This window comes from Phaseolus vulgaris, chromosome 5 (genome assembly GCF_000499845.2).
Source record: "Phaseolus vulgaris cultivar G19833 chromosome 5, P. vulgaris v2.0, whole genome shotgun sequence".
Classification (NCBI taxonomy): domain Eukaryota; kingdom Viridiplantae; phylum Streptophyta; class Magnoliopsida; order Fabales; family Fabaceae; genus Phaseolus; species Phaseolus vulgaris.
The window spans coordinates 7,313,147-7,457,325 of NC_023755.2; the positions used below are offsets into that span (position 1 = coordinate 7,313,147).

The window sequence follows — 144,179 nt, forward strand, 5'->3', positions numbered from 1 at the left end:
GACTGGCTTTGAAGCTGTTGATAAGACAACTGTTGGATAGGATCGGTGAACTTGAACTCTACAAGGATGAAATTGTCAAATTGTATAGTATTACTGGATAGAACAAACCAACATTGAATATGAATTGAAAATGATATATAGCAGAAAATAATAAAACTATATCTTCATTCATTTTTCTTTCTCTGAGAAAAATGAGATCAAGTGATGATTTTATTTTATTCTGTCATGTCAAATAATGAAATGAAAATTTTATTTCATTCCAGTGCATTCAATTCCACTAACTCTCTGTATATACAGGATATACTTGTACTCGTATTAGCCACCTATGGATTTATCCATTTCAAACCATCAACTATCACATCAGAAGAAGAGATCAGGATTCAATGGAATATACCCCTTGGCACATAGCAGCCCAACCAGATTATACAAAATGATATATGCCACTCGTTCACGTCTTTTTTGTATTTTACTCAGAAATAGTTATTGAACATATAATCTCTTCCTCATTATTATTATATGACAAAACTGCTGACAGTTCCACTTATTCATGAAATATCTCATTCTAGCTTTCTGATATTTAGGTCAAGTATTTCTCTAAACTATGTTGCACTTAATTGTAGAGCTTACACAATACACAATCTAGCTCATCATCAATTTTAAAGTTAAAAAATAACACCAGAACTTAGTAATTAAGGAACCATTTAAAGTGTTGAACTTTTTGCTCCCAGCAGATGAGTATCAAAAGAGAGTGAAAGAGAGAACAGATAAGATGTAATTCATTGGCTAAAAGAATAAAAAGCATGCTTGATGTAGAAACATTTAGGGAAGTCAGAAAAATCAATAATATCCAATTAAAGCCAAATGTTTGCTCGCGAATGCTATTGCCTCAGAATATGTGTTAACTTTATTTTAGAATACCTTATAACTTACAAATAGCTAATTTGGAGTCCTGACTACAACGGCTTAACATGAAAAACCAATAGCAACTTTTAGCTAACTGGTGTAACTCAAATTATCACTAACTACAGAACCCAATTCCAAGTCCAAACTAACTTAGCACCATAAGGTCACATGTTTTATTGTTGTTTCTGACTATACCATTTGATGAGATGAGATCCCTAAAGTCCGTCTAACAACTACACAACAGAATTTCTAAAAATTTGAATGAGAAACTAAAATTTTAGACAAATCTGGTAGCACAGTACTGAAGTTGGAAGCAGATAACCAAGGATGTGCAATTTAAAAGGAACAAGTTACTGCAAGAAGAAAAAAAGTTTGAATGTGTTCATGAACCTACTCTATGCAGAAATGGCCTTTAGTATACAAGAGTATAAAGACACGTGAATAAAAAAGAACATCAAAGAGTTTAAACCATAGAGGAATTAGGGCCATAACTATCAGTTTCCAAAAATACCATACACATTATCCACTATATAGTATTATAATTTTGAGCAGATATTGTTAAAAAATACTTCTAATGTAGCTATATATTTTAGAATAATAAGAACTTTTGCAAGTAATCAGTCAAACACTCCCTAGTGCGGACCCCACAAAAGAAAGACAACAGAAAAACGAGGACAGATGTTCTGGTAGCTTAAATCATTACAAATATGTACTCAACATGTCTACCAGCTTACCTCTTTAAGATCATTTATGGGCTAACTACCGACCATTAAGATGGTAAATCTCAATACCAAGACATGCAGCATTTGAGTGTTTCATTCCACATCAAAAAACGAGCAATGAAGGCAAACATACATGACTAACACATCCTAATTAACGATAAAGTGAGTTTTAAACCCAAGTTATTTTATACTAAGGCTTTTTTTTACTCCCATTATGGGTGCCCTCAAGTACAGCTAAATAGATAGTTTCAGACTAGACATTTCCATTAGTCTTAGCATTCAAGAAATGAAAAACAGACACTTAACACGCAGAATTCCAATAAAAATAATGGGTATCTACTACCAAAAAACCAAGAAGCAAAATTTAAGGTAAAAATCTTGATAACAAAAGGAAAACAGCAAAATTAAGCAGTCAACTCACTGAAAGCACCAATTGCTCTCAGCATTCTCCTGCCATTTCCTTGATACTTTCATTAATAGTGAAAAGAAAAATTTGCAATATCAAAATAACTTAATTTTCTAAATCGATCTCCAACAAGCAATATCTAAATGACTCAAGTATATTAAACTTGCCCGGATGCAAGATTTTGAATTCAACAATCATTATAAACCTCAACTATAGAAAATTTTAATTAGCAAATAACAAATAGAACCAACAGAAAACACAACCGCCCTAATACATGGTCAAAAATAAAAATGCAGCGGAGGACTCAACAAGCAAAACCACACAGGCTTGCACGGAGCCACAACAAGCAACAGTTTCTTACATCAATCGCTCATAGACAACATCATCCAACTGATTAAATCTTCTTAATTTTCTTAGCCTTCACACTTTTCACAGCCTTAACACTTTTCACAGCCTTCACCTTCACTTCCCCTGTTTTAATCTTCTTCAAGTCCCCTTTCTTCGTCTTCTTCACACCTGATTCTTCATCCCTAACAACCAATTCACTTCCATTCTTCACCTTTTTCTTCTTCTCCTTGGCACTAGACTCCTTATCCTCAGCAAACAATTCACTTCCACTCTTCCCCTTTTTCCTCTTCTCCTTTACACCAGACGATTTCTTCAACTTCTTCTCACCACTCAACACACTCGAATCCCCTCTCTTCCTCTTCTCATTCACCTTATCATCACTCGCCAATTCATTTTCAATCTCATCCCCACCACCACTCTCATCCATATACCTAACTTCATGAATCCTCCCCTTCTTCTTCGCCGATTCACGAACCTCCCCGTCCTTTTTCTTCCTCTTGTTCTTCTCCTTTATCTCAGCTTGCTCGTTAGCACCCTCAATCCTCAACTTCACATCCGGAACCACCTGATACACCGGCAACGCGACACTCTCCATCATCTTCAAATGCAGCGACCGCACATTCCCCCACTTCTTCGGCACAACCTCCACAATCCCCTCAACCGCAGCCACCACATTCTCCACAATCGAGTCCTTCTCCATCCCCACCTTCGCAACCCTAACCACGCTACACGTGCCGGTCCGCATGAACAGCATCGCGGACGAGCACGCCTTCTCCACCTGCTCCTTCCAGTTACTCTTCTTCAGATCCACCGGCACCGGCAACTTCCTCTTCTTGAAAAACTGCTTCCCGAGTAGCCGAGGAAGCAACGGCACAATACTCTTCTCCGAAAAAAACAAATCGTAGGAATCACAGAGCTTCCGCTTCGCCTCAAAAGCGCGATAATCGGAGGCCAGCTTTGACAGTTTGAGGACTTTCGCGATGGGGATGGACTCGGATTGGATCCTGGCCTGGGCCTGCGCCTTGGTCACGCGGGCCTTGTTGGGCCGGTCGTCGAGGATGAGACACTGTTCGGAGAACTCCGAAAGGAGGGAGTGAGGGAGAGGAATCTTGTATGGGTTAACGCGCGATTTCGAGGGAACCTTCTTCAGCGTTACGATGAGGTACACGAATTCATCATCTTGGTCGAAGAGTTTGGGCTTCTGAGTCTCCGATTGGGAACGACGCCATTTGAGAAGCCCATCTACGGCTTTCGAGACTGTGGTGGGGTCTAGGTTCTCGGAAGCCATGCGCGAAGGTAGGGTTTAGGGTTTAACAAGATAGAGTTCAGAGATGAAGAAGAAAGAAGAAGAAAACGAAGAAGGAGAATTAGGGTTTTGGTGGTCAGAGTTGGGATATAAGGGGTTTGACTTTTGATTTGGGCCGTTGAATAGTTCTGGACCTTGGCCCAAATCTAATTACAATTAAACAGAAAAACTATTGTTGTTGTTTTCTTCTTTTAAAAACAAATAAAACTATAGTGAAAATAATTAGGAAAAAGGAATTAAAATAATTTAAGAATAAAAAAAATATGATAACTCTACGGGACATGTATTTTTAATCATCATTATTATATTCTTTTTTGGAATATTAATATCACAAATAGTCAAACTTAATGAATTAAACTACACAAAGATTTATATAATAAAAATAAATTGTGAGTTTCTAAATAATTTATACTTCTTTTGAAAAGTAAATAAGATATTGTTTAAAGTACAGTTTTGGAAGTAATAGAGTGAATTAAAAAGTCAGGACAATACTAAAAAATCAAAGATTATAATACATTAAAAATTAATCGATGCATAAACAATTTCATGAAATTATCCTATTTATATAAAATGATAAATGCATTACTTAATTGAGTTATATATATAATCAATTTATTTTAATTAAAAATACTTTTATCTTACCCTGCTAATTAATATTCTCTCTTTTTATGAGTCATGTTAACATTAAGGAAATGTTATAAATATAAAATTAACCCTGAATTTTACAAAAAAACTAAAACTGAAAACAACTATATTTAGAGTTAAGTAGATATTAGAATAAGGAAAAATTGAATGCAATCTTCATATTCCACTTTCATGTGCAGCAATTATTTAGGTGTATATGTGACAAGGGAATCAATTAAATAATATAAAAGAAATTTTTTGAGAGAGAGAAATCTATAAGATGGTAATTTTATGGGGAAAATTGACTTTCCTAAAAAAATTTAAAATACTTGCATGAGATATTTTATCTATTGTGATATTATTATGAAGATGAAAGATATAATTGTTATTGTTTAGATATGTTATCATATTATTTTAAAAATGAAAAATATAATTGTTATTGTTTAAATCTATTATCATATTATTCTGAAGATGAAATATATAATTGTTATTGTTTAAATTTGTTATTATGTTATTCTAAAGATAAAGAAATATTTTATCTTGCGGTAATATGCAAGTTAGTGATATATTAATTAATAGTTGTTGAGAATAAAATAGGAGCAACCGAGAATAATGGTGCATATGTTAAACATAATGTTTTCCTACGGTTAGCACCTAAAGATAAAGTGGTGCCGGTTAGAAGGTGGTTTTTCTGTTATGATTATATGTTGTTTTGTTGAGATTACATTCTTGTTAGATAAAGTTATTGACGGAATATCTATAAAATGGGCTTGAGACCTCTGTTGTTTCTGAATACTACGACCGAAACTGATTTGATATCTCTAGTGCTCTCATTGACTTAATCATTGGAGTGTAATCAATCGGTAGAGTCCCTCTGTCCAATGGAGCCAAATTCCAAACTTGCCAGAAAAGACAGATCAGAAGCGGAGTTCTCCATCTAGTCCACTCCGAGGTCAACCGACGAGAATATATATATATATATATATATATATATATATATATATATTAATTTACATAACTTAATATAATATAATTTTATGTAACATTTCATAATTTTGTATGATTACCTAATGTTTAAATTATAATTGGAGTCCGTTGGACGTGTTTTTGCTATAAAAGAAAAAAAAATTATAAAAAATTTATAGTTTTATTAAATTTTATAATTTATAAATTTTATATATATATATATATATATATAAATAAATGAAAAAATTATCAGTGACAAATAAAAAAAAACAAATTCATACTAAAAAACAAAACAAAAATTCACACTCTTGCAGAAGAATTAAACAAAAAGAAATGTAGTGATAGTTGTCGTTTATTAATCAAATTAAAAAAATTCAACATAGATAGGTTAACAAAATGAATCCAATTACGAATTCAATGAAACAGAGTTCAAAACCTATTTGCAACCAATAACAATAAAGTGAATTGGTGTTTGTGTTTGTTTAGCAAGAAAATATAATAAACATGGTAAAATGAACAAAAAAAAAATAGGGTAAATTGAATCAAAGATGCGTTGATCCAATTCAACCGAATCTTATCCGCAAAACATGTGTGTTTATTGACATAGTCAATCACTACAAGAAAATCATTAAATAGAAACTAATTTTAGAGATCAAAATAATTAGTTACTATATTAACTAAATTAGATATCATTTTATAAACTAAAAAATTATTGATATCCAAAGTAATTTTTATTAATACAAATTTATAAAGTAGTTTCTAAATTTGTATAACATTAGTTACCAAAATTTTAGCTACTAAATTAAAATGATGTAGTCAAGGTTGTTAAAACCTTATTCTTATTTTATTTTTTCTATTACACTCTTTGTTTATAATTCATGCTAAAAGGTTTTACTGTTTTTTAATATGGTTGTAGGAAAATAGTTCTTTGTGTTATGAATAATTTGAATATTTTAAGGAAATTTATTATCCCCTTAATTTAAATCTATCGATAATGGATTGACATATAGTGAAATACATGTTGTTGTACATGGTGATAGTCTTAATATGTTTATAACTCTTGTTAAGTCAAAGATATTGTTTCTAAAATTGTTGTTGCCTTGTTAGAAGATGGTAAAATGTCGATAAATAAAATAAAATTAGGAATATTAAAAAAATAAAAAATAAAATTAAGGACATGTTATTGTTGATTCAATATCTTTTTAATTTAATGTTTTTGTTATCTGATAAAAAAAATTGAGGCTCAACTACACCAAGAAAGGGAGGTGAACTGTTTTAAAAAATTTCTTAAATTTTTTTTAAACAAGTCTAATTAAAAAAGTGAATGCAATTAATTGAGGAATAAAGATTGATAAAAATTTACATAATATAAAAAAATAGTAAGAACTATATATAAAAATTTATATGTGACGAGAGAGATTACACGAAGATTTATATTGATTCATATTACAATAGATTCTACATCAAGTTTCAATTATTCAACATCAGAACATTCAATATTTTCTACATTTATATGTCAATTATAAACACTCAACACATGCGAGACATATACAAATAGAAAAAGAACATATATCAACTCCTAAACACACTCAAGGGGGATGTGTTCTACTCTTGGATCAACCGAGAGAAATCCAACAAACAACTATTAAAAAACCTTCAAGAGTACAACATATCAACTCAAGAGAAAACAATTTGGGATTAACCCAAAAACACAATAATGAAAATAAGTTATCAAATAAACAACAAAAGTAGCCACAGGTGAAATTCTAACATTAATACACAACCTTTTAAACTTTTTGAGAAAACCAAGAGAGTTGAAAGATTTCTTGACAAATTCTTGGATGTACTCTTGGAACAACGTGAAAATAACTCAATTCTATCACTTTAAATAATTTAGATTGCACTTTGTAATGTTTGATAAAAGTTATCGTGGAATGAATAAGAAGTTCAATTTATAGATTTTTCGAAAAGTTGTTTAAAAACTTATTTAAGTACAAGTAATTGATTATCTTAAGTTGTTAATATATTATCCTCATAAAATGTGAATTTTAGTGAAAAACACTCTTTGTTTTAATCAATTATGTTACCAATTAATCAGATATTTTGGTCTTCATCATTTCTAAAAAAAAACTTAAGAACATGTTAATCATTTATTAACCTTGTTAATGGTATCCTTAGAGACGAGCTAAAAAAATCATTTGTTTGTTCTCTATTTTAATCATTTATCAAAATTGATAATCGATTATCCTGTTATGGAAACATACGAACAATAGATTAATTGATTACATAAGAACTTAATCGATTAAACTAAAATTAAAACATTCATCAAAACATTTTATATTTTCAAAACAAGTTTTATGATTAAGGTGGTGTACTAAACTGGAGCATTACTATTTTACAGTAAGTGTAAGTAATAAATTTGTCCCTAAGGACAGATATCAAACATACAAGGAACAATTAGATTCATTAAATATAAGACAATATGTAAAAGTTTGTTGAAAAATGTTGTTTGTACGGTGAATTTGGAAGAAATTAAATAAAACAAAGTAAAATATTTGTATGAGTCAATTGGGATTGGGGTTCATCCTTATCACTCGTCTGTATTTTTACAAAAGATTATAACATTCAATCTTGATTGATATTGATGCATATAAAAGTCATTCATATTGATTCCTCACATACAAGATTATTAAAAGAGTCTCCTAAATATTGATTCCTCACATACAAGATTATTAAAAGAGACTCCTAAATATGGATTCCTCGCATATTTATAAAAACTCCTTATTATTACTAAAAAATGTTATAAAAGCAATTAACATTCAAATATGTTAAGCATTATCATTTAGGTCAGATTTTTATAAGTATTTTCCAGTCAAATCTAAGGATCGATCATGAATAATTCAAGCTTTGAGAATAAAAAGATAATATCAATCATCAATCAAGAACTGAAATATTATAAATAAATATCACCTTAATACATAATCTCCCAAAGAGAAAAATTAGTCACTCATGTTGGCCATTATAAGCATGAAAAACAAGAAAATAAGATCCAATATGATATTCTCTTAGTGATATTTAGGGATATACCTCACGACTTCTATTTAACCTATGCATAATATATCATTTTGCTTCATCTTTCCTTAAATTCCTGAAAATAACACATTTTTATAAATAAATAGTTCTTATTCATCTCAGAATCCAAAAATATGTAAAAAGGTTCAAATTTCTAAATTAGAGGTGGAATTATAAATATTTTATCAATTAAAGTCCATAAGTATCTATCTTTTTATATGAAATATTACTAAATTATAATACTTATCAAGCCCTTATGATTTACCTTGTGTGCAAGACTCACACACATGAAATGAAAGATATAATAATCGATACATCTTCAACACCAACTTCTTTAAAATCCTTCAAGAAGCATGCCTTAACTTTATTCTTCAAATCTAACATTTTAGATTTTTAAATTATTGTTGGTAGAGTTGGAGTACCTATAAATATTCTCATTCCAAATTCTGAATATGTTTTTGGTGATTTGATTGATTTTTCTTATGTTTATATTGTAAAGTAGATCAACATTTCTTATTTTAGAAAAAGAGCTATTTTAACTCTACCTTAAAGATTGTTTCACATGTAAATAAATATACCATCACATGGGATCATAAATCATATATTTTAGTTCAGATTCTCTATGTACGCGACAAATGATAAATCAAATTACTTTCTTATTTTTTAAATTGAAATTCCTCTCCCTATCATTTCATGGTCAACAAAGATTTGTAATGTTATAAATGTATTCAAATTCTCTATGTATAAAAGAGTGATGTTCAAAGGTTGAATTAGAAAAATTATCTGTTTTAATGCTCCATTTCAACTAATTGATCAATCAAATAATGAGGACAAAGCTACAAGTAGAGAGATTAAAAATTCAGGTTACTGAATGTTAGGTTTTAACTAGAAGTAAAAATGGTCATATGATTCTTATTCCTATAATGGTTTGGTTCCAAGTAATCAAACATTACATATTAAATTTAAGAGGAGATTTACTTTCATCATATCTCTTGGTATGATAATAAATAAATCTTTAGTTTAGAGTTTATTTATGTAAAAATTCATTTACCAAAACCTATGTTTATATATGAACAACTATATGTTGCCATTTCTATCGTTAAGGTAAATAAAGTTAGAAGTTGGTTATGGTGTAATTTTGTATAAGAGTTGAATTATTTCTTAAGTGGTTCTATTTTTATTTTTTTTATTATTGATAAAAAAAACAAGAACATCAAATATTTCTTTTTAATCATGATAATTTAAGTACAAAATTGTATAATCAATGTTTCTAACCTTAAATTATTTTTCAGTTTATCATATTTTTAAATTTTTAATTTATTGTTTTCTTAAATATTTCTATCCTCATATTATTAATTATGTTAATTTGATTAATTATTTTATATTTCTATGTTGCATTATCTTATGGGGAGAGTTTGTAAATGGATGTTTTCAATATTCTTGGTATTTATCACAACTTTTCAACTCTATGAATACCATAACAAGATGGTATAGCAGAGGAGAAGAATAAGTCATTGCAAAAAAAAATAACTACCACTATATTGAATTTTAATTGGACTCCAAATAACTTTTGTTTGAAGCAATAAATGCAACATATTATCCTTTTATATGTCATTGTTTCATTTTAAACACTAAGGCTAACCCGAATGTTTAATTCCAAAAGTGACGAAGGAATCATTTTCTTTGAAACATCAAAAGTCTATAGAATTTGTAACTTTAGAAAGATGGAAGTGGAAGAGAGAATTCAAATTAGATTAACTTGTAGATTGATCAAAGTAAGAACATAAAAGAGGTGTCTTCCTTACCATCAAATGAAGTAATAGAACGTCTAACCCTACATCATACAATCAAATTAAAAGTCAAGAGAAAATCAATAATAATGCTTAAATGATGTGAGATTATTTAAATGAAACAATTCTAGGAGATACCACTAAGTGAGTAAGAACAAGATTTACCTTTCAAAGAACTCGAGTTTTATATCTCATTTAAAACCTAAGACCATATGTAAAGTATTTGGTAACTTAGATTGAGTGTGAGCAATGCAAGAAGAGTTCAAGCAATTTCAAAAGAATGACATATGGAAGCGTGATGAGCTGCCAAAAAATTAAGTTGCTTATTGGATCAAAATAGATCTTTCATAACAAGCTCGAAAAACAATGTAACATCATGATGTAACCTTTAGTCATGTTAGTTCTCAAAATAAAAGTAAGTTCCAATGTGGTGTAGGGTTAACTTAGGTCAGTATGAGGAATAACATGTCATACGAGAATCATTGTATGTATTCTTTTTTAACAAATTAACAAGGGATAAAGTTGGAATTGAAATTGAAATAAAAAGCAAAACAAAGTGAAGACCATACCGTCTATAGACAATCATCTAATAGACCGTCTAACAACACTCAACCATGTAAAAGGTTGAAATATAAATGACAAAAGATTAAAAATATGAAAGTAAATTGTAATATAAACTAAAAAGAAAAAGAAATTGGACAAACAATTTGTATGTTCTTAGAAAACTACTTTCAATCGAAAATATATTTCTGAAAAGAATTTGAAGAAGAAAACACTAAAAGAAAACATCCTCATACATGATTTTTAATTCTCAGTTACCCAATTCCAGAATAAAATTCAACTAGAATGATAAAGTGTAGAACGTAAAGAGTAGAAAGAAGAACAATCATCAGAAACACATGAAAAAAAAATGAAGAACTTGTAGGAACTAATTGAAGGAAATAAGAGAAATAAAATGTTGTAGAAACTGATTGAAGGTAATAAAATAGGAATACTAACAAGCCTGTAAACTGACCATTAATGCAATAATAACGGTAAAATAGTTTAAGGGTAATAAAATCAGAATTAATAATAATAAATATGAATTAATAACCAACAAAACTAATAGAACTTGAAACGAAAAACTATTAATAGAAAATTTAAAACTGAAAACTAAACTACAACTAAAATTGTGCCTAAGTGTTTAATCTACTCGTCATATATCAAGTATGTTCAAATAATCTATATTTATAGAGTTTCAAAATATTACAAATGGATGGATCATGAAACAAAACTAGTCTAAAACTAACTAAACTAATTATCCTTCAACTTCTCTCAAGTTGCGTTGATCATTGACTATACAAAAACATATACATTAGTCATGAGACTTGAGACAATATTCATCTTACTCTCATTTGTTGCCCAATAGTAATACGATGCTATACCAAATGGATGTTAAGAGTGCAATCCTTAATAGTCACAAAGGAGGAAGTTTATGCGAAACAATACCCTAGGTTAAAAGTACATATTCTCCTCATCACATCTTTATACTTAACAAGGCCTTAATATGCTTTAAAACAAGCTCATTGAGCTTGATATGAAAAAATAAATTTGTTTTTATTTGAAAACAATTTTTCAAGAGAAAGATATATACTACTTTGTTTCGCAAAGATTTCAAGTTTAACTTTCTCATTATTCAAATTTATGTAGATGACATAATATTTGATGCTACTTACATACTTACATGTGAAAAATTTAATAAATATAGTGAAGATCTTGATTTGTCCATCACTCTTTGAAAAGATACTCACTTTCTACCTTGTAATCTTCATCGTATTTACAATTTTCTAAGTTGTCATTGAATATCTCCTTTTACAATTTTAATATTACTATACTCAACTTCCCCTTTGCAATTGAAGTGGTAAGTTGGTTCATGTAGACTCCTATGAATTTTTCATTCGTATTCTCGAATACATAAAAAAGACTCTAGAACAAAGGTTGTTATACAAAGATAAGGGAAATACTCATATACTTTGATTTTGTGATATTGATTGGGTAAAATCTCGAACAAACAAATGTTCCATTATTATATATTATGTTTTCATTGGAGACAATATTATTTTTGGAAGAAAGAGAAAAAAAATATGGTTACTCGATCTAGTTGTTGAAATCAAATATAAAGAAAAGGTATCACACTCGTAAACTTCTTTCGACAAAATAATTTCTTCGAAAAATAAAATTTTATGAAATTCAACATATGAACATGTATGTCATAATTAGACAGTTATTCATATTGTTTTCAATATGATATTTCATGAAAAACCTACCATAAAAAAATTAATTGTTATTTTGTTTGAGAAAAATGATTGACTAAGAAAAATTATATGAGATTAGTCAGCTTCAAATATCTACTTGAAATTGTTTTCAACTAAATCTTTGAAAAGACTTTAAATTTAGTTTATCTGTTTACAAAACTTGATTGATATAACTTGACAAAGAGTATTAGAATTGTTAGAATGGATTAACTTTTTAAAATAAGGTAATTTGTCCATATTAATAAAAAAGTTGTTTTCGCACTATTCACCCTCTAAACTAGATTTTCTTGGACAAAATGGTGTTTTAAGAATAATAATTGATTATGCGTGAATGATCATATATAAATGGATTTTAGTCTATATATTTTTAACTATTTTATTATTATTTTTAAACCATACATCTCTATTTCTATCCTATTTTTCACTAAATTCTTGTATCTATTATAAAATAGAAAAGGAATATACAGTAAATACGCATAATCTCATCACTGTTACGTGTTCCGGGTACCCTTGAAATAACTTATTTAAAATTGTGATATTTGAGTATACAATTTATGTTTAGAGAATATATCCCTTATTTTATTTGCAACAGACATTCTTGCACAATCAATCAGTACACAAGTTTATACCAAACCGTATTTAAAAAATTTAAATAACAAAATTATTTTAAGATCAGTAATGTAAAGTCCATATTTTAAACATATAGATACATTGAATTCATAAGAAAACAATTTACTATTTAGGGAACCACAAAAAGTGTCGAACAACTTAACAGCAAATGATCACCATAAGTGATTGAAACAGAAAAAAAAGCAGATGTTATTTCCCTATTTTACAGAGAATGTATCAGCTTCCATTATACATTTTCAGTTCATACTACTGAAAGTTACTTCTAGCAGTGTACATTGAAAACCCTCACTACGAAATTAGGTCAAAATCCCCAAGCCCACAGAGGAAAGACGCCAAAAAGAATGAAAACAGACAAATATTTTGGAATCTCAATAATTGATACAAATCAAATGGGCTTAAAATTTCTCCAAGATTGCATCATTTAAGTGAATTTACCCAGATAGCTACTCAGAACATTACATATGATTAATGGCAACCAAGTAACTTCTCATGAGGTTAGACTCTCAATAACAACCATTCTCTGACAAGGCAGAGGGAAGCAGTCAGCAGCACTGGGTCCTTGTCCCAAATGACCTTGACCTTCTTCACCTGCGAGGATCTACAGAATCAACAAAAGCTAAAGAAAGTCGGGCATGGAAAATGATTGCAGCATCATTGCCTTCTCTCATGTGAATTTTGAGTTTCTTTATTCGAGAAGATCTTGAGAATCAAACAAGAAAGTCTAGCATTAGAGAGGGGAGAAACAATATCTGTACTTGACATGGTTAAACAGATTTAATAATATCAACATGTGGCAAAAAAATCCAACCAAGCCATATTGAGTCATTCCTGCTTGAAGACGGATGCTTCATATAGTCTGGACAGAGAACACTGGGATGTTTCCTGCCACAGAAAGACAGTAATAAAGTAATAAAATGAAAGGATATCAAAAGAGTTGTAATCGAGTAACGCTAATAAATGGCAGGGATAGGTAAATGAAATGCGCACACACTACCTACCTTTCAGCATCAGGAAGATCTTATATCTTTGTCAATCTTTTTTGCAATTATAGCCACATTTCTTGGCGATATGTTTGGATCAAATATCGGCAACAAGCAGGCTTCTAGAGCACTGCCTTGCTCTTGAAGAAACAATAACCTATCAAGTAGAATAAGAGTTTCCAAAAGAGGTCCTAAAGCGGCTCTCAGAGACCAATAAGGTCCTACAAGGTCCTGTACATAATCGGTAAGTAAGTACTACATGTTTTTTACTTTAATTATAGCATAAATATAACTAACCAACAAAACATGTGAAATTTTGTTTTTATTAATAGCAGACATCTCTGTAAATGCTCTTCAAACATTATTTTAATTTTACAGAAAACTTTATTTTTTAAGCAAAATTATATGGCCATGATGGTACCAAGAAAACACAATCAATGAACACATATTATAACTTAAAACATGTTCTACAGTCTGTCTATTTAGAGATTGTGTTTAAATTTCTCGTTATTGATTCTTTTAGAATATTAGAGTATCTTGGAAGATAATCTTGTGAATTTTTTTCATATTTCATGATTTGTTTTCTTATTTGATTGGGATTAGGAGTCTGGAATTAGTATGAACAGAAGTTAAGATTTTGCATCTTGTATCACATCAGTATGCAGAAGATAATATTGTTAGTCTTTATTGTCTCTCTTTTCCTCCTCTTCAACCAAAGTTCACATACTTTAAACATGAAAATTTTTCGCGCCTGTGCTGATCCCTATTCCATCCACCTTTTCTGTCATTTTCCTCACCTATGTTTGCCACCACCTTCCCATGGCTGTTTAGTTCCTTGGAAAGTGGGTTCTGTTTAGTGGTAAAATCTGACTCCCCTCCGTGAGGTTTGATGTATGTAAGCAGTTTCTCGGGGGTTCTTTGTGGTAGCTGTCTGTAGTTTGTCGTTTTTATCACTGACTATTTTTCAATGCTATCATGACTTTGAGGAGGTCAGAAGAATCAGAAAGTTACATCTTTTTCAGCTGATGACGAGTGTAATACAGTAATACTAGTGATGACTTTTTGCCCATCACAACTGGGTTGACTTGTATTAGCTGCAACTTCCCTAGCCTGCCTTAATCCCAAATGCAATGTGCCCATATCTTGCTTCTCCAATAGATGCTGTGGCATCACTGTAGTGTAATTTTAATTCATTTTCTGTTCATGTGTATAGTTGTAACAAATTTAAAGCTCAGAAAGCTTTATCGCGAGCAAGAGAGTAAGAATATCAGTAAAGTATCTTCATTGTATCTAGAATATTTTGATGTATCTTTGATGATCTTAAGAATGGTTTCATATTTCATTATGTTCCATGATTTGATTTCATGCAATTGAAAATAGTACTTTATATTTTGTATCTCATCATATCACATCAATGTACACAATTGAACGACATTCATAGTCCCTTTTATATCTCTTCTCTTCCCCCTCCATGTAAATCTCTAAAATTTTAACAAATGAGGATCTGTCAGGTTGTGTAGCCTTTAAAAGGTTTTTCCCCTCTTTGAACTAAATATTCAACAATGTGCAGCAATTAGATTTTTTCCTAACAAGTCCAACCTTATTAACTAATCCTACTACTTAGGTGATGGCACCATAATCCACTTTTGGACTGATATATGGTTGGAAAGACTTTTGGTGGAATTGTTGCATATTTCACAGCATTTTTATTTCATTGTTAATGGGCAGTGGTGTAATCTACTAGTTATAGCGGCTAGACATGCAGTTGCGGCTCAAACTATTCGTGATGAAATCATTCCTCAAGATTATTTCCTTTATATGTATATAATTATAGAAATAAGGAGCTAATCATATACAATCAGGAATATTGGAATAAGGGGCTGATCTATATTGGAATAAGGAGCTAATCATATATAGTCAAGGATATCTAGATTATATACGTATTATTAGGAACATCTTTATTTACTCTAGTATGTATCGTATCTTTGTTATTAAAAGCTATCAAATCTCTTCAATTTATTATATTGACTCATTTTTCTCAATATAAATAAAGCACCTGTTGTAACATCAAAAATTTTGTTTAGGATATTAGATAGGAGATTAAATTAGCCTCTTTTAAACATAGTTTCAGAGTACCTTCACTTGGAAAAATCCACTCAGCGGATTCAGTTCCGCTTAGCAAAATTATGCAAAAGAGAGTTTTGGAAGTTTTTCTGCTAATTTCGCCTAGTCATATTTCAATTCTCTCTGCGCAGGCCAGTTTGGCTAAGCCAATGTTCAGCACCGCACCAAAATTGCCTCTAGAGCAAATCCGCTCAGCACATGAAGGTTGAGCCCAACGAATTTTCCCTGGTGAATACCCTTTTTCCAACCTTGCTCTAAGGAGTAAATCCACTCAGCGCACAGGGGCTATGCTTGGTGAATTTTCCCTATTAAATGCCTTTTTTTTCCATTTTCGCTCTTGAAGAGTGAATCAGTTCAGTGCACGAGGGCTGCGCCAGCAGATTTAAGTTAGTGGCAATGTAATTTTTTAACAATCTACTCAGCAGTTTAGATTCACTCAGCAGATTGACCCCTGCTACTTGAGTATAAATACCCTAAGTTGTCATCTTTGGATTTTTTGACACAGTAGATTTGAGAAATGAGAGAGAGAAGGTCTCTTTATCACCTAAGGCACAAGGAATCAAGAGATTCATCTTTCATCCCTCTTTCCTTGCTTCTCCATTTCTTCTCTTTTTCTTCAAGTTCTAGCAATTAGTTTTCTCCAGATGAGTGGTTCTCCTATTTCCATCCTTTTCTTTATTTTATGGTGAGAAATGTGACAGAGAAATATAGGGTTATGGGTTATGGAACCCTAACCCCATATCTCTTTAGATAATCACTTTCTAAAGAGATATGTTGTCTTTTGAACCTTTCCTATGAAATATTTCTAGAATCATCATTGTTCTTTCATATAAAGATCTGAGTATAGTATTATGTCTTATGAAATGCTTTATGAGAATTGTTGAAAGTTATCTTTGCCTTGAACTTGAAACATAGCTTCTAATGTAATAAAGTTTAAGTATAGTTCATAATTCACAAGTTCTTAGAAAAGAAATTGTAAAGTACGCTTGTAAAAAACATATCTCTCAAAAAGCATTTAGATGTCCATCTCTAAATAACTCTAAGAGGATATGAGAACCCCCTAGGTTCAAATTCTCCACTCCGGGGGGTATAAATATCAGGAATTCATGGCAGAGGAGAGAGATGCCTCTCGGTATGTTTGCTCAACATTATGCCAACAGGACGGAAAACAAAAAGTCAAAGAGATTTTTTGAGTCAAGCAAACCTTACTATTTCTTGAGTCAGATTTAATTATCTTTGAGATATAACTTCTTTTATTTCTTTTGAAAAACCAACTTATGAAATGTTTAATGATAGCTTATTTGAGTTATGTTATTTTACCACTTGCCGACTTAATCTGACAGTTTTTTATTTTCAGAATGAACGGGTTCAGAAGTAAACTATAAGTATGAATTATGAAGTAGCTTTTAAGTTTCATGCAACTTACAAGTTGCTTAGTTAGCTTTTTGTAAAGATCTTTGTATTGTTTTCCCTTTAGTAAATTTATACATATAGTTATATAGATTAGCATTTAGTTTTGTTTTGTACCATTAGTTCAGGAACATCAATGTATAAGGAATATTATGTTATTTAATATTCCTTTTGTAAATTTTACTATTCACATTTGTTATTATTTATGTTATGCTCAAATCCTCTCTCTAGTGTTACACCCATATTGTTTCAAATACACATTTTCAGCTCAGTTATTCATTCTTATAATTTAATATGGTATCTAGAGCCTTTATCAAAAATTGTGTTGGCACAATAGACTCACAATATCCAAAGGATTTTTTTCTTTCTTTTTTGAGAACTATTCTCCCAAGTTCGCTTTCACTGTTTCGACACCCTCTCTAAGCAGTCTTCTTTTATCTTTTTCCTCTACCTTTTCATAAAAAAAAGTCTTCCAACACTGCATCAACCTTCAGAATAGATTCTCCTATCTTTTCTAGCCATATTGTTAGTATTGAGAGGATGAATGGGTCTAACTATTCCACTTCCACTATTGAGACACTTGTCGCTCCTATATTCCTGACTGATCCATCTCCAACAACATTTGAAGAGTGTATCAAATGGTGTGCGACACGTTAATCCATTAGTAACACTACGTAAGTGGCACACACTAAAGAATAGTGATATAGTAGAAGTCATGTCCAATCCTTCCTTGACACTATCTTTCCTACTGGTCCGCTCTTTCCTGAAAATGACTGGCCTATTGTTATCGGAAAGACACATGTTCTACCCCTAACCCATATCCCCACAATACTAACCTCGATTATCATTGGTTCTCCACCATACACTACACTTCTTTGTCCTTGTTATCTTCTTTTCCCATTCCTAAGTAATCAGGTGAAGTTTTATCTCACCCATAGTAGCAACAAATGATGATTGATGAGGTGTGTGAAAGAAATGGTTAGTTCTAGAAAAGAGGGGCTTGAATAGATTTTCAAAAATGCTTCGGAAAACTTTCATAAGCTTGGTCAAATGATGTAAAGGTTTTGAAACCTTTTTACAAACTTTTGTAAAGGCCTTTAAAAAAGGACGACTAAGAGTAGACGACACAAGTAAAAGAAAAAGCATTTAACACTTGGTTTATTTATATTAGTTTACCACAATATGAGCTACATCCAATTCTCCTTTGCAACCTGCAAAGGGTTCCTCTAATCACAATGAATTACAAGTATTGTTCTTTGCCACTTTTGGCTTACCTGGGTACACAAAGTCACTCCTAGTGTTATCAAAGTTAATCTCCCCCTAAGATTAATGCCTCTCCAGGCTAAGTACATAAAGTTTCTCTAGGTTACACGTCTATAAAGTTGTTTTACAAGGAAATATCTCGCTTGAGAGGATATTACAAAAGTACACTCCTTGATTCTAGAATCTTAACTTCTAGATCATGAAGGATTTACAAGTAAAACTCACTCCAGATGTTTATTAGACACAACAATATCTAAAGCAATTAGAAGCTTGAAGAAATATTTTGCATGCAACTTTCATGTGAGATGTAAATGTATACTCGTTCATTAACTTTATCTCCTTGGAGAAATTTTCTTGTATAGACGTCCTAAATTGGACTGTTGAAACTTGCATGTTGTGATTTGTCCTTGTGTCAACGTCCTTTCAAAGTCATGTTTGACTTTATTCTGACAACTTTAGTTATTGCACTCAAAGTGTTGTAGAAAGGACAACATTTTTCTCTGTTATTTCTTTGTACCTCTGACAACATCAGTTTGAGCATACAAAAATTGATGGTTTATGTGTCAAAATCATTTTTGTGCACGTCTTGCTCAAAAACTTAGCCCAGTGTTGATATCTGTCTAGCACTTTTGACCAATATTCAAAGTCATTGTCAGATACTTGCTTAGCACTTAAGTAAACTATTAGACGCACCAAAACATATTATTTGTTATTTTCAAAACATGGGTGTCTTGGCCATGCCATTTAGATTGAGACTTGTGTATTATCATATAAACTCATTTATTCCTTAATAGTACCCTTCAAAGTAATGGTACTTAGGAGTTGGTTCTTCTTCCAACTAGCAAATCAATTGTTAGGAGACAATGGTTGTACACTTTTAAAACAGGATCTAATAATAAAATTGATCACTATAAATCTCATCTAATTGCCGAAGGATACACACAAATCTATGATCAAGATTATACATGTTGCTGAAATAACATTTATTCCACTTCTCTTTTCCACTGCAATTATTCACCACTAGACATTGTTTCAACTTAACATCAAGAATGCATTTCTACATGATGACCTTGATGAGGATGTCTACACGGAGCAACCACCAGGATTTATTGCTTAGAAGGAGTCATCTGATATGGTATGTTGTCTATGCAGGTTCCTATATGGCCTCAAGCAATTAACCCTTGCATGGTTTAAGCGTTTTCATTTTTCCATCCAACAATTTGGAATTATAAAAATGATGTTGATCATTTTCTGCTCTATCATCATTCCCCCCAAGGATGTATCTGTTTCATTGTATATGTGAACAACATTGTTATCACATACTCTCATTAAGGAGGGTATATCCAATTAAAAATATTTTACTTGAAAGTTTCAAACAAATGATCTTGAATACTTGAGTTATTTCCTTGGTACAAAAGTTGTAGAGCCCAAGGAGGATTTCTCAGAGAAAATGTTAGAAAGTAGACTTTAAATCTAACTCAACCTCACAAAACCAACTTCCAAGATAAGGTTTACACTCATTAATATACTATAATTTGATCATATCTCTAGTCGATCTCTAACATGATCCATGAGGATAAGGAAATGGACACAATCACTCAAAATATGTCTCTCTTCTAACAATTCTCTACATTGTAAATGTCTTCCTGCACCAAGCCTTATTCCTCCATTGGGGCTTTACCAGATTCCTCCTTAAACATCCAAACCATCACAATCTGCCACCATAATATACCATTCACCACATGAAATATGAATTAAGTTTAAAAAAGACATAATATTTGAAACCTAACTTAAGTAATATTGAAGTAAAAACAATGAACAATATGTAATATAAGTTATTAAATTGTGCAATGATGCACTCAACATTTTTGCCTTTCATCAAAAGTTAGGCATTCTCTACCCTTCATTTCAATCACAGAGACAACCAAATTAAAATCCTAATGATTATAACAACATTTTAAAGTAGCAAAAAATAAATCATATACAAGCAACAACAAGAAAACAGCTAAAAGGAAAATACAGTGCTAGACAGAGTAAAGAAAAGATTTGCTATCATTAAAATGACAATAGTTTGAATAACAGAATAAATGAAATTGACATACAGCAAATGGTTCTGCTTCCTTCCATATGCCTTGAAGGTTTATATCTTGTGAATGTTTAATTCCAAGATGAGACAATCCAGACCGACAGAAATTCTCAAAATGTAAAAATGTGTCATCAGATTTAGTCCCTTCATATCCAGCCCTTTCACTATAAGGAATTTCACTAGGTAATGTCTGTATCTCTGATATCGAGCCCAAAGTCCAGTCTGTAACACATTGAAAACACACAGTACTAGATCACATTATTTTACTTGAATAAGTGTAAGAACACCTTAGACTGGTTTTGCAGTTTCAGACAAGGTTTACCAAGTTTTATTTATTGAAGAATTAAAAGTTATTTAAGATGAGAGAAACAACTACAAAGAACAAACTAATGATATCCGCCATTAAGAGAACCATAAAAATATGAGAACTAAACAGCCAAGACAAACTAATGAACTAAGTAAAGATGTAGCTGGGATGCTTCAAAAGGGGTTTCCAATCATAACAGCCTTAAATCGTTAAAAAGGATACAATTCAAAATTTCAAATACCAGTTTCTGATACTGAAGGAACTTCAGGAGGGCACTTTTGTCTTGAGTGACAAGTACTTCCTTTAAGATGCAGCTGGGATTCTGCAGATCTCCTCTGATGTCGCCGACGAAGAGCCTTCCCTTTACGCCCAATTGAAGGAGTACTTGTGACAATTTCCGGATAATATTTAGAAAGAACCTTCAGGAACAATATATATTCATAATTAACGAGATGTTGTGAATTAGGGGTAGATCAACTATTAATAAAGAATCATTGAAAAAACAGGTGTTATATCCACTGACTGCACTAGAATGCATTAGTAGAATGAAGATTACTCTTAGAAAGTGGACTTAGTCTAACTCAACCTCACAAAACAGACTTTTAAGGTGATATTTTCACAAACTTATATATTATAATTTGGTCATATCTCTAGTTGTAGTGGGATTTCCGACACACTCTCTCACACAAAAAACTAGACATCTTGAGCGTTGAAATAGAGGAGGAGCCTGATAAACAACCCTAGTTAGGATAGACTCTATTACCATCTTAAAATGTGGACTTTAAGTCTAACTCAACTACCCAAAAGTAGTTTGAAAGTGAGATTTGCACTCATTTATATACTATAATTTAGCCATATCTCTTGTCAATGTGGGTTTTCCAACAAGTATAATATATATAAAACTATTTTTATGCATGTTTTTGTATGTGCATAAACAAGCTACTCATGAGACCTTAATGTTAAGCTTTAAAGCTTGGCTTCAACTCATTTAAATAATCTAAGCCTAATTGAAAGTTAGGGTTAGTTTATTTAACTAACAAATGACCTTGAACGAGACATTAACAAATCAAACCCAAGTAGTTCACGAATAGGTTGCTCATTTGCAGCTCTATGCAAGACCTAATGAAAACTAGAATGAATACAGAATTCATGCCTCTGCATGATTCCATCAATGTACATTAACGAAGGTACAGTAGCTATCTACATTTTTTGCTCAATTTTTATATTAAAAAGTAACATTAAGATGATTGAAAGGGGAAGTTACAATTTAAAAATACCATATAACAAAACAAAGTTATAATTTGGTACCATTTGAAAAGCAGCCCGAAAGGCATGCAACTCAAAGTTGTGAATGCCAGCATGCATGTCCAAGCTCCTCCACCTCTCTGCACTCTACAGGATAAACATAGACAGTGCGATAAATTTCTCCCACATTACTTTATCAAGAAAACTTTAATGTCACAAATACAATTATCAACATAGTAAATTCATAAAACACAGATTGCCGGTAAAAGTTGTCACCAATTTACATGCAAGTTGCCTTTTTGTTTCTAAATGAGCTACAATGGAAGGTTAAATATATAATTTAAAGATAATGACATATTTTCTATTGCAGTGTTTTACAGATGGCCCAAGAATTCCTAACGGCATTATGTTCCAAATGAAGTATCTAATTTAGTTGCTTACATGTAAGTTCTTTCTTGTAAGCCATACCTAGGTTGTTTAGTTGAATAAATGTATTTTAGAAGCCCTGTGAGTGTACAACTCAATCATATCAAATAAAACTGTTACTGTTGGTATAGTAGTTGGTTAATATTTTGCTCTAACTGTTTTAGTTAGTTAGTTAGTTGTCTGTTACAACAGTTCTGGTTAGTTGTTACAACAGACAAAGTACACAAGGAGGGGTTTAATTGTTTTATCATTGAGTCTCTGAGAATAGACAGAATACATAAGGGAGAGTTGAATTGTGTGCTGAAATTTTTCAAAGATTTTCACATCAGGTCTGATGAAATATGGTTAGACATAGTTTTAACTAGACAGCAGTACTGTCACAGGGTTTTTGTACATCTTGTTTAAAAATACTCTCCTTTGATTAGATGCAGTTTAATAATATGCAATTAGAAATAGATTAAGGTAGAGACATTTATTCTTGGTATTTAAACGTTAGTTCTTCTGTTAATGAAGACTACATCTAGTTCTTGATCAACTTGATCAAGTTCCACTATGCAAACTACCGCTGCAAAAAATACAACTGATTATTCTTTGGACCTCAGCCACTCCTGGCTAAACATCCAAGTATTTTTGGACCTCAACTACTTCAGGCTAAACACAAGTATTGTTTGGAACTCAGTCACTCCTGAGTACACAATTTTGTTTATACAGAGGGTGTGATCTAAATGATCACATGTTTGCTAATTTAAAGAGGGTAATGTCCTAAGACAAATACAAAATCAAGAATACTCTTTTAGGTTGCTAATGAACACAACGACGCCTTCCTCACAAACTAAGGCTTGAGGATTGCTTAAAGATTACAAAAGCGTTAAGAGCGTTATTGTAGTTGTTGTCAATCATCAACCTTTCTTTTTCGAGGGAACTTCTACACATAAGAGGTTGAGAAGAAAGAGTTGTTGTGAGTGTTGGGAGAAGTTCTTCTTCTTCATGTTGCGTTTGCCCCTGTACAGACATAGAGATGCATTAAATGATGTTTATTATGCAGCATTAATTGCATATCTCTTCTTCAAGCAACATTATAATATAAGACATTGAATCTATTAAGAAGTGGATTATAAGTCTAATTCAACCTTATAAAATCGGCTTATAAGGTGGGGTTTGCACACACTTATATACTATGAAATGTTCTTATCTTTAGTCGATATGGAATCTCCAACACACACACCCCTCACACCGAGACCCACAACTCGTGCGTGAGACTATACATTTATGGATTGTCCAATAGCGGATGACCTGATAAGGCCAACAAACTATTGTTAGGATAGGCTCTAAATGACTCTGATACCATATTAAGAAGTGCACTTTAAGCCTAACTCAACCTTACAAAACCGGCTTGTGAGGGCGAGTACGACCATTATGCTGAGTGACTAAAGCAGAAGAGTCATCAACACAAGGCATTATATCAGTGGCGTGTTTACATGACACATGTAGAAGGGTAGAACAAGTGAAAGTAAAATTGGGCACGATAAGAGATCACAAAATTTGATCACAGACATGAGAATAATCATCAGGAAGGCCATGTAAGCCCAATAACATGAAGAACTTGGATCTTTGCTCTAGTTCTTGAGAAGGAGTGGAGGCAATAACTCATTAAAATCATGAAGAGCATGAAGTTTACCCAAATATTCTGCCATTATACCATCAAAATGTTTGGGAGCAACAACTGTGAGGAGATTTTGACACACACCATAAAGACGTTGAGTATCATTGGTGTATAATAATTTTGCATGTTCCAAAACTTCTAAACATGTCTCATAGGTTTGAAAATTTTGTTTTAAAGATGAGTGAATGGTAGATTTGATAACGATGCATAATTGAGCATCAATTTTCAACCAAGGGAAACCTCATTTTCAGTAACATTGGGACAAGTAAGATGATCAACATAACCTTGCGATATGACCCAACTTTACAAGAAGCTGGCCACAAACCCAAAAGACTATTCAAGGCTAGGTCAAACATCTCAGGCAAAGACAAAGGGCCCCACCATCCATCAGAAGATCCTCAGAAGAGGAACAACCGAGCATGGGCCAGAGTATCAATTATTTTTCCTTCTAGTCTTTTTAAGACAAGTTTAATTTGTAATCAATTGGGCTCACACTGACCCAATTAAAAGAAGAATAAGCTAGCTTAGGCTTCTACTAACCCTAGTTTCTAAAAGATCACCCATGTGCTCACCTTTGACCTAGATTCTAGAATAATCCCCCATGTGCCACACATTTGACCTAGTTTATAGAAGCTTGTAGTCATTTACACCCCTACCCTTCCTCTCTTCCTCTCCAAGGCACGTATCTATAATAAGATGTCTCCCCTCTTGTAAACCAGAGTGTAATATGTAATTAAAAAAAAAGGTATGCTCAAACTTAAATGAAAAGTTTACTGCATAGCTATAAACCAGAGTGTGATAAATAAGATGTCTCCCCTCTTGTAAACCAGAGTGTGATATGTAATTAAAAAAAAAGGTATACCCAAACTTAAATGAAAAGTTTACTGCATAGCTATAAGGCCTGTTATATTGTGTTAATAACAGAACTGAATGTTGGGCAGTAAAAAAACAAGAGAATAAACTCAGTGTAGTAGAGATCAATTGTTCGTTAGATGAACTGATGATTATATTTGGCAAGATAGGATTAGGTCAAATATATTACCTATTGTAGAATAGATGGTAAAGTCTTGCCTTAGGTGTTTTCAGCCATGTGCGGAGATGACTGATGGAGGGGGACTACAGTAAGTGGCACAATAGGTAAAGGTAGAGGGAAACCAAGAATAACTATAGAAGAAACAATTAAAAAGGATTTAGACCAGAAATCAATAACTTGTTTATAGACATGATTTATGACAATATTCAGTGTCATTTGATCTATGTAGCTGACCTCACCTAATAAGGAAGCTTGGTTGTATTGTATTTTTTATAAGAAAAACATACATCCATAATAAAAAAAACAGTATGTTCAATTTTGACCATTTACCAGCACCCCCCACCCCCCAAAGAGGGATTACTAAGATCATGTACCTGGCAAGCCAGATCACGTGCCCTTTTTCCAAGTGATAAGCTAGTGGATCTTACAGCATGACTCATTGGAAATCCACACTGAGATTCACCATCCTCAATCCTTTCTTCAGATAATAAATTGTAACAGCAACCGAGACTAACAACAGCTTTAACATCTTTACACTCTAAGAAAGTCCTAATAAAAAAATGAATCCAAGAATTACATGTCTACAGAATACGGATTATATACATTATATATACAATAAAGTAAGATACGAAAACACTGGCAATGTCATAAAACAATTGGTTAATCGTTAATTTTTTACATGGAGTAATACCAATAATAAAGTTAACAAAGTAATTAAATGTGAAAAAAAAAAATCAGATGTCAGTCAACTATGACAGCATATGCCTATTTTGAGACAACCCTCCATTCCAATTAAAGAAACTAGAAACAATGGAGTTAAAAGTAGGTTGAAAGAAAACATTTTGAAACTCACTTTAGCATAGTCACCGAAAGGTCCCCACAGGCATGAAGCCCAGCAAGAACAATTGAAGACTTTTTGTTTGCATTGCTAAGCCAATGTGGTTTCCCTAGATCTTGTTGATTTTCTGCCTTTAACCTGGATTGCTCAACATCATCTCCAGTCAAAGATATTTCAACCAAGGTTTTTAATGAGTCAGTGGACAATATGCGACATGTGATTGTCTTCGGCACATTTAAACTCCGCATGCCTGATCTAGAGCAAAACAAATAAACACAAACAAATTCTCATAATGATAATAATTAACTGCTGGCGTTGAAATAAAAATCACAATGAGGTAAACTTTAAACAACTACAAAAGGCATATCTGAACTGCTATTGTCATCCCCAGCATATACTAACATCCCGACATTGATTTCTTTTACTTCAAATAATAAATTCATAATATTAACATTAAAACTTACACTAGAAAACTCTGACCTGCAAAATGTTCACTTCTTGTCTTACCATATAGTCAGACATTTCAAGCATCTTTAAGGATAGTAAATACTTTCTAATGTAAGGTCACATTTCAGTCAATAAGATGAAGATTGAAGAACATACCCAGATTTTATCATCTGTGATGTATAGTATTTTTTTATTTTTTCAGCCCGTGCATCAGTAACCCTCCCATGATGAGAACATGCATCAATTGCAATGACGGGATGTTGATACTGAAAGGCAAGTACTTGTGCAACATAACCCTAAGAACGTAAAGTAATATGCATAACATTAATAAAAGTAAAAAAAATATATATAGAGCTTAAATAAGTAAACAAAAAGAAACAAACTCAGGCAACAAAATTGTCCCTAGTGCAAGAAAAATTTACAACACTTCTCAATCAATATACAGAATTTCATCTCTGGTAAGGACGGATCTGACGGAGACAGTAGAGCAGATAAAAACTATCACTAAATGAAGTCACAAATTGAGCTTGTTGCAAAAAAATAGATTTCCATTTTCAACACTAAAGGATCTGATGCAGACCACCAAGCACAAAGTACATATGCCCATCGAATCACTTAATGAAGAGATAATTTATGGTCACTATTCAACCAATATTCCAACTTCAATTTCTGACATTGAGGCAACTAGCACTGCCTCCGTGGAATTTAAAAGAAAACAATTACTCCTAACCATGCAATGTCCTTTGATTTGTCAAACATACCTAAGGTCCATATCTTGTCTAACAGAACTGTAAGCAAAATAAAATGAATCTACACCTGACCGGCACCAACATCAGCAACGGCATCAGCTCTCACACTGTTTGCAACTGTACTTATAACAGCGGAAAGAATTTCTACCTGCACACATGAAAATCTTTTTATCTGATCATTGAAATGCAACAAATTTATTGATCAAAAAGAAAATGACATGCACAACTCAAAATTCGTTTGCCTAAAATCTCATCACAGAAAAACACCTTGATCTTGCAAATTCTTTAAGACAATTATAAAAATTTGATAACCAGGGACTCACTTCATGTTTTTTCTTAACATTCATGCCCTGGGCAAGAACACTGTTAAGTGAAGCTATCTGCAGGCCAGGTAATGCCTGCAAATATAAAACAATATTAGTGAAGTCATTTGCAAATAAATAAACAAAGATTATCAAATACAAAACCCTCTCAAGCAGAAATCCTAGAAAAATATAGCTCGAGAACAAAAAGTATACAAGATCTTTAAAATGATTTTCCTACTTATAAGTTCAGAAAAAGTAGTCTTGATTATTTTAAACCTCCATAAATTGTCATGGAGCAAAAATAAAGGCCAAAAGTTGGTCATATAAAATAAAATGTGCAAAGATATCATAATATAATTAACATGAAGGATTGCACTTTAAAAATTGATATAACCTATCAATTGAAAGATCAATAATACTTAGTCTTAGAATTCAGGTTTGGACCTAACTCAACACCCACAAAACTGACTTATAAGGTGAAGGTTGTCTAAGCTTTATAAGTTCAATTTAAAAACTTTCCCTAATTGATGTAGGACTAAATCACCACCCTTGAGGTTGCAATTAACGCAACCCCCAAAGAGACCGCAACCAAGGTGGAATAGGGTGACTGAAATCAAGATGGTTTTCCAACAATTAGTTGTTTGTCACCAAGTTTTCATTAGCTCAAATGGAAAGTGCATGAGAAAATTCAGTGTAAACTAGTCCAATTGACACTCTCGTAATACAAGTAGCACAAGATACATGATAACATGCATAGCCACATAGAGAACCCCAACAGTAAATCTGTAATCAATGGATTCTGTTGCCCGTGATAATATATTAGTAAGAAACAAAACAACCAAACAGAATGAGTAAGCCCTCTTCATTAAATATTTAAATTAGAATCAACAAGATCTAGCCCAGATTTCCCCAAGGTAAAGGTGAGTAACAAGGAAAAGATTACATACCATGCTCATATCTGCTTGTTCTTGACAAAATACCATAGACCTTAATTTTAGGATGAACTCCTTCAGTGAAGTTGGCCACTCATCCTGCCACCCAAATTTTTATTATATGATAATATAGAGAAAATATATCATTATTAACAAAAGAGACCATGTACCCGTCCAAAGTCAGAAAGATGCACAAAATACCCCCAATCCTGCAGCATATCAGTCTAAGAAAACCCCCAAAAATAATGATTCACTAAATAAATACCGTGAAAACCAACTAAATTATTCTGTCCCAAATAAGTAAATAACTTCAGCATAAAATTTGTAGCGACTTGAGATAAATAAAAAGGAAAAGAAAATGAATCGAAGAGCTGAATTCCCCTCTCTTAAGTTTTCATATTTATAATGACATTGGTAGTTCAGATACAATAAATGAGAGGGAAGTGAAAAGAATAAGAAAGGTCATTCATATCTAGAGTCCTAGGTAGTAGGTACAGCACACATAAACTTTCAATAAAGCCTAACTAAGACCTATTATAACACTTCCCCTCAAACTGGAGCATACAAATTGTATGTGAAAAAATTTGGAACAAACAAATTCAATTTTAGGTTTCCTTATTCTGTCACTAATTTCTGATTTGGATCCATAATATTCATTGTCTCTTTTAGCATATTTCTTTAAGAAATTACAACTTCCTTTGATTTTGCTACTTCAATGCCAAAAAAATATCTGAGACATCCAAGATCCTATAAATGATTGCATGGGTGTTCCTTTAGCTCAAAGATTCTAGCAGCATCATTCCCTATGATGATTATATCATCAACATACACTATTAAGTACACACATTTTTCCAGGGGAGGTATGACAATAGAAAACAAAATTATCTATTTCATTGTGTTTCAGCCCAAAGGCTTGAACAATGTGGCTGAACTTTCCAAACAAAATTATCTATCTCACTCTAGTTAACTTCTCCAAAAGATTATTTTTAATTTATATATGTTAATTTTAGTTTATACAAAAGTTCCTTTCCTTAAGTGATTTTGAAGAAGTTAAACCAAGCATAGCACAAATGTCATGGAGGAATTTAATTTTAGAAATAAAAGACAACCACATCGGAGCAATAATCAAATTAAGCAAGCAGCCCAATTTTCAAATACTAAATTTAAACCTGAGCTCTTAAAACGGGATCAGAGAGAAATAATCTATATCAACAAGGCAAGCAAGCATAAACTAATTCAAACAAGGATGTATTTCAGCAAATATTACTAAACAGCAAACCTAAATTGAAGAGAAATAAAAACAAATTAATTAATAATAAAAAATAATATTGGATAAAGCAACCTGAACTGCACCCGAAGGTATCAGCAGAAGATTTTGAACAGATTCACGGCGCAGGCATTCCATCCATTCGGCGTCAACATTCTCCCATAGCCTATCCTGAAATTCAATCATCACCATTTCCTTATACTCAATTAAATTAGAAATTAAAAAAAAAATAGTGAAAAATGGAATTCACAGGAACCTTGAAGAAATTGACAACGTGAGCATTGATTAAGGAAGAATAAGGCGCAAGGAAGTGGACAATTTCGTTGATCCATGCCAGGGTCTCGTCGGCACTCTTACATGAATACCTGCACTCACCCATCGGACCCAACACTAACGGAAACAGTGTGTGAGACTCTCGTCACTGTCACCGTTTCTCCGTTCCGCTGTTTAGGGCATAGTTTGATGAACTTATTTGAAAAGAGTAACTTTATTCTTCTAAGTGTAACTCACTCATAATTTTTTTAAAAATGTCTTTGAAAATATGTTTTTCTAGATTTATTCCATTTTTTCTAAAAACAACTACATCACATTATTATTTTTTATTATTTTACTATTTAAATTTAATCATTTGTCGTTTTAATTTATAAACTTAATTATTTATAAGTAATTTTAAAAAATAATCTTCTAAATAAGTTTCACTCGAATTATAATAAGTTTACATTGTGTTTAGATAAGAAAACTTTAAAAAGTAATTTATTTTTATGGAAAGTTTGAAATGTTTTATATAAAAATAAGTAGTATTAATATTGTATTTGTTCTTGTCGGTTAACTTGTTCGTCGGTTGACTCTAATGACAAGTTCTAGTTTCGTCTGTTTTTTCACGAATTTGCCTTATCTCTTGCCGCGCTGGAACGTAGCTCCGCTGAAATAGAGGGGAGTCATACCTGTTGATTGCACTCCGACGATCAAGTCGATACAGGACTTATAAGAATTAAGAAGTAATCACTTTCAGTCTTAGAAACCGTGTACTTTTACCTAGGGTCTAAAGTTCCTTCTATAACTTACCTCTTGTAACAACTTTCCATCACGAGAATCTAATCTCAACTGAAAGCATACTCAACAGGAAAATATTTTGTTTAAGGACATACCCTCACGGTGCTGCAACATAACTAAATCTTTCCTTCAAGGAGTCCATAAAATCATAATAGAATAATCACCAGGGTACCAACTCATGTACCAACATCAGAGGTCCAGTCTGTTTACGTAGGCACCCTCTCCGTGGTGCTACGCTACTTTTCGTTATACATGCAACTTAACCTCTATGTGCCCTAAAATACATGACTTAGGTTTAAAAGAAACACACTTACTTGACCTAGACCCCATATGCACTAAGCGCACCCCTAGGTCCACAATTATCATTCGCTGGTCGCTTATGTTTTACGTGCGATGGATTACCTTAATTATACAAAAATGAATTTATTCACACAATTGGGACCCAATTACATGGCCCGTTATTCTGGCCCAAGAGCCGAGATGACATGTCTGCGCCATGTGCCGAGGTCCACCATCGAGTGTTGAGCGCTCTGGTCCTGTACATAAGTCCCCCAGGCTCGAGCTGAGCTTGCTTTAGCGAAGAGACTACTTGCATGCATTGTTGGCTTACGTGTCAATCTCATAATGGGTAGGCGTGGCATAGCGCACGAAGTGTTTCTGAGGTGACATTTCACCATACTTAATCGGGAGCGTACACGTGACCTCGCCATCAACGGTGGAAAGACATTGTCGCTCCCCATTCCCATAATCGTTTAAGTTAACGTTTGGAAACCCTTTGCTATTCACTGTTCCATTTCTTCAATCCTTGTGAACCCCTCGCATTCTTCTTATTCTTCCCATACCTCCTTCGCAAACGTGGGAAACCTCCTTACCTTCAATCGCTCCTTAAAATAAGGTACTTCCTTCCACTCAACTCATGACTCTGTGTTGGCATCATCATCTTGAAGCATTTATCACGATCATATTTCCTGAGTTGGTTCTATTATGGATTCATTCTTTCTTGGTTATGTTGATCGATATTCTTGCTAGTTTCATCGTTTTGCTTGAATCTGAAATGCATATGGTTTTCCTTGCCTGAATGTGTGTTTGTATTTGCTTGTTGTTTGCATTTCTAGATACTTTGTATGATGGATTACCACGCTATGTACCCCTGGGCACCAGAGAACCTCTTAGAAGAAGTCTCGATATATAACTCTCACAAACAAATAGTGACTTATATGAAAAGCGAACGCCCAAAAAAAGTCTATTTTTGGTAGGGAGCACGATAGAGCCCTTAGGTTAGTTCCATGTAGAAAGGATGAGCCAGTTTGTTGTGATGAGTCATCGGACCCTGAGGGTCCATTTTGTTATTTTTTTGCCACTGTATTTTAAAAAAAGTTCTCCTTCGCTTACCCTTATTTAACTTCGAAAAAGAGCTTATCACCGAAATCATTGTCGCTTCAGCCCAGCTACATCCAAATAGTTGGACATTCGTTCGGGGTTTCTCCATTCTTTAGGAACAATTTGGCCTTTTGCCATGTGTGGAAGTTTTCTTGTATTTCTTTGAGGCCAAGCGTTTAGGCCGCCAACTGTGGATTTCATTCAACGGAGTGGTTGGGAGAGCATTGTTATCGCTCTTCCAGCAATCTTATAAAGGTTTTAAGGGTAAATTTCTGAAGATACGCTGACACAAGAGAGACCCAACTCTTCTAGATGGGTTTCCCTTATACTGGACCAAGAAACCAACCTTCCAAGGTGCTCGGTGCCTGGACAACATGTCGCAGCAAGACCAAGAAGTGTGTCATTTCTTCTTTAACCTAAAGGTGGTTTTTTATACGGTCACCCTCATAAGCCAAGAGTTCTCCCAGGGGGACTAAAAGCGTACATTGTATCTTTCTCGTTTTCTTGCTCTTAATGATGCTTACTTGATTGTTGTTGCTGAATTTTGTCCATCTCTTTGTTACAGACAGCGTGTTAGCCCGGATCAACAAGAAGGATCTGGCAGAAAGGGCCAAGAAGATGATACCAGCCGCTCAGGTGCCCTCAGCTCAGGATCTCAAGCTCAAGGTTGTTGTCAACGCAGCCCCAACCCCTACTGATTATAAGGCGACCTACTCCGGGCCAGTTCTCAAAAGGAGGTGAAAGATAACTGAACTTTCCAAGCAATTTGTCTCAAACGGGCATGCTCCCTCTCAGCAGGCTCCTCCACCAAGCCCACCCCAGCCTCGTGACATGGTAGTGGTGCAAGAAGGTGAAGGCACAAGTGTCCAAGAAGAGAGGTTGTGGGACCCTAGCTTAGACTTTTTTCCTTCCTCGAGAAGGTCTTTCTGCCCAACAAAGGCAAGGAAAAGTTGATCGACATCGAGGAGGATCGCTTGGTGGGGGAGGCCGTGAGGCAGCTGGGGCAAGCACTTGCTACGAGTTGCTTAGCCATTTCCAAACTGAGAGGGTGGAAGGGGTCGGATGAGAAGAAGTTCCTCGAGGTCACTAAGCTCCTTCAATAAGTTGGAGACCTCCATCAAAGGATGACGAAGCTTTAGGAGGAACTCCAACAATCACAACAAGAAACTAAGGTTCTCCTAACTGCAAAGGCCAATGAGGCCTTATACTTATCTGATAAGAATGTGGCGTTACTGGCTGAGGTAGATAAGCTTAAGGAGGAACTAGCTCAGAAGGATGAAGAGTTGGTTAAGGAAAGAAAATCCCTCACCAACGATGTTGCCAACTCATACTTGGCGGACTTTGAAGACGTCGTCGCCCAGGCCTCAAGAATCTATCCTAGGATGGACTTTTCCCAACTTGGCTCAGGCAAGACAGTAGTGGATGGGCAACTCATGGAAGAGTAGTGTCCCTTATGTAACCTGTCGCCCCTTGTGGCACTCTGAACAATCTTAAACTTTTTTAAGGACATATGTATTATGCTAGCATTTTGATTTGCTTATTTAACTCTTTTAGCTTTGGCAAACTTCGACTAGTATGTTAACAATGCATATCTCATTACTTGTCTTGATGAAACTCGACTAATATAGACTTACCACCTAACAATAATATAACCAACAACCAAAATATCAATAAACGCGATGCACCAAATTTGTATGGGAAATCACAATGCTCTGGTAGAGCTAACCTGTGGATGACTCATACCCCCTAGCCGCAAAGAACATTTTAGCTCGCTTTGAGTGTTAACTGATCACTTAAGGAAGGATCAGGTCTCTCGATCATGTTGAACAGGACTTGCATGCTTAGAGGACCACCCGCTTTCTGAGTGCAATGTTCCCCAACATTAAGGATGACTTGAGTATCTGACTTGGGTTTTAATCTCCGCATCAAGTCTACTCTTTATTTTTTTCCTTTTCTTAGAGTATCTGACTTGGGCATTGGCTTATGTACTGGACCAAAGCGCTTAGAGCTCAGCACTCGGTGGTCGGACCTCAGCACTTGCCATAGACAGGCCAGCTCGGCTCTTGGTCCAAGTTGGCGGGCCATGTGATTAGGCCCCAGATGTATATTAGCTCCTTTCTTGTATAACCCTTTGTGCATAAGGCCTAGGCGGCTAGCGAAGGGTAGTTTTGGACCTAAGGGTGTGCTTAGTGCGTAGGGGGTCTAGCTTAAGTAAATGTTTTCTTTTAAAACTTAAGCCCATGTGTGCTAGGGCACGTAGAGGTTAGGTTGCTTGTATTCAAAATATAGTGTAGCGCCACGCTGAGGGTGGCTACGTAAACAAATTGGACCCCTGATGCTGGTACATGAGTTGGTACCGTGGTGGTTATTTTGTTATTATTTTATGCACTCTGTGAAGGAAAGATTATGTTATATTGCAATGTGAGGGTGTGCCCTTGAGCAGAATATTTTCATGTTGAGTATGCTTTGAGTTGAGATTATTTTCTCGTGATAGAAAATTGTTACAAGAGGTAAACTATAAAAGGTACTTGAGATCCTAGGTTAAGGGACGTTGTTTCTAAGACTGAAACTTACTACTTCTTGTTTAAAAGATTTTTTGGCCTTGGTGAGGTCCTCCCCTCGGCGGGTTACCTCATTCTCCAACTCTTCAATTTTGGACAATAGTTTGTCCTTCTGTGTGTATATTCACATATATTCTATTCTAACATCTTAATATATATCGACATATATATTTAACTAACAACTTTATATTTATATATAACCAAACTTATTATTTTTTGTGATATATTGATTCATATCTAATTATTTATTTAAAGATATTTTTTATTCATATTTAGTTTTGTTTATTGTTTTAAACAACACCCTTCTCTAATTTGAAGAAATGCATAAAAAGTAATAATAAAAATAAAGCAAAAGTATATATTTTTTGTTTAATGAACTTGGATAAAAGAAAACTACTTATATACTTATATGCTCTATTATTATTTTTAATTTTTTGTATTTATTTGAATGATGTGTGTATATCATTGGTGAAAACAAATAAGACGTATCTTAATGGTTATTATGTTAGGTGATCCTTGAAAATGACAGAGAGTGTGTCAATTAAGAAAGAGTCATAGGTTTCATTGCAATAAGTTGAGACCATGTTAATGTTTGAGTGTTTGTATTTTGGAAGTTACAGTTTGGTACACTACAGGATGAAAAACAAGGATCATTGTGGGGTTTAAAGAAGTATTTACCAAGTAAGTGAATATATGAATAGTTCATAATAGCGTCCTGGATTAGGATATTCATCAACAAACTTGGGATTATCTAATATTTGTTTACCATCGTCAATGTTAGCTAGTGGATATATATATCTCTTTTGTGGGCTGATAAAAGGTCAATATTCTCGAGAAAAATATTATGATTGTACCAATGTTTTTAATGAGAAATACCCAACTACCTAATCAGCTCTTAAGTAACTTTATGTTCATAGTGGATCATCATAAGTGGAATATGGATCCATATGTTTCATAAAGTGAGATTGAGTCTTACAGTTGTAGGTCAAATCCTAGACCCCATTGTTTATTTCATATGTTAAGTTTATTAATATTGATATTTAAGGCTTACAAAAACATCATTCTTTTTCATGTTTTCTTTCATATAACTACGATACGAGTATAACCAAAACCTCCTTAGTACAATTCTTTGAGAAAAATTTGAGAAATTTTATCTAGGATGTTAACTTATGGAGAACTTAGTTTTAATATCCTAAGAGATATTAAATACATAAGAGTCCTTTATTTTGATGTAAAACTTTTATTATTGTATAAAACTTATATATTTTTTGTAATATACTATGAATAATTATAAAGATGTAAAATATTAAAATTCATACACACGCTTATTTATATATATATATATATATATATTATGTTATGATCAATGTTCTTTACAATAAAATATTATTACACACAAAAATTTACTCATAATTTGTAATTAAGTAATAATTACTTATATAATATTAGGGTGTTACACATACCTTGTTTTTCGTTAAGGTACATGAATCAACTTTTTATACAACACGTTAGGAATCTTACCAGCACCAATATTTTAATAAAAAGTACATTGTTTTGTATGTCCACACTCTAGTGCGTTCGTTACGACAAGTCTCATCTATATCGTTTATTTAACAACTCACATTTATCATATGTATTTGTTACTCAATTAATCTTCAACTATAAATTCTACCATGTACCAAATCAAAACCATTGAGTAAAAAAACCCTATCCACATTAAACATGTAAAGTCTTTTTTTCTCACAACAAACTCATATTCATATTTAAATGGATCAATTTTGAATCACATACACAAAAAACTATTTCAAACGTTAGCTTGTAAGTCTCAATTTCATTTTGATACTATGATTGAAATGTACGTTAAGTTTACAAGGACTAAAAAAGAAATTATAAGGCTTCTAACTCACCCACTGCAAAGTCTTCCACAAATCTCAACCTCATCACTTCCACCGAAGAAACACTTTAAATCAAAGGACTTATTCAATGACCTACCATAATGGAAAGCCAAAATGGTTACAATCTCATCTATAAATATTGCAACCTTAGAAGAATGACAGTCTAACACAACTAGTCTTTTGATAAGCTATTTCTTAACACAATAAAAGTACTACAATGATGATTGTAAACAAGTCACGAAAATCAACTACCTACAATCAGTTCAAGTTTTTAATCAAAAACTCGTCCACGAGTACAAATCAAAATTGTCGCTGACTTCATATAAATGATCAACCATTGAAAAAAAGAATTCAATTTCTTGACTGAAGTGTGCAACATAAAGAATCATGGGCTAATATTGAATTGTTGATCTAAATAAAAAAATTACGTAAAACAACACTTAATGAAATAATTTGTTACTTCCAAGATAATACCTACATTAACCAAGATCCACACTTTACTCAATATATATACATTTGATTTCAATTATATTTATATACTATCAATTTCATATACATTCACTCTCTATGTACCTTTAACTCTTAAATAAATTAAATTTCAATTAATCTTCATTAATTTTTTTTTTACTAAATATCAAGGATATATGTATTTTTTAAATAAGTTTTTTTAAAATATTATTACATAAATTTACTATTATATTTCTACAAAATATATAAAATAAGTTGATTAAATATTTATTACATGGGAATTAAAAATAATTCGTTATTTTTTACAATTTTAAATTTTAGTTTTATCTTTATGTTTACTATTGATAATTTTTAACTTTTAACACCAACTGCATAACATAAAATACATTCTTTAATATTTATTTAATTTAGTTTTATCTTTCTAATGTATTATTAAAAAAATTAACAACTCCTTTTAAAAAAATCAACATAGAAAAAACGAATTATCATCAAATAAATAATTACAAAAATAATTAAATTAATAAAAAATTGTATGTTACATTTACTTACACAACCCAAATTAATATCTATTTAATTCAAACAACTCTCTTCTAACATTTGCTTACTTTTTCAGAAGTCCAAAATTAAAATTATATTTTTTATTTTTTGTTTTGATTTTAAAAAATTATCTTTTTAAAAAAATTGCAAAAGAAATAATCAGGTCACCATTCGATCGTAGAGAACCAAATTCCAACACGTTTTCTGACGTTGGAAACCACTCTGAACAGTTCAGAATTCAATTATGGATGGCTCGAATGTATAAATAAACAAGCCTAGATGGGTAAAAAAAGTAGCTTAACATTTTGTGGTTCATAAAAATGAAAAAAAAAAAGTAAAAAAAAATTGTAAAATTAAAAATTTAACTAAAATACTGATACTACAATAAAATCATAAAATATAAATTAATTTTAAAAACAAAAAATAATTAATTGTTATATGGACTAAATTAGAGATTATTTTAGAGACAATTTTTTTATTTTTTTTATAAATTAGTTTCTATTGTTGTTAAATAGATTCTAAATTAGTATCAATTTGCTATCAAGATTTTAACAATCAATTATTTATATTCTAAATTTGGTAGAAAAACTTTGTTAACTAATTAGTTACCTATTTAGAAAGCATTTAACAATAATATAAACTAATTTACAAATTTATTTTTTTTAGTTTCTAAAATAGTCTCTAATTTATATAGTAACTAATTATTTTTTTCTCTAAAATTAGTTTCTATTTCATGAATTTTATAAAATCTAGAAATAAAACCATAAAAAATAGTAAAAACCAAAATTACAATTTAAGTTTAAAATTTGAAAGAGTATTATTGTTGATGTTAGTGTTGTTCACCAACATGATGATGATGTAGTATTGTATCTCTTACCTTTCTTTTGCATGTTTCTCTCAATTTCTTCATGTGCAAATTCTTGAATGAACACTACTCACGCATGTCTTCAAACTTTTTTAGCCTACAAATTTATTGCATCAACCATATCCATAAATAATAATCATGGCATTAAGTACAAAAGTTGGTTTTCTCATTTCAAGTACAAAAGTTACTTCCATCAACCCACTTTTGACTGGTCAACAAAAGGTTTCATCTTCACAATCAAGCTTTTCTACTCACAATGTTGTGGGAGAAAATGGTGCCTTGTTCTTCCCATCAAACTAAACATAATTATGGTTTCACTCATGCTATATCTTTCATGGGACCAAACCAAACAAACACATCTTTGAGTAAGCCTAGTTCACATTCACAATCACTTCATTACAAAAAAAAAAGTTGAATGTTTAAATTATTTCAACTCTTCAAAGTAATAGTCTAAAAAAATTATTAAATAAAAATTAATTTTATAAATAAAAAATATTATTCACTAATCTACTAGATTAGATATTATTTTAGAGACTAAAAAGTTATTGACATTTAGGGTTTAGGGTTTCGGGTTATACTTTTAATAAAATTTATAAACTAGTTTTGAAATTGATATCTAATTAGCTACCAATGTTTTAATAATTAAAATTACTTTAGATACTGATAAATTTTTTAGATATAATTTAATTAATATAGTAATTGATTATTTTTAATTTTTAACTTTTTTTTATTTAATAATTTTTTTATAATATATTGGTGACTTTCTTAAGACACTAAATTTGAAGTAATGTGAGGAAAAGATAAAAACTTGTGTTTCCCAAACATGATGTTAAAGTATTGAAAAGTTTTTGTTCATTGTCTTGAGGAAGTGGTATCTTTTGCAATAAGTCCAACTATTTCAACAGAAGACAAAATAATGCAAAGTCACAAATGCTACATCGAAAAGACCCAAGAGACTCCAAAACCACGCATTTTAAAGTCATTAATTTAACCAATTGCTTACCACTTAGACTTCTCACCTTCTTTTGCTCTCCACTTTCTAATCATCAATAAATGGCACCTCTCTATATTCCCTTGGGATTTCAAATCATCATTTCAATGCCATTAAAATTTCATACACAAATTTATATCTTATTCATTAAATTTTCTTTTTCAACAATTGAGGAGGAAATAAGTGTATATGTCTAACTAAACCTAATTTCATAAGATTATATATATATATATATATATATATATATATATATATATATCATAGTTTGGTCATATATTTAGATTATGTAAGATTTTCAACACACCTCATCACACTAAGAACATCGAGCGTAAAAATAAAGGAAGTCTGATAACAAACAACATGATAGACTCGGTAAATCTCTACTAAGATGTACTCTAAAATCATCTTCAAGTAGTGAAATTTGAAGTCTAACTAAAACTTCACAAAACCAAATTAGTAAGATAAAATTTATATTCATCTACATACTATTATTTAGCCTAACTCCAATCAATCATGATATGTAATTCATCATTCACATCAAGTACATTAAGCATGAGAATACGGAGACCAATAATGGATAACATGATAGGTGCATCGTTTATTTTTGTCAGAATATTATCATATCCACTCAATTATAAACCTAAACCATAAACTCTAGACCCTAACATCATTTTAGTTATATATTTAAGGAGTTTTACACACATAAATAAAAATCAATCACATAATTATTGACTAAATATATAATTCAATAATGTTGGGCATAATTAATATAATCAATACATTAATAAAATCTCTCATATCTTTTATTCTATATTGATTGTTCAAAAACACTTAAACCGAAATAAATTGATATTGACTTACATAAACAAAAATAGTTACTCTTAAAAAAAATAATTGAATTGTTATTTTAGTTTAATCTTTAAATATGTAATTGTTTCTAAATAAAATCATCTAAACTAAATCCAACTTATAGTTTATAAAACTAACAAAAAATCTTTAAAATAATACGTCCAATAATAACAATAACAATTTAAACCATTTATACAACTCATAATCATTTAAATTATAATATAATTTAATTCATTTCATTACCTAAAAAATTATATAAAACTTCTAAAGTTTATTTTAATTTTATAATAATCTACTTGAATTCGTGACTTAATCATATCTGTTTTCCAATTAACAGAGATCCAACTCGTGACTTAGGATATTTTCACATAAAATAAAAATGGAATGCAAATTTTCTAAACCATGAAATAGAAATTTCGTAGAAGTAGGTTCTTGTTTAAAACAAAGAAATGAAGAGTTATAAAATGAAAAATGATATAAAGAAAAAGCAAAAGGAGCTTTAGGTATCCATAAATGTCGGAATATTGTCTCTAAAAGTTGATTAAAAAGGAATCACTATTCTTGCATTATTACTTTTCCTTTGTCGGAATCACTTTTCTATCATTATTTTCACTTCCTGTCTCACCAAATCACCATCATATGTTTTGCAATGTATTGTGTTGTGTGTCATCATCTTCATTTTCACCACTATTATGTTTTAAATAAAAAATATAATAAATAATAAATTTACAATTAAATTATGTAAAAAATTATTAAAATAATAGTATAGGAAATTGTAGGATAGATGTAGAAAAAAATTGAATTGTCAATATATCATAGTTAAAAAATTATTCATGTTCCTTGTAAGATTTGCCTTACACTAAAAATAGGAATACGGTAAATACAACATTATCAAATCATATACACTACATATTGTCTCATTATACGACAAGATAAATGTAAGGAAAAGAAAAAAAAACAAGTGTATTATTTGATTAATGTAAACGTGTAAGAGATAAGCAAAGATATATAGAGAGAGTAAATTACAAAAGAGTAGATGATAATTGTCTAACCCATAATTAAACGATAATCGTCTAATCCATAATTATACATTATTTCTGACATTATCCCTTTAACTAATGGTTGTATTAACAATAGCTATAAGTTTATCATGATTCCTAAGGAAAGAGGTCCCAAAATTAGGTTTGGTAAGTAAATCAACAATTTGATGACGAGTTGGAAGATGAACTAATTACATTTGCTTTTGTTGAATATTATCGTGAATAAAGTGAAGAACGCTCAAAATGTTTCGACCTAAAATGTAAAATGGGGTTAACAACAAACAAAACAACACTCAAATTATCAAAGAAGATCTTTAAAGTTAAGGACGAAACACAGATTTAAATTAGAAACAAAGACATGCATTTGATTTTAACAAGAGTCGTAACAAAACTCCTATATTTCATCTCAGTACTAGTGCGAGATACCACTTTCTTCTTGTTGGAAGACTAAGAAACAAGGTTGGACCCAAAGTAAATACAATATAAGTCTAACTCATAACTGTCTAACCCATAATTATACATTATTCCTGATACTCATGAAATACTCTCCATCTCAAACCTCATCTCACTAAAGATCATAACTTCCAATCTATTATCATTGTCATCATCATAGTGGTACCATATAATATATATTCAAATAATAACAAACAATACTAATAACTTTTTGAAAGATAAATATTAAATATTTCTAATTGAGAATAACTATTTATTCATCATCAAAGTCTTCCAAATATACATAAATACTTTCATGCAATTAATACCTTACACATACTTAACAATCTGCATTAACTTCTCATCACTTTATATATTCTTCTACATGATTTGAGTTATTACCCAAGTTTGTATATATTATTCCCATAATAGTTCAAAAAATATTCAACACTCATATACAAACATATTACCTTCTTCATAAGTATCATTCAATATCTACAATTTTCATTAATTTTCAGCTCCTTCTATCACATAGTCAGTTTCACTAAACAAATTAATTTAAATCATATAATATAATATTTATAAACATATTCATATAAATGTTAAAATAACTTATAATTTTATGCAACACCACTATTTAAATTCTAAGACTAAATAACTAAAATTAAGTTTTTATTAGGATTTTTCTCAATGGAATTAAAAAAATTTAAACGAAAATTTATCTATTAATCTATTGAGTGAATTTTTATTTTACCGAACAATTTTCAAAACTTCTCCCATAATGTTAAGCATAAATTAAATCCACTGAACAGATTATGTAGCAATTTTTTTTTATCATAATTTGATAAGTTTGATCACGTATCAAACAATTACCAACCAATTTAATCAAAATTTCACTAATTCAAGAAATATCCTAATTCAAATGCAAAAAAAAAATAATAATCTGCAACTCATACTTTAGTAAAGAACCACAAATGGAAAAATTTCCAAAACCATAACACTTCTCCGAACTCACGTAATTTAAAAAAATTCAAGTTGAATTTATGATTTCACATACAACAACTTTAATTCATGACAAATCAAACCATAGTAAGTTGTTAAAAAAATTCAACAATCAAAATTCTTTCATTAAAGTAAAATCTAGATCTCAACAAAATTGAATTAGAATAGCACTTAATCTCTTAAATTTTCATAAGCATCTCATTTCTACAATCTAAAATCATCCCTTTTTTCATAATTTAATATAAAAAAATTGGACACAATTAGTTTCTCTTCTAAAATGCCTCACCTCCCAAGGAATTGTACTTTTTGAAAAGGGAATGAGTCGAAGATGCTTAAATATTCTTTATGTTGTTTTTAGAAAAGTGAATCTAACAAATAGTCATGCTTAATTAGACTAAAAATAATTAATTTGTGTATTTGAGCTTAAATAAAATATATAATTAAAAATTTTGCCTTAATGTGTCACAACTTTCAATCCATCCAAATAAAAAAAATACTTAACTGATGTGTGAACACTTTGAATGACAAAACAGAGTTAATATGCACACAATTTAAAGTTAATTTCTGAAAAAAATTATAAAAAAAGCGTAACAAAAATTCTTTGGCAAATTATCCTACAATCTTCCTCCTACACTTTCATACATCATTTTAATTCCAATAATACATTTCTGAGTATGAAGGAGAGGGTAGTGCCTCCTTTTTAATTTTCAAGTGGTGGTTGTTGCTTGTGGTGATTGGTGGTGAACTTTGGTAGTTGAGATAAGTTTTGTGGTATTTTTATGAATGATGATTGTGTTTTCGTTTGTTTTTTTTTTTTCATTTTTTGGGAAGCCACACAACCCAAAATAAAAACAGCAAGGTGTAAAAATGGAAGACAAAACTTAAAAAAAAAATATCTCTGCAATGGAAGAATGTCGAATAGAACGAATCTTTTTGTCAACCTTCTCACACCCTCAAATAATGAAACTGCTCTATTAAATGATAAAATTAGAGAATAATAGAAGTATTACGGCTGAAAAAAAAATACAAGAATGCGGCAATGCAATTGAGATTATTTAAAAAGATGAGATTATAATTATTTAAAAAATTTAAAAAAGTTAAAATCGATTTTTCACCCATTAATATGCATACAAAAAGTAGGAAGGTGGTGAAAGAATTTGGCAAATCCTTTAGAACCCATCATTAAAGCCCAATTTTGCACACCCAAGCCCACATCTCTCTTACTAACTTATTTTAGTTTTAAAAAATGATATATAACAACAAATAAAGAAAGAAACAGTAAAAAGTGTTAAAGAAGCAAATGAGACATGCACTTTTTAAAAAACCCAAAAATCATTGTAGCAGCAAGAACCAAGAACGAAGAAGCAGGAGGCACCAAGTTTTTGATTATTGTGTTAAGTTGGTCAGGTTAAAGATTAGCAATGGAGATAGAAAGCAGCAAAATCCATTAACTTATTACCTAGGTCTTCTGCCATGGCTACAACCAAAGAGACATGAGACACGACACTGACATTCATTATCTTATGTTATTTTGTACATTCCGATAATCAGAACTGAATCATATGCCCTATTCTGCATCGTAGCTTCACAATCATAACAAACAAAACATGGCTTATAACTGCTTCTAACTCACAAATAAGACAAATGCATAATACCATCAACAACGTTTCAAACAAAACATCTAGAGTTGCTCAAATTCACCTGTCTAAACCCTTTCTCAACCATACTTAAACAAAATCTCTGTTTTAAAATCTTCTTGTTCTGTAAAACACGTGATCAACTCAAATCAAATGCTAGTAGTGTTGTTATTCCATGAATAAAACTTATTTTAATGCATAAGATTCTCTTAACGTTAATGTGTAAGAAAAGTAAATGGTATTGTATTGGTAAAGAATCTTAGAGAAACATGACAAAGTCTCAAATGAATCGACCTTAAATAACAAATAATTTTACATGTATGGTGGGCATATGGTAGTGTCATGTCTCTTTGCTTCCGGTGATGGCAAAAAACCTAGATCATGGCTATTCTTGTATTGTGTCTTCAACATAATCTTTATTCCAACCAAGTCAACACAATAATGAAACAAATTTCGTGGCTTGCTTGTGACCATAAAAAGCCTTGAACCTCATGCATCATTTGTCATGTTAAGTGTTTTGTTTTGATTAGGAAGAGAATATTTGAGGATTTGAAAAGGAGAATTTGGAGTGGTTTGAGAGGAAATTGTGAAGAAAGTTAGGTTGCTTGAATTAAGATATGTAGGTGGGGAAAATTTATTGACATTTGCAAGTGATATGAAGAGTGTGAGAGAATTTTTAATTGTTTTAATACCTTAAAATATAAGTTTACAAATTTATCCTTGCTTTTAAAAATAATTATCACTAAATCTTACTTGTCTTTTCTCGTATGTAATAAAGGAAGAGTTTCCCCTTTATCAGCGTATTTTTCCGCTTCCATTTCCTCGCATACACTTGATCCAAATGCAAGTCATTCGCATCCTTCCATTATAAGCAACAGTATTTGACTTATCCAAACACACTGTCAAACTTTTTTAATTATTATTGTGCCATCCCATACAAACTAATGTTAAACTACCCGTAAAAATCTAGTCTCACACACAAGATCTTTATGTCTCGACAACATAAAAAGTGATGTTGGAGATATTACATTAAGTAAAGATAAGGTGAATTTCCAGTATATAAGTGAGTATATGAGTGAAATTGATTATCACTTACAAATTGAATTTGATGAAAATAATATTACACATTAAAAACATAATGTTACTTCAAAAATACCATTTGATATTTTTCATGTATTAACTTTTACTAATTCAATTGTTAAATTAAATTAAAATTTATTATTAAATGTGGTTTTATATTTATTTTTATAAAAATTGAAAACTATTTGTAATCTCATTATACTTTTAAAATATAAATAAACTTTGACTAACTAAAACTTTCAAAATGAATTCAACCCAAGCTATTATATTAAAAGAATTCTTAATCGCGTTAAATTAAGAAAAAAAAATATTTAAATAGAATTAAACCATTTTTCGGCTCTATCTTTTAGTAGTTAAACAAAATAAACTTAAGTAAATTTATTTTATAAAATAGTATTTATATTTGAAAAATAAAAGTAGTATTATTTTATTAAATATATTTACATATCAAATAATTATATTTAAAAGTTAACTTATATTACTTAAAATTGATTTTTACAAAGAAAGTTTAATTGTAAGTTATTTAAGATATTGACTAAGTAACACAAATTTATGAAGTGAGTTATAAAACTAAGACAAAATAGCTCATTTAACTACTTTAAAAACAAATATTTATAAAATAAATAAATAAAAGATAAAATATCAATGCTAGTTACCTGCTTAATGGGAGTTTATTCTTTTTAGTGAATAAAGATGAATGAAGGTTAATCATAGACCAACCTGAATAAATATACTTAAGAGTTTCTTTATGTGTTTTGTTTTAAAAAATAGCAATGGTATTGAAGACATAGTGAATATAAATAGAACCATGTATCTTAATAATAAAAATTTGAACATTGAGACTAAACTCAACTTCATTGATAAATATTGAGAGATATGATTCATCCATTTATTTTAAAATTTAGAGTTGTCTCTAAGCATAGTAGTGTTTTAGATAAGGAGGACCACCCTATTCTATTCTAAGGCACATGTTATTTTTGTATGATACCATTATTTTACTCATCTAATTAATAACTCATAAAGCATTGGAGTAGTTATGGGGATTATTTATTCATCCCTATGTGCTACTACTATCTAAATTCTATTATGCAAAAAAGGTTAAATTCTCCTTTTAAATATAGGGTTACTTACAACTCCAATCTCAATCCAACAAAAGGTACAACAAAATCATTTTGGTAATTAGTTATAAATGATCATGCAAACTACTTATTATGATTTTTAAATGCTTGAAAGTATTTTTGTACACCATCAATCACATCAAAATTAAACTAAAATGGACATATAATGCTTAAGATTGAAATGAAATAAATTAGGATAAGATAAAATTTACTTTAAATTTGATAACATTCATTTGTAGGTCTAATTTAGCGTGTCACTTAATGACTTTTATTTATTTATAATTATAGATTATTTTATTTTTTTTGGTATATATATATATATATATATTATCTAATTTAACTCTAATTATGCATTGATCTTATTTATTTATTTATATAATTTAATTTACTTTTAGTTATTTTTATTTATATTTATTTCATTTAATTTATCTTTCTAATCTTATTTATTTATTTATATTTATGTCATTTAATTTATTTTTAGTTACACACCACTTTTATTTATTTATTTATATTTATATTATTTAATTTATTTTTATTTATGCACTAGTCGTATTTGTTTATTTTTATTTATACCATTTAATTTATTTTCAGTTAAGTACTATTCCTGCTTATTTATTTATATGTATATCATTTCATTTATCTTCAGTTATACTAGTTCTATTTACTTGTTTATTTATTTATATATTTTAAAATTTATCTATAGTTAAATGATTTTGTTTATTATTTATTTATATTTATGTCATTTAATTTATATTCATATTAGTCCTTTTATTATTTATTTATTTATATTTATGTGATTAATGTATCTCCTGATTCTATTTATTAATTTATATTTTTGTTATTTTATTTTCCTATAATATACTTATCCATATTTATTTATTTAAAATACTTTCTTTAATTGCTATTTTATATTATTTGTTTTTTTTATAATTCAAAGAAATATATAAAGTAATAATAAAAAAAAGTAAAAGTAATTATTATTTTTTAATGAGTTTGGATAAAAGAAAGTTAACTATATGTTTTATTTATTTTTTATACTTTTTTTTTATATGTTTGAATGATGTGTATAAATTATTGGTAAGATGAATATGGTGTATTTTAATAGTTATCATGCTATGTGATTCTTGAAAGTGTTAAAGAATATGTCAATCGAGAAATAGTCATAAAATTTGTTTCATTGAGTTAAAACCATGTTAATGTATTAGTCTTTGTGTTTGGAAAGTTACGCTTTGATACATTACGGGATGAAAGGCAGAGACCATGGTGGGGTCTATACGGAAGTTACCAAGTAGGTGAATATCTGAATAACTTAGAATAATGTCTTGGATTAGGATATTCATAGGCCAAACTTGGGACTATGTGACACATGCTCAACATCGCCAATGTTAGGTAGTGAGTAGATATACCTTTGTGTGGACTGATAAATGGTCCATATTCTCGAGAAAAATAGTTATAATTGTATCAATGTTCTTAATGAGAAATACTCAACTTCCTAATTAATTCCTAAATAATTTTTTATGTTCATAGTGGATCATCATAAGTGGAATATGGACTCATATGTTGGTAAAATGAGCTTGAGTCTTATGGTTGTAGGTCAGGTCATAGGTCTTCATTCTTTGCATGATGTGTTAAGTTTATTACAATTAACATTTAAGACTATTTTCCATGTTTTTCTTTCATATGTACCTATCGTATGAGTAGAAGGATAACTTGCTCAATAAAAATTGTTTTGGAAAAATCTCGAAAGATCTTCTCTAGAAAGATGACTTGTGAAGAATTTGGAATGTTTAAAATATATAGATAATTATATACTGTGATTTAAAACTCTTATTATTGTACTAAACTTATATGGTTTTGTAATATATTATAAATAATTATAAAGATGTAAAATACCGACATATATATATATATATATATATATATATATATATATATATATGAGGTTATGTTATGACTAATGTTCTATGTGAGAAAATCTTATTACAAAAAAATATACTCCCGACTTATAATTAAATAACAATTATTTATATGATAGTTAGGGTGTTACACACATCACAAACATAACCTTTTTTAACTAATAATTATAGGATTAGACCCTACAAATTGGATTCTATGTGTTTAGTTATTTTGTATAGAGAATTACACATGACCACAATATGAGAGTATAGACAATGAGCGAATGTGCGTTATTATTATAATCATGGACATAACATCATATGCCATACATCATGTTCATTTTCAACATTCAACCAACTTTCCTATTAATGTGCAAATGGAACCAAGACTAAGTGAACTTTCGAAACACGTCTTACAATGATCTAATTAGGTATAAAATAAAGATAAATTATATTTAAGGTAATCAAGTACAACTTATAACAAAACAATATGTCATATTCTTCTTTATTTTTTCACTTAATGTTATTTTTTTGTTACATTTTTTTAAAATAAACATCATTTTATTGCAATTTTTATGGACTTTTGGAGCTATCAATGTCGATCCAAGCCTATAAGGATGAATAATAATTTACATAATGCAACACAGTAATTTGTTTTGCAATTGTTAATGATATCAGTATGATAGGTAAGGTTATATTTCAGTATACTATAGGAAGTCCCTTCCTTGCCTAACAATTTGAAGTTACAAAAAGTTGACATGTGAGGACGAGTTGATGAGAGTTGGGTAACAAAACATGTCTGGTGGATTGATGTGTAGAATAACAAACATGAACTATTGCTGATTGATAATTTGACAAAAGAACTTTTGTTCTACATACATGAAATGGTAGATATCTAATTTCATCTACCTCTTTCTATGCCACAACTACTTCAATATTTAAGTAACCAACATCCTAAATAAACTCCACCACCTACGCTCAAAATTGGTACCTCCCTCCCTCGTTATTTTTTGGTTCCTAAAAACATTCATGGACAACTCCTATGTATATGATGTCTTCACTATAATCGATTATGAATGACGAATAACATTAATTTGTATCAAGTTCTAATGCTCATATGTAAAATTTATTTTTAACAAATATTAAAAAACTAACTATAGTCCATGCTTAGATGTAATTCCTTAGGGCATTTTTAGATTCAAGTGAACAATTCTACTCCTCGGTTTCTAAATTACTATACATACTAATACATGAGCACAAAATTTATGAGGTTTTCGTGTTGATGGCCAACAATACCCCTTTACCCAAAGAACAACCCCTTCCCAAACAATAATCTCAATCCAAAGAACAACTAACCCAACACATAACATGTCATTTTCATTATGAAATTCAATGTCATTATGGAAACTAAAAATTCAAAAATTTATAATAATAATGTTTATACTCAATATTAACTTTGCTGTATTACAAATTATTCTAAATCTTAATTTTATATCCGTAATATATTATTTTTATACCACTTAAAAATTATTAAATAATATATATAATAACATTGTAGTTGCAATTTAATATATTCGTAAATATAAATAAGACTTCATTATTTGAAAATTATGTTAATATTAAATTAATAAAAATATTTGCAATGTTAAAGGTTTATTTTAAAATATGAAATTTAAAATGTTGATTTAAATTATTATATAACAAAATAATTTTTTAATAATTATTAATTTAACTTGTACCTAATTATGTTAATATTAATAATTAATATTAGTAATTTAAATATATGTGAATAAGTATTTAAATTAAATTTAATTATTATTTCATTGTTATAACAAATTTAATGATTCATATAAATTATTAATAAAAAAAATGGTAATAATTTTTTATTAATAATTTTAATTTATGTAAAAATAGATAGATATTAAAAATATATTGAAGAAGTTAACAAAAAATTTATTGTCACACACTTTGTTATATTATAAATAATAGTTCTAAAATCCTCATATATCAAATTCAAATCATAAAGAAGTGTTATAACTAAATTTAGTGTGTCTTTATCATGATTTATTATTTTATAAATATCTTTTCTAAAAACCTAAAAATAATTTTAGAGTAAAAGTTGTATAATTAAAATGACATCTGAATATTATATTATTAACGTGAAAAATGTATATAAATAGAAATTTCACTTATTCAAGTTTCATTTTAAAAGAAATAACATCTCTCTAAAACACTTTCTTTTTTTTCATTCCTCAGCCTTCTCTCTAACTTTTTTAGCCCATTCTTCATTAGACTAGCAATCGAAGTTTGCCATTTGATTCTTGACAACGAATACTACAAAACTATATGATCATAATTTTAATTAAAGTAAGTTAATTTTTGCTCATTTTCATTTTTGGTATTGGACTTTTTAGTTTTGGTTTTGATATATGTTTTGCATGTAGTGTTTTTGGCTTCAAGATTAGTTCTTGTTAGTTTAGAGTTTAAGTGATATAGTTGAATCATTGATTAAGATTTTGTGGTGCATGTTAAGCTATCCTTGGGTTATGTAGCATTGAAGCTCTTTCTGAGCACACCTACTCAAAGTTAGGTAAGAGAAACTAGTTTTATTTTTCAATAAAATCCTAAGTTAGAAGATCTAGATGCGGGGTGCTCTCAACCCCAAATTCGTTAAGCGTTTTTTCCTGCGCTTAAAAAGGATTTTACATGCAGAGTTAGCAGAGTTCTCAATCTCAAATCCACTTAGCAAATTTTCCCTACGCTCAAAGAATTTAAGTTGTCGTTTTGGGGGCTACCAGCCTCAAATCCGCTCAGCCAAATTTCATACGCTTAATGAATTTGAGATATAATTTTTGTGTGTTTTCTGCCTCAAATTCTCTCAGCCAAATTTCCATGCGCTCAACCAATTTTCTCGGGCTAATGTCTATCTTAATTGAATCAAGCCATTTTGACAACATTTGTCATTTTTTGCTTAAATACCTTTTATTTCTCAGCTATAAGTTATAAAATTCAATCAAATCTTTTGAAAGTTTATTGATTTGTAAATTAGAAGTGATTATAACATTTAAAGATCTATATTTGATTAAAATTATTCAACTTAAGTGTTTAAACTAATTTATTCAATTGATTTGTGAAATTTAATGTTATGTGACTGTTGTTGATAATTTTTAACTAGATTAAAAGTATAAATTTCTGTATGATGAAATGATATGTTGATGAATGTGATGAAGTATGAAATTATGTCAAAATGTGGCTGAGACATAGTATTTTCAGGAAAGGAAATATTTTGTTGAGATTATTATGAAAGTGTATGGGCTTGTGATGTACTCTGGAAAGGGATGATCCTGACTCTACTAGTATCTTAAAATCATATAGATGAAGAGTATTAGGTAGTAAGAGTCAAAGAAGGTTCATATGATTGAGTTTGAGGTTTGAAAGAACTGATCAAAGTAGATCATATGAATTTACCCATGTCATGTGATGATGGATTCCTTAAAGGGGAGACTATGTTGCGATGAGAATATAGTAATATGACAGGTGCAAGTCTTTGAGTGCTAATTTCAATACAATGATCTTTTGGAAGTAGAGTCAAGTAATTGTGTATGTTAGTAAATGGATTTTGACATGAGCAATATGAATTATGAGTTATGATAGGCACTTGATTGCCTTGAGAAAACACATGAAAGTAATGAATTGTGTGTTTGTGATTTAAAGTTACATTTATATTCGAAGTTTAAAAAATTCCTAGCTTACTCTATTGTTTGTATTGTGTTTGTTTTTCCTTATTTGTGATTGTACTTGGTCGATTGGTCTTGATTTAATTTCCGACTTATTATTTTTTTATCCGAGGAACATCGTAGCTCAGTAGAGCACAAAGCAACATGCATTTTATATCTGTCTTTTATAAATATGCCTGGATTTTTGGGTTTTTTTGTTAAATCAGTATTATTCCATTTAAGATACGCCAAAATTAAATAATTGAGTGACTTAAGTTTCGGGGAGTTGCTGATAAATCTATTATGACCCCATAAAAAGGGGTAAATGATTTTGCAGGTGATAGAGCTCCATATAGTATAAATGAAATGTTTTTATTTTTATGACTTTTTGTTTGATATATGTAAATATTAGATTATATACTAAGAAAAATGCATTTTGAAATAATACATTATATATATATATATATTTTTTTTTTTTAATTAGATATGTACATGCATAATACTATAGTATTTAAAGAATATAATTAGGGATGTTACAACATTCTTAAGTTTTTTTTCTCTACTTTTATGTTATATTTTTAATATTTTTTAATGGTTATTGACTCTAAACAATACTATTATACTAAATAGACATAAATACTACACAAAATAATTAAGCTTGTCATAAAAAGTTAGAAGTTGAAAAAAATACAAGTAACTAATATTATTAAAGCAACTTTAAATTAATAATGGTATATTCAACTTTTATAATAATAATTTTGTGATAAATTATTATATTCACTACTAAATTAAATTTAATAATAACCATAAATGTATAATGTTATACTATATTTATCAGTATATTTATAATACTATTTATAATTGAAATGTACTTCAAATATTTTTTAACTACTATTTTTATAATTAATGCTACATTTATAAATTTATTAGCAATACTAAATCTAAATTAATAATAATCATTTGTTTTCAATTAATAATAATAATAATAAAATTATTATTTTTAATATACAAAAATAGTAAAATTATGAAATTTGAATTTATTAATAATAATTCATATGGAAAATAATTTATACTCACATTAATTATCATTTTTTAGTTTTTTATTATTTGTATGCTACAACAATGTCAAAATAGTTATTAATTTTATTATTGCTCATATATAGATATATATTGTAACATTTTTAATAATACTAAAAAGTTCAAGTTAAATAGTAATTAAAACCTTTAATATTTTAAAATTTTTAATTAATTTTAAATTAAATTGATTTTAAGATAATCATAAATTATTATTATTAATTTTATTTACAATTTTGTAATATTTTAAAACCTTATACATGTTTATTTAAATTATAAAAGATATCTTAGATATAGCCTTTAATAGTATCTACATAATAAGAGTTGAAGGGTTGTGGATAAGAGCAGTGGGACAAGGTTCCCAAATCAAAATTGACTCATCAAACAAAGTATCAGATAAGCTTAACAATTTTCCAACACAATTTCTACAAATAAATACTAAATTCCCTCATTTTTTCTAAATAAAGAAAAGTGTGTCATTGGGTTAATTTTTCTTTAATTGCATAAGATTTTAATAATTTTGAATTCATAAAATATGTGATAGGGAGTATATAATAAAAATATTTGTTGAGTTGGTAGAAATGATTAAGCTAAAAGAGAGACTTAACTGTTAATTTTGTAATGGAAAATAAAAAGTGAAGTTTTTAATTTTGTGTGGAAAGAAGAGAGAGAGAGAGAAAAGAGGGAGACACGTGGCCCTAGTTTCCATGTAGGCGGAGAGAACTGTTATATATGCGTCTCCTTCTGCCACTCTCCATTGCTAACCTTAACCTTAACCTTCACCTTCTTCACCAACACACTCTCTGTTATCTTCTTCTTCTTCTTCTTCTCCTTGTTTCCTTCATTCATTCCACACAAAAAACACACCCTTGCATGATCCTCTCACAATGGCTTCCGCCTGCGTCAACAACATCGCAATCTCGCCGGAAACCACCTTCCTCGACCTCCCTCCCTGGCTCACGCCTCGCGGATCCGAACCCGAACCCGACTTCGAGTTCCCCCTCGATACCCCCGCTACCATGCTCCCCGCCGACCAGCTCTTCTCCGACGGAAAACTAGTCCCTCTCCACCTCAAAACCCCCACCATCACCACCACCGTCACCGCCTTCCAAACCCTAACCCTAACCAACGCCGCAACAACCACCATCTCCCCTCAAACCCCCAAAACCCCTTCCTACACCGCCGCCACCGCCGCCACCGACCCCTATGTCTTCTCCCCCAAAGCCCCCCGCTGCTCCTCCCGCTGGAAAGACCTCCTTGGTCTTAAAAAACTCTACCCCACCACCACCCTTACCAAATCCTCCCCCTGCACCACTTCCAAATCTCTAAAAAACCTCCTTCACCGCAAAACGGTGTCGTCTTCTACCAACTGCGAAAATGCGCCACTCCTCATAAACTCATCCGACGCCGAATCCCTCTCCATCTCCTCTCGCCTCTCTCTCTCCTCCTCCTCCTCCAGCCACGACCACGACGACCTCCCTCGCCTCTCGCTAGATTCCGAAAAATCAAACCCTAACCCCAATATGACCTCAAACTTAACTCTTAACCTCAACCAGATCTCGATCCACCGAAACCCTAACCCTAGAATCCGATTAGTCAAACCCCGCGCCGGGTCCTTCGACTCCAACAAAACCGTTTTGGATCAGCCTTGCCGCCCTGGGAGGAGTCCGATCCGGAGAGAATCCGAAACGGTGGGTTGCAGGGGAGTTTCCGTGGACAGCCCTAGAATGAACTCTTCCGGGAAAATCGTGTTCCAGAGCTTGGAACGAAGCTCGAGTTCTCCTAGCACGTTCAACGGTGGGCCCCGCTTCAAGCACCGTGGCATGGAGCGCTCTTATTCTGCTAACGTCAGAGTAACGCCCGTTCTCAACGTCCCCGTCTGCTCCCTCCGTGGCTCGTCCAAATCCGGTTCGGTTTTCGGGTTCAGGCAACTGTTTTCTTCGCCGCAGAAGAAAGAAACTACGGGGAGTATGAGGGGGCACCACCAAAGTGGTAGGAGTAATCGGAATTGACGTAAATACCCTTGTTTAGAGGAAGAAAAAGGGTAACATATTATTGACTAGGCTTTTTTGTTTTTGGCTTTTTTCACCCTTTTTGCCGCTTGATCAATCAATCTCTCTCTCTGTTCTGTTTTTATCTAATCCCGGAATGGAAATATTGCAGGAAGAGGCATGGTGTTGATTGGGGGGTTTGGTTGGTTCATTTAATTTGATTTTCTTAAAGCTTTAGGTTCATTAATGTAAATACGCGAGGTGGGGTTCCATGGATTTTAGATGCCCTTGTTGTTTTCTTAGCTTCATGATAATTGATAAAAGATCCCGTTACTGTGGCTGAAACAGTGAGCTCTTTGGTTTCTTACGGCGCTTTTTTTTTAATTTTTTTAAATTGATAGTGGGAAAGTAAAAAGTGATTTTTTTATTAGTATTAAAATGTTTCTAGATCTATGGTGGTAACATGTTGAGTTTATCTCGTGCGTCTGTTTGTGGGTTTTTGTTTTTTTGGTTATTTATTTTTTCTTTGTTGTGAAGTGTTTTGGGAAATGATGCTAAAAATGCAATCAGAGGAGTCATCTCTGCTGAATTATTATTTGCACGTCAGTCTGATCCCAAACCTTTCATGGCTTACTATGAAGTTTTAATTAAATCTAAGTGACAAATTATTGTCTATTTTTAATCTATGATGTGTTATGTATGTGTATATTATGTTTTCTTTTCTCGGGTGGAATTGGTATGAGGGTGGTCCACGTGTGACGTTCATGGAAGATTGAATAGGGTGGGGGGGGCAGGGTTGTTATCTTTTATTTCTTTTAATCAAGATGTGTGTACTTTGATCTTGGAGATGGGATGAGTTTCCCAGAAGGGATTATGATCCTTGAATGAATAATCTAACACAATTTCACTATTAAATTTGCCCTTTGTGTGCGTCCGAGATATTGATGGAGGGGTGGAACAGAACACCCACAATTTGGGTCATCTATGTTTGTTGTCCGTCAGGGTTTTATGGTTTTGTTGGATGAAGTTGTTTGTTCAGTTGATGATGGATCCGTTGGATGAGAAGATCAGAGTCATGGACATGATGGGGTCCCTTGGTAATTAGATATGGTAGGACCATTTCCTGTTTGCTAGAAGCAATTTGATATTTGGTATAAGCAAAGTGCATAATTGAGGGAAAGGATATGTTGAAAAGTTGAATGGCTTTGGACCCCTTCCCCTTTTCCATCCTTTATGGTGATAGTAATGCTTCTAGTTCCGTGGTACTATCATGCCTCTTCCTCACTTTCAAATTATATGGATTAAACTCCTAATTAGATTGGACCCTTTGTCTCGGTTCATCATCCATTTATTCCCATTTCCAAATCCCAAACTTCATCCATAGATAATAGGTCAAGATTTATATATATTTATATTACACACGCATCTTGTACTCCACTAGTACCAGGGAGGCTGTGATCAAACAAAATTCTTGAGCAACGGAAACGAAAAGTGTCCCAACCAAGGAGATATAAAATAATGATTTTTGTTTTGTTTTTGTAGTAGTTAGGAATAGGCTAAAATCACGTGGCTAACATGTTGCCATACTCTTAGGCTATTAGCCACCGTAAAAGCCAAAACCCATGTGAAGAGAGCGTGATCATTTTTAATTTTCTAAATAAAAACTAAAATGAATGTTTCTGTTTGTGTATCAGATGTGAATTACTTTTAATTATTAACACTTCTTCTAATTTGGAACGAGTAAAGCAATGAAGAAACTAAAACATGGGCGTGGAAATTGAAAGAATAATTTTACAGGGATAACTAAACTAATACAATGAATTGTTTTGTGGGTAAAATTGATAATGTTATTAATTTGGAAATGATATAGTTGAGTAGGTATTGCACAAAATTCAGTTGTGGTTGTTGTTGAAGTGGCGTCCCATCTCTCACCTCGCGCATGCTCTGGAGTCTGGGGTTCTGTATCTATGACTCTTAACTTTGATTTGACATTTTCTCATTCAAGCCCTAGCATAGCATTCTATACCCTATTCCATCTCCCAGATAACACCGTGCTCCAAGAATATACTTCCTCCATATATACATATAAATATTTATACATCCTTTCAACAAATAAATGGAAAAGTGTTTATAATATTATATTTTATATTTTAAACCTATTTATGACTCCCAAGGTCTGATACCATATTGCTTTTGATGTTTAGGAATTTATAAAATAATGATAAAATGGTATTCAGACATAAAACTAATATTTGAAAGGTAGGGATCATGGCATGCTATCCAGAGTTTCTAGTTTGGAGCAATTTGTTGCACCCCATAGCATAGCATAGAAATGAAGAAAAGCACGAAAACCTGAAAACCCTACCTAGGCAGCATTGCAGCCATGATGAGCCATCTTGCACCTTTTTATTTTCTTTTTATATATATTTAGGCTTTTTCGTCCATACTCAGATTTTGATGCATCTGATATGATATGATATGGGTGAGCTGTGTTGACCAGTCCTAAGCGAGTAGTCCCCATTATAATACCACATTTGTTCCCATTAGAGTTTGGGCTTTGTGACAACGTGAAAATGGATGCACCTACCAACACTTCTTTTTATAGTCATGCTGCCTGTGTCTGTTTACTGTGTCCCAATGCAGCATCGCAAGGCTACTTCTGTCTTTTCACATGTGGAGGGAAGTGCAAGGGCCAAGTCCTTGTAGTTGTAGTTGTAATTGTAGCAGAGTTAGTAGTAGTAGGGTCACGTGCCCCAAACTGATTCCCTAAATCCAAATAACCCCTAGATTCTTGCCATATTTTGCTAGTTTATTCGTATTCTTAATTAATTTCATTATGAAAGCCAGCCAGCCAGCCAGCCAGGTCAGGATTGTGTGACGTGACTTATAATAGTTTGGTTGTTTTGGTTAGTGAGCTCAACTTTGTCATTACTTTCTCTCCTTTGCTTTATATGGAGACGAGGATGGATACGTGCAATCATTTCTATCTTGCGAGGTAAATCAGCTGAAAAGCAACCCCAGCTTAATTAATGAAAGCACCCCCCCATTAGTTAAATACCACTAGACCTTGTAGTAGTATTATTCAATAGGAGGGAGGGGGTGAGTGTATTTAAAGCATGATCTCCTTCTTCTGATTTTCTGTGTCTCATAAAGAAAACAATATGTTTGTTGAATAATAAGAGAGCCTGCAAAAGGCTGATGGGAGAGTTTTGGGGCATCAAAGAGAGAACGTGCTTATGTACAGTTGGGTCTCTGCATAGATTCCCCCTCATCCAATCCCTTTTACCCTATCATATGCATCACTGGCAACCCCAACCCCCCCCTCCCCTCCACTCTCTCTTGCATAGGGAGTGGGTCACTGGGTCAGTGCACAAAAGGGATGACAAAAGGAGGGTGCTGTTGCTAAAATGCTAACGGCTATAAAGGGTGAGTATCTAAAGATGAGGGCAGACACAAATAACAAATCATTTCTGTATAGTGAAGATAAAATAGTTAAAAAAGAGGGAAGGATATGCTTAAATTAATCACTCGATTCATCACTTCATATCAATTATCAGTATTAGTCCCTCTACTTTTTGACATGAATTAAATTTGAGGGAAGAGATGACTGACTTGGGAACATATCTCTGTCCTCATCTTCATCAACATTGCAGGTCCCCCTTGTAAGATTGAAGAGCAGGTGAGAGGATGGATGTTTTAGAAATAGAATAATGCTACTACACCTGTGAAGTCCGTACTACAGTGTGGGGGCATGTGAACTACTGGAGTTTACATCACAGTATCTTCATGAGCTGGACTGCCAAGGATAATTTGTTGTTGTTATGTTAGAACATGTCATAAAAACTGCAATGGGTTTGGGTCCCTTTGGAATTTAGTACTGCATGCATTGGACAACTTTTTACGGTTTTACTGTACCTCAATCAAAAGGACCTTTGGTTGGAGCTGAGATGTTATGTTATTTTCCTTTCTTTCTTTCCTTTTCTTCTTCACTCAATGGTGCAGCAAAACGACAACAGCAAACAAAGGCATGATTCTGGCCACTTGCTTCGGGAAATGAGATCTGGTAATGCTTGGCAAATTTTGCATGTGTTACCATATCGTTCCAATCTTAAGCATTTATATATAAACATTGCACGTCTTGAATATATTACGATACATCACCTTCTAGGCATCTAGATGGTGCAGTGCATGGTGGACCCAATAGTTCAATGGAATTGGGTTGCATTTGCAGAATCAGTTTCACAAGTTCAATGAATTAAACGGCCCGATTTACTACCAACAAACAAAGTATGCTAATTTAGATGGGGACCTGTTAAGTAACCCCACCATGCGCTTCCTGTTTTTCTCATTTTTTTTCCATTTCCTAAATGCAGGAAATGACTACTTGTAAATACTATCGAAGGTAATAGAATATTCAAATTCTTATATTTGTTAATAATCTAAAATTATCATCTAAGACACGTTTTCAGTTTAAAATAAGAATTCCTTAATGAATGAGATGGATTTTTACTTGAGACTTTGAACACGAAATGATAATTAATAAAAGGTAACCTAAATACAGCTTGTAACTGTATTCCTATTCTGAAGTCCTTACTCCTTAACTGCCACTAAGCTGGTATGTGCTTGAAAAGAAGAATTCAATTTAAGGGTGTATTACATAAGTAGTACATGAGGTGCTTATTCTGACGACATTTCACCTAGCACTTCAGTGGTTGTTTTTCTCTGCAAAATTGCACACAAAATAAGTTGGTACCAAGAATATGATGGAATACAATAGAAGGTTGAAAGTATGCATATTATTAATTAAATCAATTCTAACTAATGGAATACAGGTCATTCATCATACAAAACTATTTATCCAGCTACTAGCCACTGTAATTAAAAAAGAATCACTATCTTGTCTGCTTGTTACGAAATATCTTATGCAAAATGCAAGTTCGACCTTCCTGTCAACTACAAAGGCATGGCGTTCACTTCGGCAAGTTATCAATATTCTAATTCAGATTGTCAGATGCTAGGACTTCTGATCATTTGTCCAGTAGTCAATCCTAATCAGCTCAAGGTGCCTAGCATTTTTTTTTTTGCAGGGATAGTTCCTCAAGTCTTTTGGTTCTTGTCAGAATCATACAGTAGACATCATAACTAATAGGGTTGTCAAAATCTTCAGTGGCCCTAGAAGCAGATTTAAGCATACGGTGGATACTGACCACTTTCCTTATCAGGCCAGAGCAGCCGTGATGCTTCTGGTCTACCCAATAAGATAACCATCACAATGACTCCATGATTGATCTGGAATATGCCAGCTAGAGTGATTGATCCCAGTTCTCTCATGGCAAGTGTGTGTGGGTTCAACAGTTCCTCTTAAAGCCTAAAGGATAAAACTCGATTCTAAAGTAATGAAAAAGTTGTCAGGAAGCTTTCTCCAACTAAGAGGAAAGCAGGTCACAGCTATGTGCTAGGCTAAGAAGAGGAATCCTCAAGTCGTACACAATGATGCAACTGATGTAGTTCAACTTATAACTTGTTAGCATGAAAGTGATGAAAGACAAGAATTATCAACTTCAAATATAAGTATTAGTTTTTCATGGTTTTAATTGGAAGGGAACTTTTACTAATTCATTTGATAGAGGAACAATTTTGTACCCAAGGTTCCAGTATAGCTGACAAGTCTACACTGACGGTTGTCAAGCTAGTAAACCTGGACATGTTATTCTCCGACAACTTAACACAAGCACAGAGGCACAAGCTAGTTGAGATGATAAAAGCAAATGATAATTATATCAATCAAAATAATAAGGAGATTAAATAAAGCAAAATAAAATTCCTGCCATATAACAGCACATATTTAAAATCATTTGACCAGAGTCACTTGTCCACTGTTAAAAGTAAAGAAGAAAATTATAATAGGTTCAATCAGCTCACATGCTTCAATTTTAGATTTTGTCATGATGAAATGTGTAACAGTGACTGGTAAATTCAGCCGGAACCTTTCCGATATAGATTGTTGACAAGAAATGGTCAGAAAGTTTATAAGTGTAAATTTTATATAAACATTGCAGGGTGAAATAAAACTGTAAACTGACTAAAGGGAGATCATATATAAGGGGGGATACCCCCAAAAGGCAAAAAATCCAATACTCAGTTACTAATTATTAGAAAACAACCATAAAATAGTCTTTGGAGATATATCTATACCATGAGTAGTACCAATAGATATCATGCGATCTATATTATCAATCCGCCCTTGTATGGACTTTAGAAGTGAATTCAGGGATGAAACTCTTTTCCTAACACTAGAAATCTTGGCAGCATGCTGCATTATGAATGGCAAAGGTGCATCTTCAAGCAACTGATCAAGTTCTGCCAAAGAAAAGATGAATTTCAGGTCAGCAAACTGGACACCTAGAGTAATAAGAAATTAATACATCTTAAAGTAATAGGAGATTCTTTATTTGAGCATTAAGACTAAGAATAACTGAAGTACTGAACTGAAATAATAGCATGTTAGCAAAGGAAAAACTGGTATACCATAGCCACAAGTTTGACATGCTAACGAAGACAACATGGAGACTACCAGAGAACTAGAATTTTGTCATCATGCAGATAAGTACATAGGTTGGTTGTCTTGGGAGGAGTGTAGTTTATTTTATTTTCTATAGTCAGTGGAATATCTAATTGGCTTTATGCACATCTAACTTTGTGGCTCTGTTTTCCATACTTCATAGTAAAACAACAGGCTTTTTGGAGGATAAGCAAAGCATCTTTCACAAAATGTGTTGCATTATACCATATAGATGCTTTCACTGAGATGGAATGAAGTCTGCTCTAGAGTTTTAAAATAAAATGTTTAAACCAAGGCATTAATTCAAATTAATATTAACTTTTCTGAGTAAAACATTCCCCACCGGGAGGCCTGTGAAATCAACCCTTTACAGAAGTTTGCCCATATATGGACCACATACTTCGCTGGCATAACTTATTCCAACTTAAAAAATATATTTAATACCAGAATTGTCCGTTGCAAATAGTAATTTAAGAAAGAAAAAGCTGGAAACAATTTGCCCATCAGGAGCATATAACTTTCCGGCTTAACTTGCTTATTTCAGTATATGCATCATACCAAATTAATAACAGAATCGTAATGCAAACATTAATCAAGAGTGTCCAATAATTTTATCTAGCAGCACCATAAAATAAATCCTTCTTCCAACAGCAACTACAGCAAGCCAATGCCTAAAATTAGCATTAAGTTTGCAAATCTACAAAAAAAAACTGAGACTAGAACTGCTGTGCAACTTTAGATACTGTGCGATGGACTAAAACTTAACCACAGAAATCAAAATCCCGTGCACCTCCAGTACACTAGACAATGCATCTTCATGAATTGCACATTGAGCTGCAAAGGTGGCATTAATATGGGAGAAGATTCACGTGTTAAAGCCAGGGTCTTCCTGAAGACTGAATGTAAAAGCTTATATAAGGCATATTTACCTGGAAAAGGTGACAGTATTGGTGGGAACTTCAAGAGCTTATTATTGTATTATTATGATGAAACTTGACACCCTTATACTTGAGTACTTGACACTGTCATTCCTTAGGTTAAGCAACACCTGAGTGATATTTCTGATATCAAAATCTTCTGTGATCACTGGATAGGTTCTATATCAGTTCATAACTTATTGACACCAGATTTCTGCAGAATTTGAATTTGACCTGTGAAGTCTAAACTAATTTCTCAAATTTGTCTGTCACAAGTTCGATACAACATTTTATGTTTCCTGTTTTTTTTTAAGGAAATATTAGTGTCTCTGCCTAACTAAACAAAACCGGCTTGTAAGGTGAGGATTATACCCCATTTATATATTATAATTCGGCCTTATTCCAAGTTGATGTGGGATCTCCAACAAACACAATAACAAACAATACTTCTTCTCTACATGGTTTTTCCAAGTTTCCAAAATATAAAGCTTTTAGAAAGATTGTGGCTGAAAGTTATGACCAAGTACTAAAGATGCCTACTTTCCTTACTCAAGACTCAGGTTTAAGTTATTTCCAACTCTTCTGGAGAGACAAACCTAAGAACAACATGCAAAATTGTGGGATCAACTGTTCTCTCTCTTGACTGTATAGCAAAGTAGTAGTCAATAGTGCACTATAGTGGCAACATGGAGCAGCCTTGGGTCACTACAGGATTAAAATAGTGGAGCAATTTTCAGTAGTAGCTGTCTGTCACAGCTGAAACTGATGACAAAATTGCATTATTTCACTGTGTGCCAATGATGGGATTCAGAAACCTTGTTCAAAGCTTTATTCATGCTGCATGAATTGCTCTCTCACCTGTTTTGACACAAACCGCCAAGTTCTTGCTGGATTGTTTTTAGTAGGGTTGTTCATGGTTTGGTTTTTAGACAAAAAATGATTTGAACCAACCATAACAATATATAGGATTCAATATGGTTTGATTTGAAGGCAGTTTTGAATACAAACTAAAACAAACTGATATTTTGGGGTTCAAATTGACTTTAGATCTTCAACATAACAACTAACAAATTAGAGTAGAATATGATAACTATTTGAATTATGATTAACCCTTGAACATTTTATTTACATAGCCATAAGTAATAGAGTAGTAAAAGACAACATATGATAATAATTGTATTACAAACTCTTAGAGAATCTGAACGAGAGAAATTTTATTAATTGTTCAACAATCAATGAAATGAATGTTAGTGTTTGCACAGCAGCTGTGTTACTGCCTAGCACTGTTAGCTAATATGAATATTACAAGGGACAACTCTACACTAACAATTCTAGACAGCTGGACATTAACATTCAATAAAACAGCTGGACAGTTGTACACTAACATACAAGCAAACAGATGGTCAGCTGTACACTAACAATTCTTACTAACATTAAGTATGCTTCAAAGAAACGTAAATCGAGCTTTAGATAGCAGCTTTGTTAGACCATCTGCCCACTGATCAAGAGCAGGAATATGATATATACAAAGTTGCTTGGCCAGAACCTTCTTTCACACAAAAAAAATATCAATCTCCATGTGTTTAGTATGATTATGAAAAACTGGATTATGAGCAATGGCTACACCACTTTGTTTGTCACATAAAATTACTGGAGTAGTGTAGGGAATTTGCAGTTCTGTAAGCAGAGGAGAAATCCGTGAAAGTTCAATAGAGGTTTTAGCCAAACTTCTATTTTTGCCTTAGTACTAGAACAAGCAATATCTTGTTTGCAAGACCACCAAGATATTAAATCAGGACCAAGAAAAAAGGCTACTCCTGAAGTAGAACGTCTATCATCAACATCTGATGCCCAATCAACATCACAAAATGATTTTAACCGAAGTTGTCAAACTTGAGAGTCTACATAGACTCGAATCGTAGACTCGACTCGTAGACTTGACTCCAAAACTCGACTTGTAGACTTGACTCGTAAAAGTTTACTTCACATGAAAAAAATATTTCAAAAATATTAGCACCAAGTTTTCCCAATTAAAAAAAAAACACTGCAAACAAAAAAAATTTGCACCTTTATTAAATAAAAAAACCCAATGGCAATTTCTTCCTGCACACTTACGTTTTTCTTCCTGCACCCCCACAATGTTAGGCAAAGACAAAATTGTCCCTATTATTTTCTAAAAACCCTAAAATGCACATAAGACCTACACTATTCTTTCTTCTTCCTTTCACCACAGATTGCACAGACAGACTCGCAGACTCTCTTTGAACGACGGCAACACTACTCCATTTTCTCTTTGCACAAGAAGGCGTTTCGGTTGGTGGTGGTGGGTGGTGTCTCGACAATTTGGTGGTGGTTGGGTGGTTTCTCTTGGGGGTTCACTGTTCAGAGAAGAAGGTAAGTAAATTTTTTGGTTTTCGTATCTGTAGTTCTGTTATTTTTTCAGATTGTCGTTTCCACAATTCAAATGTAGTATTCCAGACAACGCAGTCCGATAGTTTCACGGAATAGAGAATCCGTATTTGGTTTTTCGCACTCCGAATTATTGAATTCGTAGAAATCTCGGGATTGTGGAATTAGTAAATCTTCCAGATCCATGAATCCATTAGTCAAACAATTCATTTCGGATCCAACAATCCATAATTCAAAAAAATCATTCTAGATCCACCAATCCGTAATTCAAAATATGCATTCCAGATCCAAAAATCCATAATTCAAAAAAATCATTTCGGATCCACCAACCCGTAACTGAAATTAGGCTTTCGCATTTAGCAATCCAGAAATCAACAATTTATGAAAAATTTGCTTTCGGAACACCCCCTCATCCAGAAAACAAAATGATTCACTTCCAGATTGATGAATCCGTAGCACACTCCCAGATCCTGATTTCTGGTAACCACAGAAACTTCATACTCCTAAAAAAACTTAATTCTTACCTCTAAAAGCCGACAACACAACCCACTCCTCCACCTTGCTTCGCACAGCTAAAATGACCCTCCACCTGCGCCTGAGATGAAGGAAGAAGATGAACAGTGCCAAACAAACTCCACCACGATGCCCTTTTTCAAATAAAAGGCCAAGGCCAGTTTCAAGATTTATAAAATTGTGGGGTTGCAGGAAGAAAAACGTAAGGATGCAGGAAGAAGAAGCCTAACCCAATTTAGTGTAGCCCAATTAAAAAACCCAATTCAGTGCAGCCCAATAAAAAACCCAATTTAGTGTAGCTAATACCCTAAATCACACCACAGAATAATGCAACCCTAGTTCAAGCACCACTCATCTCAATAATCTTATATGATGAACGACACCACCGTCGACCTGCCACCCGCAACCACTGCAATCGCACGACCGCATGAACCGCCGCCACCGCGCAACCTCCTATGCACAATCGCCACCACTGCCGCACTTGTTCAGAGAAGACACACAACCTTCGCACTCCAGAGAAGACACAATACCACCAAAACGTGAAACCAAAACGAAACGTGAACCCTAAAGACACTGTTTTGGGTTAAAACGAAAACCCAGTTGAACTCGCCAACTCGGAGCAGACTCACGAGTTTGATCAGGTTCATCGAGTTCACTCCGAGTCTGCCGAGTTTACTCAAAAATTGAGTCTACTACCGAGTTAACTCGGTAAGGGTATGTGGACATGTAAACTCGGACGAGTCAACTTGTTGACTCGTGAGTTTGATAACCATGCTTTTACCGATAACGAATGATCAAGAGATGCAGGTTGAAAATGTAATCCAGGAGACAAAACTCCTTTAAGACACTGTAATATGCATTTCACCGCCACCCAGTGAGAATCAAGAGGTTTAGCCATGAATTGACAAACTTTGTTCATAGCAAAGCTTATTTCTGGTCTAGTTATTGTCACATACTACAAAGCACCCACCAGTGAGTGATACAAAGTTGGATTAGAAAACAAATCAACACCAAGCTTGGAAAGTTTGCAACTAGAAACCATAGGAGAAGAAATTGAATGAGCTTGAGCCATATGTTTTTTAAGAAGTAAGTCTCGAATATATTTGGTTTGTTTCAGGAGAATATATTATTAGATAAATACTTAACTTCAAGACCAAGAAAATCAAGCTGACCAAGTTGTTTCAAGGATAAAGTTGCATGAAGCTTTTCTGTAATCTATTGAATAGGAATAGGCAACTTACCAATTATTATAAGTAATCTACATAGACCAAAAAATATAAAACCTGCAACTGTTTTATGTAAACAAAAAGAAAGGAGTCACAAGCACTGCTCAGAAACCCAAGTTGACAACGAGTAGTTTACAATCGATCAAACCATTGCTTTGGTGCTTGTTTTAGCCCATAGAAAACTTTATTAAGCTTACAAACAAGAGACTTATCATTTGCTTCAAAACCAGGTGGTTGAGTCATATAAATCGTTCCTTCAAGAAATCCATTTAAAAAAGCATTATTTATTAACAACAAGCTGAAACAGTTTCCATCCATAAGAGACAACAAGAGTAAGAATAATTCGGATTGTAAAAAGTTTCACTACTGGAGAAAAAGTCTCATGAAAATCAAAACCATGGACTTGATGAAATCCATCCTTTTGCCACCAATTGTGCTTTATATTTATTAATGGAGCCATCTACATTTTCCTTGACTCGAGAAACCCATTTACATCCAACAGCTTGTCTATTAGAGGGTAATGTAACTAAATCCCATGTATTTTGCTGCATGAGAGCATCATACTCCTGCTGCATTGCAGCTAACAAATTAGCATCTTTAAGAGCTTGCTTAACACTTGTTGGTTCCAAATGAGGAAGAAGTATTGAAGGGTGAATTCTGTGTTGAGCAGTATCAGATTTGGACCTAGTTTGCATAAGGTGAGTATTAACAGGAGGTGTTGTATTATGTACAAGATCAGTAGTTATAAAATGTGCAGTATTAGACAGACTCAGACGGAGAGGACTCACAATACCAGATTTGGACCTAGTTTGCATAGGATGAGTATTAACAGTAGGTGTTGTATTATGTACAAGTTCAGTAGCTACGACAGGTGCAATATTAGACACAAACTCAGACAAAGAGGACTCTTCTGTGGAATTAACAAGTTTAGCAGTTACGAAAGGTGCAGTATTAGACATAGACTTAGACAAAGAGGACTGTTCGGTGGAATTAACAAGTTCAGTAGTTACTAAAGGTGAAGTATTGGACATAGACTCAGATGAAGAGGACTGTTCCGTGGAATTAACAGGCACATAAGCAAATGAAGTAGTGTTAGACATTGAAGGTGGTATAAGAATGAGATTTAAATTAAAATACTCATTGAGATCTTTAATAGTATTGGGAGTATAAGGAAAAAGACGAATAAGGAATATCATGTTCATTAAATCAAACATCCTTTGAAATGTAAAGTCTTCCACTGGATGATAGACACTTGTATATTTGAGAATATCCCAGAAAAATACACTCCTCAGATTTAAAATCAAGTTTATGAGAATGATAAGGTTTTAAAAGAGGAAAACAAGCGCATCCAAAAATTTTGAGAAAAGCAAAGTCTGGATCCTTATTAAAAAGAATAGAATAAGGAATAGCAAAATTTAAACAAGCTGTAGGAAGTCTATTAATAAGATATATAGCTGTAGTAAAGGCATAATCCCAAAATTGTAATGGAAGACAAGCTTTGTGCAGCAAGGTAAGACCCACGTCAACAATATGTTTTTGTTTCCTCTCAAAAACATCATTTTGATGATGTGTATGAGGACAAACAAGTCTATGATTTATACTGCAACAAGTTAAGAGACTCGTAAAAGGTCTATATTCTCCACCCCAATCAGACTGAATGTTTTTAACTTTGAAACCAAGCTGTAACTCAACTAGCTGTTTAAAATTCTGAAAAAACAAACGTGTCACTCTTGGATTTTATTGGAAATATCCAAGTATATCTAGAACAAGCATCAACAAATGAAACATAATATTTGTACCCTGCATAAGAGGTAAAATGTGCAGGTCCCTAAAGATTAGTAAACACAAGTTTTAAGGGAGAGTAAACAGATTTTGAGGCATGAGATGACAACTTGTTTGATTTACCAACGCAATAGGATGAACAAAAATAAGAATCAACTTTATTGGACAAAGAAATTTTGCAATGTTTCAATACAATTTGCATAATATGACTATTTGGATGATCAAGTCTATTGTGCAACATATGAATACTGTTATTTACAGTACACAGATTATTTAGACTAGACTTATGAGTGAAACACTTGGAAGATGACGATAACTGAGATGACTGCAATTGAGGGTGAAACTGGAGATTATTGAATGAATAAAGTCCATCAACACCAACAACCCCTTGAAGAAGAGCTTTATTTGTCCCCTGAGATTTAACAAGACACCTGTCAGGATGAAACTCAGAAAACAGAATTACCTTTGGCAAATTGACTAACACTTAACAGATTTTAGGTGATAGAAGGACAATGTAACAAATTGTTTAGTTTTAGAATATTATGTAAATCATAAGGTGAGTCAAACAAAGAGACACCAGCACCAAAAATACTCAAACCTGCACCGTTGCCTGTGAAAATCTGGTCAGGACCATCAAAATGTTGAAGTTGCTTTATTTTCTGAGATTCACGTCGCCAATAACATGCAAACTTGCTCCAGAATCTGGTATCCAGGATGTATTAGACTTTATTAGCATTGCGCTAGGTTCAGTGTTATGTCCAGACTTATTGTTAGGATTTATCCATGTATTTGATGTCTTATAAGAGCCAGCCGAATAAGGAATATCTTGTCGTGTGGCCGGATCAATAAAACACAGTGACTCATGAGGTTGATATGAAACATCAGACCTAAAATGACAAAAATTTGGCTGTATGACCAAACTTAAGACAAATTTGACACTATAAACTCGCAAACTTGCCACCACCACGACCTCTACCAGAAGCAGTAGCACCAGCACGAGAAGAAGTTCCTTTATGAGAGCCTCCACGACCACATCCATAGGAGGCGTGATTGTAAATCAGTGATGGTGATACTAAAGTCTGAGTCTCCTGAACATAAAGAGTGAGACATGTCTCATGACCATAAAGGCATACACTGACATACAAGCAAACAGATGGTCAACTGTACACTAACAAAAAAGGAAAACAAGTGTATACTAACAATTCTTACTAACACAAACCTATTATTTAAAAGTGGACTTTAAGCTTAATTTAACTTTTCAAAATCAATTTAATAAGGTGAGGTTTACACCTTCTTTATATATTATAATTTAATCATATCTCTATATGATGTGAGATTCCCAAAACCTATTATAAAAAATAAGTATATAATGAATAATTCCTGGTCAATTAGTCATATATTGTCAATGTCATTCTCCAACCCACATGGAATCACATACTATCATTAAAAATTTCAAAATACCATTACATAATGCTACAATAAATATAAGCATATTGTTAGTGTGGTTTGGTTTAGTTTAGTTTTAACAGTAGGTGCAAAAACCAATCTAAACCACAATAAAAGTTGTTCGTTTTACAGTTTTGGTTTGATAAATTTTTAACTATTTTTTGTCTGGTTTGGAAGTTCAAAAACTGTTTGGTTCCACTTTTTACATCCCTAATTTCAAGTCAAGAATTTTTCAGCACAGCTAGGCTTACCCACTTTTCTGTTTTGCACATACTCTGTTTCGTCAATTGCTTGCACTTCCTTTATTGCTTTCATCTCACGAAAGTCTTAATGTTCTTGCCCTTCCCTGATTCTGTTCTGTCACTTAACCCTGTTTATTTTTTCTTGTGTCCTCCTCCTTAGTACTACTTAGTCTACTGATCACCCCCTCAGTTCTATCTGTGTTTGGTGCTAAATTACTGTTTTTTTTTTAAATTTCAATTTCACCCGAAGCAATCATAGTAGCATTTGCTCAGAAGCTCACACTTGATTTCTTGAATTTTGTTATGATTGACTTATGTGTTTAGCTTAAGACTGCCAATTTTGATTATTAAATATAGATATCTTTGACTTTGTCGTCTCTTAGTTTTGAGCATTAATATATGTGTGGTATAAATTATTTACCTTGTATCAATATTGGGATCCTGTTATCCACTATCTCATTATAATGCATGCGAGGATGGTTTCTATGTGCTGCTATTCATTATAGTGTTTGTGAGGATGATTGCTATGTGCTGCTATTCAGTATTAACAATGAGCAAAACCTCACTTGTATTTGTCGTATATCCACAAAAGTGCGTATTCCGGTATTAGTTCCATCTGTACAATGAGCTTCTTTGGGACACTAGTAAGTTGAACACAATAATGTTACAGTTTAGTACTACAGTTACCACTTCATATGTTATAAGTAGAACACATAAAGAATTTCTCCGCCTGAGCAATTTACTTGATCAGCTCACTCACAATACACACAATTTGACACGGACCTCAATTCACCAAGTAAGCTGAGTTAATGTTTGGATTAGATTAGCTTATTTTTTTGGTCGGTCCGAACCAAAAAGAACCTGTTACCAAACATGCTCTAGGCCTATGCCCACAACCACAAGCAATGTTTGTTCAATTTCCAAAAGGCATAACATATCTCACTCTCATACACTACTAACGTTAACCGTCCAAAGACAGTAAAAAAATTAAGAAAAGTATTATGAATGGAAAAGAAGAAGAAAACTACAATTACACATAAGAGCCTTATATTTTTGTTTGGGTGAACCAGTGTATCCTCGAGCAAGATGCTGAGGAAGGACTAATCCCTCGAAATACTGAGATCCCTTTTAGAGGTTGACCACTTTGAATAACAAATATATTTCAAATGTACATACTAGGTACCAAACCTTTGACTACGTGCTTAAGGGACAAGGCTAAGAAACTATTGGTACACAAGAGCCTTATAGCCTTATATTCAACTAACTATTACCAACCATCTAACTAACTCCAATTTTCAACCAATTCAACAGATATCTATAACAACAAAAAGGAAAATGAAAAAAAAAAAAACTACTTGCGATAACTGCTTGTAAATTGAATCTTTCTCAAAAACAAATGACAGTGGAAAACCTGGCACAATGTCGTTAAAAAAAATGAAGAAACAGAGAGAGAAACCTCCGGTGAGACGATCGAGGACGGAAGAGAGGTGGTCCTGGCTTCGGAGAGTTTGGTGAGCTCTGCAATCGAAATCGGTAATCACCGCAGAGAGCATGGACGACAAGCCTCTGGCCAACACGTCGGAGCTCTGCCGGAGGGAATCGTCGGCGCCGGGAGCGTGGGAAGTGGAAGGCTCCGTCTCGACGACGAGGCTGTCGTTTTCCTGGGCTTCCATTGTGAAGAGATGTGATGGCGTGACAGAGAGGGAGGAATGTGAAGAGTCGCTCGTATCATGCCCTCAACCACTTTCCATGTCTTCCTGCATTGTTTATAGAGAAAATAAATAAATAAGGTTTTGGAGTAAACCAACATTTCTAAACTTACACAAATAAAAAATTCACTTATTTATTTATTTATATAAAATCTTTAAATTACTTTGAATTAGTTTGTAGGACACATACAATTTTTTAATAATTTGATCATTTATACATATTTGGTAGTTATTCTTATAACTATCTAGGTTTTATCATCTTTTCTATTTTATTTTGTTTTATTTACTCACAAGTTTGCTTTCTTAAGCGAGATAATTATTTTAACTTTAAAGTTTTTTTTTAAGAAGTATACTTGTTTTGCATTTTTCAATTTTAAAGTTTTTTTAAGAAGTATACTTGTTTTGCATTTTTTTATTTTAAAATTTCATCTTATTGGAGATTTAACTTGTATACTTTGAGAATATTAATAAATTCTTTTAGAGACACGATATCAATTTCTTGGACATTTTTAAGGATTTTATTTCTCTATTGTTTGACTAGACTGTGTAAAATTTTATCAATGTGATCATATTTATCTTAATGTATGATGAGTGAACAAAATTATTTAATATGGTTTGAAATCTTCTGAATATACTTTGTAAATTTTTCTTCACTTTCATATTGAGAAGTTCATATGGTTGGGTAAGTAGACTAAGTTTATTCCTCATTACATCAATGAAATCTTTATATGTAACCATAATATTGTCCTACATTTCTTTGACTCCTCAAAATACATAAACATTTGAGTACTCCTCTTCTTACAATGCACACATTAATGTGTTTTAATAAGCTTTTGAGTTGAGCAAGTATCTTTGTTTGTGCTTGGATACGAAAGGAAACAAATGCGAACGAAATGAAAGCCAAACTAGATAATGGTAGACTAGAGCTAAGGCATGAAAGTGAACAAATGAGAAGAGAAAAAAAAGATATTTGTGTGGCATTCGTTTATAAGTCTCCAAAGTTCTAGCATGACAATGGTTAGGGCACACAACAATATTTGAGGGGAGAAGGATAATAGATGAGGTGACAATGGTTAGAGCACATGACCTTTCATATTGTACCGGTATGGACGAGGCCGACGACCCACCTGGCTGAGACCTCAAAAGACCTAGCCGAGATGACCGAGACCAGAGAAATCTGGCCGATGACCGACTCATACCAGGAGAACTTGGCCGACGGCCAACCATGATTACCGTTGACGCTCAAACCAAGGTCAGTAAAATTAATCCATCATTAAAGAATTAGGTAATACAACTCTAAGTTGTATCCACCTCGATAAACAGGCCCAATAAGGTATGTCCATTAGAATAATATAAATAGCACGCATCCCAATGAGTAAGGTATGTCATTTATTACTGTTCACCTACCTGAGAGGTGACCACCCGCTTTACTGACTTGAGCGTCGGAGTGCCTTTGCAGGTACCCCCACCATCCGGTGTTCACCCGAGACCGAGTGCCGAAGGGAAAGCAGGAGGACGAGGAGAATCTCAGTTCATCACCCAACAACCTGACCGACCGAAGGAAGGAGAAGAAGACTTCAATAGTTCTTTAGGTCCCATCTCCCTTGTAGGAACACATATATCTGAATCACTTGAGGAATATAATTTTCTAGTTACCAAAACAAGTAGAGGTGTTGATTTATAGGTTGAAGTTTCATAGTTTTCCCTCTATTGAGTTGGGAAGCTTTTAAAAGATAGATTTTTTTTTAAAATGTTGTACATATGTTATAATTGATTATTGTGTGAATTTTTGGATTTGAAGTAAGAATTAAATTTGTTCGGAATTGAGTTTTAAGTTGTTTTTGGGTTTTACATGTTCAGATTAAATCATTTATCTAAAATTTGCATTAATATATAAAATTTATTTAATTTAACATTAGCTTATTGAGTCTTTCAACATCAGTTCTATAACAAATGTTAATGAATGTGTAGTTGAAGTATGAACTTTCAATACCAATTTAATTACCAAAATTGGAAATTTCTTTCATCATTGATTATGATTACAATCGTTGTTGAAACTGACACAATCACCTTTCAATGTCGATTAATATATTAATGTTGAAAGTGATTTTTCTAAAAGGAATCACCTGCTTTAAAGGTAACCCACCTTAATTACGACAAATTTAATATAATTATTGCCTATAAGAACATAAATACATACAACACACACATGTTAAACTTAATTTTTAGAAGAAATTAACATGTTAAACTTAATTTTTAGAAGAAATTAAGATTGTGTCACATGTCCTATGCTTATAATCAATATAAGATAATCTCCTATCAGTCTTTGTTCATTTTTTATTCAAATATACTAATTCGATCCTTAGGTTAGAAGTAATAATAGGCTCAAAAAATATCACAAAAATAAAAAAATAATTTTATTTTTCATCAAAATAGAAGGTTTTAAACTTGTGTTTTTGAAAAATGTTTATACACATTTGACAATGTTTTCATACTCTTCCCATAGGTGCTTTAAAAGCTTAGGTTTTTTTATAAGGTGATTTTCACTATGTTAAGGTATTCTCAAAGGAGATAATTATGATGTAAGTTATAGAGTCTAACATAACCCTTACAAATCTATATTCTTCAAACTTTGTATTATAGTTTCCTCTAACACTTATGAGGTAAAAGTTTAGGCTTCTTCTGGACTACCAGACACATTTCCTTGTAGACCAAGAGTTTATGAGTAATGATATCTAGACTCACTCCCGGTATATCAGATGTCGTCCAGCTAAGAGATCAATATTCTTCTTCAAGACCTGATACACCAGCTCGACCTCGGTCGTCGCTATCGTCATGCCTACACAGGTGGTGTGTTCTTCGTCAAGGAAAGGTACTTGACGTAAGTCCTCCATAATTCAAGCTTCGATTTGACTATCCAAGGATCGAGGTCGACTAGAGCAATTATGTGCTCCCTGCGCTCTAGCTGAGCCTCTCTTCAAGGGGACATTCGTCCTCGAGAGGATCTTTGCCTAGGGGAACGGTTATAATCGTCATCTTGATTTGTCGGCTTCATCCTCAGGCTTGCTGCATAACACTCCCGTGCCACTTCTTGGTCTACGTGCACCATTAAAATGTCTCTCGAGGCCGACGAGAATTTCATGACCAGGTGAGGGGTGGAAACGATCGCCCTCAACCTATTGATGAACGGTCTTCCTAGCAGGATGTTGTAAGAGGTGTTGGCATCTATTACCAGATACCAGATTTTGATGGTCTTGCTCGCCTCTCCCTCGCCGAATGTGGTATAAAGTTTGATATACCCTCAAATGCCTACTCTCTCACTCGAGAAGCCGATAACATGATCATCGTACAACTTCATCTCCTCCTTGGCAATCCTCATTTGTTTTGACGTCTTCCAACAACGGATGTTTACCGAACTCCCCTGATTCACCAGTGTCATCATGATGGTGAACTTGTCAATGTCAACCAATATTACCATAGGATTGTCCTGTGAAGGGTCGACACCCTTGAAATATTCATCGGTGAAGGTGATTGGAGGCATTCTCGGTTAAAAAGATATGGTGTTAACCTGATGGACCGCTCTCTAGTGTTTCTTCCTGGCGTTGTTGGAACTACCACCCCCCAGCAAATCCCCCAACGATGGTGCTGATGACCTCTCGGCAACCCCTCCTCCTTCCCTTCTCGAAAGGTCTTCCCTTCTCGACCGATGCTCAGGTCGACGGTCGTCCTCTTCTGTCTTCTGAGGGGAGTAGTCCCTTCGCCTCGTCGTTTTTCCCTTCACGGGGATCATTTCAATCCCTGGTCCCCTTGCACGATTCGCCGAAGGTGCTCGACTTGGATAAGTTCCTCGATTTTATCCTTCAGCGCTTGACACTCCTCAGTGGCATGTCCACTGTTTCTCTGTGGTATCAACATCTACGAGTTCAATCGGCGGGTTGAGGACTTGTAACCCTTCTAGATGGTGGAATCAGATTGAAACTCAAGGCTTCATCTAGGATCCTTCCCATGTCGGCGCTTAAAGGGGTGTATCTTGTGAACCGGTACCCTCGGTTGTCCCTGTGCTTATCTCTTCGACCAGCAGTTGGTCTGTTGTGGCGCTCATTCTCCTTTTCTTTTCCCCATCTCCACTTGCTTCGGCCCGACACTCCTTCAATTTCTTTAGCTGCATAAACTTAGCGACCCTCTGCCTAAGCTCGTTCAGGCTCACAACTGGCTCCGTGCACAAGCTGTCGGCAAACTGTCTCAGTCGTAGGGTTGTGATCATGTGATGCATGGTCATGTATGAACTCAGATTCTGGATGTTCATGGCTATCTTACCAAACCCATCTATGAACTTCCTCAAAGATTTCCCCTTCTCCTAGCGGATGTTGACTAGGGTGATGGAAGTTAGGTGATGCGGTCAACTAGTAGCGAACTGCGTCTCAAACTTGACACCAGCGTCTCAAAATAGTCGACGAAGTTTGGGGGAAGCTTCGTAAACCAGGTTACCTATGAGGTGGGGAACACTCGACACATGACCGCACTGTTCGAGGTGTACACGTCCATGTGCTTGTCGGGGTCGGTCGTACCGTCATAATAGTCCCTGTTAAAGCCCTTCCACCTAGCTGGTAGAGGTACTCCAATTATAGAGTCCGTGAATGGATGTCGGGAGGATAAGACTCTTCGTCAGCCTTTTGGGTGTGGATCTTATCGTTTGATTCCTCAATTAGGACCGGTGGGGGTGGTGAAGGACCTTCCAACAGGGTTGGCGGGCTTGATGGATGGACCCCCTTCCACAAGCTTCCTCTTCATCTCTTCATTCTCCTTTCGGAGAGTTGAATCTCATCCTCATCTTTCCACCTAGTCTCCTTGTTCCTTCTCTTTATTTCAGCAATTCTTCTAGTAGAGACATCAAAAGCGTTATTTGTTAGACATCTTCTCCTTCACCTTGTTTCTGGTTGATACCATCTACCTTCTTCTTTACGCTAATTCTCTCGACTCCATAGTGGATGCTAATTATTCTCAAACGGGATTGAAACCAAGGGAACGATTCAGACTACTCTTCGATCCCTTTCACTCAAAACGAACTCCTTCGTTATCCTGTCTCTTGTCTCTTGGTTTCCGTGAACTCCAAATTCAGTACCGGTAAAAAATACTCAGACGACTGACACTTAGTGTTATTAATATTGTATAATGACATATACTCAACACTTAATGTTATTAATATTGTATAATTGTATAATGACGTATTTAATTCTTAAAAATAAACTGAATCTCGTTATTTATATAAATATCACGAACTTGTTCTAAATAAAGTATAAATAGAAACGTTATCTGCTAATATTGTGTATTTAATTCTTAAAATAAACTCAATCTCGTTATTTATATAAATATGATGAACTTGTTCTAAATAAAGTATAAATATAAAGTATAAATAGAAACGTTATCTGCTTATTTATATAAATATCTTTTCGTGCTTATTTATATAAATATAATAAACTCACTATATAAATATCATGAACTGAGTCTCTAGTCTCGTTATAGAGACTGTAATCCAGATAAAGTATAAATACAAATAAAGTATGTGATTTTCATATTTTCATAATGTAATTTTTATGACTCAATTGTAATCCAAACAACTCACATTTTCATTATGTAATCCTAATCCAAATAAAGCATAATCTAATCCAAATAAAGTAATCCAAATAAAGTATTTTCATTATGTAATCCAAACAAGTACAAGTATAAGTGATGATGAAGATACTTGTTCTTGCTTTTTTTAATATTTCGTTTCTCGTTTTTTCCACTTTATTGGAATCTTTCCATCCTATCTGAGAAGGTATAAAAAGTTTACTATTAATAATGGTTTTTAATTACTCCATCCATGTTTCATAATCACTTCATATGTTTACTCATGAGATTTCACCTTCCATCAATATTTACAAACCTTTCACCTCTTATTAATTGGTTACAATAAAAACCAAACAAACACATCACATGAAAACAAAATGAAAACGTCTCAACAAAATTTCTACTTCATTAGAAAAACCAAAACCAAAAAGAAACCTAGGAGCCCCTGGTGAATTCTGCAGAACCTGCTTCTGGTGTGTCACGTTTCTGCATCTGAGATTCATTATTATTATTATTATTCTTTGCTGCTGGTGTGTCACTCTTTGCAATATTGCGTGCATTTGCATACATGTCAACTGGTTGAGAGTCAGAGATCTTTCCTCCTTCAAGGGGAGTGCCATTAACATACGCCACCCTCACTGCTTCATCTTCTGAAAGCCTTGCCTGTGCTGTTCCATACTTTATGTCTTCTTTGCTCTTCGCCATGAATGCTTGCAACTGCAACTTATCTCTAGTGGCTCTGAATGTGAAGATTTGAGTGATGAGATGATGGGTCAAATGGGGTGCATTTATTGCCCCAAGTGCTGTCATACGTGGCTTGCTCTTTGCATGCTTATGTGACAAGTGTGTGTAAACAAGGTTGAGGATGCAGTGAATGGTGACATGTGGTGGATGAGGAAGACAACTAGAATGTTTTAGGGTTTGGAATATTACATCTGCATGCAGGAACTTTATAAACACAAAATATTCATATTATCAAAATTATTTTTAATATTCAAAATGATTCATAGAAAAAGTAAATAAAAATGAAATGTAATTCAATTAAAAAGTGCATTTTCATTTTTTTAACAATATATAACTTTACCACTTCTTATTGTAAGAATAAAAGTAAATAAAAATAAGATATTATATATTTTTTCAGATATTTAGGAACGCCCTTTTTAATTATCATAACAAATACGAAAATGTTATATTTTTTTAAGTTAACATTCTTGTCATAATATTTTAAATGTTTAAATATATATAGTTTAGTCTTGCTTTATATTTTTTTTATAAAAGATTCCATACTTACATTATATTTATAGATCTTCTCGCCCTTAATAATAGGGTTATTTATATCTACATCGATAAAAAAAATTATAATAAAAAATTAATTAATTAAAATCAAGCATTTTTAAATTATTTGGATTTTTTATAATAATCAAATATCGTTAAGTATAAATAGTTCTAAGTTATTATTATTTTTATATACTCTGCACAGATGAAAGTTGAGAATTAGAAAAACATGGAATCAGATTTTTTTTCTTTCTTCACTACAACTACGTTTTATCGTGTTATCCTAACATAAATAGTTTCTGTTTTTTTTTTCCTGAGGTAAAAATGGCTGCAAACCCTTTTTCATCATCAACCATCAATATGAAAATATTTAAAATATAGTAAAAATTATTAATGAATTTCACTTTATTTTTTCAATCAAACAACTAATATTATTTATACTAATAATCCATTCTATTTATTATTTTCTTAATAAATTTTAATTGATAAGAAAGTGTGTAATAAGAATGAAAAAAAAGTGAAAATATTGAATAATGAGAACACGTATTTTAATTATTCTATCTTGTTATCGATTATTAGTGTATCTATTAATATGTGGATACTCGTTATTCATTAATTATTGTTGATAAATTATATTTGAGTATTTTCTTTAAAACTACCTTATCCAAATAAAGTTATTAGTTAGAGAAATATTAATAATTAAAGAATGATTTAGAATTTGATTTCGTGTATTTATATTTTTTATTTTGAAATATAACTTGTTTTTTTTAAAAGACTGGATTTATTTGTATTAATATTTTAGGGTGTAATTTTATTTGAATTATACTTTAAAATTAATTTTTATTATCTGAATTTTTATTTTAAAAACTTGATTTCAAATAATTTTATTTAAATAATAATAAAAAATGTTTGGGTATTATAAAGAATATTTAGAAGTATTACCAATAGCAAGACGAGTAACGAGATGATTTTTTTTAGATAGAATGAACAGTGGATAGGTTATTCGTATTCGCTCTAACCCGTTTGAAAAGATAATTGAGATCATAATTAATTAATGAATTATTTAAATTTTTTGAGAAAAGTATTTAAAAAATTTATTTATTTAAATAATCAGTATTTGTAATGTTTATTAAATATAATTTTGTTAAAGAGTCACTAATGAATATCAATTTTTAAAGCTTCTTTTAGATTATGTTAAGTTAATTTTTAATTAAAATTCACTCCTTTTTTTTATTCAAAATGTTGATTTAAAAAGCACTTTTTATTAATTTAAAGCAAGTTAAATAGACTTGTAAACTTGTATAATGATTTTTTAACTGAAATTAACACATCATTTACTAATGTTGTAAGAAGTGTGGCCTTTTTTTAATCTAATTTTTTTTAACAAAATAGTTAACCTGTTTAACATTTATTTTATTTTTATTCACAAATGTCAAAATTGAGACACTTTAAAAATAATAAATCGAATCAATTTCAATTTTTAATAATTTTAAAATTACTAGTCTAACATACGAAAATGTATTAGCTGTTTTTTAGATTTAGCTTTTAATACAAAAGAAAAGCATATGCAGTGTTTTAAGGGGACCCTAACTTATTAGAGTATTCTCACTTCATAATTTATATTAATTTATTTTAAAAATAACTATCCTCATAGTTTTATTTTCTGCAGAAAGTTCTTTTAACAAGAAAAAATGACCTTTTCAAAAGAAAAAAAGAAGCTTAATAATTGAAGAATATTAGAAACCATTTAAATTTACCGAACCGAGAAGGTTGAACATACACCCGTAAAATACTCCTAAACTCGTATTATTTCACATAAAAAAAATATTTTAAAAATATTAGCACAAGTTTTCCTAATAAAAAAATCAAATTTAGTGCAGCCCAATTAAAAAAAAGTCCTAATTTCCTAAATCACACCAGACAATAATGCAACCCTAATTCCGGCACCACCGTCGACCTGCCACCCGCGACCACCGCAACCGCACGACCTCCTCTGCACAATCGTCACCACCGCGCGACCTGCTCCGCTCGATCGCCACCACCGCCGCACTTGTTCAGAGAAGACGCACGACCTCCGCACTCCAGAGAAGACGCAACACCACCAAAACGAACGTGAAACCGAAACGAAAGGCGAACCCTTAAGACACCGTTTTGGTTAAAACGAAGACCCAGTTGAACTCGCCTAACTCGGAGCAGACTCGCTAGTTTGATAACCATGATGAAGAGTGTGTGACTCTGTTAAGTGTGTAGTTGTAGTATTTGCTCTGTTTTGCTACCTTTGTTCAGTACTCACTCATAAAACACTCAATCCTCCTCCTTGTGGAAGCAGCTACCTTCAGCAAAGGTGGCTCCGTCTGTGCCCACTAACCTCCCATCTCACTTGGGTCACAGACTCGTCAAGGCAGCATTGAATGTCGGTGATTTCAGGCGTGCCCAACAACTGTTTGATAATATTCTTCAACCAGACCCGACCACTTGTTATACATTAATTTCAGGTCTCACTACTTATGGACTTCCACATGAGGCCATAAGGATCTATGCTTCGCTTTGGGCACGTGGGATCAAACCCCAGAACTCGGTGTTTCTTGCTGTTGCCAAGGCCTCTGGTGCCTCTCGTGATGTCTTGAGAGTCAAGGAGGTTCATGACGATGCCATACGATGTGGGATGATTTCTGATGTTTTCTTGGGCAATGCATTGATTCATGCCTATGGGAAGTGTAAATGCACTGAAGGTGCCAGGCGGGTTTTTGATGATTTGGTTGTGAAAGATGTGGTTTCTTGGACCTGCATGTCTTCATGCTATGTCAATTGTGGATTGCCTAGACAAGGCCTAGCTGTTTTTCACGAAATGGGACGGAATGGGGTGAAGCCAAATTCAGTGACAGTATCTAGCATTTTGCCAGCGTGCTCGGAATTGAAAGATTTGAAGTCTGGAAGGGCTATTCATGGATTTGCAATGAGACATGAGATGATGGAAAATGTGTTTGTCTGCAGTGCTCTTGTGAGCATGTATGCTAGATGTTTAAGTGTTAAACCGGCTAGACTAGTATTTGATTTGATGCCTCATCGAGATGTTGTGTCTTGGAATGGAGTTTTAACGGCATACTTCACAAACAAAGAATATGAGAAGGGTCTTGCCCTGTTTTCCCAAATGAGGAGCAAAGGAGTCAAAGCAGATGAAGCTACATGGAATGCTGTTATTGGGGGCTGCATGGAAAATGGGCAAACGGAGGAGGCAGTGGAGATGCTTAGGAAGATGCAAAGCATGGGATTTAAACCTAATCAAATTACAATTAGTAGTTTCTTACCGGCTTGCTCTATTTTAGAAAGCTTGAGGATGGGCAAGGAGGTACATTGCTATGTCTTTAGGCATTGGTTAGTTTGGGACTTAACAACCCTGACAGCGGTGGTATACATGTATGCTAAATGTGGTGACTTGAATCTTTCAAGGAATGTATTTGGTATGATGCACAGAAAAGATGTTGTTGCTTGGAACACGATGATAATTGCTAATGCAATGCATGGGAATGGAAAAGAAGTGCTTTTGCTGTTTGAGAGCATGCTTCAGTCAGGGATGAGGCCCAATTCTGTTACTTTTACTGGTGTTCTGTCTGGTTGTAGCCACTCAAGGCTGGTAGAGGAAGGACTCCAGATCTTTAATTCAATGGGCAGGGATCATCAAGTAGAACCTGATGCTAATCACTATGCATGCATGGTTGATGTCTTCAGCCGTGCTGGTCGGCTTGATGAGGCATACGAGTTTATACAGAGAATGCCTATGGAGCCAACTGCCAGTGCTTGGGGAGCACTTCTTGGTGCTTGTAGAGTTTATAAGAATGTGGAGTTGGCAAAAGTTTCAGCCAGTAAATTATTTGAGATTGAACCCAACAACCCTGGAAATTATGTTTCATTATTCAACATCCTTGTCACAGCCAAACTGTGGAGTGAAGCTTCAAAAGCCAGAATATTGATGAAAGAGAGAGGAATTACAAAAACTCCAGGCTGTAGTTGGCTTCAAGTGGGAAATAGAGTTTACACTTTTGTTGTTGGAGACAAAAATAACATGGAGAGTGATAAAATCTATGGCTTTTTGGATGAGTTAGATGAGAAAATGAAATTGGCCGGATATAAGCCTGACACTGATTATGTTCTGCAAGATGTTGACCAAGAGGAAAAAGCTGCGAGCCTTTGCAGCCACAGTGAGAGGCTTGCTGTTGCATTTGGGATTCTTAATTTGAATGGACAGTCATCTATACGGGTTTTTAAGAATTTGAGAATTTGTGGTGACTGTCACAGTGTCATTAAGTACATTTCTAAGGTTGTTGGCATGACAATCATCGTTAGAGACTCCTTGAGGTTTCATCACTTCAGAAATGGAAATTGTTCTTGTCAAGACTTGTGGTGATTATTTGAATCAGGCTTTAGAAACAAGACCATGAAATCTGGCAGAGACAAAGAGTAACAGAATGATCGCCGCATTAGTTCGCATATGCAGACCCTCCATTGTCGTCTTCTCCACACCCTAAACCTTGGCAACAGGTCTTAACTCCCACCCCACTTTCCTCTAATTTTTTATTCCGTCATCTTTTCATTAAACTTTCTATCTTTTTGGTGTTTGACGAAGTGGGGCCCGAAAGTGATTGAATTGTGTTTTCATTTCGTGGATTGTTGTTCTTGTTATGATTTTATTCTATTACTGTTCTTGTGAATACAGACATTTTGATGAGAAGACAAATAGGTGGAGGTGGCAGTGTGCCAACATTGAAGTGCAGAAAAATGTATTACGATCAATTGGTGCCTTTCTTGATTCCTTATCGGGAGATGCACGTGCAGCATGTCGTGCTGTTGTTAAGGTGTATAGTTTGCTTCCTTTTCTTTTTGGGATTTTTAAGTCTAGTAAGTAGCACTTATGAACCTGAATTAGGAGTTTTGATGCCAGTTCATTAGACTTTCTAAATGAAATGTGCATATCTATACTTGTGAAGATTCTGAAACTTATAGATCATTAGGCTTGCTCAATGCCTATTGGTAACATTTCATTGTTCTATAAGATGACCACTGTAATATAAAGTATTTCTCCTAACAAAGATTGGTTTTTATCTGTCCAGAGATCCCAAGATAATTGTTTAAAAGTGGTTGGTTTGTGTGGTGAAGCTCTTGTTGAGGCCATAATTCGTGGAATGACAGAAAGTAGGCTGACTTCTAAAAAAATTGGAAACAACCATGGGTAAGTGGAAGCATGCAAGTTGGAAACAAGGAAACAAGGAATTGATAGAGTCATCTTCTGATTGAAAATATTCAAGACCAATTGTTTGAACCTGTCTTGTCATTGGAAAAACAAATATATATGGCAAAAGAGGGATTGAAAGGCAATTATCATGTTGGTATTAGGAGTTATCTGTGGGACATTCTTGGGTGGCTTACAATTCATTGTGGAGAAAATTTAAACCCTTGTACTCGTGGTAGTGAGCTCTGCATCAACTTACTAATTACATGTGCATGGTAAATTGTATTCCTTCCATTATCATTTCTTGATGATTTAACATGTGTATAAACTTAAAGATAAATAACTTATCCTATGTCTCTGTTTCTTGCTACTGCTGTTGATTATATTTCTGAAAATTTTCAGCTGACCTTTTATTTCACCCGTTGTTGCTTGCCAAATTCACTAATTCTAATTTTTCCTTTCTCTATAGCTTGAGTTTTGTGGATACACTTGAAAAATGGTGCAGAATTTGGCAAAAGGATATTGATGATCATTTTCAAAAGTGAACCAGTATTAAGGGCTGTTCTAATGATGATTCATATTATCAGATGTACTAAAGGTGAAAGGCATGCTATGTTTGAAAAGCTTACTACATACTCTAGATTATACATCATCCCTGGAAAGCTATGGATCATTTGATAAACTTCAACTGGTTGTTAATTTAATTGGGTTTACTTGTTTTTCATTAAATAATATGCCCATTTCAGTATATTTATTGAGAGTTCTATCAAAAGCCTGATAAGAACCTTGGAGCCCAAGGACTTGTAAACTCTGCACTAAAACTTCTAATGTGGGACTCAACTCTCACAACACCTTTCAATTATAGATAAAGATTGATATGTTTTTCTTCACAAACATATTCTAACTATCCTTTGAAAACTCACTAATGGTATTCTTGAGCCCTTGGTTGGAAGTGACGTGCAATCATGTTTGTTATCATGACGGTTTGCATTGTTATGTTCTTCCATGTTAACTTCATTTCAACTCTTAATTTGTCTAGGATATCCTTGGAAATCAGGTGCAAGAATTTTTCATTTCTAATGAGACACTTTGCAAGCCTCTTTGCTTTAATTTTTGTTTCCTTCTACACTTGGATCCTGTCTCCTATGGTCTCTCTTAAATATTATTCATTCATTGTTGCAGTCATTCACAAGTAATAAAAGTTGATATTAGCTAGCAAGCATTGATTAAACTAGTGCAATGGTTTTATTATGATGAGCTACCTGATCCTCCCTCTGGATGCTTGTGGGATAATATGGATGATAAAGAAAAGCTATTTAATCTACAACCATATGTGGAGTTTTATTGACTTTCTGAGTTTTGGATTTTTGGAAAATATTCAGGAAGCTTGCTGGAATTGATGGAAGAGGCCCCAACACCCAAAAGAGCGTCTAGGACCAACCTTGCATGAAAGGCAACCAAGAGAGCGTCTAGGACCAACCTTGCATAGAGGGCACCCACAAGTAGCGTCTAGGCCACACAAGAAGTGTCTAGGCCACACAAGGAGCGTCAAAGAGAGTTGACATCCAAGAAGGGTGACGTCCAAGAAGGCCTAACAAAGTGTAGCTTAGTCTTATTTGTGGTGTAAATAGCATAGCCTTATGAACCTTTGTTTAAATTCTGCAAATTAGGATTAAGGAGGAGTTAACCTAGATTAGCTACGGTTTCTAGAAGCTCTCCACTAATCTAGGACGTCCATGTGCAAGTTAGGAGGCCATGTGCACCCATGTGTCATGTGCTCCATGTGCTACTCTTTTGCATTTCATTTGGCTTGCATTTGCTCATCATTTAGGTCATCATTTCAGGTCCTCCTATTTTAAGATTGAATAGAGTATTGTTATGCTGCCAAATTTGAGTCATACCTTACTCCTTGCCTAGAATCTAGGTTTTAATCTTCACTCCATCACCTTCAAAGGGGCTGGCCGAACCTCCCTAAATTCCTACTCTTCATGCACCTCCAAGACACCCATACTTCCTAGGAAGGCCTTGCTTCATCTCCTCCACAAGCTTCCGCAAGTTTCATCTCCAAAACGCAAAGAAGAGCTCAAAGGAATGCCATCATTTGGTATCTAGGAATGCCATCATTTGGTATCTAGAGCTATGGTTCTTCACAAATGAGTATCTCTTTGCATTTTTCTTTTTAAGTTCTGCTTATTTCCAAGTTGTTCATCTTGATTTTCTATTTTTAATATGCTTGTAAGGAGGGGTGTTATAAGATATTCCTCATTCTTTCTAGATTCACACCACCCCTCACTTGGCTTTTCTTTTTCTTTTTCTTTAGCTTCCCTTTCGTCTTCATTTTTTTTCTTTTGTATCTTTCTTTCCTTCTTTACTTTATGGGAAGCAAACAATTTTTCTACCCTCATTTCCCAATCTAAGAAAGCTTCTACATTTTCTCTTCCTCTCTTGGGTTTTCTTCTATCTCTTCTATGTCTTCTAGGGGTTGCTTGATAATAATCATTTATTCTAAGGCTTCCCTCCCCAAAAGAATCATGATCTTTAGAGATAGATGCATGAAAAGGTAATTTTTTTGAAATGTGAGACTTCTCATCCTTTGCTTTAGTCAATTCATTAGTTTTGGTCTCATTCTCCAATTGTTTAGATGAAATTGATTGAATATCCTTGGAAAGTTGTTTTAAAAGAGATTTCAAGGATTTCACATCACTTTTAAGAGATTTTGAGGAGTGAGAAGACATGACTAAAGTTTTGTGTATAGAAATGTTTTACTTTAAGAAAAAAGAGGAGAGTTAATGAAGGTAGTTTTCCAGGTAAGAGAGGTGAGTCACAATGGACTACTTAAATACCAAGTCTTGCCTTAGCCAAAAACTATCTCTCAAGATCTTCACACAAATCTCTCTTTAGGTAAATCACTTAAAACACAATGAGGATGTAGAAATCAAATTTTTTATGCACAAAAACAAAGCAAGTTATCTAGCAAATTTTCAAAGCTTTAAACAAGGCAAAAACAAAAGCAATTAAGCGTAGCTAACTAAAGGCAATTGGCGTAATTAAAGTAATTAACAAATGCTAAGCTAGAAAGTTTAAGCTAGTCGGCCCTAGGTGAGGCTTCTTGGACACTGGAGCCCTTGAAGACACACTCACCGTCTAATTGCGTGATTAACAAGTAATTAACAAGAGTTAAATTGCAAAGAAATTAAATGGCACTCCCTTTGTTGATTTTCTAAATGCACTCCTTTTGTTGTTTCTTCTTTGTTGGGCCTTCCAAGGTGTGTGGTGTATTTAGTATGTGTTTGTTGTGGCCCCTTGCCTTTGATCCTCTTAGAATTAGGTAATTAAATTCTTCAATCAAGCACCTATTAAGCAAAGCTAGACTCCCCTCAAGTCAATTCCCACTCAACAAGTACCGATTGAATTTTTAATCCACCACAAAGCTTAGAGGTCAAAGAAATAAAGCAAGAAACAAATTAATTTGAAAAAAACAGTACCACACAAATGGAATTAAATGTGACACAACTTAGAAAGAGTTCAAATGAAATTAGACAAGCAAATAAAAAGGCACTCAAATAATGGATGGCACACACAAAAAGGAATCCTAAGGAATAACACTAGATTTGATTTAAAAACCAAAAACAACACCACTGAAACAAAATGTTGTGGTCCAGAATGCGTGACTTTCGCAGATTTATGCTGAGCTGACTCTTTAATATTTGCTTCTGAAAATTGATACTCAAACGAATCAAGATCTTAACAAATTTTTGGCGTTGGTTTCACTCCAAACGCATGCACCATTTAATTTTAATAATTTTTTTAAAATCAGTGCTCAGAACCGCCAAATGTAGCGTTAGGATTGCACACTTTTTTTGTCAGATTTATCTTTTTTTTCAACTGATTCTTTTTTTGTTCTTTTGCTAACACCTCAATCTAGTGAAATCCAGAAGCTCAGAATTTTCTTATGTTGTATTTAATTTTCATAAGCAAAATTAGCCAAAACATATTGGTGGAAAACAGAGGATTCTGAACATCTGGAAACAAAAACAGAATGATATACCAACAAAAACACAATGGAATCAGTGTAATGGAATTTGTGTGGATCTAGCACACAAATATGAATTCAAACTAAAAATTAAAAAGCACCAAAGGATCAAAACAAAACAGATTTCAGATCAAGCATTCAAACAAAAACAAGAAACAAATAAACCAAGAAAAGTACTACTAGGATTTGTTGACAAATATGGAAACACATGACTTAGACAAAACTTATGGATTCATAAAATGAAAAGACTCAAGAACATCATATGACCCAAATGAAATTTCAAACAAGACTCAAATACCTAAAAAAAAAAAAAAAACAGCAACACAAAAATATCAAGAATCCTAAACAAAATTGAAAATAGATGTTCAAGCACAATTTTGAACAAACCCATCGATTGAAATGAATAAACAAGCATTCAAATCATATTAAAACAAAAAAACAGCAAGACAACTTGGAATAAAGATGAAAAACTTGGAAATAAGAAAAACACAAAAAGAAAAATGCAAAGAGATGCTCATCTTTGAAGAACCATAGCTCTGATACCAAATGATGGCATTCCTTTGAGCTCTTCTTTGCGTTTTGGAGATGAAACTTGCGAAAGCTTGTGGAGGAGATGAAGCAAGGCCTTCCTAGGAAGTATGGGTGCCTTGAAGGTGCATGAGAGTGGGGAATTGGGGAGGTTTGGCCAGCCCCTTTGAAGGTGATGGAGTAAGATTAAAACTTAGATTCTAGGCAAGGAGTAAGGTATGACTCAAATTTGGCAGCATAACAATACTCTATTCAATCTTGAAATACGTGAGGTTGGCTCCTCCTTTTATAGGCTAAAGAGGACCTGAAATGATGACCTAAATGATGAGCAAATGCAAGCCAAATGAAATGCAAAAGAGTAGCACATGGCCTCCTAACTTGCACATGGACGTCCTAGATTAGTGGAGAGCTTCTAGAAACCGTAGCTAATCTAGGTTAACTCCTCCTTAATCCTAATTTGCAGAATTTAAACAAAGGTTCATAAGGCTATGCTATTTACACCACAAATAAGACTAAGCTACACTTTGTTGGGCCTTCTTGGACGTCACCCTTCTTGGATGTCAACTCTCTTAGACGCTCCTTGTGTGGCCTAGACGCTTCTTGTGGGTGCCCTCTATGCAAGGTTGGTCCTAGACGCTCTTTTGAGTGCTGGAGGCTCTTCCATCAGGAATGTTATTATGTCTTGTCTTGATTTTTCCTGGCGGTTGTTCGTTAAAATAATCAAAATGGCTTATAATCTATCTTTGTGGAAGATAGTTGATATCATGGCAAATCTCATGGTTGAAATTAGTTATTTTTTAAATAAATTAATATAAATTGTGAAGTGAGAATACTTTTCTTTTGTATATAATCAAAAGCTAAATCGAAAAAAAAATTAATACATTTTCGTATGTTAAACTAATAATTTTTAAAATTATTAAAAATTGAAATTGATTGGATTTATTTTATTAAAGTGTCTCAAATTTGATATTTCTGAATAAAAATAAAATAAATTTTAAAAAGGTTAACTATTTTGTTGAAAAAAATAAATTAAAAAAAAAAACACTTCTTACAACATTAGTAAATGATGTGTTAATTTCGTTAAAAAATCATTATACAAGTTTGCAAGTCTATTTAACTTGCTTTAAATTAATAAAAAAAATTAAAATCCACATTTTGAATAAAAAAATAAGTGAATTTTATTAAAATCAACTTAACATAATCTAAAAGAAGCTTTAAAAATTGATATTCACTAGTCACTCTTCAGCAAAATTATATTTAATAAATATAAAAAATTATTATTTAAATAAATAACTTTTTTAAGTACTTTTGTCCAAAAAAAAATTGCATAGTTCACTAATTATCATCACAAGTAGTCTTAAGGGGTTGTAACTAGCTACTTGTTCCATCCAAAACAAAGGCTGATCTTCCCTGCACTATATCAATTCAGACTTACACCCAACACACTGATGTGAAATGTTTGTATTGTCCTTAATGAATTAAATTTTTTGTCTTTCAAATATTCATATCCATAAATTAAATCACAAAATTTTGGATATATAAATCAAGAACTAATATGTCACTTCTGAATTTCACCATCTGAAAGTTTTACCTGGACAACATAAATGACCTTCCGGATATCAAGATTCGTAAGCAAACATAAATGAGTTCCGAATCTCAATCCTCAACACCATTTACAATACAACATTCTGAATATGAAAAATTCAAAACTCATAACTCACTTCCGAATATGACCATCTGAAAGCTTAAATGAAATATGAAAAAGACCTTTCTATGCATTAAAAACATGATTAAACAAGTATTGGACTTGTCTCAAGGTAAAAGTTAATGAGAGTTTTAATCTTAAACTTACAAATTTGAGTATAACTATACTGACTTGAGCGTCAAGTGTATTTACAGGTACTTTCCATACTACATAAGAAGAGAGATCGAAACAAAGAACTGAATGACCTGAAAATCGAAGAGCTTGAGTGAAAACATTGTCTTGTAAAAACACTTGTTAAGGATTTACCCACAATTATCTAGATTTTTTTCATTCCTAATCATAATTCAACAAAACTATTATTACAAACTAAAAATTTACAAGCTACAAACTAGAATACATTATTTAATGTAAAAACCTAATCACTCATTATAAAATAATTCAGTGACTTGGAGACTAATTTATTCTATATTATTTTGACCTAAACTTGTGTTTGGTTAGGGAGTATAGAGAGTGAGATGAGAGAAACAGATTCAAATAGCCCATTCTTTTTTGGCTCCTCCAATCTTGACGTTTAAATATTGTTTCGTAAATAAAATATATGTTTAATATATTTATGCTTTGTCGTGAAAGAAAATAGTTGGTTAACTAATAAAAAACTAATTACATGTAATTTTTAAAATAACTATTATAACTTATCATACATATCAATTACTATTAGATGCTTTTGCAAGAGAAATTATAAGAATATATTCTTCTTATTACACTCTTTTTTATCAATTAAAATTTATTAAGAAAATTATAAGTAGAGTGGAGAGAATGAATTATTAGTATAAATAATATTAGTTGTTTGATTGAAAAAATAAAGTGAAATTTATTAATAATTTTGATATAGTTATAATCCATTTATTTTGTATTGATGGTTGATAATGAAAAAGGGTTCGTTGGTGGAATGTGAAAATAACGCAACCATTTTTATCTCAGAAAAAAAAAACAGAAACTATTTGTGTTAGGATAACACGATAAAACGTAGTTGTGGTGCAAACGTAGCTGACGCTGCTGAATGAAAATCCTCAGTTGTTGGTACCTTTCTCTCTTTCTCTTTCTCTTTCACACTCACTTTCTCACTTGTTAATTCTAGCGAAGGATCAATCTTCACTCTTCACTGTGAACTCAGTGAAATTAGTTTCAAGATCCCTACTAAGTACGAGCAGAACCTATGCACAATGTTTCTTAATTTTTGTTCTATGTGCGAAACTTGACCAACTAGGACTCATTCACCATCGTTATACATCATTTTCCTACTTCAATCATGGCTTCACTGCTGAATACAGTGTCACCAGCTGCAAATTTATCCCCCAAAACAAAACGACCCACTTGTGGCGGTTTCTTGCACTCCCAACTTCCGAATCTCCACACTTTTTCCCTCAACAAGGGTTTTTCTAGGGTTTCGGCTTCGACCCAGATTGCCATTGCCCCAAAAGATACGGTTTTTAATCTCCCCAAATGGAGAGGTGGGAGGAATGACCCTAGGGGTAAAGAGCTGAGGGTCTATGATGCATTTCTCCATTTAGAGTATTTGGTAGGTAAGGGCCAAAAGCCAGAGGTGACTCAAGCAACACAGCTTTTGTATGATCTTTGCAAGTTTAACAAAGCTAGAAAGGCTGTGAAGGTGATGGATATGATAGTTGATTCAGGTATTATGCCTGATGCAGCCTCTTATACATACTTGCTCAATTTTCTGTGCAAGAGAGGCAATATTGGGTATGCACTTCAGTTAGTTGAGAAGATGGAGGGGCATGGTTTTCCAACTACTACTGTTACCTACAACACTCTTGTTAAAGGCCTTTGCATGCATGGCAACTTGAACCAGAGCTTGCAGCTCTTGGATAAGTTGACAAAGAAGGGCTTGGTCCCGAATGCATTCACATTTTCTTTCCTTCTGGAAGCGGCGTATAAGGAAAGGGGAGTGGATGATGCCAGGAAGCTTCTTGATGAGATAATTGCCAAGGGTGGAAAGCCTAATTTGGTCAGTTACAATGTGCTGTTAACTGGGTTGTGCAAGGAAGAGAGAACTGAAGATGCTATCAGGCTTTTCAGGGAATTGCCTGCAAAAGGGTTCACTCCTAGTGTTGTGAGTTACAACATTTTGCTGAGGAGTTTGTGCTATGAAGAGCGGTGGGAGGAAGCGAACGAACTTCTTGCAGAGATGGATAAACAGGGCCAGTCTCCCTCGGTGGTTACTTATAACATATTGATTACTTCACTTTCATTTCATGGAAGAACAGAACAAGCTTTCCAGGTTTTGGATGAAATGACAAGGAGTGGGTTCAAGGTGAGTGCTACTAGCTATAATCCGATTGTTGCCCGTCTCTGCAAGGAAGGGAAAGTGGATCTTGTTGTTCAATGTATAGACCAAATGATTCAACGACGCTGTAATCCTAATGATGGAACGTACTGTGCTGTTGCAATGCTGTGTGAGCAAGCTAAGGTGCAGGAGGCTTTCTTTATAATCCAAAGCTTGGGTAGTAAACAAAGCAACCCTATGCATGATTTTTACAAAAACGTGATTGCAAGCCTGTGTAGGAAAGGGAACACATATGCAGCCTTTCAGATGTTATACGAAATGACAAAGTATGGATTTACTCCAGATTCCTTTACCTATTCATCTATGATAAGAGGAATGTGTAGGGAAGGAATGCTAGATGAAGCCCTTAAGATATTCAGGATTTTGGAAGAAAATGACCACATTCCTAATATTGATAACTACAACGCACTTATACTTGGATTTTGCAAAGCTCGGAGAACAGACATGTCAATAGAGATATTTCTGATGATGGTTAACAAAGGATGTGTGCCGAATGAGAATACCTATACCATTCTTGTGGAAGGGCTTGCTTTTGAAGAGGAGACAGATATAGCTGCAGACCTGTTGAAAGAGTTGTGTGGGAAGGAGGTTCTGAGCCAAAGTACTGTTGAAAGGCTTTGTATGCAATTCGACTTCAAGGAATTAATAGCAGCAGAGTAGTGACATATACCCCCTAACTCAAAGTAAGTAGCCATATCTGCCTTCAGATATGAATGGAGTTTTCTCAGCTTGTTTGTCCCTAGATTGTTGATTAGGTAAGTAAAACAATTTCCCAAATACTTGGAATTTTGATTAAATATAATCTCTAGAGATGAATAATGAAAAGGCTCAAGAAGATAATACAACGCTGATGCATTTTCTCCCTTGCTTTAGATTTAACCTATTTTGGCGATTTGAGTTCTTTGAGTGATTTGTAGATTTGTTTCTTGGTTACAAATTACTTTACATGGCATTTTTATTGCGTTGTGAATGTGTGCTTACCCTCTCCAGTGAAAACATTTCATTTATTGCAAGCTATAAATTCTAAATCCCAGATACTACTAACTCACTATTCATTACTTACCATTATTTCCTTATGTGCTTTTGAATTTCCCTTTTGGCATATCCTAATTGAGTATGCAGGAGTAAGTAGTACATACATTGAGTAAGATCTAGACTCTTAGTTACTAACATATCTTTCTTGTGCCCATTTTCTCTACATTAATCGTTTGGAACTTTCAGTTTGTTGAAGGAGTATTACACATTGACATTATGTTCTTCCCTGGCACTTCAGATATCAATATATCATGAAAAAGGTTAAAGATTATGTAAAATATATCTGTGTAAACTCTTCAAGACTGATACAGATCATCGACTTCAGGCAAAACACAAGTTTACTATTGTTAGAAATGATGTTCTGTCTGTGTTTCTTCCAAGGATTAAAAATATTTGAGAATATAAACTTGGATGGAAATGTATCGTTTTCATGTTGAGTTGTGCAGGAATAGTTCCTGGTATTACTTATGCCTGGAAAAGTAACACTTAGATGGGGTGTTTTTACTACAAATGAAAGTTTTAGGATATCAAGAATCTGAAATTGAAATCATTTTTACTTTCATGTGTTTTTTTAAATGATATATTCAGGAATCGCATGGTTCTGAGAATGTCCTTTTTATGCAAACAATTACTTTTGTAAAAGGTGAGAATATAACATTTTTTCAGAAAGAAAAAATTATTGCGATATATATTTAATATAAAAGTATAATTATATAATATATATTACAAAAACATTTAAGTAACATGTGGACTGATGATATCGAAAACAATTTTTAAAGTACAGTATTAGTTAATTGTTTACAAAATAATAGTGTTATTAAAAATATGTAAAAATTACTCTGATATTTTTTAATGAAAACAAGTTTATAAATTAAAAGTTATACTCTTTTAATGATATAGAAACAATAATAGATGAAGAATAAAATTCAAATTAATTTTCATAATATTATAAAAATCTTATTAGTGTACAATAGAAGCATAATAAGGAAATAATTTTTAGCCACTTTATTTAAAAAATAATATAATTTGGTATTTAAAGAGTTCAGTGCTCTCTTAATCTTCTATAGAATCAATGTAATCCTTTCCATTTAAATCGCACTAGCAACTTTAAAACGGCATTTGGACCAAAAAAAGTAACAAATTTTTTTAGTAAATTATAAAGGACTAAACTAAACCCCTTAAAAGTAAAGATACCAAATTTAATTTTGTAAATAAAAACTAAAAAAACGTAATTGATCTTAAAAAAAATATAATTATATATAAGTGTATTTGTAAATTTCTTTATAAGAAACTTAGGATATTTTAATTACAAGAATTATATACATATATAGTCATAGGTTTAAGATAAGTGTTATAAAACATAAGACCCTAATCATAAATAAAATCCTAGGTTATAAAAATAAAATTTTCTATTTAAAAACATCAACAATCAAATAAATGCAATTCTTTTGAGCTGGTTCTTACATTATTGAAAAATGCAATTTATAATCTATATTGCGTAACAACATGACTAAGCAACTCACTAAATTTAGTTTTAATAGAACAAACTCTAAAGAATTTTAAACAATTTACAATTCTACATATTTTATTTTAAACTTAATTATCTATATGATACAATTTATCTTCCAATGAAGATAATAATGGTTATTTCCTTTTAAAGTAATTTCAAAGTCCCACATAAGACTACTCTTATAATGAAAATGACCATTTAAATATGATTACATGTGTGAAAAATTAGCCGGTGTAAAGCATATAATACTGGAACCAGGTGCAAAATTTAAACCATATTAATAAATACAATAATTTGATATATGAATAAAGATAAATAGTAATGTATGAATACAAGTTTAAAATATAATTTTACTTTAAAAATAATAATAATTTTATAAAAGAGAAAAGTTAAATGAACCTGATAAAAAAGGCAACCTGGTAAGAAAATCTGAAAATTATAGGTCAATTTTGTTGCCTGCACTGTCAACTCATGAAGACAGCTCTATTTTGGCATCTCTATAAAATGATAAATTTCAGGTAACTCATAAAATAAAATACTACTAATAATATATATAAGCTATTCGGGTAAACCAGGAAGTATACAAAAACAGTACATAATTAGATTCCATAAAAACACTCATCATAACTTAACCCACTCAATAGTCTTAATGCATTGATGCTAAACTGAGTCGTGAGATACGCCTCCCCTCCCAACTAGATCTCATGATCATTCGAGCCACAACCCAAAATGCCATGAAGATAGGAAGGAAAGCTCATCTGACTCCTGATCAAGCACCTACTTAGATCTTTGTCTCATCTTTCGGCGCTTCCTCTTCAACCTCCTCATGCGCTTCTTCTTCCACTGATACATTGGAACATTACATTAGTATGATACAAAAGGGAAAAACAGAAACTTGTTGCAACAGCCATAGTAGGTTAAGTACATATATATCCTGTGCAGAATGATACCAAACAATTTTTTATAGTACATACGAAACAACTTGCTGCAATACCCCTTCAGGATTTAAATCCTCTGCAGTCAGAGAATCAACTTAAAGAAATAAATAGGTGATGATTTCACACAATTTAGAAGAGCCAAATTCCTTCATTTATCACTCTCCTCCACAATGCCAAATCCCTAACCTTTCCTTTACAATGTATTCGGCATTGGTGAAGTAAAAGGGAGAGTAGGAGAAGATAGAAATCTATTAGTTTTACATGGTTTTCCTAAGGGCTAAAATCCCTCCACACCCATATTTAGGGAGAAAAGAAGACCTCCATTATTAGAATGTGTTCACAAAATTTGTTGACAAAACTATCCTTGAAATTTTACTTACTCTCCCCTTCATTATCGGGAATTGCCGTATTACAGTATATACTATTACTTTCTTTCCCCTTCCTTTGCACTAAAAGGATTCCCCTGGTTTGAAATTTGAACCAAACATGTAAAACAATCAGATGCTTTTGACAGAAAATGCATAAAACAAAATTCACTAGTCAATTCAGAGAATGGGATTCAAGAATCATTGATTAACCTAAATATGTTCCTCATGAAGACAATCCCAACGACCTCTTAATGTCTCACACTACTCAAAATTCCTGCCATTTGAGCAATTAGACAAGCATCCAGAGGTTGTACCACAAGGGAACCCAAGAAACGATACCCATGTAGTGAACAACGCCAAATCCAGTCGAATCAAAATTCAGAGCTAATCTAATAATTTTAAATGCAATACTTAATGCAATTCACTTTCTACCCAAGAAGGCACTTGCGAAAACCAAAACCAACAAACAATATCCCCTTTTCAATTTCCACAATCAAACAGTGCATCGAATTCCTTCGAATCAAATACAACCACAAACTGCAAATATCATACTAGTCTACTTCCAAGGAATACATCAGCAATTCAGAAAGGACAAAAAAAAGTCCATGCAAAATCAATATTGAACAAAAAAAAAACCACATCAAACATCAGACAATCAAGTGAAACATCCTAATTCCCGAGAACAAAGACAAATTCATAATTATACTCAGATCCTAAAAGCTCAGAACACGTAAAATATAAACAAAATAAAATAATCATGATATAAACATGAATAATGAAAGGAAATGCGTTTAACCTTAGCTCTCATCTTGAACAACGAAAACTCTCAGGCTTTTCTCTCAAAGATGTCGATTTTCTGCAGAAGATGATCCTGAATGTGAACCTGTGGCGACAAAAACCCTTGTTTCAGTATTTATAGCGATAAGCGCGAAGCCCTAACTCTCTTTATGGGTCGGGTCGGGTTATCTAAGGTCATAATTGTAATAATGAAAAATATATTTGAGGCAAAGTGTCACTTCTTTCCGATGATAAAAATAACTTTTGTTGAAAACTACTTAGAGTTAAAATAGAAAATCCTTTCACCAATAACAAAAACTAAAAATAATCATAACTTTATAATTATTCTATAACTTCCTTTTTGTTACATACAAATTCTTACCATTGTATTCTTTTGAGTAACCTTTTTCAAATTAAAATAACTATCAATAAACAAAACTACCTACAAAATAAATAAAAACTATCAAAATTATTTATTTATTTTTTATAATTTTTTTACAAAATTTATTTATGATCAATGATATCTTTTATTATAATACTCATTTTATACCATTATCTATACTATTATATAAAGAAAATACATTATTTAGTAATTTTCTTTGATGTTATCTTTAATTGGATATTATACCATCTAATAAATAAAACACAATTTATTTAATGAAATAATTGAATAGTTTATAATTTTAAAATAATTAAATAACTTTTTCTTTTAAAAAATAACGACTATATAGTTTTTTAATACTATTTTTATAAAATTATAAATATTTTTTTAATTGAATATTTTTTTTAATTAATTATTCATAAAAATAATAAAATTATTATATTTTAATGTAATACAAATGTTAAGTATTTTTGCTAGCTGTTATTATTTAAGTTCAATCTAAACAGTTAAAATATTTATTATTGACAAAATAGTTTTATTTGCTGTATATATTTAGATTAATTTGTAAAATATAATTTGTTTACTTTGCTACTGAATAATTATTCACTCCACTCTCAAAATTGTGGGACAATCATGTGGTGAAAATTTGTATTTGACTTTTTCTGTATGTTTGTTGGACATTTGTATATGATAGTTATATTACCTTAAAAATATTAATATTTATATTTAAGTTATTTAATACATTTAATTTTTATATATAAAGGGAATTTCCCACCAATATCACTCACCGAAATTCATCTGTTATACTTCAATTTTTTTTATGTCATTTAAATTTTATAAGTGTAAATGTAGTATTTATTTTCATGTTTCTATTTATTAATTTTACTGTTAAAATTTATTTTGTGTTAAAACCGAAGGCAGATTTAGAAAGGACCAATGAGTTGATTTAAACTATAATAATTTATAATTTATACTTATTTTGATGTTATTTGACTTTTTTTTTCCTAATGATTGTATATTTGCTCAGGTGATGCCACTGAAAGCAACAAAGAGAGATTGCAAGGGGTTAGTTGTTTTCTAAAACATATGAACTTATCATTAATATGTGTTTTTGATGTCTCTGTTTTCATAATTTTTTGTTTCTCCCTAACATCTAAAATTTGATATTTGACTGCAGGAGGGTCACATGGTTACTCTAAATGTTTATGACTTGAGCCAACTTTCGATGTCACTATTGAAGGCATATGGTGAGTGATGGTGAGTGCTTCTCTTTATTGTTGATTATGGAAAAATGAATGTGAAAGGTTGATTTCATTATATATTCATCTCTTTAAGTTTAAACCTTTGTTAATGAGTCTTATTTTGACAAATGAGTAATTTTGTTTGTACCTGATGTAAATCACTCACATATTGATGTTGTATTTGTTTTACAGATATGAAACATGTTCAAGATGTGCAAATGATTTGCACCTTAGAAGAAAGTGTCTAATGTGTCAAGCATCAATGATAGAAGTGATATGTGTTTATTTTATATACAATAGTTTTATAGTATATATTTTATTGCTACAATTCATTATAATCCTAATATATAGAGATTTCCAGTATTTATATAAATGTTATGGAAATTATTATAGTGATATTATAGTCAAATTACAATTATAACATTTAAATAATAAAATATTATAATTGATATATTTATAAACATTATGAAAAAGAATATAAATGATTTAATTCACTTTAATAAAAAAATATTATACCGTATTTATTTTTCTTAAAAAATTAATAATTAATATATATAAATATTATTGATAATTATTTTTATAAATATTAAAAATCTGAAAAAGCGTACATATTATAAATAGTTTTGTATATCTTTTTCATTAATAACTATATTTATATATTACGTTAATATAATTATTTGTACAGAAAGTAATTATCTTAAAATTTATATATTTATAATTAATTATTTTAAAAATACAATTTGTTTTTAAAATAAATATTTTCTTTATTTCCCTCCAATAGGTTTATCCTAACAAATGAACATCAAAATACTGTTTAAAAAAATCAAGTTTAGAAAAGTAAATAATTATGTTATTTGTTATTTTTTTAATCTTTAATTTCAATGATTAACTAATTATTATTATTAACGGAAACACATATGTTGACATTGTCTAATTTTACTATAAATTTATGTATATGCATATTTTAATATTTGACATGTTTGTATATTCTAATTTTTAATATACCATGCATGTATATTTGTATTTTTTTATAAGAAATTATTTAAAAATATGGATACATGCTGTAATATTAAAAAATAAAATTCATAAATATTGTCAAATACTATAAAAGATGTAGACTAACAGGGAAAATGAAAGATTGAATATCAATCTTTATTTGATATCTTAGAATTTATTACTGAAAAACTAGTGTAAACTACTGTTTTCTTTTATGTTATAATTTTGTATGACATTTGTTATAATTTTGTATGACATTTGTAAATTTATTATATATAACTATTATGTTGGATATGTTTCTTTCACAGCATATCGTGTATTTAAATAATTTATGTGTCTTCTCATATGTATTTTTATTTATTAAAATGAACTATAAATTTATAATCTTAATATAAGTGTGCGAATAATGACATTTTTTATTCGAATTTTAATATTAAACATAAATATATACAAATAATAAAAATAAAAAATGCGGATACAGAGACGCGATAGTGTTGTTCCTGCTAGTATATATAATATGAATCATACTTTTTATTACACAAAAAATATTAAATATCAATTAATTTAAAATAATTACTCATTTTATTGACTAATTTATATATTATTTATAAACTAAAAAATTATTAGTATCTAAAATAATTTTTATGATTAATATAAATTTATACTATAATTAGATATTATATTTTTAGTAACTAGTAATTATAAAACATAATTATTAAAAAACAATTTTTTTTAATCTCTCATTAAGATGTAATTAGAAACAATGTTTTAGTCACTTTTAATTTATTTTATAGACTAATTTTTGTTCATAAAAATAATAAAATTAAAACCTATTTTTTGTTTCTAATTATCATATCATTATATACTTCAAATTTTTATCACTATTATCTAGATTTAGATACTCATTATAGATAACTAGATTTTACAAAAAATGTAAATAAATTTTGTTGTCTCAATTTCAAATTCAATTTTTTGTTTGTTTCATTTTCTAATTGTATATTTTTTTCTCTTCAGCTTCTAATTTCTTTTTATACTTTTTTCTACTCCCAACTTATCTTAACATCTTTCAGCTTGAAATCAACTTGCAATTAGTTCATCCTCTCACACAAACATACACTTATCTTTTTCTCGGTTTTTTCTAACTTCACTTTCTTATGTATTCCATTATGATTCCAATTCTCGCTCTCCTCTATCTAGTTTGTTGGTTCTCATTTCTTTTTGTGAATGAGCATAGCCATAGAGTATCAATGATGAGTAGGATGAACACTCTAGCTACATCTCATGTTTCTCTTAGAACATTAAGATCCCTAATGGATATATATCATCGTGCATTCAATACATTATGTATGCGTAACATTCTCGTGCTTTTCACATCTCCTTATGGTTACTTGATGACTATTTTAGAGTAAGTATACCCAGTCAGAAGTAATAACTTGTTCCTAAAAACAGATATCGAACTCATAAGGAATTGTTCTAAAATCTCAAATATAATATTCACTAACTATGAAAATACGTGTCAAAGATTGTTTGAAAGGGTGTTTGTATAATGAATTTGTAAGAAATTAATTAAAATCAAAGTAAATGATTTGGATGAGTCAAATGGGAAAATTGGGATTGGGGTTTATCATTCTCACTCATTTGTATTTTCAATAAATAAAAACATATAACATTCCATCTTGATTGACATTTATGTACATATAAAAATTATCCATATCGATTTCTCGCATACAAAATTATTAAAAATGTCTCCTAAATATCAATTCCTCGCATATTTATAAAAACCTCTTATCATTATGAACAAATGTTATAAAATTATTAACATTTCAAATTTATTTCTAACAAATACGTTAAGCATTATCATTTAGTTCAGATACTTACAAGTACTCTCCAGTCAAATCTAAGGATCAAATTCATGAATAAAGATTCATACTTTAATAATAAAATTTACCAATCATCAATGAAGAACATAATATTATAAATAAATATCACCTCAATACATAAGAGTTTGAACAGATTAGTATCAATCCCAAAGAAAATAATTAGTCACTCATATTGACCATTACAAGCATGGAAATATTCATCTAATCCATGAAATAATGGGATTCAAATGTGTTTAAGAAAACATAAGGTATTTAATTGATTGATTTGAATTTGTGGCAAGCATACGATAATAACAATTATGAGTAATGTTTGTTAAGTGTTATGTATTTTCTTTTGTTCTAAATTCTTATTTCCTTGTTCACTATGATCTAGTTCATTGTGTGTGTCTACATATATGTGAAATAACATGGTGAGTAGTTTGTTGTATATTCTTCTAATCCTTGAAATATTGGGATTCAAATGTGTAATACTATCAAGAATTGGATGCCCTAAAATATATAGTGACCCTTTTGTATGTATTATTATGTCAAGGTTAAGTATATAAAACCTATGGGTCAAGTTTGTATACACAATTAAGTCATTTATTTTTAGTAATAAGCCTTAACATTCCACATAAACTACAACATAAATGTTTATTATGTCTAATGCAAAAGGGAATTCAAAACCCTAATTGGAAAGGCAAAAAGGGAGAACACACAATTAACTCATTCATCCATACGACCACAGAAACATCCCATGCGCATTAAAGCTTATAAACACATTAAAGAGTCTTGATTTGAGAGATGTGGAACTTGGATACTTGAGGTGATGAAAATTTCAAGTGCAACTACATTTTGCACTCTTTAGTCTCACATCACCTAAAACATTGAGCGTAAGTAGCCTCTTTATTTATAAATAAAGCCCCCTTCCCTTCTAACTTTTTTTTGAATTGGAATGAGAATTGATGTTGCATTTTTGCATGTGTTCTTGTTCTTCAAAGTCTTGAAAATAAGACTATTCTTCTCCTAGGTTTTCCACTAAGGGATCTTCCTAGGAGGTGAGTGTCTCTCTAGTTTCTTCTAAGAAACTTGGAGAAATTGAAAGTTCTTTTGTTAAGTCTTTCCCTGCCGCTTAAAGGATGCTTCCATCAAGCAACAAATTGGATCAATGAAATTCCTATATATGAGCGGGCACTTACATGAGATGAAGGCAAATAATGGGGTCATTTGATGACTAAATTAGTTGAATCCATCAATCTAGTCCTTGAAAAAAATGATTCTTTTGATATCTTCCATGATATTTGCTACATATGTAAGTTTAGCAAATTTTTCACATAAAGAGGAAGAGAATGATTAATGTTGGTCATGTCTATTCTGAAGTTTCATAAAAGGCACTAGAAGATGCTCATTCAAAACCAAACACTCATAAAGTGCTTGAATTTGACAAAAGCAACACAAAGTTCTTGGTTGAGGAGATGATCAATGCAACAGAGGTTCAATCAACTAGAAAAATTTTCATTAGACTAGACGAAAGATTATGCAATTGTGACAAGTTCGAGAAATTTACCTCCCATGTTCTCATGTGCTTGTTACATGCAAACCTGTCCACAACGATTCCAACATGTACATTAATCATGTATACATGTTGGATGAAGTTAATAAAGTCTATTTGGGAGCTCAAACACAAAGTTTATCACATAAAGACTCACAAGTTCATCCCAATCCAACAGTCAGAAGAAGTTTCAAAGGTATAAAAAACCATCAAGAATTAAGACTCAATTGTTAAATACCAAAACACACAAGAAATCATTATTCCAACAATTTTGATTTTCTAGACTCAACTACTTATAATAAGTTTATGTCATTGACATAAAAAAAACATAAACATAATTTTAATTCAAATCCAAATTTAAAACTCTTTAGGTCTTATTTTTCCTTTATTTCATTATATTTAAATCCTTATTATAGTATCAATTTACAATTTTTTTGAAAAATAACAATGAATGTTTTAATCTCTTTAATCATATTTATTAAACTTTTATCCACATTTTCATATATTATAAATATAATTATGGAATAATTTTTTTATTGTTAATTTATCATTAATTTTATAGATATGAACTTTTATTTATTATTTACAAATTTTTTAACTATTTATTTTTTCATTTTAATTACTTATTTTATCCATTTCAAAGTTTTCTTCATTTTCTGTTTTTTTAACTGAAAAAAATATTAATATTACAGACTTTATACCTTACCTATTACATTTTGGGAGCTACCAAATTTATTTAATTACTTATAAAATAAATAAATATTTATTTATTTTTCTCATCTTTCTGGTTTCTACGAAATACAGAGTTTGTAAAAGAAGGGGAGTTTGTGGCGGTGTTCAAACTTCCACAGCTGAACTGACACCTTCTCTCTGCAACACACACAACAAGATTCAATTTCTTCTTCCACTTTGATTCTCATTTTCTCTCTATTTTTTTTTCCGAATTCTCTAATAATAGGAAGAGACCATGAAATCTGGCAGAGACAAAGAGAAACAGAACGATCGCTGCATCAGTTCGCATATGCAGACCCTCCATCGCCGTCTTCTCCATACCCTAAACCTTGGCAACAGGTCTTAACTCCCACCCCACTTTCCTCTAATTTTTTATTCCGTTTTCTTTTCAATAAATTTTCTGTCTTTTTGGTGTTTGACGAAGTGGGGCCTGAAAGTGATTGAATTGTGTTTTTCATTTCGTGAGTTGTTGTTCTTGTTGTGATTTTATTCTTTATGAATGTTCTTTGTGAATGCAGACATTTTGATGAGAAGACAAAGAGGTGGAGGTGGCAGTGCGCCAACATTGAAGTGCAGAAAAATGTATTACGATCAATTGGTGCCTTTCTTGATTCCTTATTGGGAGATGCACGTGCAGCACGTCATGCTGTTGTTAAGGTGTATAGTTTGCTTCCTTTTCTTTTTGGGATTTTTAAGTCTAGTAAGTAGCACATATGAACCTGAATTAGGAGTTTTATTCCAGTCCATTAGACTTTCTAAATGAAATGTACATATCTATACTTGTGAAACTTATAGTTCTTTTTATGAATTTGCTTGAGTCAATTGCACTCAGCATTCTTACGAAGTTAAGATTATATTTTTGTCGGTGAATTAATTACAATGAATTATTACTAGTATAAATAAATAAATCGAAGAAAGCATTGCACTGGGGCAGTTTGGTCTGAGAAAAAAAATTATGTTTTCATTTTTATTTTCACTTTGTTTCCTGTTTTCTGATCTTTATACAAGAAAAGGTGAAAACAAAAAAAAAAAACATTAAAAGGTTGTTTTTACGTGTCCTGTATTTTGAAAACAGTAGACATAGTGAAAACAGATAATGTTTTCACAGACCAAACTGATACTTTTTGAAAATAGTTACAAATGTAAATTCCTACTCATAATTTGTGTAGAATGATTTGATATAAATAAATTGGTCTGATATTTTCAAATAACAATGAAGTATGTGCTTTCCTAAATTGCTTTACTTCCTCAGGAATCTGTTCCTGATATTTTGGGAGCATTATTATGGATTCTTCAATGCAAAAGTGAGGCCTTACTAAGCATGGCATCAACTGTTGCAGTTAAGTTAGTTAGTGTTCTGCCCAATCCATTATTGCAATCACATATGTTGGATCTTGTTTATTGTCTATCATCCTTGCTATCTTCACATCAAGTAGAAGTTGCTATACCCTGTGCTACCGCTTTGAATTTTGTAATCTCAAATTTGAGTGCTACAAGTGAGAAGGAAGTTATGGAAGCACTGAAAGAAATGGAGACTTCCTTTCAAATTTTTGGAAATATAAAAGATTTTGCTGAAGGTGCAAAGAAAATTGAGTATTTTGAAGAGATGACTTTACTTTTGAGCACTATACTGTGGCGCTGGCCTCCGTCTAGGTTCCCTGTTTGTAATGATGTAATACTTATGAAAGGTTTAGCAAACATCCATACAAAGACAGATAGTTCTACTAAACTAGCACTTCTAAAGTTGTACACGTCTATAGGTATTAAAATATCACTCTGCTCTCCATTACAACCGAAACACTTTTCCTTGTTATCATCTATTCTCTAGACCAACTATTTTCTATTGTTGTTACCAGCTTTATGTGATTCTGCAGCAAGAAAACTTATAGAGGATGAAGAAGTATTTCCACAAATGTTTGTGCAGGCAATGGGAAAATCAAACCCTCATGCTATTCGGATAGAGGGGTTTAGGCTTGCTCAATGCCTATTGGTAACATTTCATTGTTCTATAAGATGACCACTGTAATATAAAGTATTGCTCCTAACAAAGATTGGTTTTTATCTGTCCAGAGATCCCAAGATAATTGTTTAAAAGTGGTTGATTTGTGTGGTGAAGCTCTTGTTGAGGCCATAATTTGTGGAATGACAGAAACTAGGCTGAGTTCTAAAAAAATTGGAAACAACCATGGGTCTTTGTCAGTGGAAGCATGCCAGTTGGCTCTAATAACTCGCTGGGCTGGTGATCATCATACCAATTTTTGGAAACAAGGAATTGATAGAGTCCTTCTTAATCTTCTGATTGAAAATATTCAAGACCAATTGTTTGAACCTGTCTTGTCATTGGAAAAACAAATATATATTGCAAAAGAGGGATTGAAAGGCAATTATCATCTTGGTATTAGGAGTTATCTGTGGGACATTCTTGGGTGGCTTACAATTCACTGTGGAGAAAATTTAAACCCTTGTACTCATGGTAGTGAGCTCTGCATCAACTTACTAATTACATGTGCATGGTAAATTGTATTCCTTCCATTATCATTTCTTGATGGATTTAACATGTGTATATCCTATGTCTCAGTTTCTTGCTACTGCTGTTGATTATATTTCTGTAAATTTTCAGCTGACCTTTTATTTCACCTGTTGATGCTTGCCAAATTCACTAATTCTAATTTTCCCTTTCTCTATAGCTTGAGTTTTGTGGATACACTTGAAAAATGGTGCAGAATTTGTCAAAAGGATATTGATGATCATTTTCAAAGTGAACCAGTATTAAGGGCTGTTCTAATGATGATTCATTCTCCATGCAATTCCATCTCCTCACACACTAGATTCTTATTATCTGATGTACTAAAGGTGAAAGGCATGCCATGTTTGAAAAGCTTACTACATACTCTAGATTATACATCATCCCTGGAAAGCTATGGATCATTTGATAAACTTCAACTGGTTGTTAATTTAATTGGGTTTACTTGTCTTTCAAGTTTACCAGAGTACCAAAGATGTATCATTGAGAGCAAAGGGATAAAGGTGATTGTTCTTCTTCTGAAACGGTGCTTAGATAATGACATTCATATTGAAAGGCAGAGCTTTATTCCTCATTTGCATACAACATGCCATGAAAGGTCTTGTTGCTGTTTTGACAAAGGAGATTGGGAAGGTTCCAATGTTCTCTTATTTTATAGTTTGTTGGGCTTAACTGAAATTCTTCATCAGTGTGACCTTTTACGAGAGAATCCTCAGCAATTTTCTAGAGAGGTGACAAACATTAGTCCACAGTTAGTTAGCAAACTTCAAGAGATCTGTAAAAGCAGCTCTTTCAGTCCTGGTGTGAGATGGTATGTTTCTTATCTTCTAACTTATTTTGGATATTACGGTTTCCCAACTGAATTAGCCAAAAGGATTGGGAAATCTCTCAATATGGAAGAATACTCAGATATGAAGCTTGTTCTAGCAAAGGGGGAATCTCTGAGTGTTCATGCTGTTATTCTTGCTGTTCGATGTCCATCACTACTGCCTCCTCAATTATTACCTTGTAGGAAGAGTTCTAAAGAGATAGCAGATAATTTTGTTAGAGAGACCATGAGAGAAGTTCGATTATCTTCTCATGTTGATTATGAAGCATTGGTATTGTTGTTGGAATATGTGTACTTGGGATGCTTACATGGCAGTGAAGAAACAGCAAAGAAGCTAAAAATTCTCGCTAAGCGCTGCAATCTACAACCTTTGTTCCAAATGCTTCACAGACATCGTCCAAAGTGGGGCTTACCTTTCCCCAGCTTCAATCTTACTTCATCTTTTGGTTTAGCTGGAAGTTGTTTTTCGTATGGTTTGCTTCGTGATAAACTTCTTATAAATATCTTGAAATTGCTCATGATTGTTGTAATCTTTCATTTTCTTTTTCATTTATGTCCATTTCCATCTTTCATTCCCACAAAATTCAGTGTATTAATTCACACACACATATACTTATATAGCAGCCTTTCAATTTAATAGTTTTTTAGATTGATTCAGTGCTTTTAAAATGAGTTAATTTTCTGAAAAGACTATTGAAGTTGGATGCAGTTGCTAAATGCAATTGTATTATCAAGTATACTGAGGCAACTAGTTGTTAAATTTACTAATTGGAGCTTTCTTAGTGATTAAATATTTACGGACTTTGTGGTTTTAGGGCAATTGAAATGTTTATACTTTCTATGCAATGAGGAATAGTAACATTGGCATTGCTAACATTTGTTTGCAAAGTTTGGGATAGAAATTCTGATTTTTCTCAATCTATTTTCAGGGATGTCATATTGGCAGCTAAATCAAATGAGCTTGTCAGGTGGACTTGCAATATTTGTTCTAACACAGTGCCCCATATGCATGTTCACAAAGTTATATTGCAGTCTGGTTGTGATTATCTACAAGGTTTGTTCCGGTCAGGAATGCAAGAAAGGTGATTATTGATCAAGATATTGATAATTGATCTATTTTACAGTTTTTCTGGTTTACAAATGATGAAAAGCTTTGCGTTTTATTCAAACTGTAGCTCATGAAAATTGAACATGTACATGGTCAAAAGTCAAAAGGCAGACATGCATGGGTGCTCTACTACTTATTCTTTGTTGACCAACATCTATGTAACCTGTTATTGGTTAAACTCCGATCAAGGCTGATAGAACACTTGAGCAGAATGTAGGTGAAAAAGTGATCAGAATAGAAGGGTGCTGAGTTGGCAAATTCTATTAAGAGAGTGTAGGATGGGAATATAGGAGAATGTGGGATAGTAGGAGTCAGTTAGGAGCATTAGCATACACTCTGGTCTTGCTGTAATGAGCTTAGGCTCTGGTTTTCATTAAATATTTCAGTATATTTTCTTGAGAGTTCTATTAATTGGTCCAACCTACTGGATCCAATTTCCCAATGCCCCCAAAAGTGACAAACAAAGTTTAGTTTTTGGAGGATTTCAGAAAGTCTTTGCTCATTGAAATGGCAAGTTGTGGGGAGAAGTTTCACCACTTACACCAATGGCCTAAGAGGCAATTTAATTTAATTTTGGGAGATGATGAGGTCACAAATAGAAAAGGAGAGGAAGATTTGGAGTGTAGAACTTTGAGTCTGTGTTGGTTGTTTCATGGTATCCTTGATGATATAACAACTATGGGGATTGAAGGAATATTGAAGGGGTCACAGTAATGATGATGGTGGATAGTGGGGCATTGCATAACTTCATTTTTCCATAAGTAATGATTTTTCTCGAGATCCTTGTTACAACTCATGAAATGGGAATACAACTAAAGGTATTTGTTCCAATCTTTACGTTCAATTGGAGGGAATTGACATCACTATAGATGCTCAGTCTTGATTTGGATGTGACCATAGGGGTGTTGTGGTTGAAAGACTAGGAAAAGTGGAAATGAATTGGGGGAAAATGACTTTTAAATTTGTGCACCATGAAAGTCCAGTTTTACTACAAGGGTTTTCTACTAATGGTGTGAGGTCTGTTAGGGGTCCAAAATCTTTCCGGTTTTGAAGGAAGTCAATGATGGAAAACCTGAAAATGGGGGATGAGTTGCAAATGTATTTATGACAACTGTTGATCTAAACTTAAACTCATTTCAGCAGAAAGAAATTTTCTAGGGGTGTTCAAGAAGGTGATGAGGTTACTCCGAAAGGGGATATTGAACATGTGATTGAATTGGAAGTTGGTAAGGGTCTGTGAATGTTAGCTTGGACCATTATCCACTTCTGCACAAAATGAGATTGAAAATCAGGTTACTGATTTACTACAACAGGGGGCAATTGACATAGCTCAAATCAGTGATATTGGTTAAGAAAAAAGACTCTTGTTAGCTTATGTGTGTTTTAGTAAGGTAACAATTCTTGACAAGTATCTCATCCTTGTAGTGGGTGAACTTTTAGATGAATTAAATGAAACTTGTTATTTCTCAACATTGGATCTCAAATCTGATTACCAAATTCAAGCGTGAGAACTTGACATCCATAAAATGGCATTCAGGACGTATGAATTTGGCTTGATGGCTGCTTCAACTACTTTTCAATCTACAAATTCTCAAAACTTATTTAAGGAGGTTGGTGTGTGTCTATTTTTTTGACATCCTTGTGTATGGCAAGTGTATTTATTGCACATTCAGCAAGTGTTACAATTGTTGCAGAATAATTACTATGTAGCCAACAAGAAGAAATATACCTTTTGGAGGAAAAAAGTGGAGAATTTGGGTCATTATCAAGAGTTAATATTAAGAAGTGAGTTTAAATTTAACTCATCTTCACAAAATGGACTTATAAGATGCAGATTGCCTCCACTTATATACTGTAAATTGATAGTTGATGCGGAATCTCTAACACACTTCTCTCACATCGAAGTGCGTGGGACTAGACATTTGTATAGAAGCCCAATAGCGGGTGGCACGATAGGTGCATCAAATCTCACTAGGATAGACTCTGATATCATATATTAAGAAGTGAGTTTAAATCTAACGTATCCTTACAAAACCGACTTGTAAGGTGAGAATTTCCCCCATTTATAGAGTGTAAATTGGTCTTATCTCTAGTCGATGTAAGATTTCCAACATACCTTCTCAAGCCGAGACATAGACATCTCGTGCGTGAGACTAGATATTTATGGTTGGTCTGATAGTGACTTGATAGTAGGTGGCAGGATAGACCCAACAAATTTTGCTAGGATAGACTCTGATATAATATTTGGAAGTGAGTTTAAGTCTAACTCATCCTCACAAAATCGACTTGTAAGATAAGGATTATCCCCACTTATATATTATAAATTGGTAGTCGATGTGGGATCTCCAACACACCTTTCATGCTGAGGCATGAACATCTCATGCGTGGAACTAGATAATTGTGGGTGGTTTCGTAGTGGTCCGATCGCTAGGGGCACGATAGGCCCATCAAAACTCACTTGAATAGACTGATGTTGTATTAGAAAGTGAGTTTAAGCCTAACTCATCTTAACAAAACCGGCTTATAAGGTGGAGATTGTCCCATTTATATACTATAATTTGACCTTATCTCTACTTTATGAGATCTTCAATAGTTACCATGAATCCTGCTAAAGTGAGAAGTGTGTTGGAGTGACCAATCCTTCATAATGTCAAAGGTTGAAGAGGGTTTTCGGGGTTTACCAGTTATTATAGGAAGTTCATGTATGGGTATGGGAAATTAGCTTAGCTATTGGCTGAGCTAACTAAGAAGGATAGTTTTTGTTGGGGTACAAATCCTCTCTCAGTATTTGAAGCCTTAAAAGAGGCTCTTACTTTTGCTCCGATATTGGCTCTTCTTGACTTTTATGAAATTGAGTACAATGGTTGCGATAAAGGAATTGGAGTTGTGCTAATGTAAGGGGGCAGACCTATTTCTATTTTTGTAAGGCTCTTGTCAATAGAAATTTATCAAACTTAGTATAAGAGAGAATTAATGGCTTTGGTACTATAAGTTCAACATTGGTGGCATTATCTCACTGGAAGAAATTTTGTTGTCTTAACAGATCAGAAGAGCCTAAGAACTTACTGCAACAAAGAGTGGTTAGTTGTAATCAACAACTTTGGATTTCAAAGCTACTGGGTTACAATTTTAAGGTGGTTTATAAACTAGGTCCAGAAAACAAGGCGGTGATGCCTTGTTGCATGTTGATGGGGAGAGAGATTACAAGTTGTTGTTTGCTTCCTCCCATTTGGGAACAAGAAGAAGAGTTGTGACATGAAGTACTAGCTGATCCAGCTAAAACGCATTATGGAAGACTTGAAATGTGTAGCAGTGCTAGACTTGGGTTTAGCTTACAAAGAGACATTATACAGCATAAAGGGAGGCTAGTAATTTCCTCATCCCCTGCTTTAATTCCTTTACTTTTGAAAGAATTTCACACTACACATATGGGGAATACTCTGGGTTTTTGAGGACATATTAAGGGATAACAGGAAGCTTATATTGGCTTGGTATGAAGAAGAGGATTCAAGAATTTGTGAGCGAATGTGATACTTATCGATGTCAACAGTACGATGCTGCCTCACCATATAGGTTACTACAACCTTTACTGTTATCCTAGTAGTGGTTGATTATCTGTTTAAGTTTGCACATTTTATTTACTTAAACATTCATATGCAGGAAAGAGTGTTGCTGTTGTGTTTGCGTGAGAAGTGGTGAGGTTACCTGGAATCCAAAATCCATCCTTAGTGATCAAGACCCATTGTTTGTCAGTGTCTTTTGGCAGGAATTGTTCAAGGTGCAGAGGACTATATTGAAAATGTCATCCCCCTACGATCTAGAAATTGACATACAAACAGAAGTGATAAATAGATGTTTGGAAACTTATTTACTTTGGTTTACTTCAAAGTAACCTAGAAGTTGTTCAAAGTGGTTTACTTGGGCTGAATTTTAGCAATATAGTACATATCATATCTCTACTGGTATGACCCCATTTAAGGTTGTTTATGGAAGAAAACCACCATCATTATGCTATTCTTTCTGGGTGAAAGTAGAAGCTGTGGCACAAGATTTACAGGATAGGGATGAAGCTTTGTTGTTTGAAGTATAATTTGAGTAAATCATAAGAACAGATGAAAAATATGCTGACAAAAGGTGTAGGATGCAGTCATTTGAAGTGGGGGAGTGGGTATGAACAAAGAATCTGTGGCATGTTGCATGATTGAAAGCTTTCCCCTTGATTTTTGGTCCTTTTGAGGTGATCGAAAATTAGGAGAATTGGCTTATAAATAGCAGTTGCCTCCTTATAAGGTCCATTATGTGTTTCACGTGTCTCAACTAAGAAGGGCTATTGGAGAGTACACTAATTGGAGGTGGAACTTGATGACCACTTTGAACCTGAGCATGTTGAGCAGTAGAATTGTTATATAGAACAATTGCCCAATCAAACAATTTTTGGTGCAATGGAAAGGTTTGCTATTGAGGATACTACATGGGATTTTATGGTCCTTTTGAGGTGATCGAAAAAGTTAGGAGAATTGGCTTATAAATAGCAGTTGCCTCCTTATAAGGTCCATTATGTGTTTCACGTGTCTCAACTAAGAAGGGCTATTGGAGAGTACACTAATTGGAGGTGGAACTTGATGACCACTTTGAACCTGAGCATGTTGAACAGTAGAATTGTTATATAGAACAATTGCCCAATCAAACAATTTTTGGTGCAATGGAAAGGTTTGCTATTGAGGATACTACATGGGAAGAGGAGCATAATTTGTGCAGTCAATTTCCTCATCTCAACCTAGAGGACAAGGTTGCTCCGTTAGTGGGAGGAAGTGATAGAACACTGGACCAGATTGTAGGCCAAAATGTTGAGACCCAAAACTTGGAAAGTGTAAACGGGTAAAGAATAGAGCAGAATAGAAGGGTTCTGAGTTGGGAAATTCGGTTAGGGGAGTGTAGAATGGGAATATAGAAGAATGTGGGATAGTGGAATCACTTAAGATTTGGGTTTGTGTTCAGCGAGAAGATTATTCTCTTAGGAGCGTAAGCTATGGTCTCGTTGTAAGGAGCTTAGGCTCTGTTTTTCATTAAATAATATGCCCTTTTCAGTATATTTATTGAGAGTTCTATAAAAAGCCTGATAAGAACCTTGGAGCCCAAGGACTTGGAAACACTGCACTAAAACTTCTAATGTGGGAATCAACTCTCACCCCATACCTTGCGATTATAGATAAAGATTGATATGTTTTTCTTCACAAACATATTCTAACTATCCTTTGGAAACTCACTAATGGTATTCTTGAGCCCTTGGTTGGAAGTGACGTGCAATCATTTTTGTTATCATAATGGTTTGCATTGTTATGTTCTTCCATGTTAACTTCATTTCAACTCTCAGTTTGTCTAGGATATCCTTGGAAATCAGGTGCAAGAATTTTTCATTTCTAATGAGACACTTTGCAAGCCTCTTTGCTTTAATTTTTGTTTCCTTCTACACTTGGATTCTGTCTCCTATTGGTCTCTCTTAAATATTATTCATTCATTGTTGCAGTCATTCACAAGTAATAAAAGTTGATATTAGCTGGCAAGCATTGATTAAACTAGTGCAGTGGTTTTATTCTGATGAGCTACCTGATCCTCCCTCTGGATGCTTGTGGGATAATATGGATGATAAAGAAAAGCTATTTAATCTACAACCATATGTGGAGCTTTATTGGCTTTCTGAGTTCTGGATTTTGGAAAATATTCAGGAAGCTTGCTGGAATGTTATTATGTCTTGTCTTGATTCTTCCTGGCGGTTGTCCATTAAAATAATCAAAATGGCTTATAATTTATCTTTGTGGAAGTTAGTTGATATTTCGGCAAATCTCATGGCTCCTTCATATCGTCTATTACGAGATTCTGGTGAACTAGAAGAATTTGATGATGCGCTAGTTCACTTGATTTATTCTGCTTCTATTCAACTTAACTAAGAAAGCAAAAATTGCTTTAGGTGATTCAATACTCAAGATGATTCATAGCGCAGGAGATTCTCGAGGCATATACTAACTCTTTGTAGGAGCTACGAATTGTCAAGTATGGTATGCTGACATTTCTGTCTCATTATTTTTAATATTTTTAATTTTCTAGGTTCTAAAATTACTTCTAGAATTTTGATATGAATCCCATAACTTTTTGTTTTCTGCTTTTTCATTAAAATCTGAAAAGAAAAATCCGCATAATTAGTGACATTAAAAAATTTCTATACCATGTGCTATTCTTCCTTCCGTTTCCCTTGTCAATATTTATTTTTCATTTTGCTCTTGCTTACTGGTTTTTCTGAGCTGACAGCTCTATACCCTCTTTTTTAAATGAGTGAAAGAAAAGCTATATTCGAACAAAGGTTTATGACCAGGTGATTTGTTAATAACTGTTGGTCTCTTCTATATATTGATTGTAGGCATCAGAAGGACTTGGGATGAGGCTTGCTCCATGATTCAAAGCAAGTAAAACAATTTGTTGTGGTGGAGGTTAGAGAAAACTTGTTGCTCGTTGAAGAAATATAATGTTTGGTCAGTTTAGAATGCTCGTATCACTTGGTAGTTCCTTAAAAAATAATTTATCATAGTCAATTTGTATTTGCTCCCTCCTTTCTCTACTTTTTGAGGTGCTTTCTTGGATTTAAATTGCAGTTGAAGATGCCATGAATGTCATTTGATTTCTGTTCATAAACCTTTAGTTCAAAGTTCAGTCTGCAAATCATTTTTAAGTAATTCATGAGTTCCTCCATCTAATTTTTGGTAGGCATTTCTCTTTTATTTTGAAAACGCATTCTAACTAATTGTGTTTTTATGTTACTAGTAGGTATTCCTAATGCAAACAATCTGCTTTGAGAAATTTTCCATTCCAGTCCAAGTAAATTATTACTTTGAACACTTTCTCGTCTCTTAACAACTGACAAGAAACTATTTTGTTTTTCATGAACTCTTTCCGAAAACTTCTTCACACTAAGAGTATCCCTATCACTAATTATCTCTACTGGTTCACAGGACCACAAAATGCGCATACTTGTTCATACAATCAATGATGACCCAAACAATTAGTATCCTTTCCTCGGCAGTAAAAACAAAAAATTTTGATACCTGTGTTTAGCTGCTTCTTCTGCTATTCAAGCTCTCGACACTTTCAAAGAGTTTTTGGGAGCAAAAAGGTACTTTCTTGGCTTTTGCAGTTGCTGACAGCAGCCATGTAACTAAACTAATAAGTCAACATTTTCCCCTCAGCTTTTCTTTGAAATGTGATTTCTTGCGTATGTGCCAAACTTTGAGCTTCTCATTCTCTCATGGTTCTTGGCTTGAACAAACAGACTAAGCCAGCTATATCTCCCGCAGACTAGGCATGTAAGCATCAACAAGGTATTCTTAAGATGAGCAAAGTCACAGAAAATTGCATCAAATTCATCTTTATTAAATTCTGCCAAGGTGCCACGTCGTAGTAGAATCAAAACTTGAAAGTGATCTTCTTGGTGGCATGTATGATGGAGCCCTACTCTCTGACCACGTCCAAGATTGCTGGAGGCATTGTCTCCTTTGCACAATAGTTACTCAAGCTGATTTTAAATGCTCTCCACCATGTGTGACACTGTATCCCAACACCATATATGATATTAGCCTCATGGATTATTTTGTATTTCAGCGTTGTAGTAGTTTTTTTTTTTCATTCTTTATTGTTGTTCTGAGTTAGCCATGTTTATCTCCTTGAGAAAAATTAACGTTGTGTGCAGAGGTTTTTGAACTTCTCGTGAGATATCCTGTTATTTTATCTATTTGCAGTTGAAATATTTTTCATAATTTTCTACATGCTATTTAACTTCAATTTTTTATGCTTTAGATTATATCAAGTATGTAGTGGATTGAACTACTTTGAGACATTATTTTACTAATTGATTAAATCATATTATCTATAATTTATAAAAAAAATTACATTATTATTTACAAAATAATATTTTATGTTTTCTTCCTGCACACCTATAATTTTTAAAATTCTGAAATTAGTTTTGACCTTTTATTCGGAAAAGGACATCGTAGATGAGTTTCTTTGACACTATTCTTCTTCTTCATTCATTTGAGACGTTAGTAGAGGGTCATTTTAGCCGTGCAGAGCAAGGTGGAGGAATAGTTGCGTTGTCGAAGTGTTGCTTGACTCTTAGAGGTAAGAATGAAGTTTTTTTTAAGAGCATGAGTTGCTATGGAGATTTTGTGATTACTGGAAATCGGGATTTGGGATTGTGTTGCGGATTGATCAATATGGAAGTGAAAATTTGATTTCCAGTAAATCATTTTGTTTTTTTAGATGAGGGGTTGTTCCAGAAGTGAATTTTTAATAAATTGTTGACTGACAGATTTCTGAATCCAGAAGTCTAATTTCTGTTATGGATTGTTGGATCTGAAATGATTTTTTTGACTTATGGACTAGTGGATCCAGAATGATTTTTTTTACTTATGGATTGATGGATCCAAAATGTAATGGTTTAATTTCGTTTTTTTTTATAATTTGTTTGAATTTGATGGTAAAATGTTAATTTGTAGAAGTATGAACAATAGTGAAGAATTCGAACAAGAATTATATGACGGGGTTGATGTGTGAGACGATTTATATGATGATGATATTGAGAAGTCTTTATCCAACAAAGTAATAGATAATATATATTGAAAGGATATAAATGTACAGATGCGTTTATTACAGATGAGGTAAAGTTGAAGTTTATAAAGTATGTTTAGGTTGTTTGTTATTTGGTAAATTAAATAATTTGTTGTAGTAACTTTTGTAGATATTTCGTACTCGGGATGAGTTCTTGATGTGGGTTAGGAAAGTTGCGTTTCACTTTGGTTTTGTTATTGTGATATTGAGCTCGGATATTTCAACTAGCAAACGAGGAAGAAAGACATTTGTATTATTAGGTTGTGAGAAAGGAGGTAAATACATGTGATATAAGAAGGATTTACAAGTTACTGAGAGTGAAAGTAGGAAATGTGATTGTCCTTTTATATTATGAGCTATCTAGTAAAGATTGGTGAAGGATGGATATTGAAATTACTTTGCGAGTCTCATAATCATGAGTTGGAAAATACGTTGGTTGGTCATCCATATGCGGGTAGGTTCACATGTAGTGAGAAATTAATGCTTATGGACATGACAGTGCAGTGAAGTCCAAAAATATTTTGCTAACAATGAAATAGCACAATATGACCATAATAAAGCAAGTTTACAATGCACGATATTTGTATAGAAAATCAAAACAAGGTGATAGAATTGTAATGCAACAATTGATGATGTTACTTGAGCGAGATATGTATGTTCAATGGTCTAAGTTTGAAGAAGGGACAAATGTTGTGCAAGATTTATTTTGGACATACCTTGATTCAATGAAGCTATTGAATGCCTTTAACATTGTATTGATGATGGATACAAAACTAACAAACAGGTATAGCTTGTCCTTGTTTGAAGTTGTTGGTGTTACCTCAACAAGATTGACCTTCAATGCTGCATTTATGTTACTCGTATCAGAATGTCATCATAACTTTGTATTGGCCCTTTAGAAGCTGAGAGGTTTGTTTTTTAGAGTTGATTCATACCCAAAGGTTGTGGTCAGTGATAGACATTGATGAGCATATATTTATTCACACTCACTAGCCTTATTCATAGATTATTGGACTATAATAATAAATAAATCCATTGTTTTAATTAATATTCTTATAATTGGGTTTATTTGGGCCTTAACTATTATTATTGTTAATTTTGTCCTTTTAGAGTAAATTATCCAGAGGAAGCATCTACCTTTGTGAATGGGCCAAATATGCAAAAGTCCAAGTTGCTTCTTGAACCAAAACAGAAAAAATATTATGAGGAGAAGAAAGAGAAAATAAAAGCTACAAGATTCCAGAAACAGAATTGGAAGCAAATCTTCTGCAAAATAAAAAGAATTATGGAAAGTAAAACTGTTTACAAAATCTAAACTGCAATATTTTCCCAAGATCTTTGGAGCAGAAAAGCCTATAAAAGGACACAAGCATCAAGGAGAAAAGAGAGAGCTTCATAGGGTTTTCTTAGTTTATTTTCTTCTTAGTAATTCTTTTGTTTTGCCTCCGCATGGAAGACTAAACCTTTTTGGTTGATTCTTTTGTAATTCCCCATTGAGTTCTGAGGTTTTGTTCCAATAAAAGTTTCGATTTTTAATTCTCTATAGCAGTTGTTTTTATTGTCTAATCTCTTGGAAAACTGGTTTTTGTGAGAGGTTGTACTTGAACGCATGATTGAGAGTCTTCCTTATCTTAAACTTTGGTTTCTTAGTTAGTTCGCATTGTTCTAATTAATTTCTTGGGCGCATGATTCAAGGGAGAGGAGGTAAGCATTCCCATGGAGTATACGCATGGAACAAAGTGGGTATTGATTAAACTAGTAGACGCATGCTTTACTAGTGAGTTTCAGTTGAATCAGATCGGCGCATGTTCAATCTGGTTTAGCTCTGCTGGAGGATTGAGAAAAGATTAATCTTTAGAGAACCTGTGAAGAATTGAATGGTGGAAGAACTTGGGATCAACCGCTTTTTATTTGCTATTTTAATTTCTTTTATATTTTTTTGCACAACTATCTCAAACCCCCTTTTTCTCTTTATTGTTATTGCTTGCAGATAGATTCTAAACCGTGATCAGCTGATTTTACTATTGGATTCGTTGGGAGACGACTTGGGGACATTTGTCCACAATTATACTATCATCTCTCTAGTGCTAGACAAGTCTACGCTAGAATCATATTAATTTGACAGCAAAACGACAGCTATCAGACATATTGCTCTAATGAATGCAATAAATGTTGTGTTTTCCAAAGTTTCTTATTTGTTATGTCGTTTTCACACTGATAAAAATGTTAAAGCAAAATGTAAAATGATTGTTCATCCAAAAGAGGCATGGGATCAAGTGATGGAATCTTGGGGAGCTATTGTTGATTTTCAAAATGTAGAGTCCTATGAACATCGTGTGGAGGTATTTAATATTGTTTGCTCAACATGAGCTATGTTTACTAAATATATGATTAGTGTTGAACCAAGTGGTGTTCAATGTTTTGAAGAATCCAAATCCTTTGAAGGATGTTGAAGCCTCTGCTTTGCTGTGTGTTGCTGTGCTGGTTTAAGCTTTGTTATGGGGTAGTTTAATGTTGTAATCCACCCTTAGATTAAATCTCAAGCAATTAGCATCTCAATCTTTATCAAAGTAAAATGTTTTTCAAACTAAGTTGAAACAACCGATTGTTTTGCCGAAACAACCGATTGTTTACACTTAGCTGTTTTGAGAAAGTTTGAAAACTGTTTTTGAATGGTGAAATCTGTTAAGTAACTAAACAATCGATTGATTCGAGGAAACAATCGATTGTTTGTTTTGAAACCATAACAGAAAAACTCTTTTCTTTGACTGAGCTTTAAATGCTTTAACTAAATACGCTCCAATCATTAAATGCTTTGACCAATCTATTTTAAATGCAATTAAGAGTTTGTTAAGATTTGATAACAAACTATATTCTCGAATATATTCTGAAAAGTTTTTAAGGTTTAAGAATCTTGAGACAAAGTTTAAGAACAACAACTAAGAGTTTTTCAAAGAGTTCTGAGATTTGCTTAAGAGTTGAGAGATTGATCAAGGTGCTGGAATAAGATTCTACTTGTATTGATTTCAGATATTCATCTGTAACAAGTGTAATCTTTGTAAACTGCTGAACAATTCGTTTGTGTGTTTTGCTGAGATTGGTTGTGTGTTCTTGAGGTGTTCAAGATCAGCAATCTTAGTGTTGGCCAAGGAGAGTGTGTTTCTTGAGGTGTTCAAGGTCATTCTCTTGGTTGTGGTGTAAGTGATCAAGTGGTGATTGCTTAGTGGTTATCCTCAGGGTTTCTGAGAAGACTGGATGTAGCTCTAGTTTGGAGTGAACCAGTATAAACAACTGTGTACAATCTCTCTATCCCTAACTCTTTAATTTCGGTTTGTTTGTTGTTTGTTGGTATAAACAACCGATTGTTTTTTCTAGTATTACAGTTTTTGCTTGCTGTTTTGGCTAACTGAATTGCTGAATCAATTGGTTTCTAAAATAAATTCATTCTAGCTTTGAAAAGTTTGTGAAAATCCCTTTAAACAATTCATCCCCCTCTAGTTTAAAGTCATCTTTTTCTAACAATTAGTACCTGGTTAAATCTACATAAAGAAAAGTTTGTTAAGGCTTAGACGGATAAGGTCATGCACTTAGGCAACACAACAAGTAACAAGATTAAGTTTGCACATTGGAGTTTAAGGAGAATCCTCGAGACATCAATGAAGGGCTTATGCTTTTTTTGGAATTCCATGAATAAGATGATCACCTTACAACATAATGCAATTAAATCTTGATTTGGAAAGAGTTTTCATGTGGTGAGTCATGTCTTTAATGTGACAAGATATAAAAAATTGGTTGACTTTGTATCGAAATATGCTTTGCAGTATATTGCAGAAGAGAGTGATTGAGTTGAATATCTTGGTTTAGATAATTCTTATTGTGGATGCACCATTAGATCTACTCACGATCTTCCTTGTGCTTGTGAATTGGTTTCCTTTGGTGTGGGTAGAATGCCATTGCAGTCAGTGCATTTCCTTTGTACACGATTAAGCTTTTTAGATATTTCAAGTGGTGATACTTTAGCAGAGTTGTCCATCCAACAAGAATAGACTGTCATCATGAATCGGTTCAATGAGGTTGACATAGATGGTAAGCTTAACATCACAACCAAATTACGGGAGATTGTCTATCTAGATAAGACATCTTTGTGTCTACCAAGTAAGAAAGTCAAAACAAAAGGTACACAAAAAGGGTGTTGGAGTAAATTTGCTAGATCAACGAAGCGAATTTCTTCTTACTTTAAACATGTTGATGCCATTGTTTCACAACATGATAGTTCTTCTACTTTGAAATGTAGCAAAGGATTCATTTCGGAGACTCCTCCGACCAAATCAAACCTAATGCTAGATCAATTTTCTGTGAGAATTCATCCTTACACTGTTGATATTGTTGATGTTAAGGCTGCCGGCCATTTTGGCTATCATGCAGTTGCTGCATTATTGGGTATAGGAGAGGAGTCCTGGACTATTGTGCGCATGAACTTGCATAAAGAAATTTGTCAATGGCGTTAATAATATATTGATTTGTTTAGCGGAGACGAACAATATGAATATTTGAAAATTTCACTTCTAGTTGACAACATGGTAATTCTATTCATTTTGAATTATGTTATTTATTGTAAAATGGTGTATGGGCTGGATTAACTTGTTACATTTTCTTCTATTTGCATATTAGTACAAATAAGTGGACAAATAAGTGAATGACAATTTCGAATATGGGATACTTTACTTCGAATTGATATAATGTGATTGTTGTGTTTTTATCTCTTAAACAATCATTGATTATTTTCCATTTATCTCTCAACCTCTAACAAATTTTAATCATCATCGCATCATTTGTATTGGACATGTTCATGAAAATAATTTTGTTCAGGTTTATTGAACTTCATTGTTAATAAATTTTAGGAATCATTGAAGAATATAACTATGACATTGCTTAAAATTTTTAACAGATTCAGTAGCAAGAAGGTTGTCCAATTCCACTAGTAGATATTTTGTGGTCTTCTCATTTTTATCCAATCGCCAAAACTTTGGTGTTCATATTATACTAGTCGGATGCAAGTTTTCACACAAATTATGTCCATTAAGCGACATTTGTAGTTATTAGTTGTAATTGCATTGATAAATGAATATGATAATATTGTAATTATAATTCTGGAAGAAGAAATTATCTAATTTCATAATCAAAGTGTTCCTTCATTAAATTCATAAAAAATATAAACAAATTGTTCCTTCATTAAATTAAAAAATAATGTAAACTAAGTGTTTCTTCATGAAATTACAAAATATAACTAAAATGATCATCATTGTCCATGTTATCGTCTACAGATATACATGGATAAGTCCTCGGTGGCTGATCGGGCTAACATCAGGGCTATCTGTGTCCTTTCCCATGCAGGTGAATCCTTGGTGACATGATCATCATTTAAAATCAACTAGAAGGTGGATACAATTCTTCTACAAAGACCCTACAATGATACAACAAATTATATTGATTACAACTTATCATGTATTATTTAAATAAACAAGCAATAAATTCTTACCACTGAGGGATGTTCAGAGATAGTATCATTCCCTTCCTGACATTATGCATCAGGGGTAATCATCGAAGCCATCTGAATGATATATGGGTGTGATATAGACTGGAACCACACCATCCATGCAGGAACACAGGCTTCAACATCAGCTGTTAAGGCGACATCATGTACGAGATTATCATTAAAATCTAGCCATCATCGATCGATCTCAGATGTGGAGGGATCGCCATGATGGACGGTGACCGGGGGACAAGGGATACAATGTATATATCCAAACTATCTGAGTACACGTTCAAGAAAATGCATCTGCATGCAAGCCCTCAATCGAATGTACCTTGAAAATAAAGCAATCCACTTAAAAGGACGCACCGCTCTATGCTATTCATAAGGCATCCCCCAAACAATACCTATAAAAATGCTATCTAATTGCATCTGAACAAATGCAAGTGTGGACAACCTACTCTCGACTATGTATTTCATGCACCGCTGCTCGTCCTCAACATAGTCATCTCGAAGCTGTTTGTGTCCAACATTTGGAAAGTGCTCCTATATCCAGGATGCCAATAACGAGTCTCAACAAATGCTAGTCCCCAATCTATGCGAAGTGAATCAACAAGCAAATCAATCACTGCAGCTGCATCTAAGCTTGGGTACGTGTAAAATTGTTCGATAACAAGGTGGTGCAACAAATTCAACAGATCATCCAATGTGATGGTCAAATCACCTACAGGAAGATAAAAGGAATTTGTCTCTGTGTGCCACCTCTCTACAAAGGCACACAACAATCCTTTGTCTACCTATCATAGCTTGCCCCAACAAGCCTAACTAAACCTGACAACTCCACTACAGGTAGTATCCCAGGATGAGGAGCACCCATCTTATTCATTTTTCGGCCATGAAATACCAATTTTAACTCTCCTTGATCCTAATTTAACCAACCAAAATCATATAAAATATACAATTTAACCAACCAAAATCATATAAAATTAACAATGAACAAGTATCATATTATAACATATTTACTTACCACACCATTTCATAATTGCATGACCATATGATTTTCATAACCTGTCAACAGTGACCCATCCACTGGACCTCTGGGATAACCTTCACCTTCTACTTGAGGTGTGCCTTCATCCTCCACCTCCAATTGGGGTTCAACTTCTTTCGATTCAACATGTTCTGCATCTTCATCTTCATTAACATGTCTTCTTCTTCTTCTAACAGAGGTCGTGGGACGTAGACAATCACCTTGTGAACCTCCTCCCCTAGTCCTCACCATTTTTGTTTAGTTACATCATTCAAGTTAAATCAAATTACAAACAATGCACACAATCTCACTCACAAAACCAATTACTACATTAGTGGGAAAAATCCAATTTATGACACCAAATACACATCGTTTTTTTTATGTCAAACGATGTTCATCAAAATGCGGTGGAATTTTTGAAATTAAAACGAGTCTAAAACGACATTGTGGGTGAAACCGTCGTTTTAGACTCATTTTATTATCCCTAAATGGAAGAGCGCCACTTACGCTTTTGTTTTTCGTTGTCTTTTCGCGTGCTCTCTTACTCTTTGGTTCTTCTCCATTGCGACATTCTCTATATTGTAAGTTCTTCCTCCTTCACATTCACTCATTACATTCTCCATTGGTTATTATTTTGTCTTTCTCTTATTGGTTTCATTGTTGAAAGTTTTCATTGCTACTGCCACTACTGTTTTGTTGTTTCATTGTCGTTGCCCGCCATAGCCGCTGCTGCCCTTCACGCATGCAAGGTTGGTTGGTTGGTGGTTTTAATTTTTTTAGTATTATTAATTTGTATATTTAATATTTATTATGATTTGTATTTATTATTAATTTATATTATGCTAATTGTTAAGGTTTAGGGATAAAATAGAATTATTAATTTATTATTGTTAGGTTAGAATAAAATTATTAATTTGTTATATTGTAATTAGAGTAATATTATTTAGTATTTATAATTAATTTAAATATTTTTATTTAGATTCTGTAATTATATTATAAATAATTTATTGATTTTTAATTGATATTTTTTATTATGTATAATTGTATGTATGTATGATTAAATTTGTTAATTTTATGTTGCATGTATATTTATAATTCTTGGATACATGTTGGTATTGAGTTCGGGGGTGTTTTACCCTCGATAATTGTTTTTTGTATGAGAAACTGTAGTTTTCCATTTGAAATTGAATACCTATATTTGTCTATTACTCATCCAATTGTAATTTTTTTAAAACATTTTATAAAAAGCAGAGGAGGTTGTAGAGACAGTAATTGTATTGAGTTTTGAATTGTCCATGTGGACAGTTTGAGAAGAACAATAATTTTTTATTAGTTCAGTAGTACATAACTTGTAATGGACATGTCAAATATTTTACATAATTTTAGTTCATAGCATTTCATGTTGTTCTTCGGGTGCATATTTTATTATGGAGATTTCGTGTCACCACTTTCATTTCGTGTCACTTGAAGAGCAATGCGAAATGTTGGAAAAATTTGGTTAAATATAAGGAATGTTGATTAAAGTTATGTACTATTTGTTGAACCAAGTGTGTTCAAGCTTTGAAGAATCCAATCCCTTTGAAGGTTGATGAAAGGCTGGATGTGCTTGCTGTTGCAGAGCTGTTTTTAGATAGGATCTGGGGTAGAATTTATGTTTAAATACATTCTTGATTGAATCCAAAGCATAAGCACTCTCAAACCTTTTAAATGAAATGAGTTTTTCAAACTAAGTGAAAAACAACCTGTTGTTTTATACTTAGGTGTTTTTAGAAAGGTTGAAAACTATTTTTAATGGTTGATTTACTGTTAAACTAAAACAACCGATTGATTCGTGGAAACAATCGATTGTTTGTTTTGGGACCATAATAGAAAACTGTTTTGTGCTTTGACTGAGCATTAAATGATTTTATAATTGATTACGCTCCAATTTTTAATGCTTTGACCAATCTTTAATTGCAATGAATAGTTTGTTAAGATTTGCTAACAAACAGCTTTGCTTTAATCATAGAAAAACAGATTTGAGTTTTTCACTGAATGAGCTTTTGAAAAAGTTGAGAATTGCTTAGAGATTGAATTGATCAAAGAGTGTGAGATAGGATTATCATCTTGTATTGATTTCAGATCTTCTCTGTAACAAGTGTAATCCTTTGTACCTTTGAAAGAAACTCTGTGTGTATAGCTAAGAAGTGTTGTGTGTTCTTGAGGGGATCAAGATCAACATTCTTAGTGGTGTTGTGCTGAACCAAAGGAAGTGTGTGTCTTAAGGGGATCAAGGTCACTTCTTTGGTTATGTTGTAAGTGATCTATGGTTGATTGCTTAGTGGATTCCAAAGTGGTTTCTGGAAAGACTGGATGTAGCTCTGGGTTAAGAGTGAACCAGTATAAACCTCTGTGTGCATTCTCTCTATCCTTAATCTCTTTAAATTCAGTTTTATATTTAAGAACTGGTATAAACAACCGATTGTTTCTGCGAAACAACCGATTGTTTTTCTGGTGCTGTGATTGTTTGCTTTGTGTTTTGGCAAACTGAATTATGTTTCAAGTGTTTCTCGAAGTAATTTCATTATTGGCTTAAAAGTTTGCGAAAACCCTCTTTAAACCATTCACCCCCCTCTAGTTTAAAGCCATACATTCTAACACTATTAAATTATAATAAAAGTGAATCTTCTCGAATGGGATAGGTTCATACCTATAAGAAAAATGTGAGATTTCACACGCATTAGTGAACACCTCAATGACCATTACAAAACATAATGGATTGAGATAAGATTAACTTCGTTCGCATAAGTGATGAGTACGAAAGAGGAGTAGAATTTTTATACAATTTGTGCAACGTAACGCCAACAGTAATGGTCATGATGAAGTAAAGTTTAGGTGTCCGTGCATTAATTGTTTGAACGGAAGGAGATTGGATGTTAACAAAATCAGAGAGCACCTTTTATGTGATGTGTTTCTACGATCTTATACAACATGGACATGACATGGTGAATTAATTTTACCAAGTGTTTCCGTATCCGAAGAATATGTGGGGTTCACCATGGATGATGCAGTACATGGTGAAGTACATGATGATCAATTGGAAGACATGATTCGTGATGTTGGAGTTGAGTCTTTTACAAAAGCGCATGGATAGGGAAGTATGTCAAGCGATGTAGAGACTTCATTGTATTTTGGATCATCTAACTTCACACGGTTGTTGACGATGTTAAAATTGATGAATTTGAAGGTAATAAATGGATGAACTGATAAAAGCTTCACGAAATTGCTTCAGTTGTTGAAGGATATGCTTCCAGAGGAAAATACTCTACCTAATCTTAATTATGAGGCAAAAAAGATTTTTTGTCCGATGGGTATGGAGTATAAAAAGATACATGCATGTCCTAATGATTGTATATTATACAAGAAAGATTTTGAATTGTTGAAATATTGTCCGAGGTGTAGGTTATCACGTTAGATTTATGTATTACATCTAATTTAATATAAATGTTCATTATTTTGTAGAAACCTCATCGAAAATCAAGTCCGTGAAAGAAGCTTGAGATTCCTATTGATCAACCTATAGCTTCTTTAACAGTAGCGACAAAAGATAATGATCTAAACCCTATTCAGATTCCGTGGGATGATATTATTTTTGGAGGAAATGTTGACATGTCCCTGTACATATACATGTCAGATTTGTTAGAATTTGCAGCTGGAAACCAGGAGCTCAATATAACTATAGTTCAATTTTTTATGATGTAAATATTTTTACTTGTATTTCAATTTACTTTATGTTAAATTGTTATTTATTATGCTTTAACTAATAACTTGTATGTATTTGTTTGGAGTTTCTATTAATGACCAGAATCAAGATGTTTATGGATTCTTGGATCACTATTTGATTAATCCAATTGGAACAAAGAAAGTTGAAACTCAGTCATACATCAATGGGAAAACACTCTGATTTCAGAGGGAAAACAAATTTATCTTTGTCATTATATTAATGAGTAAGTTCAATTGTTATATAAATTATTATATTTCATGTTTTAAATATTTACTAACTTTTTTTATTGATGATATAGAGGTCATTGGCAGTTAATTGTGTTATTCGTAGTTGATAACACTATTGTGTGGTTTTGTTCACTGCATAAGAAGTCATTCACACATTTGAAGCAAATATATGGTAGTAATTACATTATAAACTTAACTACGTATGTTACTTAAACGTCTACTAACGCGATTTTTTGTATTAATCAGGACATGATATGGATAGAGTATACTCAGAGGTTGACCCAGTGCAAATTAACAAAAGCTGACATGGTTGAGCCTAAAGGTTTGTAATTTTTGTCTTCCTTTTTTCATTGTTTATCAATATTAACTTTTAATTTCTATTGAATTATAATGTAATAGACAACCAGAAGGATATGAGTGTGGCTATTACGTTATGCAATAGATGGTTACCATTGTAAGACTAGACATTAAAATAGATTGGGAGCAGGTAATAATATTTAAATTAATCCTTATAATTTTTTTAAATTATATGTATCTTAACACTAATTAATATGAATCTTAGTTGTAATACAGTTCTTTACGGATGAGCAACCATTGTCTTTGGTCGCCATAGATTATGTAAAACATGCTTGGGCCATATATTTCCTTAATTTTTATAACTCTAGGATAGCTAATCAATAGTATAGGAATTGGATAGATAGATAGATAAATATGAATGTGTATTAGTGTTTGTAATATATTTTTATCAATATATATATATATATATATAATTTGCTTCTTTGGATGAATGTATGTATCTGGCTAGCTGGGTTTAACTAAAAAGGTTAATTTAGATAGGAAAACACATAAAACATAATGAACTAAAAAAAAAATCCCATAATACACGACAGTTATGACCATAACCGCCGTTTATACCTCTCAGGGAAGGGTATAAAAGGCGATTATGGTCATAATCGCCGTTTATACCTCCATCTTTTGTTGAGCCAAGGGAAGGGTCTAAAACAGAGATTATGATCATAATCGCCGTTTTATACCTCTTGCATGTATAATGTTTGGCAGTGTTGGGAAGGGTAAAACACGACGGTTATTACCATAATCGCCCTTTATGTATGACATAAACATGGCGGTTCAAGAGACATCGTCTATGTCTCAAGAGAATACACTACGTGTTTATATATAGTGGTTTCGAGACTGTTGTCTTATTACTAAACAACCGTCACACCCCTTTTCTGCACCAGAGCTAATATCACAAACAAGCAGTCATGATTCACATATTAAACCACACAACATTGTGCATTACGAATTCTGAAATCCAGTTACCTACTATAGATCTGCCAATCCAGAAGCTTATCGGACTCACCAATCCAAAAGCTTATCGTACTCACCAATCCAGAAGATTTATGGATGCCCCAATCCGGGACTTATGCGGATTCAACATTCCAAAATGCAAAAAAAAGTGCAGATTCATTGTTCCGTAATCCTATCGGACTGCGCTGTCTGGCATTGTTTACAGGATTGCACAAGTTGGTTTGTAAATTTAAAACACATATCGAATTGTACTTCAACAATGGAGGTATTTCGACTTCTACAATTCGGTGTACAAGAAGAAAACATAAATAAAAAAATGTAAACAAAAACCATGAAAAAAACGCACATCTCACCTCACCACTGCCTTCAAAAGCCACTTCCAACCACAACCACCAAGAACTATTCACCACATGAAGAACAACTCACTCACTCAATCAAAATCCTTATATGTTGTGCCAAGAGTACATTTGGTATTTAAAAATTATATGAAAGTGTAGGAAGAACCAGTAGAGCTACAAGGAGAATTTTCCAAACATTTTCCATACTTTGGTTTGAATTTCTTTTATGAATTATGAAGAATAGTGAAAGCATCTAAGAAGTGTAACAATGTCATGGTTTGGATAAGAAAAATATGATTTTAACCCGTTGATACTTTAAGCCACGATTATCTACGCGTAGCCTTTTGGGTCTAAGAAAAAACTGAAATGCAATATAATCTAATATTGCGGGAAAAAGCTTTTCTTCTTCCCTCTCTACTGAAAAAATGGATGCACTCAACACATAATACACTGTTTCACCCTCTCCCTCGCGTTCCTCGTGCTTTCTTCCTCGCTCTTGTGGTCTTCCTGCTTGCTTTCTTCCTTGCTCTTGTGGTCTTTCTGCTTTCTTTCTTCCTCAATGTCTGACGTTCTTCCTCACTTCTCACCTGGACAACATTGAGCTTTGGTAAGTTTGTCTATCATGTCTCGCTCTTTCATCTATGTAATTTAGGGTTTTTTTTCTGTTAGACTTGTTTGGATAAATTTTGTTTTATTGTTTGTTTGGGGTTTCGAAGATTTTTAGAGTTTGGAATGTTTGGAAGTCTCTGGCCTCACAACACCGACGAAAACTTCATATTCAACTTTGGTGCTTAATGCGCCACTGCTGTGGTCAAGGTGTCGCTGCTGGTGCTGAATACCAAATTCTAAAAAATGTTATTTGACCATGTCATCCTACTACTCAACATTCATTTTTGCAATTCTGTGTCCAGCTTGCAGACAAACTCGTTCTGAAAAAATCATCATGTCCTTTAAGTGTTCTCCTGGTTATATTTGAATCTCCTGGTTAACAAAACATTTCAAATTAAACATTATTTTCAATATTTAATAGCTACAAAATATAATTAATGAACACTTACATAATTATTTATTTTCAAAATATGGCACATATACTGTAAAATAACACAACAAAATTCCTTTATTTAGTCTTTATCTTCATATATTTAGTCATTGACTCTTCAATACCATATGCTTGTGTATCTCCAAGATTAATAACTTCAAGGTTTTTATTTTATTTAATAATCTCTTTGTACCCAATTTTCTAGTGGGTGTTCCTTATGCATTATATAAACCAGTAATGTAGATACTATTCAACTAGAACCAATCACTCCAATAGCATACTGAAATGAAGAAAAAAGAATACTGAGTCAGTTTTTTTAAAATGTCAAATTAATTAGTTTTATACTAACGGGTTATATTTAGTTACCTGATTGTGGTTAGCAAGTTGATAATAAAATATAAACAATAATTAGCATTTTTAGAAGAAAAAAAAATATGCTCATTATAAAAGCATAACTTGAATTATGTGTAGATTAATAAATTGTTGGACAACTTCAACATCTTAGATAACATTTTCAAATTAAATGTTTAACCTCAAATTTAAAATTGAATTGTTTGTCTACGAATGCGTTAAGTTGAAAAGGCATATTAGTTGAATATGCAACTTAGAGATATAAAAAAAAATATGAATTAATGAATATCTATAGCTAACTAGTTGCATTCAATTAATTAAAATGACAAAAAATTATATAAACAAAGCAATTCCTTTGCATTTTGTCCAATGAAATCCTTGACAATTTTATTAAATAATAAAAAGATCATATATTCAGAGTTGTTAATGACCTTGATATACACCATAAACCTACAACGTGCATAATATTTCAGGTAATAAAATTATTTTGTTCTTGTAATTAATAAATAAATTTTAAAACATTTGAAAGAAAAAAAAATAAGAAGTTTTTATTTACATCAAATGATTCAATTAATTCTGAAAGAAGCATTGTTTGAGTCTTCAACAAATCATCTTATAATGACCAGGGATTTGAGTTACAACTCAAGAAAATTAGACAAGAGTCATTCATTCTAAAAAAAAATTTAAACAATGTAAGATTGATGTCTTAAATGAATAATAATTAATACTTATAAAAAAAATTGAACCACAATTTATCATAGTTACTTTTCTCTATAGTCTTTATCACATTAATGTCTGAATTGAATAATGTTAATCAACAACACATCTTCTTTAACATAAGTTGGTTTGTCAATAAAAGAGATAAAATCAAAGTGATATATATTACTATAAATCCATGAAACCAAATTTGAATGTACTAGTAGAAATCTTAAATTTTGGATCATTGAGAGATACCATCACATTTTCAAACTCTTAAGTATATTCTTCTATAACTAAACACTCAAACTTTAATGTTTTCTTAAATATTGGAAAAAAGATTAATGTTTTCTAACAATGCAATTTTTCTCTCTAAAATAACCTAATTCTCATTAGCGTATAACGTTTGATCATTGAGAAGAATATTAATATTAACAAAATTTAATGCATTATTAAGATGGACATAATCATGTTTATTCCTATTTTAAACCGTTTGAAATTTATATACGTTTTTAATATATTTTAACTCGCTATCAACAATAATTTTGTTTTATTTCTTTAGTAGTTATATATTTTTATTTTGCTTGCTTAAAATTCACTTAAAGCAAAAAAATGCATATTGGCGTTATCCTATCAAATTTGTGTAAATATAAGTGGCAAAGAGACGGAACCAATGCAGGGTATGAAATTTTTTTGTCTCTTTACTATTCTAATTAAATAAATTTTATAAATTATATAAAAAATTAAAAATATTTTAATAATTTAAATGAGTATTAGAATAGGTATGAGAGATAAATATACACATTCATTTTCATCTCCATAATTTTAAATTATCTTCATATTCAATTTAAAAAATTAGTTATCACGTACTCTATTCTCAATGCAATAATTCTTTATCAAAATCAAGATAAATTCAAATAATACCTATATAAATGTGTTCATTTGACCCTAAATATAAAATTGATTTTGTCAAAGACATATTTTAAAATAGTAGAATGAATTAAATAATTTGAATGCTAACTTTTTAGAATGAATATATAAAATAAGTTTTAAAAATGTGATTGAATTCAATGAATGAGAAATGTGAATGATTTTTTAGTTGAATAATTTATTCTCACTTATTAATATATTAGATGTGTTTGATGAAACACTGAAAGGATTCTAATAGTTTGAGCGGAGGAATAACCCCAGACTTGAGGGGATTCATACAAATATAAATAATTAAGTTGAGAACTTTTAAAATATAAAATGAATAATAAAAAAGCTATTATGTATTAATTTTGAACCAAATTGGTCTTGAACCGTTTTAAAAACTAAACCTGAAAAATATGCAGTGGTTTTTGCTTAATTAGGAAAGAAATGGCAAATAAATAAATATAAGAAATCTAAAGAGAAGCAATGCATTACAGAAGCAATAATAGCATACAAAACTAGGGTCAAAGGCAATGGAAAAGAAGAGGAAGCAGAAACCAAGAAACAAGGTTAACATAATTTATTCTTAAGCATGCAAAGAACACCTTGTCGAGTGGTTATAATGCTAATTCAAATTGGAGATGTGACGTGTATATGAAGGTAGATAAGGAGTACGAAGACAACCACAATCCCATGGCTGAGGGAATGATGTAATAATAAAGAAACATGGGAATCCAACTTAACACCTAAAACTTGACATACTACCCATTACTGTGCTCTAGAGAAACAAGAAAGTGAGCAACAATAAGCTCCCCTGTCAAAAGAAAAAAAGGCAAGACAAGAGGAACAAATCAAGCCAAGTCTATCATAATACACAACGGGCCTGATTGTAAATTTATCACAATGCTACATGGCATTACCGCAATATATCAAGATACCAAGGTTGTCCTGATCCTTCCACATGAGGCTGCTCCAAAGTAAATAGAACACAAGGTTGTCCCTATCAAATTTTGCCATTCAACAGCTCCTCGGATGAATGTGTTCAATTATCTAATTAACTCAGCACTGACTCCGAGTTCACATGGTGACCGTGGCCCCCAGAATTACCATTAAATCCAACAACAGGTATAGAGCGCTGAGCAAAATCAAGTAATAGTTTTTTCTGGCGGTCATCTGTGTGAGGTAGACTTGCACGTAAGAGCTCAACTGGCATTTCCTTGCTAATAGCATTAGCAGCATCTGCACCAATGGCAGCCATATTTGGTGTCCCTTGTATAAGGAATGATTGCATTACACCGTCATATTTACTCACACAATACTTAGTCAGAAGGCCAAAGAATTCATCAAATGTAGACTGCCAAAGTGAACGGTTTGCAATATTATAATTGCTAGCAGCATGAGGATCAGTTAGAAGCTCAGTTGCCCTTTCAAGCACGGATACTAGAATAAGGGAAGCCCCATCTCCGGCCGAACTTCTGAGTGGACGTAGGGGAGGTGGATCAGAAGTACAAACAGCTGCTGCTAGACAAGCACTAATGGAACTTAGATCCATTTCACGGATGCATCTTGAAACAACCCTGGCAAGGTTATTAATAGTCTCTGCTGGAGCTGGATCAGAGGGAAGATTACCAAATAAAAACCTTAAATGCCGAAAGATGGCCATACAGACTATGCGCATTAGATCACCACCAGGAAAAAGCAGTTGAAGGTACCTAGCAAGTAGCTTCCGACCCTTGGGTAGAGAAACTATCCTGAGAAAAACAAAGTCATCTTTTGCGGCAAGTGTAACTGTCCGTCCATTCTTTCCCAGTGGATCAACTAAATGAAGTGAGGCAGCAAGTCCTTCCAGAAGACCCTGTCGTTTCCGTTTTAACTGAAGACCACCATCTTGAAGCTGATTAAACTGTAGGAAACGATCAATATCATCTACATCAAGAAGAAGATAAATACCATCTTCAATTGTGACCCTAGCTGCAAGCATTGGTTCCTGTTCGAGTGGTTTCTCAGAAATGCTTTGCTCAGGACTACCTACATTAGAGGAATTTGGAGGATCAACTTCCAGTAGAGGACGGGGCCTGCGAATCGATGAGAATGGAACCCTCCCTAGAGCATCAACCTGAAGAAAAGCATGTGGTTCAGCATTAGAAGAGGGCCGTAGAGGAAGTTCCCTTATTTGAGCTGGACTAAAGTGGTGCCTCAATTTAGCACCAGAAGACTTTTTTGCAAGACAACCTTGGTGGTAATAATCATCAACATATGGATCATTGCTGTGTGTTGCTGCAAGCTGCATTCTAAGAATATTCTCAATTTCCTCAGTTGTCATGTGCTTGGATCTAAATCTAGGCCATCCACTATTGCTTCTAAGGCCACTTGTATCAAAACCCTGTGGGGAAAACCGGAGATTTGGTCTACCTATTTGAGCTGATTTTGGCATTTGATCCCTCAGTTCCATCAGCCCAAGCATCTGATCATACTTGTTAATCATGGGTAAACCTGAGGAAATATTGGGATGATCTCCAGGATATAACCCAGCCTGGTTTACCAATTGATTCTGCATTCTCTGACTAAGAGGGGAACCAGTAGGAAATTGGCGCATGTTTCCACCAAAAGGAGGCCCATGATTTATTCCACTCAACTGTAATGCAGGATTGGAGAAATGAGAACGATTTTGAGGTGACAGTGCCATCTGAGCTCCCATAGCATGATAAGGAATGTTTAAGTGCCCTGTATTGTGACTTGGAGAAGCTTGCTGAGATCTACCACTGGGTGGAGGATACGAAGTAAATGAAGAGTTAGGTACCAAAATTGGTTCACTAGAAAAATGAGGAAAATCCTGCTGCTTGTCAGGATATAAAGATGTTCTATGCAATGGCCTCGTTTCTTGTAAGTGAGCAATTGTGGAATGTGGTTGCGATGACCATCGCTTTCCATCATGAGTAGTTTCAGTACCATACATATGCTGATCAAACCAGTTGGGAGCTGATTCACCAGATTGGAGCTGGTGATGTTGTTGCTGCCTTGGCTGCTCAGGATATGAGGATGTTCTGTACAAGCCCTTTGGTTCATGTAACTGAGAAAGAGAAGAATGAGGTTGCGATGACATTCTTCTTCCATCCAGAGAACCCTCATTATCATAAGCATTCTGTTCATACCAGCTAAGAACATCATCCTTCTGTGCCCTTTCAGCCGCAGAATCTGAATAAAATATAAGATGATTAAAAATTCAGTTTAGTGAAAAAATTTGCATACAGTGACAAAAGAAGAAACAGAATGCTAAAATGCCAGATGTAAGGTCACTGTGAACTCAAAGACACAGAACACCTCATCTTAATTCATCAATCTTCAGAGATGGATTTTACAGACAACACAGTCTGATGAAATATCATATCTAGTAAACAACTGTGCTCCGCCTCAACTATTTATATGATTAGTCGGTGACCCAAGGAATCAATTCTATTCAAGTTTGCAACCTTCGCCCAACTCCTTTATTTATTCTGAAGTTTTTCTACTAAAAAGATTACCACATGATCAATAATCATGCAGCAAAAACCCTCACCTCCTTTCCATTGACATAGAAAGGTTGGATCATGATATTACAGGTTCTATATGTATGCTTGCACAGTTGCAAACATAAATTACATTTTTAAAGGCATATGCAAGTTCATGATTTAAGTTTTGGTGATGGAGTTTTATATATATTCAAACAATCCAAAACTTCTAAAAAACCAGATGTATAGTGTAATACGAAATCAGTGATTTGGGGGAGAATTTTGAACTATATGGATAAAGAAAATAGAGAGAAAGATAAAAAGAAGCAAAGAGCATAAGAGGAAATTCTGAAACACTCTGCTAGCTATTTTTCAGTTTCAGTTCTTTGTTCCATTGTATATCCACTACAAAAGTACTGAATTGATATTACACTAATGTCAGCATCCACAGAACAAAACAGTATATTCATCACGAGTGTTTTGATCCAGTATCATTTGTATGGTATTGAAGCTCTAAATCATGGTAGATGTAAATGATGCATATGAGGATGAAAGCTTCAAGGTGTATATTAGAAATAAAAATGGTGAGCTAAACTTTATATATTTCTCAACATTCCAATGTATCTAATCAACAAGCTATTACAGAGTCCATAGGAAATTAGCCACCTTATAATAACTTGATCAGGTGTTTCCTCCATAGTTAGTGTGGTGTGTCAATTTATGCAGTCTCCTAATTTATCATCAGAGTGTAATAGTATAATTTATGAGACAAATTTAGGTATGCTGAGTCAAGGATTGTTACATGAGAACAAAGGGAATGCTCAAATTGAGGGTCAATAGTGGATTAGGCTGGTATGCTGGTCAATACCTGGTCTACCATCAGATGTTGCATTTTTGTTGGCAATAACCTTCTATTCTGGAAAAATTAGAGCTAAAGTGTGGTTTCTAGATCCAGTGTAGAGACTGAATAACAAGCTATAGCAATGTCTTATATGGAGTGGGCAATACAGTTACTTCATGAGATAAAAGTTTCAAAACGTAGATTCTATTAAGTTCCATTTTTAATAATCAAACAGCTTCAGTCAAATCATGACTAGGATTTCCTCAAGCAAATCAGCTTTTTTTCACTTTTCAAGTTAAACAAACACCACTCCAAATTAACCTATTCCAACTTCCACATATTCATCCTAACACCTTTATGCTTACACTTCATATAAACAACTACCATGTAAAAGATGGCCTCGGTACAATGGAAATATATTACAAAATGTTAAATACATATAAAATTAAAATCCATGAAGAAAAGGGGCATTGTTAAGTTATGATGAAAAAAACAATAGAAAATCATTTACAATTGCTTTACTCACTCTGTCTCGATCCCTGTTCACCAATAAATTCTGTGCTTTTTGGTTCACTTACAACCTTGTTCAACTGAAATTAAACCCAAAAATACACTTAATCTTTGTATCAACATGCACAAAGCAAAATATGATCACATACATGAGAATTATTATCAAAATTATAAAAGAAACTGAATTATAAAGCTAAGCACATAAGTAACACAGAAAGAAAGATTAAAAACTATTTGTTGTGTTGGAGAAGGAAATCATTAATTTAGGTAACAAATACATTTCAATAAGCCTGAAATATCCAAGGAATCAAGCAAAGTAGAGTAGCCTTTCATTTAACCAACTATGTCACTTTCTTTTTTCTAGTTTTCTTTTTCTAAAGTCCCATAATAAGTCTAAATTCCCTGTATACATGTTTGCATAATAATTTTCTCACACATTTTTATTCCAGTAATTTCAAGTGAAAAAATCTAGTGGAGATTTGGTCCAATTGTCCAATATTTCTTGCTAAACTAATTCATTTAACCAAGGGTAGGAAACCTTAATTTAATAGTCGGTTCGCCAAGCTTTTTGCAAAGGTTCTAAACAGATTGAAGTTGCATGATCCAAGCCATACTGATACATAGGAATGACAAAGAAGTTGGATTTAACAGCAGAAGAGATGTTGCCATATTACTAATGATTTCTCTCATTTGCCAAGAAGGAAGTTGTAACACGGAAAAAGAAAATAATGAGAAAAATAATATATACAAGAAATTTAGTGGGGTACAACCTAGAGAGACCTACATCCACAGGCCAAACAAGGAAAACTCGTAATGACAAAAGGAAATTAAAGTGAGCAACCACTGTAATGACTAAGAGTAGGTACCTTTTCATCTTCATCTACCTAATTGTCAGTCTAGACCCTCCACTTTTACCAAAGTCCCCATGAAAAACAGTCCCTCCATCTTGGGTCAGATCACATGTTGGACCAGGCCAAGATGAAATGCATGATACTCTATAATGGAATAAAACATGATTTACTGATTTCCTATCCCATACAAAACCAGAATCTCAGTTTCATTATCTCCAAGATTCATTAGCACCTGAAATGGTCCAAGATTCTGTATGTAGTATCTATATTGATTATTTCTTCAAGGGATCAACTTATTGTGAACATTTTAAAGTTAGGATTTGGTATCAGAAGCAGATAATGCTAATCTCAAGGACATGCTAATAATAAGATACACTGGCGGATTTGGTATTAGAAAAATATGGATTATTGCTCATTTTAACATTTAAAAAAAAAAATTAGAAACTACCATTCGGACTTGTCAACTTAGAAACTCCAACTCTCTAGCATACTAGCTTGGTCAACTAAAATGAGATAGAGTACTCAAAAGATCAAGCTTCTTGCTTGATACCTTGAACTAAATTAAAAACAAAATTCTTTCTTAGTCAATAAAAATTCTAACACATTAAATGAGAATATTGAGAAACAGGACCAAACCAATTCTTGCTTAAACTTTTAGTCACGGGAACATCGAGAGATTTTAAGAAAACAAATAAAGCTGAACTATGCGGTAAAATAAAGGTTCAGAAATATCAACAACAGAAAAAAAAAATTACTTCTTTGTCTAACACAAGCCTTAACTGACTTATTTGAATCAGTACAAAATGATAAATTTCATATAATATAATATATATAATATAAGTAATAAAATAAATAATTCATCAATTCTTTAATGAATGCAAGCAAATTGAGATAATATCATGACAATATTTCAGTTAATTATCTAATAAAAATATCAAGCATTTAAGAAGAGAATATCATAATTTAACAGCCTTACCTTCCAAAAAGTAGTACTGAGATCATCAATGTCAGAAAGAGATTTTAAATCCTCAGCCTGCAAATTGAAAGAAGTGAGCTGATAATAATTCAATGAGTAGTAACAATTAATATCCATTGATTTTAGGACTGGTGGGGAAGGGAACAGAGATTCTGCCAACATTTTTATATTTCAAATTATTCTCGAAGCAAAATTTGAAGTTAAAGTCGAAAGAATTATGGACATTAACCTCTTCTCTGTTGACAATGAACTCCCCATTAGACTCAAGCAAATCGTCATCATCTTCTAACCCTCCCAGCTCAACTTCTTGAACAGCACTCTCCGAACCAAAAAATGCATATTGTGATGCATCAAAAACAGCACCTAAATGTTTCAACCATTAGAATTATGTAACATGAAAAGTATAGGATGCACTGGTGATGGTACAATATCAAATCATAATGTCAAGTCAAGAAAGTTGTAAAACAATTATTTAAATATGTAAGACACCAAACATTGCATCAAGTCAAAAGATACACAAGACACCAAACATAATATCAAGTCAAAAAAAATATATACACTAGTAAGACATCGCACCAATTTCAAAATGTAAAACATAGAAAAATTCTCATAATAATCCTAATGGAAATGAGTCATTCATCGAAAGTGCAACAAGTCTTCACTAAAATAGAAAAAATGTAAATAAAAAAATATTCCTATAACAAAGCATTGACACGTGGAGAAATAGCTCTTAACTCAGCACCATCTGGATTTGCACAAAAAAAAACCCTGAATCATCTACCAGTGTAAAGCAGTTAGAGAACCATTACACAGTCACCAAACAGTCTGGTCATCAACTGCAGCAGTCAATAGCAACATACCCCAGAAGATGGCAACAAAAAAATCCAATTCATATGAAATAATCAGCATATTAAACATTATATTTTGGTGCAGCTACAGCATTCCGTGTAAGAACTTGGAACCTGAAGCTTAAAAAGGCTACTGTGTGTGAACTGAAGACAACAACCAACAAACAATAGAAATGCAAAAGAACTCCATAAAAATAATAGCCAGTGATATTGAATCAATTTTATTATAATTCAAATCAAATTAGTAGATAAAACAGACCAGATCTACATGAACAAACAGAATAAATAAAAACATACCAACAAACACCCATAAAGATAAGGTTAAGATAGAAAATAAATTAAATCCCAAAAGATGAAGCAAACCTGTGGAAACATTCCCCAGTTGTCTAAGATCCTCTGTGTTGGGAACTCCCCCAACATCACCCCCAGTTCCAAACCCATCCATATCCACCATGAAAAGAAAGCGAAAACAAAACCCAGAAAGAAAAACAAAAGATTCAAAGAGAAAAGAGAATCCAATAAAAAAAGATTGAAACTTTAAACACTATATCTTTCTCAGTAGAACTTGAAACTTAAACCGAAGGAAAAAGGAGAAAACGAGGAAGGATAGGAAGAAGAATATCCGGCCAAACAATTGAGCACATGAAAAAAAAAATTACAATTTGGATCAAAAACAAGGAAAAGAAAAGGAGGAAGAAGATAAAGAAAGAGAGAGAAATAAAGGGCAACCCTACAAATACAAAGGAGATACAGATTGAGATTTATTTCAGAGATTTGTGTGTGCTGAAGAACCCTAAAACCGAACCGGAATGCGACTAGTCGATAATTATTTTTGTAAACAACAGTTGCCAATGAAGATTTATTTATATTTGCATTCTAACAAAATTTATACTAATAGTTAGTATCTATTAAACTCTTCATTAAGGTATACACATATTTTATTATATTCAAATATATAATTTTATAAATAATTAGCGAATTTCTTTTTATTAAAATAAAATATATGTAATTTTAATTTTGTAAAACTAGTATTAAAAACTTATATAGTAGTAATTTTTTTAAAAATATTTAATTATTTTAAAATAAACAAAAGTTATTCCATTATTGACTTTATTAAAGAAAATATTTTTTATATTTATTAAAGATAAAATTGTTTATTTAAAAATAAATCATTAACATTAATAAGATATTTTTTTAAACATAAATTCTTATTGTTTGATTGTTTGAGTAACATTTTTTAAACTGAAATAATTGTCTTACCGATCTATGATTTGAGTAATATTCTCTAAACTAAAATAACTTGTATAAAAATTTACCTACAAAATGAATAAAAAATATTTAAAAAACTATCAAAATTATTTATATTTATTTTTAATTGAACAAGTTTACCTTTTAATAAATAAAAAATAATTAATTAATTTAATAAAATAAATAAATTAATATTTTTTTTAAATAATGATTATATATGATTTTATAATAATTTTTTCAAAATTATATATCTTTTTTTAAATGATATTTTATTTTAATTAATTACTTATAAAAATTATAAAAAATAAAATTATATATTTTTTAATCTAATAAAAATGTGAATATGTGCATGTGTTTTCATTAGAATAAATGATTTTTTTAACATTTTAAGTAATATTTTTATAGGTAATTTATTTTAGTTTAAAACAACAATTACTCAAAGGGTAAAATAGTAAGAATTTTTATACACTAAATAAAAAATATCTTTAGTAACGTTATAGATTAATGTTAGAGAATAAATTATTTAATTATTTATTTTATCAAATAAATAAATAGAATATTTTATATTTATTAAAAGATAATTGTGTAATTTAAAAATGACATAAAAGTTATCAAATAATAGTAGAGATTGATATAATATTTGAATGCTAATTAATTTTAAAAAAAAATAGGTATAGATTTGAGTTTTTGAATGAATTTGAGTCTTTTAGGTTTTTTATAAAAGGAAATATATAAATAAATATATATGTGTAATGTTAATTTAAAAAATTATTTGGTTAAATTCATTATTTATTATTTTAATAAAAAATATTCTCATTGATTGGATACAATATAAGTATAAATAATATCTTATTTTTTAAATTAAATTAAATATAGAAATGAAATAGATATCTACATATATGTCATCTCTATATCGATCTTTATTTTAAATCATTAAAACACTCATAATTTATTACTATTTTAGTTTTACAAATTAGATATAACCAATATTTGTTTTTAAATATAAATAAAAAAAGTAAATAAACTTGTCTCTATAGTATTATATGAATAATCTCAAAATTTAGGAAATTATCATATTGATATTGATAGAGTACGGAGATATAAGTATATGTAATACCTATATTCGTTCTAAATTATTAAAAGACTCATTTTATTAAATAACTTAAAACTTATATTTCATACTCTCTTTTATCCTTAATTTCGTGACCTTCTTTTTTTTCTTCCGGACCACATTTTTATTTTCCTCATAGTTCAAAATCCACAAAATTTCCTAATGTATTTTTCCTCTTATCAAATAATGTATTAATTTGAAGAAAATACTAACCTTAATTTCATTTAATTAATTATTTAAGGGGCACACGTTTTATCTTTCACATCAAATGATAATATTTTATTACCCACTAAACAAAAAATCATTCATTTAACAACTCAAAATAATAAATATTTACTTAACAATTCAAGATAATAATATTTTAATTATATTTAATTTATTTTTTTTAATTGTAATTTTCTCTATAATGTCAAAAGTATGTATTATTTTGATTTAATTATATTCCATTTTCTATTCTTGCTCCTTTACACCCCGTTTGTTTGTAAGCAATGAAAAAGATTACAGCGTGGAAAGCTTGAAAATCAAAATATTAAAATATTAAAAACACAGAAAACCATAAAAATTTTATCTTCTAAACTTTCTTTAATATACGTATATTTATTTAATTACTTAATTATAATTTAATTTTTTAACCTTTCTATTTTTAACTTAAATTATTATTATTATTTTTCTAAAATTAAATTATATTTTAAATTTAAAAATATAATTAAGACTACAAAAAAATAATTATTATAAAATAATATAATTAATCATATTATATATATGTAAGAAATTATAAACTTAAATAATGATAATAATAAATATACTTTTTAATAATAAATAAATAAATTTATATAATAATTATATAAATTACAAAAAATTGAAGATAAAAATAATAATGTTATTTAATATAAAAATAATTTTTATCAAATATTTATATTTATAAATATTTAAATAAAAAATAATTATATTTTATAAATAAATAAATCAAATTAATTTTTTAACAATTTTTAAATATAGGAATAAATTTGTAAATTTACATTTTTGTCAATTAAAAAAAATATAATTTTAATCACATCCATCACATCAGGAACTTTTATAAACTTTTTCTATATTTTTTCTTCTATTTACCTTAATCCAAACATCCTAACTTTATTTATACATTCTCTTCAAATCATCTCAAATTCACTCTCTCATTTTCACTCCTTAATTCAAACAAAAAGATAACATCAAGTTCGTCCTCAACATTGATTGTTATTATGTACATTTCACCACCAACATCTCTTCTTGTCACCATCACTTCTTCCCACTGTTACTAAGTTAGAATTTTTAGATTTTTTCTATATTTTTAATTT

The 144,179-nt window shown here is 32.3% G+C and overlaps 9 protein-coding genes, 3 long non-coding RNA genes and 1 other non-coding gene across 61 annotated transcripts; 6 read left to right on the forward strand and 7 right to left on the reverse strand.

The window, feature by feature from the left end:
- Window positions 1-2,186: 2,186 nt before the first annotated feature.
- On the reverse strand, window positions 2,187-3,833 carry LOC137835035 (uncharacterized). The gene has a single exon (XM_068643334.1). It carries the CDS (start codon window positions 3,665-3,667, stop codon window positions 2,426-2,428), a length of 1,242 nt encoding a protein of 413 aa, XP_068499435.1. The 5' UTR covers window positions 3,668-3,833; the 3' UTR covers window positions 2,187-2,425.
- Window positions 3,834-13,226: 9,393 nt separating this feature from the next.
- Window positions 13,227-30,665, reverse strand: LOC137835030 (uncharacterized). Of its 9 annotated transcripts, none has more exons than XR_011084998.1 (15): window positions 30,393-30,665; window positions 30,212-30,307; window positions 28,885-28,968; window positions 27,956-28,030; window positions 27,700-27,780; window positions 27,040-27,179; window positions 26,452-26,691; window positions 25,973-26,147; window positions 23,807-23,904; window positions 22,540-22,623; window positions 21,473-21,650; window positions 20,941-21,146; window positions 14,060-14,272; window positions 13,870-13,943; window positions 13,227-13,760 (listed from the first exon to the last, which is right to left on the reverse strand). XR_011084998.1 is itself a non-coding variant. In XM_068643328.1 (13 exons), the coding sequence occupies exons 1-12, from the start codon at window positions 30,513-30,515 to the stop codon at window positions 20,979-20,981; spliced, it is 1,542 nt and encodes a 513-aa protein (XP_068499429.1). In that variant the 5' UTR covers window positions 30,516-30,629; the 3' UTR covers window positions 13,227-13,943; window positions 20,941-20,978. The 9 variants fall into 9 exon arrangements, 4 of the variants coding, with proteins under 4 accessions (XP_068499429.1, XP_068499427.1, XP_068499428.1 ...); XR_011085000.1 differs by having other exon boundaries at window positions 26,452-26,574; window positions 30,393-30,629; XR_011084996.1 differs by lacking the exon at window positions 23,807-23,904 and having other exon boundaries at window positions 30,393-30,648.
- A 23,814-nt stretch (window positions 30,666-54,479) lies between these two features.
- LOC137835037 (uncharacterized) lies at window positions 54,480-56,065 on the forward strand. Its single transcript, XM_068643336.1, has 2 exons — window positions 54,480-55,773; window positions 55,893-56,065. Exon 1 carries the CDS (start codon window positions 54,617-54,619, stop codon window positions 55,739-55,741), a length of 1,125 nt encoding a protein of 374 aa, XP_068499437.1. The 5' UTR covers window positions 54,480-54,616; the 3' UTR covers window positions 55,742-55,773; window positions 55,893-56,065.
- A 195-nt stretch (window positions 56,066-56,260) lies between these two features.
- On the forward strand, window positions 56,261-56,339 carry LOC137836293 (small nucleolar RNA Z122). Its single transcript, XR_011085244.1, has one exon. It is a non-coding gene; the product is annotated as a small nucleolar RNA Z122 (small nucleolar RNA).
- Window positions 56,340-58,860: 2,521 nt separating this feature from the next.
- LOC137835041 (uncharacterized) lies at window positions 58,861-59,666 on the forward strand. Its single transcript, XR_011085002.1, has 2 exons — window positions 58,861-59,146; window positions 59,374-59,666. It is a non-coding gene; the product is annotated as an uncharacterized lncRNA (long non-coding RNA).
- Window positions 59,667-60,182: 516 nt separating this feature from the next.
- Window positions 60,183-72,584, reverse strand: LOC137835038 (uncharacterized). Of its 2 annotated transcripts, none has more exons than XM_068643339.1 (3): window positions 72,274-72,584; window positions 61,928-62,080; window positions 60,183-60,442 (listed from the first exon to the last, which is right to left on the reverse strand). In XM_068643339.1, the coding sequence occupies exons 1-3, from the start codon at window positions 72,488-72,490 to the stop codon at window positions 60,426-60,428; spliced, it is 387 nt and encodes a 128-aa protein (XP_068499440.1). In that variant the 5' UTR covers window positions 72,491-72,584; the 3' UTR covers window positions 60,183-60,425. The 2 variants fall into 2 exon arrangements, with proteins under 2 accessions (XP_068499440.1, XP_068499439.1); XM_068643338.1 differs by having other exon boundaries at window positions 61,916-62,080.
- Window positions 69,266-69,866, reverse strand: LOC137835040 (uncharacterized). Its single transcript, XR_011085001.1, has 2 exons — window positions 69,728-69,866; window positions 69,266-69,541 (listed from the first exon to the last, which is right to left on the reverse strand). It is a non-coding gene; the product is annotated as an uncharacterized lncRNA (long non-coding RNA).
- Window positions 72,585-78,443: 5,859 nt separating the features above from the next.
- LOC137836231 (SEED MATURATION PROTEIN 1) lies at window positions 78,444-78,915 on the reverse strand. Its single transcript, XM_068645071.1, has one exon. It carries the CDS (start codon window positions 78,839-78,841, stop codon window positions 78,572-78,574), a length of 270 nt encoding a protein of 89 aa, XP_068501172.1. The 5' UTR covers window positions 78,842-78,915; the 3' UTR covers window positions 78,444-78,571.
- Window positions 78,916-81,256: 2,341 nt separating this feature from the next.
- On the forward strand, window positions 81,257-86,918 carry LOC137835043 (pentatricopeptide repeat-containing protein At1g20230-like). Of its 2 annotated transcripts, XM_068643341.1 has the most exons (5): window positions 81,257-83,950; window positions 84,126-84,264; window positions 84,520-84,913; window positions 85,108-85,236; window positions 86,021-86,918. In XM_068643341.1, exon 1 carries the CDS (start codon window positions 82,077-82,079, stop codon window positions 83,814-83,816), a length of 1,740 nt encoding a protein of 579 aa, XP_068499442.1. In that variant the 5' UTR covers window positions 81,257-82,076; the 3' UTR covers window positions 83,817-83,950; window positions 84,126-84,264; window positions 84,520-84,913; window positions 85,108-85,236; window positions 86,021-86,918. The 2 variants fall into 2 exon arrangements, with proteins under 2 accessions (XP_068499442.1, XP_068499443.1); XM_068643342.1 differs by lacking the exon at window positions 85,108-85,236 and having other exon boundaries at window positions 81,285-83,950.
- A 5,021-nt stretch (window positions 86,919-91,939) lies between these two features.
- On the forward strand, window positions 91,940-94,864 carry LOC137835042 (pentatricopeptide repeat-containing protein At1g79080, chloroplastic). Its single transcript, XM_068643340.1, has 2 exons — window positions 91,940-93,952; window positions 94,491-94,864. The coding sequence occupies exon 1, from the start codon at window positions 92,214-92,216 to the stop codon at window positions 93,927-93,929; it is 1,716 nt and encodes a 571-aa protein (XP_068499441.1). The 5' UTR covers window positions 91,940-92,213; the 3' UTR covers window positions 93,930-93,952; window positions 94,491-94,864.
- A 1,476-nt stretch (window positions 94,865-96,340) lies between these two features.
- Window positions 96,341-98,111, reverse strand: LOC137835044 (uncharacterized). Its single transcript, XR_011085003.1, has 2 exons — window positions 97,917-98,111; window positions 96,341-96,657 (listed from the first exon to the last, which is right to left on the reverse strand). It is a non-coding gene; the product is annotated as an uncharacterized lncRNA (long non-coding RNA).
- A 6,609-nt stretch (window positions 98,112-104,720) lies between these two features.
- Window positions 104,721-116,925, forward strand: LOC137835045 (BTB/POZ domain-containing protein At1g04390). 38 transcript variants are annotated; one of them, XM_068643343.1, is made up of 12 exons: window positions 104,723-104,998; window positions 105,178-105,316; window positions 105,912-106,419; window positions 106,516-106,649; window positions 106,730-107,172; window positions 107,347-108,480; window positions 108,942-109,094; window positions 114,648-115,176; window positions 115,536-115,674; window positions 115,937-115,990; window positions 116,125-116,285; window positions 116,442-116,925. In XM_068643343.1, the coding sequence occupies exons 1-8, from the start codon at window positions 104,895-104,897 to the stop codon at window positions 115,066-115,068; spliced, it is 3,036 nt and encodes a 1,011-aa protein (XP_068499444.1). In that variant the 5' UTR covers window positions 104,723-104,894; the 3' UTR covers window positions 115,069-115,176; window positions 115,536-115,674; window positions 115,937-115,990; window positions 116,125-116,285; window positions 116,442-116,925. The 38 variants fall into 38 exon arrangements, with proteins under 38 accessions (XP_068499447.1, XP_068499444.1, XP_068499445.1 ...); XM_068643344.1 differs by having other exon boundaries at window positions 115,940-115,990; XM_068643348.1 differs by having other exon boundaries at window positions 115,536-115,647.
- A 16,602-nt stretch (window positions 116,926-133,527) lies between these two features.
- On the reverse strand, window positions 133,528-141,351 carry LOC137835048 (protein PAT1 homolog). Of its 2 annotated transcripts, XR_011085004.1 has the most exons (6): window positions 140,850-141,326; window positions 139,868-140,001; window positions 139,639-139,695; window positions 137,828-137,891; window positions 133,893-136,167; window positions 133,528-133,786 (listed from the first exon to the last, which is right to left on the reverse strand). XR_011085004.1 is itself a non-coding variant. In XM_068643382.1 (5 exons), the coding sequence occupies exons 1-5, from the start codon at window positions 140,938-140,940 to the stop codon at window positions 134,027-134,029; spliced, it is 2,487 nt and encodes an 828-aa protein (XP_068499483.1). In that variant the 5' UTR covers window positions 140,941-141,351; the 3' UTR covers window positions 133,528-134,026. The 2 variants fall into 2 exon arrangements, 1 of the variants encoding a protein (XP_068499483.1); XM_068643382.1 differs by having other exon boundaries at window positions 133,528-136,167; window positions 140,850-141,351.
- Between the last annotated feature and the right edge of the window lie 2,828 nt (window positions 141,352-144,179).

Coding starts and splice junctions, on each gene's coding strand:
- LOC137835035 (XM_068643334.1), bottom strand. CDS start 3,667: ATGGCTTCCGAGAACCTAGACCCCACCACAGTCTCGAAAGCCGTAGAT.
- LOC137835038 (XM_068643338.1), bottom strand. CDS start 72,490: ATGGAAGCCCAGGAAAACGACAGCCTCGTCGTCGAGACGGAGCCTTCC. Junction 62,081..72,273: donor CCTCGATCGTCTCACCGGAG/GTTTCTCTCTCT, acceptor TTTCTTTGGCAG/AACTTGATCAGTTGCTTGAA.
- LOC137835042 (XM_068643340.1), top strand. CDS start 92,214: ATGGCTTCACTGCTGAATACAGTGTCACCAGCTGCAAATTTATCCCCC.
- LOC137836231 (XM_068645071.1), bottom strand. CDS start 78,841: ATGGCGAAGAGCAAAGAAGACATAAAGTATGGAACAGCACAGGCAAGG.
- LOC137835045 (XM_068643346.1), top strand. CDS start 104,895: ATGAAATCTGGCAGAGACAAAGAGAAACAGAACGATCGCTGCATCAGT. Junction 106,420..106,515: donor AAAGTTGTACACGTCTATAG/GTATTAAAATAT, acceptor TGTTGTTACCAG/CTTTATGTGATTCTGCAGCA. Junction 106,650..106,729: donor GGCTTGCTCAATGCCTATTG/GTAACATTTCAT, acceptor TTATCTGTCCAG/AGATCCCAAGATAATTGTTT.
- LOC137835030 (XM_068643325.1), bottom strand. CDS start 30,515: ATGGGTGAGTGCAGGTATTCATGTAAGAGTGCCGACGAGACCCTGGCA. Junction 28,969..30,211: donor TACCTTCGGGTGCAGTTCAG/GTTGCTTTATCC, acceptor TTTGGGTGGCAG/GATGAGTGGCCAACTTCACT. Junction 22,624..25,972: donor CACGTGATCTGGCTTGCCAG/GTACATGATCTT, acceptor TTTATCCTGTAG/AGTGCAGAGAGGTGGAGGAG.
- LOC137835037 (XM_068643336.1), top strand. CDS start 54,617: ATGGCTTCCGCCTGCGTCAACAACATCGCAATCTCGCCGGAAACCACC.
- LOC137835048 (XM_068643382.1), bottom strand. CDS start 140,940: ATGGTGGATATGGATGGGTTTGGAACTGGGGGTGATGTTGGGGGAGTT. Junction 139,696..139,867: donor TCATTGTCAACAGAGAAGAG/GTTAATGTCCAT, acceptor TTCAATTTGCAG/GCTGAGGATTTAAAATCTCT. Junction 137,892..139,638: donor TCAGTACTACTTTTTGGAAG/GTAAGGCTGTTA, acceptor GTTTAATTTCAG/TTGAACAAGGTTGTAAGTGA.
- LOC137835043 (XM_068643341.1), top strand. CDS start 82,077: ATGATTTCTGATGTTTTCTTGGGCAATGCATTGATTCATGCCTATGGG.